Genomic DNA, 144,179 nt, shown 5'->3' with positions numbered 1-144,179 from the left:
GAGGTGAGCAGAGTCACTGCAGCCCAACTAACATATAGCCTACCAAAAACTTTAACATGGCCCATGGTTCATAAACTATTGCCACGACTGTAGTCATTGGAGTATTGCAATGTATTTATTTCAAGACTTAAATAATATGATTGACTTACATCCAATTTTTCCTTTCTAAAGGCATGGAGCACAGTTAATTCATTATGAAACAAGATACTGCTATATCAATCATCAAATGGTCATACCTATTCTATTACTGTTTAGTTTTCAAGTCATCCATAATTTTAAAAGTTCTAAAGAGTAATTAAGAGACAGAAAATAGGTGATAGGACCTTTCAGTTTTGATCCAATGAGAACTGTAAGGTATACTCTAAAGGCTATGAATTATTCTGACTGCCTCCAAATAGACTTCAGAATGATTCATATTGCATATGATATTTCTTAATTAAAAGTCAAAGGGGGGGAATATGCTTAGAAAAATTTACAATCCTGCATCCATTATTTTTGTTAACATGATTAGTTTATCAAGTATCAACAGTGCAAGTCCAAACTGAAATGAAACATACATTTTAATTAACTAAAATCTCATTACTCTAATTGCAATGGGCACAAGCTTGGAAGCTAGCAAAGGCCTCCAATTTCCACTAACTTCACTAAATACTGCACCTTAACTCAACTTTATACAGGATGAGACCTTTAAGGAATTCTACAGTGCTTAGCAGTTCTAAGATTGCAGCTTCTCTTTCGAAAATATCTGAAGAAAACCGTGCTCTAACTTTTGTCTTCCATATCACCTCATGCTACACAAATCACAAGGTAAATTTTCATGTATCCAGTGGGAATGAAAAGGTTATTTAATGAAATTAATTCTTGGATACTATCACACTTGTTAAAAAGGTTAAAACATACTATCTTTGTTGCCTTTAACTGCAGTATTTTAAAGTCCAAAAAATAAACAGGAATCAAAGAGCACGAGAGTAAACAAAGCTCTTTGTTTACTCTTATTAAATGAAAAATAGCTTGATTTACTGTCATAAGAATGAGTTGTGTTTCATTTGCACTTACAAAACAGATGTGTTAAGAGCTTAGCCAAATAATGCCTTAGATCAAAGCTTGCAACATCATACCCTTTAAATAGTTATGCTTATTTCTTTTTTATTCCTATGATCAATTATCCTTCTCCACAGACAACCTTCCATCACTGACCATCATTCATTGCACATGGCCTTATACTCCATATAAAGTCCCATAAGAGAAAACAGTGCATTCATCAGTGAATGATCACATTCCAAGTCCTCAATGAAACCAAAGTCTATAATAGAAAAGCTATTTAAGTAATGTTTTGTCTGCTGTCATTACCCCTATGTCATGGAATCAACTTTATTTCAGCTTCTAGTTAATCAATTTCTTTGTCTTCCATTGTACTCCTAAGATTTGTTTTAAAGCTAGTTATCCCAGAGTTATCCCAGCTATTTTAGCAAGGGAAGACAACAAGACTGAGGTTTAACTAAGTCATTATCTAAAACCCAGCTAAAAAAGAGCAAGGTGTCCTTTCTTCTGTAACCAGCAGCAGAGAAAGTGCATGGGCCTGCCTCACTCCTAATCTTTACAATACAGGTCTTGTTATCAAAATCAAGTTGTTCCTTTTCTTCTTCCCTTGCCACTTTCCCCAAAAAGAACAAAAAATGAACATCATCCAAGTCAACTTGCAATGAGAACAGCAGCAACAGAAGATTGGTACCTCAGCCTTAAAATGCATAGCTCAATCTTAATCCTATGCTAATCCTTCATGAGGACAAGTACATTATTTCAGATTTAAAATGGCAACCTGAACAGCATTAAAAATCTTTCATCTCTCTCCTTGAGTGCACAGCACCCAATATTTTGCTCTGCACCTATTTGTTCAAGCAGCCAAACATCAACACTTTCTCTTCTAGAGAGTAAATGCAAAATAGGACATAAGGGGGAACAATTGCCCATTTAAGATATTCTCTTTCTCCAATCATGCCTCAACAAATTTTTATTTCTCTTTCCTTAAAAAAAGCATGGGGGTTTTACTAGCATGTGTCATTAACATAGTAGTTTGGGGTTTTTTCCTCCAAAAAAAAATGCTGTATTTTACCATTAACTAGTTTTAAAGGCATATTCTCTTCCAGCTTCCCCTTTAAATCTATTTTGCACCTTCAGTTTGATTTTGACAAACAAGGTAAGTCCAAAGGAAAAAAATCAACTCAAAACTTCCAACACTGAGTGTGACCTTTATAGATCACATCCTGTTTTACCAGCTGCTTCATCAACATCTGTGCACCTAAAAGCATGGGAGTTTAAGACACTCTGAAGGACACATCTACTGCTACTTTTTAGTCCACTACAGTAAAAATTCCTTAAGAGGTTAGAGGGAAAAAAGACCACGGGAGAAGCAGTCTATAAAAGTTTGAGTGGTAGTGTGATACAGCACCTTAATATCTTTAATGGCAAGAAAAAATTAATTTGGGCTTAATAAAAGCCTTCTTTTATTCCCTCTGTAACATCTCCCCATGACTTGACCATCTGTACACTGATGTACAAGTAAAACCACGTGAATGTGTGGTGCCAAGGGACTTATAGATTTGTAGTAGCTGACTACATCAGCACCATGTTGAGCATACCCCTTGGACATCCTTTAGCTGTGCACAAACAACCAAAGCTTAGTATTTCTCCTTTCAGCTGTTTGAGTCATGCTGACTTAACCAGAAGTAAGTGTATTTTCATAAAACACTTGTTTGACCTAAAACAAAACATGAAAAGAAATCAGGATGGCTTGAGGGAAAGAGAATTTAGAATAATCTTTTCTTGCTAGAGATGCTACTACTTGTCCCGAGCTCAAAATATGCACACTTGTTAAGCATTTCTTTCACCTTACCAGTTTGTTCCTTGAATAAGCTATATGCACTCTTAGGAAAATAATTTGACCATTATTGTTGTGTAAGATGGACTAGAAAACAACACACTTTGTACCTAAAATGTAAAACTCTAGATTTCATGTATATTCAAATTCCATTTTTAAGATTACATTTCACATCCAAGCTCTCCAACCTTGGAAACATTGAATCATGTATCAAATACCCTTTGCATCAGCATGTGTAAAGGAAAATTTGGATAATAGCATTCCACCTAAGACTTGTATTTATCTACCTTTGTCACAAGGTAGACCCTCTAAGTAATTGCCATGGTCAATGGCAGAGCTGGAAAATGAAATTTATTCCCTAAAACTGAATTGCAGGCTGAAGTCCATGCTGCACTCAATTTCACCTCTTGATGAGTGGAAATTTTTTTTTTTTGAAAACTGGATGACATTCTCTTAGAACTCAAAAAAGCTTCAATAGAAAATAAACAGAGACCAAAAACAAACAAAAAATTATAAAGATTTTAAATTGCTTTAATCCAGAAACTATAATTCCTTTTATTCTAGACTCACAACAAAATATTTTTACTAGGAAAACAATTCCTGTACAGACTTGAACTGAGGCTTTCACCAATGCAAGTGGTGAGAGAGTTACTGTAAGTGAATGTTAAACCTTGAGCTGTATTAGGCACTCCAGCTAACCCTAAGGTACCAGGAGCATCTCTAATGTTAGTAGTTTTCCCCTATAGTCCTCCTAGACTTTCAGACTCATTCAGAAAATAGTAAGTACTAGAGCCAAGCAGGGAAGATTCTTAATATTCATCTTTTTTCCAAGGAGGAAGAAAGGGTCCCTTTTATATCTTTACACAGTAACGTTGTTTTTACTGGGCCTGAGTTAGCCTTGGTTGCATAAAATTTCTGACTTTGGGGCTGAAATTAGAACTGCAAAATCCTGAAAGCCAGGGACACAGCATGTCCTTAAGAGTAGAGAGAAACATCAAAAGCTAGTACACTTCGTGCCAAATTAAAGGTTTCAAGTACAAAGGTCTAACCACAGAAAAGTCTATCTATGCTAAATCAAAAAATAAAGTGTATCTACAATCCAGGGGTTGGAAATTATTCATTAACATAAGAAGTCCTCAGCCCTTGATACTATTTTGGCTTTCTTCCCTTTTGATCTTAATGTGAAACAATTTATAACATCAAAATCATGTTCTATTTCAGAACTTTTTTTTATAATTGTAATGCTAGCATTCATAATAATTATAATTTGCTTTTCAAACAATCTTTGCGAAGAAAAGCATATTAAAATTATCCTAATAAATCCACTGGAGGATTATTGTTGCGCTGGAATATCAAAGAATTGAGGATGCATTGAGGATTTATTGTCATATGAAACATTGAAGTGTTAATGATATTAATCTGAAATTGGGTGTTCTTCTTTTGATTAGATGCCATACATCAGTGTTAACAGTCTTAATACTTTGTGGTTAAACTGATAAATGAAATCAATTTTAAGTTACATTACTCAGTACGCCTGCTAGTTAATTTAGAAACAAAAATATTTCCTTATAAGCTATAGCCATGTAAGCACAGTACAACTGTTATTTTGCAGTGTGCATTGTATTATGAAATGGATTAAGAAATGTGTGCAACACCCCCCCCAAACATGAGAAAATTATGGGAGTTATTCTTCTCAGCTGGTATTCCCCCTGCTAAGAAATCTTAACATTTGAATGAGCTTACCAATTTAAGTAGCAGAAGTGTTCATATGTTTACAGCCAGGCATATGTGGACCATATATGCCTTGCTGATTGAGCGTGCAAGACTTGCAAGTCCATGAGTATTCTGAAGAACTTTAACACATACTGAAGTATGCTTTTCAGCACAGAGGTAAAAGAGATATGTACATTCTTGTTCCATGCTGTCTCTATTACCAGATGATGCAAGACAAAATAGAAGAAAGCTTTTGCTCACATGGCCAACTTAAGTCAGCAGCATGCAACATCATTTCGACCTTGATGACCCTCCAAACTGAATTGTTTACCAGCAGCTTTGTCTCACAGTTTTTAGCACTCAAGACTCAAACACAGCAAGAACAATCACATCTGTTTTCAAAAAATGAAGAGTCCTTTCTAATTCTTAATTTATCCTTACTAAAAGCCCTAGCAAACTAAGCTTTATATTGTAAATGGTTAAGCAAAAGGAGACTGCACATTTTCCTAAGAGCTATATGCAAATAAAAACCACTTAATCCATTCCAAATGACTTCATGCATACCAAACCTTGCAAAGCAGGCATGATAACATTCACACCTAGGCACAAAGTATTTATACTGAGAAACACAATCTTTCACTTGCACAATGTAAGTTAATAAAAATCTTTCAACAGCTTTCTCAGTATTTTTCAGTTTTCAAATATACATTTAAGTAACTCTCCATCAAGAACCCACATCTACATAGATCAGACACAGCAATAATAAATGAAAAACTGACTCTGAAGGAGACATTTTAATTCATAGTACACAAGATAATGCACACAAAACTAAAAGCAATAACTTAAATAGGCATTATTTTCTCTTTTTGTCAAAAGCTGATTACAATCGCTCTAGAAACCAGCATGATCTACACAGGTTCCATTGTCATATGCAAGACAGTGGAATTCATGACTTGGATTCATATAGTGGGTTCATGATCTGCTTGGACATGGTATGGGGGCAGAACCAAGCAAGCATGGGAGGTACCTGCAGGCTCTGTTAAGTCATACAGAGAACACATGCTCAAAGCATAAGTTTTTGTAGGCAAATACACATTGTCACTGCAAGACCACATGCATTATTTCTATTCTCAACATGTTTCTACATACGATGTCATGCCATGCAATTTCTAACAAGGAAAAGCTACAATCAGGTGTCTTCAGAGAAGGCTTGCTGATTTACAAGGTTAATAAATTTACCATATCAGCATCTAGGCAGGTTAGTGAACTCTGATGTGTTTTCCTTTCACTAATGGAATACAATAACATGTTGATAGAATTGATTGAGAACACTTATTTTTTCCTCTTTGATAAGAATATTTGATGTGACTTTTACAGGACCCAAGTGAAAAACACAGTATTAAGTGTTAGCTTTCTGTAAATAAGCTATAGATGACAGGGAGAAGAAAGAAAAGTTGTTTCAAAAGCAACACTCCCATAAACTATTAGTTTTTTCACCATCAGCCTTTGAAATTCCTATTCAACAGAGGACTGGTATCATGGAAAGAGAGAAGGCAGGCAATTCCACATTCAAAAATCAAATCTGTAAGTAAACAAAACAGGAACCAAAATTTTAGAATCATAGATTTTATGAAGTTCAATTCTCTTAACTCAAAAAGAGGAGCATTTTCTGAGTCACTGTTATTGAGGTAAGAATGTTCTAGGAGTTTTCCACCCCAGAGAAAAAGTTTCAACTACTGCACATCCTGTCTACAAAGACCCTGCTGTAGTGGTATAGAACATGACAACAGCTAATGTTTGCATACATCCAAGAGTCTACAGGAGATACCTTTGATTTCTACCAAGACTGCGAACACCACACACTTCTTTGAACAGAATGACCAGCACAGTATTCTTATCTGTAAAAGCAGGCAGCAGCCAGACAACCAGGAATAAAATTCAGAACACCACCTCAGAGACAATAACTGCCAGCTGTGCATTACTTTCGTTAAGAGATGCCACAGATCAAGGCATTTTTTATGAGATGCTGTTCACAAAAGTATTCTGTATGTAAAATACCATTGAAATGATTGAATGAAGAATTTGAATATACTGTAAATACAGTAGAAAATCAGACATTTGACAGTACTGAGCAAATGAAAAAGTGTTTATCTTTTATATAAAATATTTACAAATATTTTTGTAATACACCAGCATCACTCTGCCCAGCTTCATAGGGCAAAAAATAAACACTTTGGTGTAGCAATGTCTCATAGTATGACTGCTCAACTCTGCAGCATAATACTAGTTTTCTTTCAAAGTTCATTTAATTTTTGTTATCTCTCTGATATCAGTTATTAAATGCAACTTGTAGAAAACAAAATAACCTGCCTAAATTACCATTAATATTGTTTTAATGTTGGTTTAAAGACAACAGCTCTGAAGAACTTCACATACTCAATTCATGCTTAAGTGATATCTGCAAATCCTTTTTGCCAATATGCAGATATACAACTTGCCTGACCTAGTTTAGCAGTAATATACCTCTGTAAGTGACATAATTCTGGGCATAGATAGGAACTTTTGTATCTAACTGTACTGCCAAGAACTTGGGGGAATTGCACTGACTGAAGACCTTCTGCCACAGGACATAAAGTCAAACAGTTTGAGTCCACCAGAAAGGCAGCAACAGAGGCTACATTGTTATAAGAAGGTCCAAACACCAAAACTAATACACATTTCTGGGGCTCTGCATAGTCTGGATGCTGTCTGCAGCTTTATGCTTGAAGACAAGCATACCAGGAACAGCCTTTACATGAAAAAAATTCTGGCTTATATTTTCTAGAAAGTACAATTTTCCCTGGCATTCCTCAGAAGTTCTTCATACTCCCTAAATGCCACCAGAAGCAAGAGACATTTGATCTATAGCTTGCTTATTCAGGAAGGAACAATAGATTTTCCAGGTAACACATTCAAATTGCTGAATACAGTAGGATTTCTGATTACAATTAATCATCAATTAAATGAAAAAAAGATAAAATGTTGCAGGTTTAGCTACAACTGCCAATTCTGTCTTTTAGGATCTGTTAGGATCAGAGTTTTCCCAAGAATGCCCAGTCATTCTCCGGCAGCAAGTCTTTTGAACTCCCTCTCAGAGAGTTTCAGTTGGCCATGGTTCATCTTGGACCTAAACAAAACCCCTGGTAGCCAACATGAAGACTAAACCAAAAGCCATGCTTTTTCTCTTCCTGCTACTTTCTTTGTTACTCTTTGGACACTTCCCTACCAACCTCATGTTCTTTTTCTGCATTAAGGGGAAAAGGGATTGATCCCCATTCATTTGGACCATCTTCAGAGCTAATTTCAGTGAAACACATGCTTTCTTGTTATTTGTTTTATTTAATTCCATGTAAACTCAGGAAAAAAGGAAATATGTATATGCCCACAATCTCATTTTATATAACACTACGTAAAATAGCCTCTCTATTGAAATTAAATTTACTGTCAGACACCGATCTGTCCATTGCACTTTACAACTATTTGAATAGCACCAATTTTAGATCTATTTATTTTATTGTTCTACTATTGAGATGAAAAAAGAGTCAGTTAAAAAGCTTACAATTTGAAAATTAATGTTCTTATGATGCTAGGTGAATATAAGATACAGAATGCAGCGCTCTCTAGAAGGTGATTACTGGGTAACTGGTTACTCTAATTCACACTCTCAGATGAGATGGTCCTCACAAATGCTTCAAAATAAAACACACATTTTAAAGGAGTTGTGGCTTATTCCAGTGTTTAAACACATGCATGCTTGTGAAAAGCATCTGTTAGCATTAAGATAAAGAAGTACAAATACATTTGAGAAGTGTGCATATTTCCCTTATTTTCAGAAGAATGTTTTTCCTTACAGTTCAGAATATGTATATATACACACACAATATCTGTATACAGAATGCACAGATGTTTATCACATTATAGCACACAACACTTAACTGGATGAACCTGTAGAAAGTGTACAAAAAGCAGAATGACTAATCTTAGATCTCTTAGGTCTTGTTCTTAAAATACCCAGTCAACAACAGCATTTGATAGCATGGTTCAAAAGTGTATCAAAGTAAAAAATACTCTTACTTCCTTTTTATATCAGCCACAAAAACATGTAGCCTTATTCCAGCTAGATATAATGCTAAACAGACTGCAAGTACTCAATAAGGTATGTCTATGTTGTGTTACTGGAAACATTGCTCATTTTCTTAAAAGAGACTGTGGCATTATTGGAATAGTTCTAGGACAAGGCAAACAGTTCCCCTTCTATTTCTATATGTAAGAATTCAGGCTAATATTGAGCTTCCCTCATACATATACTTCAGTTTAATGATTTTTTCTTCATTTAAAGTTAAAAGAACCATCTTCATGACATCTTTATGACACCCAAATTCTCATGACTAAGTCACTCCCAAGTTTTCTTCAGCAAATATGGAGCTCTTCCCTCTAAAAACAGATACTCAAGAGGACCCAATAGAGCTGTAATTTAGCACATGCCCAAATGTACACAAAACTGGGTTCTTTCAAAGGCATAGCAGGACAGTATAGTCAATACCATATTAGATTATGACACTAAACATCTTTTATTGGTGTTGGGTGGGGTTTCTTTTTTGATTGCATGCCCATCCACCAACCTGCTGGATGACAACACACAAGTTATTTCACCTCTCTGTACTGTAAGTATTTATTTGTAGAATAGGGATAAGTACCCTGCCTTCTGTTGTAAAGCACAGGCAGATCAATTCATACTATCTCAAAAATGGGTCTCACCTAAGAAATAGAGTGTTTCCATGCTAAGATTTTCTCAGATGTATACATTTTATTTTTATTACAATTCTTAGCTTTCTACTCCTGTAGCTACTTAATTGGAACTTAACCAAGATAAATGTAGAACACTTGAGGACACCTGTATATAGTCATAGTGTCATATATGCCACTATATATAGTGACAGAGAAAGATTCCATAGAGCATTTCAACAAATATTTAAAATGCAGCCATCTGCAAATTCAGTTTTCATTCTTCTATTACTGGATTTCTTATACTGGCAGAATAAAGTAGTCAGTAACTGCAGTATCATCTTGTACTAGCTCTGAACATTTCTTTCACTTACAGAATAGGTGTTGACTGCCATCTTCAGGAGTGCCTGTTTGTCTTCACCTACAACACATCGTTCTTTACAATACTGATAGAGTCATTACTGAAGATGGAGGGCATCAACTGTCCTCCACTAAAGGTACAATAAAAACAAAGCTAACTATGCCTTTTTCCTCCTTGGTAATTATACCTGGGTGAAACATTTCTGATATAAAAACAAGCTCAAACTTAATGGAATTACACCAAAGACTTGAACTCAAACATTTGTTTCATTTTTCATTTTAAAGTCAATTATATAGATGCTATTATTTCTAATACAGTCAAAATACAGGAATGTCAGAAACCTCATAAGATCATGAACTCCAGTACAGTACTTATTTCTTAAGCCAGCCCATGCACTAAAACAGTTGAGACTCACCTTTTTTTTTAAAGACAATAAAACTTTGAACTTATACACAGAATTTTCTAACAAATTTAGTCCAGAAACTTGCCAAAAAAGAAATTTTGAATACTTTCATTTTACATATGCAGTATGAAATATTTCTGCTGCACTAAAAAGAAAAAATCTTTCAAGAGAGCAACTTATATCATACAAAGTAGAAGTAAAATATTGCACCACATCTTTTCCTAGTTAGCATTTATAGCATAAGGGTTACAAAGTGCAGAAGGTGCAGAAAAGTAGAGAATGAAAAATCCTTACTTCACCACGAGCAGTTTATCTTGCAAGCAAAATCAACAAAATACTATTTGTTTTGTCATATCCTTTTAAAAGAAATTTAGAAGAGCTGCAAGTGACTAAGGAAATAAAGTAGAGCAAGGATGTCCTATTATATTTTTAATAACTGCTAATAAGCTCAAACATAGAAGCTCCCCTAGGTCTCAATGTGAGAACAACAGAAATCTAATTGCTATGGGCAATTATTAGTTTATACTGGCAGATAAGTGTGTATACACTAATTATACATTACATTTTATGCATTCCAATTAACAAATTAGTATCCAGAATTTGCAACTTCTATGGTTTCTTCCTACTTTTTCTGAATGCTTTTAGAAATTTGGTGTCTAATATCGATGTCACCAATATAGGCATCAAAAGTACAAGAGTGGGTTAATGCAGGATAAAAAATTCAAGTAAACTCAGTTGAACAATAGCAACAAAAGAATTGCCTAAGCAATTTCATACCAATGCACTCCAGATTTGAGACAGCTCACTTAGGCAGAGCTAAAAGGCACAACTCTTATTGATTTCTCACTATGGCAAGAACTACTGCAAAAAGAGGGCCAGGAACAGATTCCTGTAATAAAGAAACTGAGTAACTCTATTGATTATGGATCAGTGTTACTGGCTGTGCTTCTCATAGGACCTCATTTCAGGAGTCTGACAATCTATAGGACAGAGTCTGGCTTTCAGGCCAACGAAAGATTCTGAGCTTTTGGCCAGAAAAAAATTAATTAGCATGACCTTCTTTACATCACCTGCTATCATAATTTATTCCTATCTTGAATCCAAATAACTTGCATATAACTAATAATTTCCCAAATGATATCCAGATGGAATGGAAAACCATTTACTGTATCTCTATTATAAACCTTTCTTTCCTAGCTGCAAATTAGTTTCAAATACAGATTCTAATTTAGCTCCAATTTCCAGCCTTTCAAAAGTAGATTTCCATTTGTACTCAGGATTTCCATCTTAAGTTTATATATAGGATGTAAAAATAAGTATATAGTGCATTCAGTTCCCTTTGTTTTTAATACACTAAAATAAAAAATAGACTCCAACTTTGTCACCATTGGCAATGGGCTTTCCAGAGGGGCACATTTCCTCTGTTTCTTGAATAACTGACTGTTCACTCTCTCTCCCCTTGATACTCTCCCCATTTTTTCCAAAATCTTTTTACAGTGATTTGACTGTTTAATAGGGATATCACCAATACTGTTATCAAATGTCCTCCCTGCTACAAGTAAGCTCTCCCCTGCTTATACTTTCAGCATCACTTGAGTCGTCTTTGTCAAAGTGTTACACCAAATAATCCTGTTGAATTTTTAAGTATTGTTCAGAAAGTAACTTCCAACCAGAGAAAGCCCCTCTCCATAACCAGTTTTCTTGTTTCTAGAAAAAATGAATTACACTGGGCAGTAAGAAATTTTTTTTATTAGCACAGTTCACTAAACAGTCCAATTATTCTGCATAACTGCTTCATCTTTCTGATGTACCAAGTCATTTATATGTCACCCATAAAGTTTATTGTAAAAATGTTACAGTTATTTCCAGTTCAATAATGAAAATATTCAGAGAGGCCCTCTGCTTGTCTTGGCAGATGATGTTTCCCCACAGACACCTACTTCTGCGATCTCCTTTTTGTCAGTTCTCAACACATTTAATATGGGATGAAGTACCAGACTAGTTCAGCTTCGTAAATTAGGAAATCACACAGTATTCAGACTTTATGAAAAAGTTTAACCTTTACAAGTCAGAATTTTTCCCCCCAAGTCCATGGTGTTCATTAAAACGCCTTCTTTGCAACATCAAATGCTATTACTCTCTAATACTCATTAGCTTATAAAGGGTAGTCCTACAAAGAGCTTACAAACTCAATACCACTGACACTGGATCACCATATTTTTGAAAGCATTGATTGTGCTGTCTCAACGCTTAAACCAGAGGTCTCAAAATAGCTATGGTATCAGCAGCTGACAAACAGTCTGTAATAGTAGACCTTGGACAAAAGCATCCCTTTAATTCTTAAAACTGATTCATATTTTATACTCCTATTAAAAATACCTCCTTAATTATTTATTCTTTCATGTTTAGGGAATGTTATCCTCTAATAGAATTTTGAATTTATAATATACAATTCTGTAAAGAGATCATAATTCCCTAGGATTCTTCTATAGGAACAGTCTAAGTTGAGAATCCTAACCCAAATTAATATACATAGAGAACACTTAGAATACCACAGCCTTGGTTAGGAAGATGTACAAAAATGAGACAAAGGTTACAGCATACCTCCCAGAGCACAAACCTTAAAGGCAACATCATCCAGCATATGATCTCTGTGATATGGCTGAGGCTACAACAGTGTTATTCTAGACATGAAGTTGGTGCTACCCAAGTGCAAACCCAGAGAAAACAGCACTGCTGCCACCAGAGACACCTCCCCTCTCCTTCACATCCCTGTATTGGCACTGGTCATCTTCCAGGTACAACATATGTGGTTCCAAGAGTATGGGATATGAAGAAAACATGGAATAATATGCAGGTTTACACCCCTTTAGATCTTTCCCACTAAACCTGTTGAATCCTGCAGTGTATGAAATTCCTTTGTTAAATTCTCACTTCTTTTGTTACATAAGCAGCTATTCATTCTCATTTTATGTCCCTCATTCCTGGTGTGACAAGACCTTTTTTAAAGCTAAAATGTACTTAAAGGATTCATATATATATGGCAACCATATCACTTTTCAGGAACTTGACTTGCAAATTGTGAACCTTTATAATTACTCTGTAAATGAAAGTATGATTTGACTGTGCAAGATGAACACTTCTCAGCAACGTACTTTGCATGGGGGAATTCTGACACCTTATGGCTGTTCCTATATATGACGTGCAATAAGTCCCAAATAAGTATGGCCCCAGCATCAGCAGAAGCAAAATGACCAGCTTAATGTTATTTGGATTCCTGTAAGTTAACTTACATGCTCACACACTTGGCAGAGTCCCCTGATGCTCAAAAATCATCTGAGTGTCCTTCTGCTGAAGATGTAAGTTTTATGATCCTTTCTGTATCACTTCTTGATTCACCTATAGCTGTTTTCATTCACCATTTCTAACACACTAGATTCACTGGCAGCAATGACCAACAGTACCTTGTGTTAATTAGCATCTGTCATCACAGCCATTCCAAATCAAGTCAGCAGGTATGGTGAGTGCATCTATAGTACATGGGAAGTAACCACATCTCTGCACAAAGCATAAGAAGCATCTCTCACTAGTACTTTAAATAATCATAGAGCACGATTTGCTTATTCTAAAGTTCATTGCTAGCACATGACCAGTGGCTACAGGATAGTTAAGACTTACCAGATTTTCACCACAGAATTAAAACAGTGTTTCAGCCTATACTCACAATTCCAGTGTCCTTTTCCATATCAACTTTTGCCTGATCTCACATTGCTAACTGGAGGACTCTGCTCTGGAGCAGAACTGCCAAAACTCCTCTGAAAACTTCAGAGACTTTTCCCCCCTCATCAGCTGCACAATTACCTGAGGAAAGGGAAAGTAACAAAAAAGGGTTAGTGGGACACATGCTCCATCGCCAAAACAGAGTCATGCAGCTGTGCTGCTCTTCTCCAGAAAGCTGGCATATACTCAGGCTTGCTTTCAAAAGGTTTAGACTTGTATATAAATAATGCATTTCATCTAACAAAAAATGAATAAAGTCTTTTTTTATGGTAAAGGCCAATATATTAACTCTCAGCTTTCCAGAATGCCACATCATCCTCATTCCTCCCATCTCATGGGGACAAAGGACTAACAGCAGATTGTAAAAGCAATTACCTGCTCTGTGGATCATAAAAAAGTAAGGACTGAGAAAGTAAAAGACATTCTTAGGAAAAGCTAAGATCTTTTTTAATGTCACAAGGCACAGTTCATTTAAGCAGGTGTTTTGGGTTCTAAGACTTAGTTAAAAGGCACAAGGTGATGGGACAGATAAGGGGTCAAGCCAACAGACAGAAGATAGAAAAACAAATACCATCACCTAGATTTAAAGGCAGGGGGCATACTGGGACAATATTTAATTGGAAGGCCTTGTGGATTTAAAAGAGCCTATACTGAAAAGTGGACAGTACAATGTAAACGCCAAGAGATGCAAATGTCTGTTCACAAAACCCTGCATATGAAACAAGTAATTCTAGGTGCTAAGGAAGCAACTTAGCTGTGAGTTCATAATCAGTAACCATAGGGTACTAACAGAGGAGTTATTTCTCCCACATGCTCTCCCTTGAATTAGCTCCAGCAATTGTGTGGTTGAAAAACAGCTGTTTGTAGACATAAACCTAATTCTGTTACTTGTATTGCAAGACACCTTCTTTCCAAGAGCATTTTGCTTAATAATGCAATTAATATTGACACTCTGAGGTTATAGCTTCCTAAAATGAATCCTGATGAACCAGGGAATAACTTCTTCCTGCAGTGATCTAGGTTCAGGCTGTTACATGTGACAAGTTATCACAAAAATTCCCAATTAGGAAATTCAGTGAAGAAAACCAGAGCTCATTTGATGTGAAGAAGATATATCAAGTATAATATTTCTGGAAAAAGTAACAATACTTATTTAAGCATACTTAAAGCCAGTGCATTTATAGACTTCTCATTTCTACTGAGAGTGAACAGAACCAGATGATTTCAAACAATTACAGATACCATACTAAGTATCTATATTTATACAAACGCTCCATCTTTATTTGTTGCTTGAAATTCTTTAAGCAAGCCTATTACATGTTTCAGAAATGAAGCAAAAATAGCAGAAGCTATTAATTATAGTGCACCTTAGACTGGAACACATTCTTGACAAAATTCCAGCTTATCCATATCTAGCACCATCTTTCTACAAGATTTAATTCTAACTGAAAGAATATTTCTACTTTATTTCCACCTACAAGAAAGCTAAAAAATCATTTGAGAAAAAAGTCATTGAAGAACTTGAAATGGCATTTATAAAATGCAATATACCATGAAAGCAATTTATTTCTACAACACTATTTTTGATAGAGGCACTCTTTGGTTATCTGCTATTGGAGTAAAAATAATATTGATCTAACAATGAAGAAGGGTATTCTAACATGTACAGCTCATTGTAATGGCCCAACACCTTGGCATAATGCAGAAAGAAACAAAGTGTTCTTTTAAGTCTTGACTCCAATTTCTAAGAATTTTGCTGTGGGGAAAATGAAAAAGACCATGTTCTTTATGAGTAATGGAATTTAAGAACAGGATTGCACTAAGACACCTGTTGATCTCCACTACCTCTCAGGCCTCTAATTCTGTCCTTTCCCTCTTGTATAAATGAATGTCTTTAGCTATGTAATTCTACATAAAAGCTGTTCACCTAATATATTAAACAAATGATGCAAGCACAGATTAAAATTATTTGTCTTGAAAAATCAGATGATCAGTATCTTTGTCCTGCATTGTTATTAAACACCTAACTGTGCAGTACTGTAAGGCAGTTTCCCTCACAGCAACCAGCAGAGGAGCCTTCCCTGAGGAGTGTTGTCTACATGCTGCTAGTACAGCAGTTCTCTCTAAGCTCTGCAATACCTCACTCTCATCAGGATATCAATCTCAATATCCAGCCACCCTGCAGCAGTAGTCTGGCCCCAGGGAAAACAAAATTTCCCTCTTGCAGGCTGTGTAAGAAATCAAATGCTAGTGAACAAAGCCACAACAAAATGGCGCCCATGCACTTACAGGTTTGCATTAATAGCTTCACTGCCCTGCTGTCTCCTCAGGCCCTGCACTCTCTCACATACAGGGTTGACAGCAGCTCAAGGTCTTTATTTTAAATTCAGCCAACTCCAACATCCCAAAGGTGTATCAGGATGGGTTTTAACTACCTCTGTAATTTGTTCCACTAACCTTACTAGTGTGTGACTTGCCAATTTGTCATACCATCCCCTCATTTTGAGATAATATTAACAAATTATTGTCAGTAGTTTGCCTTCTTCCCTTTCCCTCTTTCTTGATTTTCTTTCAGGAGAAATATCTGACCTTGCTGGTGAAAGCAGTCAACATTTTAAAGGTAAAAAGAGACAAAGAGTGGAGAGTTAGGAGTCCTACATTCTTGCTTGGTGAGGGGATGTAAGTAACTCACCCAGCGCTGAAGCCTCATTTGCAGAAAGGGCTCCTCTGGGACAGGCATTCCCGCCAAGATCGCTGGGCTGAAGATCTCCTCAGGCCTTTGCATCACTAGAGTGTCTCTCAGCCATAAGGCTCTTCTAGTCAGCCCCCAGCACAAATAAATGCTAACAGCCTATCACCCCTAACTATAACTGGAAGAGCTGTTTTCTAATTAGTAACATCACAGAAAAATATCAGTTAGTCCACTATTACCACATTAAAACAAGTAAGCAATACCATTCGCATAGCACCTCCATAAGCGCCTCAGCCTGAACTTATGTAAGCCCATCCCAGCCTCTCCTCAGCCTCCCCTATAAACAAAAACTCATTATACATAAATTAACATACAAATGATCATAATAACACTCACTTTTTACTGAAGTCCTAACAGAGACCACAAACCATTTACCAGTTCCCCAAGAACACTATATATACCCTGCCTTTCCCTCAGGATATGAGCTGATGGATAATGTTATCCAGGTGGCTCTCACCATTAGCCAGAATGTCTCCAGCTGACCTCATCAATTAATTTATCTTATAAAACCCTCCACGGGAGGCTGGTGTGGTTTCTGGATAGATGTGGTGTGGTGGCTTGGGTGGGTTTCTAGTCCTATTTGTGTTACATTGGCGGGGAGAGAGAGATGTATCCTGAAAGAAGAAGAAGAAACATTTTTTGTGGTGTTTTTGTTAGGCTTTTTCTGTCAGCTTTGAACCTTTTACTCAGTTTTAAGAAAGTCTGTCAGAGGGATAGAGGCTTAAAATGTTGTTTTAGCACAAATGTTATGAAAACAGATAGCTGGGGAGATGAAGAGAACTAAACAAGTGCCCTTGCTGTGGGGGTGGATTATTCAAATGCAAAAGATAATAGGTGAGTAGGAGTGACAACTGTACAGCTGGCTTCTGATGGAGAAGAAAGGATCTGAAAACTGCTCCTCACTTTTCAATTCTGATGCATGCTACAGCTCTTTGGCTATGCTGTTGTAAGTTAATAGTAAATTTTTTCACTTTGTAGAAATACATACATTTTTATTTCAGTGGAAAGAACAATACAATATATCAAACTTGGCTTATGTTTTTTATTGTGGAAGATACATACATAACATAGTGAAACAGAATAGCTAATAAAGTACAATGGGCTCTTGGACTACCCATAAACACCTTAAAGTTAATTATTCCTTTGTCATTCATTCAATTATTCATAGAGCAAGTGATGTTAATAAGAACTAAAGTAATGGTCTTAGTTTTTAAGGTACAGCAGATAAAGTGGAAAAAAATTAGAAAGAATTATGTTAAGCCTGATATTTTTATTGTTGTTTAGGATTTTTAAAATGAAATGGTGTGGACAATACTGACTTGTATCTGTTTGTAATTCTAGCTTCAGCTAGTTCTAAATCTAATGTTGGATGTGAACTAGAACCAAGTTGCATAAATTCCTAGAAGCTAGAAATAAGATACTGTTTTTCAAACTTAGATGGATAAATTTTTTAATTATGCATTTTATAAAGAAGTACAATCCCAAGAAAGATTGATTAGCCAACTCAATACTGAAAGTTCTGGATATTATTGGTTCCTACAATATGTTTTTTTCTCCCTAATATTTAGTACATAACATTTTATTTTTAATAGCATTTTTCAGGCACTTAGGTCTCAATCTATTGGATATCATTGGCAATAAATTATTTCTGCTCTTCATCTTCATTTGAAGAATGAGTCAGGCATGTTGGGATCCACAGCCTCTGCTAAAAATGAACTTGCACCAAAATTTATGGCAGTTCTGTGTATGTTAGTACAGAATTAACTCACTTAACAGTGAGTGTTAAGTTTTGGGTTTTTTCTCAGATTCTGAGTCTCAGAACTGGCTTAATTATTTCTTAGCTGAAAAAGTGTTCAAAATGCAAAGTTCATCATGTGAACTTGCCACACAAGGATACAAACTACTTAAATGAATAGCTGAATGTACTCAGACCACAAAGCAGGCTTTTATAATCTATATCAAATACAATGTTTATGACAATCTTTATTTCCACTAATTCTTTCAGATCTTTTCAGGAGGCAACAAAACAGGAATAATTTTTTTCCTTTAAGTTGTAAGATACTGATAAATTTTGCAGCAAATGCCACACACTTCACAGGAGAGGAAAACATTATGGCCTGGCTCCTGGCACAGTGGAATCACAATGACATTAGTAGGAGCTTGACTGACTTAATGCAGCAAGTTGTCCCAAAAGCTCAAACCAGATATCCTCATTTCTAGACTGAATTTCTCCTGTGATAGGTTCCAACTATTGTGTGCTGCTTGTATTTTCTGACAAGCAGTCATTGGTTATTACAAGTCTTACCCAATGTAATAAAGTATGCATATTAATCAATTAGTCTCTTAGACTTTCCATTGTCTCATGCTTTTTTGTGATCCTGATCTTAAAAACAAAATCTTGAAATTCTATCTCCTGTATTAAGCAGACACTGTAGAACCAAAATATTCCATCCTTTTTGAGCATACAAGTACTGACATGTGTAACAAATGGCTTGCACAGTTATTTAGCTAAGCACTCAGAAAATGAAGACATTTTATTGAACTACCTGGATCTTTTGTGTTGCAGATCTGTGGGTGCTTAAAGTCTTATAAGAACCACTTTCTGTTTGCTTACAGAACAGCCTGTTTTCTTACAGAATCTTTCTTGTTGTTAAAATACTTCTGGGTGCTGATTGTACCAGAAACTACTGAACTTGGTGAAGAACAGAAGAATCTTTACCTACTGTACACAGTATGAAACTACATCATAGCAAGACTTAAGCACCTTACTCAAAATGAGAAAGGAAATTTGTGCTATAGTGGCTGAAATGGATGGATCTTAAAATCTGTTATCAGCAACTAATATTTTGGTATTGGAACATTTTTCAGAAATTGAAAATTGGCAAATCTGGATAACGTATGCCTCCCTATATGTTCCACTTTTTTTCCCCAAAGCATTTTTCTAGTCATTTTGGCTGGAACAGGTACCACTCACAAACAGCTAACCTAGTACCAAAGTTTTGTATTTCTTCCTGTTGCAGAAACTCCTGCATGTGCAGGAAGGAAAGAGCCATTAAAGCCTATCTCATGAAACCAAAGGAAAAATGACACTCGTGGCATCATGAAAGAGAATGTGCACACAAGCCATAGCGTGAGAAAGCAGCAGTGTATGACAAGGCTAAGAAACTGAGATTTATGTACCAGAGCATGATCCTACTGAGGCATTTGGAGGCAATTTGGGATTGTTTCACCCTTTCTACAGGAAGATTTGTGCCATTCTTGGTGGAACCCAAACCCAACCTTGGCCCTTTGAAAGAAAATGAAGAGGGTAACTGGAAAGCTTATCTTCCCTCAGGCAGACTACTATTGTTTCACACACTCAAACCTGGCTCATAAAGTGGAGCATACTTTCTGCACCCAGAAAGCCTGCTTATTTACAAGGGATGGTTTATTCAGCAAGTTCTCCTGGGTAGAAGGTAACTAATGTGCAAACACTAGAGCTCTTTGCAGTACCAAATTCTCTCCTACTAATCCCTAGTGAGCGTGGGTCAGTGCACCCAACATAGAATCGGAGTTCAGCACTGCAGTTGCTTTTAGGACGTAGTCTTTAGAGAAAGATTGTCAGGTGGAAGTCAGAGGGAAAAAAGATGGCTGTGCAAGTGGCTGACATCAGATATATTTATTATTGACTGTTGAAGTAGCCTGGGAGAGAGTGTTTTTCTCCCTGAGATTTGATTACCTCACTTGTAGGTTCTCTAGCATGCTGTTTTGCAGCTGATCCTAAGGAAATCATTGCTGATAATAAGCAGCCATTGTTCTGTATCCTCATACAGCAGTTGCTTTCCCTCCTCTGGCAGAGATTGCAGCAAAAAATACAACTCCATACATGCACAAATGCACCATCACCTCACTCGTCCCCACTCCCTCCATAAAATACACCTTCTGTATAAGCCAACAGCAATTCAGCATGCAGGTGCTCTGTGAAAACAAGCAGCTGTACGGTGCGTGCTCGCTGCTGTCCTAGATCCCGCTGTTCACAAATCTGCGTTCACCACCTGCTGCTTTTCCAGCTAGGCTTCCCCTTCAGCCTTATGAGGGCTGTGCGGTGGCACTGATAAGGGTGTCTGACTCAGTAAGGCTGACCCTTGTCCTGAGTTTTCCCTTCCACCCCTGCAGGTAACACAAACGTGTACTTAATTGCCATTCTGCATCTGTAATTGAACTAGGCAGGAACTAAACTTCTTGCTGCTTTCTGGATTGCTTCCTTGAAGCCTTGGAGCTGGCAGGGGTAAGGGTAGGCTGCCTGGAAGGACGGCAGGTGTTTAGGTCGGTCCAGGCTCTTGGCGGCAGCAAGTTCAGCACCCCGCTCGCTGCAGGTCACCGTCTCTGAAGGTGGCGGTGGTGGTAAGCGCATCTCCAGCCATGGCGGATGAGGGGAACCGGCCACCGTTTCCACCGGGGAACCGCTGCCTGACCACCAAGAGGCGGCTCTCCCGGTGCTGGACAGCGATTCGCCCGGGGAAGGGCCTTGGGGGTGCCATGTTCCCTCGCTCGAACACTTCTCCGGTCGGTGAGGAGCGACCCCCGCAGAAGGCGCGGGGGGACCCCCCCAACGCTGGTGTACGCCTCAGCAGGGAGACACAGAGACTCCGCAGAGCCGTCCCGCCTCCGCGTGAGCACCCCGGGTGACGTGGTCCCGCCCCTCCGTGACGTCAGGAGGAGCGCCCGGCAGTCGCCCTGCCACGCGCTGCCTGCCGGGATATAGCTAGGTCCTCGCGCGCTGCCCAGGCTCCAGCGCGCGGCGCGCCCCGCGCTGCCTTCCCAGCGTGCCCCGCGGCCGCCGGCGTTGCGAGCGGGATCCGTTGCGCCTCCCCGGCGGCGGCGGCGCTGCTGTCCCGGCCCTCCCCGCGGCCCTAAGAGCCCCCGAGCGAGAGCCGAGGCCGCTCCGCCCTCCCCGCCATGCCCCCCAAGAAGCAGCAGCAGCCGGCGGGGGGCAGCAAGAAGGCGGATCAGAAGAAGAAGGAAAAGATTATCGAGGTGAGGCGAGCAGGGCCGCACCGGGCCCAGGGGGCCGTGGCCGACGCCGAGCGGGCGGGCCGCTGTCCCGCCGCGGCCCTGTCCTTGCCGCTGCTGGGGCCTGCCGCTTCCTGCCGTTTCCTTTCGGAGGCGGGCAGCTCTCTCCCTGCGCCCCCCTCTGCCGCCTCCACGGCTGCGAGGACACGGAGCCTGCTGCCGGCAGCAGCCGGCCTCCCCGAAAGCTCGCCGTCATGGCCCGCGGGCAGCCGGGCCCGCAGGCCGCCTCTTCGGCTGAGGCGGCCAAGGAAATGGTCTGAAAGCCAAGAACTTGGGTGTGCGCGGAGCCTTATGCGCACGCACACCTGGTCGGGCCCGCAGCCCAGCCCAGAAGCGCCGTTCCGGGGGATGCCGGTTCCCTTCGCTGCCCAGATCTGTCAAATCACTGACCGTCGCCCTTTACTTGTGCTGGTGGCCGCTTCTTGCGCCGCTGGGGTTTGGGTTTTCAGCCTGGGCGTTTTCTGGCCAGAGCTGTCTTTGGACTGGAGGTGATCTAACAGGCGTGCTTTTTTTTTTTTTTCTTTTCCCCTGTTTAACCGTTTCCCTTCTCCATCTGTGTGTTCCAATATTTTCTGAGTCCGACTCTCAGAGGGATGTAGGTTTGCATTTCTCACTCGTGTGGTGGGTTGTTTTGGGGTTTTTTGGTACTATTTGGCCTGTGTGGCCAAGGGGGCATTTCCTGGAATAACAGTTTAGTAAATCTTTCTTAGAAGTTGAATGCAAAATAATTGAAGACCTATCAATAATACGTCATACTCTGTTTAAACTTCTTATATTCAATTCCATGGTAAAACCAGATTTTAAAAAATAGTGATAGAGGAGGGTGTGTGTGTGTGTGTTAGTTATTAGGATAGTCATGCAAATCCTGCTGTACAACAAAAGCTATGTTGAGGGTACAAAGAGAGAGCAGTTATAGAAAATTAAATGTTTGCCTGCATCTATTGGCAAGAAAGTTAGTAGCTGCTCAGCTGTTTCCAGCAGAATATCCACGTAACGCAAATGTTCTTTTAAGTCTAGCACTGCAGAATATTGTTTCTGGTTTTTGGAAGTATTAGGTTAGACTGGTTGTTCTCGCTCTATCTGTTGGCAACAGTTTCTGATGCTTTTGCTGAGTCTAGCTACATAGCAAAATTCTGCTTTTTATTACAAAAAAAAAGTGTCTGAAAGGGGAAAAACTTGCATTGATTATTACCAATAATTTATTACATAATTGAAACACACAAAGATTATGTATTCCATGTGGCATTTGCCACAGAAATCAAGTGTGTGAATAAGCTATTTTCTTTCCCAGCTAGTTATTTTTACAAATTGCAGACTTTTCAAATTAGCATAACCTAACAGAGGACTAGCTGTTGTTGATAGGGGATACATTATAAATGAAAGCAGGGTGACTGGAAATTTGGAACAGTGTATTCTAAAATTCATTTATAATATACTTTTGGATTGTTAGGGTTTCCAAAAGTCTGTTTGAACTGAGGTATTATCACTGGATGAACATATGTTACTTGTTCCTGGAAGGAAAAAAATGGTATCAAATCAAAGGTATGGATAGGTTTTTAATGTAGGTATTTCAGTTACAAAAAATAATTTCTGCTTCAGGTATTTATGTGAAAATGAACTATCTTCTTTTATTTAATGAATTTTTTAATAGGTTTGGTATAGAAAGCTGCTTCTAACAATAAAACTGGAGAAGTAGAGTAAGAATTGGTTCAGGCAGTGAACAGAAACTACTTGCAGTGGAATTTTTGAAGTACAAACACCTGTCTGGACTTGACATGGGGAAAGACTTCAAATTAGTACAGTTAGAAAATGAAAAGCTTAAAGTACTTGAAAATAAAAAATAATATACTTGAAAATAAAAAGCAATATGTTACATGTGGCAATAGTCATCTGCATGACATAAATGTATAACACTTGTATATGAATACTTAAAGATAAAAGTAATAAGTGATTTCAGGTAGATAGGAAAAAAAGCAGTGTGTAAGGCTATTAAGTCTTCATATTTTCCTCAGACATTATTTGGGTAGTCACCAGAAACATCTTATCCTTTTGTTGTGAGAGGCCTGAAAACATGGTGTGTATATGCTCACACTAATACTTTGACGCAAGTAGGTCTGGTAATAAAAGCAATAGCTCGCACAAAAGTAGCATTTAGTAGGTTCTTTTGAAAATCATATTTTAAAGGTGATGTGAGGGGTCTAAATGTTGTTCATCCTGTTTCTTGGATTGCTTGCGTTGCTGGAGGAAATAGTCTGTGTTTAACTGAAAACCTGAGAGGAATGGCAAATCTGGGTTTTATTGGCTTTTTTTTTTTATTTTTCCCCCAGTAACAAACTTGTTCCAACTGTTGGGCAGTTTTCAGTTTTTTGCTGTATTTATCTCTTGATTTAGGACAAAACATTTGGCTTGAAGAATAAAAAAGGTGCAAAACAACAGAAATTTATCAAGGCTGTGACTCACCAGGTTAAATTTGGTCAGCAAAATCCACGTCAGGTAAGCATTTAATCTGTCATGTTTTCCCACTGTATAGTGAAATCATCTTTCACTATATATAGAGATTGCCATGTAATACTGAAGTAGAAAAAAGTTGAGATGTTACTTGCCTTATGTATTGTGACTAGCACAGATTTATCTAGATAGTCTTCTTGGAAACCTTGTCTAGCTCAGAATTATGTACCCAAAAAACCCCTCAAACTCAACTAATGAGGGTGTGTGTTTCTTTACACAGTATTCTAATAGTAACATAATTGAATTTAAGGTATACCTAAAAGTAAATTGTAGAACCTGGCTATCAGCAAAGTGTGGTTACATTCTCCTTTTCTCTTTAATTCCCACCTCTTCTAAGAAACAGTGAACCATTAAAAATAAGAGTAGTTTTTGCTAATATTGGAATTGGGGGAAGATGGAAAAAAATGTATAAGCCCATATGTGCTGCTTGTTCTACTTAAGGAAATATTTATTATAATATTTCTGTATTGTATGCACGGAAGTTTGCATCTATTTGGTGAACTGGTCAAAGAAACTGACATTTTGAGCCACTGTCTACTACTCTGCTCTTTTGTATGATAAAGTAAAACGTAAGGTGGCTGAGATACAATGTTTCGATTACACTTAGGCAGAAAGCACAAATTTCATGAAAATATTCTTATAATTGAAGTGAGTCAGGCCTCTTATTCATATGGTGCTAGGGAAGCTAGTTGCTAAGTATTTATGCAGCTTCCTGTTCTATGAATAAGCCTGTAGAATATTACATTTACATCAGCTAAATTCATGATGTCATAATTTATGTTAAATTCTATGCATAACATAAGGATGAACTAACCAATGCCAAGTACAACTTTAAAGGTAAAGTTGGTATTCAGGTCATTAGATATAACAATTTCTTGTAGTGGAAAGGACTGCTTGATGTCACTTCATACATGTTGGTATTACTCAAACAGTTCTTCTGAAATTTCTGTATGAAATCCCTGAATCTGTAGCATTTAATGGCATATCAGTACGTAAATTGGCCAACCTAAAATAATTTGTTTCTCAAATGCTCCTGGCTATTGACTGATGTATGTCAGAAGCTAATTTTTGGACCTGATTATACCTTTCTTAACCTGTAAAATGGTTTTCAGTTAGAGTTCTTCCTGAGAAAGAAAGAACACTTTAAAGCAATTAGTGTTGTGTCCTGAGATACAAATGGAAATGCTGTCAAGGGTTTTTTTGTTAAAAAGGAGGAAAAAAAAAAAAAGGCAAGATTGATCTTCATGCTTTTAGAACCCTAGGGTGAAACAAAAGTGTTCATAAAGTACTACTGTTGTAGTTGACATATGTGGGCCTGCATGCTATATAAAATAGGATTTATGGACTTACAATATGAAAACTGAGTGTTCTGTATGTGTACCAAATTAATCTATTCCATTTTAAAAGGATTTGGCATTTGCTTGACAAATAAGAACAAAGCTTTTTTTTTTTTTTTAAAATATTACACTGTCTTTTACCAATGAAGTACCCCACATATTTGTAAAGTGTTGTTAGTCTCACTAACTTCCTTAAGGATAAGAATCAAATAATCTAATAATGTTTCTCCTATGTCCTCTTTCATCTATCTTCATCCCTCTCTACCACTTTGATATAGATGCAGGCCTTTTTGGGCTTATCCGAAAAGGGTAAGGTAGAGTCTCAGGTTGGGATTTTTTTGTATACAAACTTTTATTTTCCTTGGTGAGCTTGTTTTTCAGACCTTGGTCCCTAGTATCTATAAAATGAATGTTCTTGTCTTATAAACCACTGGTTATCAATGAATTGATATAAATGCAAACAGAAAAGTGTTCTAAAAGCAGTTCCTAACTTCTACAGGCAGATTTCCTGGAAGCACTACTGGTACACATGAAGAGACAGAACAAAGCAGCGTGTAGGGAACTGAAGATAGAGAAGCTTTTTGCGCAGATCTGGAAGAAATTGCATTGAATAGTTGCACTGCTAATGTATCACAAAAGAGCAACTAACTTTTCCTCTCCTTAGTCTCAATATCTTTCACTTGATTTCCTAGCCTGTAGAGGTGGAATAGAGGTGACTGTGTCATTTAGTGGTACCTGCCAGCATCTTGCATCTCTGACCAACTGATTTTGAAATCTCTTTTGTTTGAAAGGTCAGTACCACTAGATGGCACTGGCCACTCACACAAGGGCAGGAATTTGGAGAAATTCAGAAGTCACAGATTCTTTACCTCTTCCCCATATAAACTAATTTAAAATGATTTACTATTTTAATTTACAGTTCATGTCAAGTGAGTAATGTCATTCTGATTATATATGAATAACTTCAAATTTGGGGTCATTATAGGCTGCTCAAACAGAAAGTGAGAAGAAATTAAAAAAAGAAGATAAGAAAAAAGAATTACAAGAATTAAATGAGCTCTTCAAGCCTGTGGTTGCTGCACAGAAAATTAGCAAAGGTATGAGTAATTGAATTCTCTTCACTTATGTTCTTTTATTCATATATCTACTTCGGGTAAAATAACCCTTTAAAAATACCAGTTCATTTCTTAATAAAGTAGATATGTCTGTTTCCTTCTCCATCTAGTGTACCAAGTATTTTGTCAGTAATGATTTGACCTTTTTTTAGGAAGTCATCTGAGTTGACTAGGTCATTAAAATATCAGAAGCTGCATTGATATTGACAGGGCTACTAGAGATACTTTGCTGCATTCAGGTTCATTAATTAGATGCTTCTGGATCAGTGGCATAATTATTTTTTTGTATGTGATGGTATTTATTTAAAGCAGCATGTCTCCCTAGGGAAACATGAACATCCAGGTATTATAAGGAATATAATATGATAGCTGTCACCTTTACAGAAAACTTGTATTCAAATCAGAATGGTAAAAATTTTTCAGTTACTTCTGTCCCACCTCACCGTTAACAGTGGGACTTGGTTTCAGAAGTGGGGTCTTATTTGAACTCGGTTATTGAACAAACTAGTTTTGTGATGAAATGTAAGTTTAAAGAGTGTTTGATGCTTCTAGGAAACTTGGCAGTTGGCTGCCATGTGGGAGGGGAAAAAAATAATGGTATTTTTAGGAATTAACTAAGTGTTATCAACTCTTTTGCTTTATTACTCTTCTGGAACTAATGAAATTATGTGCAATAACTTTTGAGTAAACAAGTGTGATTTCCCTGTATGTTTTTGAACAAATATCAGTTTTGCTTTATTGTGTCACTTAGCAGCAGCAAAGGCCAATTTTCTGTTTATGATCTGCAGTAGTCAGCTTTCTGCAAATAAAGTAGCTCTTTAAGTAATTTCAGAAGACTGATGTTAAAGGAGACATTGTTCTCAAAACTTTTAATATACAAGTTTTGCTCCAGTTTTGTGGTTTTATATTTTAATACTCTTCTTAAACAAAACTTTGTTCACTCAGGTGCTGACCCCAAATCTGTAGTTTGTGCTTTCTTCAAGCAAGGACAATGCACTAAAGGAGACAAGTGCAAGTTTTCTCATGATTTGTCTTTGGAAAGGAAGTGCGAAAAACGAAGTGTCTACATTGATGCAAGAGATGAAGACCTTGAAAAAGGTATTACACACTAGAAAATGACTACTACGCTATTCTGATTCTGAAACTGGATTTTTAAGATTAAGAGTAGTCTTATGTTGTGGTTAGGATCCTGAAGAGCTTGGTCAGTCATCAAGGCAATCCATACTCCTGTGTTCATAATTATGAACAACAGTGAAATTTCCTTTAAAAAGTGTACTCACAAGTATTATTTGAACTTTTTAGAAAAAGGATGTCCCAATGATACTGGATGGTGGGTTTTTTAATTCTGCTGTGTCCCAATGATACTGGATGGTGGGTTTTTTAATTCTGCTGTATGACATTATGTCATACAAGCAGCAATTTGTACAGTATATGGTCTTTCTTATAGTGGCGAGTTTCTTCTACATTCTATAAAACAGAAGTGCAAAAGGAGGAAGTGTCATGAGCAACCGTAGTTGCCTTGCAGAACTAGTACTAGTGGTTGCCCAAATGTGCGCAGTTCTAGAATTCAGTGTACTTGGCAGTTTCTTCTGTGAATTTATCTCCTTTCTCCAAATCATTTGTTGGCAAAGTACTCTGGATTTTACTTTTACTTAGGGGGTGGAGATTTTATAGTCAAAATAACTTCTTTCTTTTGTTTTTCCACAATTCATCATGCCTTGGTCTTTATTTGAATTTCAGCCTGTGTTGTGCTAAATGAATAGGAGAGGATCCTATAGATGCACTACTCCTATTACCACTGGTGATCTTGCCTCTTTTGATGACACCTTTTAACTTTAACACAGAAAATTTGGTATTATCTCTTCTGATCCTCAAGTTGTATCATCTGTATTTCTGGACGTGAGCCTCCAACCTTGTCTTTTATTCAGTCATCTTCACTTTCTCTTTTCACTGTGTCCATGTTCAGTAGTTTACAGATAGAATGACAGGTTTTTTTAGTCTTTAACTGAAACACACTTTATGCATGTCAAAATATAAATTTCTAAGGCTTTTGAGAAAATTGTCTTGTGAGCGGCATAGGATAGTTTGAAAATACTGATATAAAAGCCTGAATTTGTTTTCCATTCTATAACTAAAACATAAGAATTGCTTATTAAAACTGTTATTAGAGAGAAAAGCAACTTGACAGCATTGTCTAGTATTTGGAATTTTTGTGAAACCATCTTTTGTCTTCTTCTAGATACAATGGATAACTGGGATGAGAAGAAGCTGGAAGAAGTGGTGAACAAGAAGCATGGTGAGGCGGAAAAGAAAAAACCCAAAACTCAAATAGTATGTCTCTTTTTTTTTTTTTTTTAATTGAGCTGTAGTAGAGAAAATTAACTGCAAACTGGTATTAAATATGGTTGTTGATAACTAAAGATTTTGAATGAAAATTATAAAAACATTCTGAGTACATAGTTGGGCTGATAGTATTTCTAATAATGTATTTAAAAAATCAAAACCACTTCAAAGCTCTTTGAGTCAGCATAAGGTTTTTTCTCAAGTAAAATATAGATGGATAGTAGATAAAGTGCTTTCAAAATGGAAATGCTAAAGGAACTGGTAATATATCTAATGCATCCTACTTGCTTAGAAGATTCAAGTGTTGTGATTGGTTAGGTCTGTCATCTCATTCCAGTGACTGCCATATATATTGGCTTATTTATGTCTTGCGCGATACATAAGCTAAAATTTACTAATTGAATGTCATTTGTAGTTCCTGACTTTGAATGTCAAGAATACTCTTCAGTTTGTGCACTAAATGGTATATCATCTCAATCTCTCTTTCATTCTTGAGAACTATTTCACCTTGATGTCAATATCAAATAATTAAATATTCTCTTGATATTGCTTAAATTTGCCAAAGTTAAACTTTTATATGGGTGAGTGTGAACCATGAATTGCTTGTTAAAAGTTCCAGAATGGCATCTTTACCTCAGGGTCATGAGCTGGAAGGTTTAACATCTGAGGCATGTTCTATTTATTTTGATTCAACCTACTCTTGATGTTGGTGAGCAGGAAGAGCAAGACTGTCAGCATGCTTTTACATGTGCAACTGGGTTTACAGTAGTACGCAGTTGCCAGTCTTCTGAGTCATCCTGCCTTTTTAAATTGGGATTATGGTAAGGGGGGAAAGTTGTTGACTATATGAGTTTTAGATAACTAGTTGCACTTGTTATTTCTGTGTTTTTAGTAGCAGTGCATTTCATGTGTTTCTTCAGTTTTGAGCACAGCTGGCTTTGAATTATTGTACTTCTGACATATAGTAGCTATACAAGTAGTGTAAATTGCTGGGGATGAAAAGAGAATGCAGTGCTAACAACCATTGTTTTATACAGGTCTGCAAATATTTCCTTGATGCTATTGAAAACAACAAATATGGATGGTTTTGGGTCTGTCCAGGTGGAGGAGACAACTGCATGTATCGCCATGCTCTCCCTCCAGGTTTTGTATTAAAAAAAGACAAAAAGAAGGAGGAAAAGCAAGATGAAATTTCTTTAGAAGATCTAATAGAAAAAGAGGTAAAGTCAGACAGGTACCTTTTGGTGGTGGTATTTGTTTTTCTTTCTCTGAAGAGACAGTTGTAAATAACTTCCTAATTAATTATTAAAAAGTTTAAAATGTTTTTAGAGCTGTATGAGCTAGGGTGAAGGGTGCATAGATTTGATTCATGATTTTGTTTACAAGCTATTATAGTGCAATCTTTTTTTAGGAGGCTTCTGTTTCTTAGTGCTACTTCTCCTTTATCTATTACAACTGCTTCTGTGGGCCTTTCTCATCCCCAGCTTGCTGCCTCCTTAGTTCTTGCATAACCGTGTAATGAGGAAGCAGCTCCGAGAGCAGGACCTTCTGAAGGCATTGTCTTGCTGCTCTGCTTATGTCTGTCTCCATTGCCTGGTGGTGTCAATTTGAGGAGAACCTGAGCTATTCTCCTTGGTTTCTTTGCTCCTATGCTTCTTGTGTCAACTGTCGTGTTGGCTTACTTTATTAACGGGAAAATCAAGTCAAAGTTTAAGTTGATGGCACACATTTAACAGTGGTGAGAATGAAGAAGGAATTAGAAAGAAGTGTTTTCAATTAGTTTCTAGAAAAGAGTATTTAAATCTCTGATTTGTTATAGCCTTTAGAAACAATTTATAGCATTAATAAGTCTCTTTACTTGACAGCGCGCTGCGTTAGGACCAAATGTTACCAAAATTACTCTAGAGTGTTTTATTGCATGGAAGAGAAGAAAAAGACAAGAAAAAATTGATAAAGCTGAGCAAGATATGGAGAGGAGAAAAGCAGATTTTAAAGCTGGCAAAGCATTGGTGGTATGTTCTAAACTCCAATTGTTAATGTAAGAAAGTAAATAAGTTTTTGTAACAAGGTAGCTGGCATGGAATTGCTTTGGGTTTGGGTTTTTTATTTTTGTTTTTTTACAGCAGTGTAAATTCTATTGAGTGATAAATTAAGATTTCTTTTTATGTCACTAGATTAGTGGACGTGAAGTATTTGAGTTCCGGCCAGAGTTGGTTGATGCAGATGATGAAGAAGCAGATGACACTCGTTATATTCAAGGAACAGGAGAAGATGATGAGGTAAAGAGCAGGGTTGACTCGAATAGTATTTCAAGTTGCATTCAAGTTTGGAAACGTATAGTTTGAGAGCTCTTTATAGTGCAATTAATAAGCTTGGTTCTTAATTTAACACTGCTACAGAGTATATCTTGTCAGAGTTTTGGTGTGAAAAGGAAGCTTAAAAAAATCTGTAGGAATCCTGCAGAAATGAGAACTTCTGTCAAAAAAAAGAAACCACAAAAAAAGTAACTTATGCAGAGCATCTTGGTTTGTTTTTCAGATGGAAGACCCTGTGTGCATAAATGATGTTGATTTGAACCTGTATGTCCCAAAGGCTGTAGATGAGACTGGCATTACTGTGGCTAGTCCTGAGCGATTCAGCACATACAGCTCAATAGAAAAGGATGGTAAGTTTGCTATTTAGGCGTCACTAATATGGCATTGAATTGTTAACAGCTCCCAAAAGGTAGATGGAAATTAATTATTGATCTGCTGAAAAGAAGTTTTTGTTTAAAAAGGGTGGGGGAGTAAAATTACTATCAATGATACATGTAGTTACTAAAGAAAAAGCTTCTAGCAAATGCTATGCGCTTCTTATTTTCTCAAATTTAAATAAAAGGTAGTGCTTATGGCCACATCAGGTAAATCCTTAGGATATTTTTTAGCAGTTTATCTTTTTGTTTTCCCCAGATCTAGTAAGTGACTGAATAAATAATCAACAAAAATCCAAGATTTTCTTTGTATTTTCTAGCTAGCTTAAGTTAGCTCGTAACTTCTTAGAGCAAAGTCTTGATCTTGGTGCGTTTGTGGAATGTGTACCCTGATGTTTAAGACCCTGTGTCTTTTAAGTGCAGACACTGAATAGGAGCAGCTCATTAACTTTGACCCAGTTATGTAAACAGGAGTTTGAGGAGTTGTAGTTATTTTTTTCAACGTGTTTAGATCATCAGTTATTAAAACCTGCGTATTAATCAGGTACATGCAATTTAACCGATTTAAGTCTACATAAATTTCAAGTAAAACAACTTCTTTATAGTTTAAAAACTTTAAAGCCTGTTTAGTAGTATTGTGAATTAGTGATTAAGAAACTTGTGACACTGAAATGTGTAAGCATTATTTTTATTTTCAGATAATAAATTAAGTGAAGCTTCTGGTGGTGATATAAACAGCAGTGAGCAAAATGATTTAGAGGAAGATAATGATGGAGATGGGGAGTTGGAAAATGGAGTAATTGATGCAGTTCCAGTTGATGAAAATCTTTTTACTGGAGAGGACTTGGATGAACTAGAAGAAGAACTAAACACTCTTGATTTAGAAGAATGAATTAAAAAGCTCAAGTGAGGAATTTAATCAATGTGACAAAGTGAAAACTGACTACATTTTTTCTCATTTTTGAATAGAATTCTTAAACAGGATGTTTATGGTTATCCAGCTGATTCTGATGGGCATGACATATGCCAGGACTATTTCCTTCAATCTCATCTACTCAAGTCTTGACTATGCTCACAGTAAAATATTCAGAGTAGTTCAGAATTACCTGGCAGCTGACTGCAGAAAATGAGATTATAACTTTCAACTAAAAGTAGGAAGTGTAACTGCTTTGCCAGTGTGCAAGTATAAGTGGGCAATTTGATACCAGGTACAGTATAAAAATCAAAGTATACATTCTTCACCAGAACTGCATTTTTATTAGTGATTGTGTTGATTTAGAAACTGCCTAGAAGTGTTTTTAGGCAGTATTCTCTAATGGAGCTGATGCAGATTATGCTTCAAGTGGTAATTAGCTTTGTTTGATCAGCTGGATACTGAAGATTGTGAACTGATACATCATACAATACGGTGCCCTCTGTTTAAAATGTTTTAAACTTTCCCACCGCCCTTTGCCAACAAAACTGTAAATAAAAACTATCAACTTTAAAACAACTGTGTTGATTTTTCTCTAAGTTAGGATATCATACCAAACTGTTAGTAATGTCTTTTTCTATACAGCGATAAACATTTTTCTCTCCAGTCCTGATAGAGAAGCGATGATGTTTGGCTTCAGTTAAATTAGGGCTAACTGCAATTACAATTTTTTTCCACACTTCCTGCAGTGTAAAATTCGGCAGCTGACTTTTCCCCAACTGTTCTTATCTCCTACCCATCCACTAACTGATATAATACATGCTGAAGATGGCTCATTGCTATTTGAGTTTCATTCTTTCCCCACTGTGTTTTGCTTATTAGCAAAGACTTCAAGCTCTGCAGAGCAGGGATGTTATGGTCTAAAAAAAATGCCTGTTGTATCTTTGGTGTTCTAGAAATAACACCAAGTTACGCAGTAGTAAGTTGCCTCAAAGCGGAGCAGTGCCGTACCCTGGAGGTGCACTTACTGTCAGGTTTAAATGAAGTCAATATGCCCTTTTAAAACTTATCAAAACCATGCTGTAAAGACTTCTCAGTAGCGGTGCTTTTTCAAGGGGGCTGTAGGTTATGCCTCCTTGCCATACTCCTAATAATATCTGCAACAGTATTGCTGTACTAATGATAGCATTTGTATTGATTTTTTTTTAAAAAGCTTTTAAATTACTTCTTAAAGTAGTAAGATTAAGATTCATGGCATTGTTGGGGAGCTTTCTCAAACTGCTTTTGGATGGTAATATGAGCTTTAATGGTTATTTCTGACACTGCTAAATTGACTCTTGTATTTTGAATGCTATTTCTGAAATAGCTGACTGAGACATATTTTTTGCCCTTTTTGGGATCTTTGGAATTTGTTTTCTCCTATAGGAACAAGAAGCAGTGTTTGGGAGAAAGAGGCCTACTGAAATTGACTTCTAAATGTAAGTGTTTAAGGAAAAGCTGCAATATCTGATATAAGTATTTCTTTATGGAGTTTTTTCTCCTGTGGCAGTAAATAAACAGTGTTGACAGATTATTGTATTATACTGGCCAGCAGTAGGATACCTGGATACCAGGACACTTAAGAATGCAATTCATATTTGAATGTATGATGCATAATTTTTCAAAGTTGTATATTTTAAGTGGGAATAAAAGTAATTTAATTGTTATCAAGGACGAAAATGGCTTTCTATATTTTGTGTCTTAGAAGCTGGTATGTTGGATATAATACTGATTTCTGTAATACTAATCTGTTTCCCTGAGCTAAAAGGGTTAAATCCTTGTCACAATTCTCAGTGTTGTTAGTTATTTGCATTTTACAGTGGAGAAATGACAGGGTAACTCGTGCTAATTTCAGCTAATAAAACACTGAGATGGGCAGAGAGGGAGCGTGTGCTCTTCTGAGTCTAAAACACTTGGCTGTGGCACACAACTCCTTTGGGCATGTGTCATTTAAACATTAGGACAGTTGCTTTATGTAGTATTTAAATATGTTGAATATCTGTAAGTTAGTTGAAGAAAAACTTATTTTTATAGGCAGTAGCTACTGACAGATTACTTCTTGTGGTCAGGAAACAATCGTTTGCTGGTTTTTTCACCCTTTCCTCCCATCTTACTCAGGCACCTCTGACTGGACTTGTTCTAGCCTCTTGGCTTGGTTGGTCTGTCTGGATTTCTCTGTGTGAGAGCAGGTGACTGCTTTTAAAGAAGTCTTTGTCCGTGTACCATTCAGGCATACTTTAAAGGATCAGTAGCAACATGTTGCTGCTTGTTCCTTCTCCTTGAAGATAGGCTTGAATTTAACCTGTTAAGAGTTCTCAATCTTGTGAGTTCAGGAAGCCTAAACTTGCAGCTGACAGGGAGGTTCAGTCAAATGCTCAAATAAAAATGAATGCTAAGGCCTTACTTAAGGTAGATTAATTATTAATACTTTGGAAATGAGCATTGTGATAGAATGGATTCCACCTGAGTGTGTCTTACCACTGAGTTCCTATTGATGCAAGTTTCCTGAAATTAATGCAATGTTAAGTGAATGAGTCATGGAAAAATGAGATATCTGAATCCTAAAATAGCAGTATCTTCCCTTTGACTGTCCGGTTCGTATGGGTCAAAAATACAATATTTCACTGTTAGAGGAGCAGGAAGGCTCGGTCTGAGACACTTACTTTAAAGGATCACAAACCAGGGAAGAAACACCTCTGCAATAAACTTTATTCCAATCCCTTGCAGCCTGCACCGCTGTTGACATCTTGATTTTTCTCATAACTTAAATGAGTACTACATGAGAAGCATAGTGTTGCTATGGCTTTAGTATTCCTTGAGGAAACTCGCTAGTGTAGCACTCTGCCTTCACAGCACTCGTTACTGGACACCTGCGTGGACAAAACATTTAAAAAATGCTGCAGAAACCCCCTGCCTTTCCTTCCTGGTGTTTGCTATTGTGGAAGTAGGGTATTTCTTGGCTTTAAATCTTGATGTATGTTAAAATCCCATTTCCGTCATGCACAAAAACTGCTCAAACTGGCTGTCTCTAAGTTCTTATTGGATTTTTTTCGAGACCTGTGTAATTGAATTTTATGCTTGCCACTGCTTTGTTACTCAGAGCTTCCTTCTTGTTTTATAATAAACACAGCTGATAAAGGCCTGGAAAAAAAGTGCAGAGAAAAAAATGTAAAGACTGACCCTAAATATTACACTTATCCGTTAGTTGTTTGTAACAGAAATATTGCCATTTCTTAATGGACAATGCTCCCCAAATACTTTTTATTAGCAGGAGGTTTTACTATTGATAAACTTTGGACGAAGCAGTGGTACTTGGCAATTCAGTATTGTCATAATAGACTGTGTTTATTTAGCAAATAGATTGTACAGGAAGAACTTACATGTACAAATTAGTATATCTTTATAAATATTTCTTTCACAGTTTAGTCAGATCTGTGGAATAACAAGTGTCGAAGTATGCTGCAGACGTTCTGAATGCTGATTTCAAAATTATTTTGCAGTGTTTGTGCCCCTCTTTAAAAATTACCTGAATACAATAAGCAACACAGGCTTAAGTATTTTGTAAGCTTATATATCTTGCAAATAATGTATTTGGAAGCTTCATAAACAGTGTTTTGTTATTCTTCTGAATAACTTATTGAAACTGTAGAGTGATTAAGTGACTAAACAGAAAAATCTTACAAAGTTAGATCTTTGTTTCCCTCACAGTGAATTACTACAGCCCTACGTTGAGTGAGATTGCTGTCATGTGCAAATATCTCTCATATATATATATTCACCTGAAGTATCTCAGCAGAAATACTCCCTGAATAACATCAGTAAGAATAGGATTGGAAAAATGAGATCTGGGAAGGCCAGAGGAACCACCAAAAAGAACGGTAGCAGCAGCAGCACTGCATCAGACAAAGAGACCATGTATCACACTCCCAAAACCAGACACGGGGAAGAAAGAGGTAAGAAAAGGACAAGCCCATCTACTTCTGAGGAGTGCTTGTCATATGTAGCTTCCAACAGCTCTTAATCTAGATTCCCTCTACTGGAGGTAGCCCATGATGGCTTTCTCTTCCAAGTATGTTCTCTGTTTCTCCCTTTTAATACCTATATTTTCTTAGCTTTTTTTTTTTTAAACCCAGCAGTTCGACAGCTCTGCTACGTCTTGTTTTGAACATGACTCCTACTAGCTTATATTATTAGATCTCTAGGGAAAAATATTTGGAGGAAGTGATATTCTATGCTAACTTTTGACTTGATGCCAAGTAGAGAGAGTGGATATAAAAAAAGGAGTTGATGTATTTCAGTTGTGAAGAACACAATCTCTTGATCTATTTTAGTGCTAGAAACAATTTTTTACAGAATTAGAAACTTTATCTCTTTTCAAGGTGCCTGATTCTTTGCTACAGATGTGTCTTAATCAGCAAAATCTTTAATGAAGCAAATAGTCTTTGTTCCCACTTGGGTACCGGTTGTATTTTATGTAGCTATGATCGCATTAAGTGCTTTTACACTGATATCTGCAAATCACCATTCTGTTTTTGCCTCACACTAGTATTAGAGGCTCAGAAGTGACCTTGGCTTAGTCTGTCACTTTCAGTTCTTTTGTTTCAATAGATGCTCTGTCTTTCTACAGACAGTGACTGTTGCTGGTATTAGCAATAAGGCCAAGATGTTTTATTCATTTATGATGTTATAGCCCTAATATGTGACCACACCGGGCTCCTTCATAGCACATTATTAACGTGAATGGCAAAAATAATCCCTTCTTTCGATCATAAAATGGCAGTGTTTTATGCTTAGTGAAAGAGACCTCAGAGGTAATCTCTTTATTTTACATTTGTGATAGGAAATTGTTACAGAGTGTAATACATTTGGACATAAATTTGAGCAAGGCTGCCTTAAAATTAGATATGTTCCCAAAGTAAACCAAATGAAAAATGGGATGGACTCCTAAATTAAAGCAAGATACAATGGCAAAGAAAACATCACAGCTTTCCTTTAAAAAAACCCACCTAAACTGCTATGTAAAATGCATGGGAAGAAGTAACAGCATTCCTGAAGGGAAGAGAGGAGCAAATGAAGAGGTTCACAAGGCAAAATTATATTCTTGGTACAGTCAGCCATTAGGGAAATGTCTTCTATGGATGCTGGACCTGTGTTGGAATGAAACTGTCTTGTCAGCATATAATTTGGGTGTGGTGCCTCTTTGTAGTTGTAGAAAATAAGCTAAAACCTTAATTTCTCAGGTCTCTAATAAATTTTAACAGGCTTGCTATTCTAGGAGACCTTCTGTCCTGTTCACGTTTCATCTCCATTCCTGTTTTACTCCTTGGTTTACTGTCTGATGCTGAGGCTGCCAGTCTTGTGCTCTGAACGCTGCATGTAAAGATTGGATCGAAGGCATTATCGTAGTTTGGTCTCTATGCAATAATACAAATGCACTGCAAACTCTCAGTCAATGTTTTCTGCTAATCCTAGCGACTGATGCCTGACATCTCGAGTAGTTTAGTTGTGATTTGGGAAGAGACAGCTACTTAAGAAAAAGAGGAATTGACATCCACTTTAAAAATTCTGTAGCTGCAATGTAATGCCTCCTTAAAATCAGATAATAGCCAAGTTTCTAGTCAGGAAACCTTTAATCTTCATTCTTCATCGCTTTCTTTTGTTGTCTTCTCTCTATTCCAAGTATAAACACTAGATAAGGCAGGCTTTTCTGACTGACCTCTCTAATCCATATCAACTAGTTTAGTAATCGCTGTGTAAGCCAGCTGGCTGTGTTCTCCCTTTGGGCTTGCTCCACAAGCACAGAGCAAAGCCCAGTATTGCCTGGTAGTGTGCTCTCCTAACGCGGCTCTAAACACTCCAGGGTTTTGTTTATAAAAGGGAGAGAAGGAGGATTAGGAAAGTTGGTCAGAAAGGACGTAGCAAAGATTCTACCTCTTTCAATGTCTGTCAGAGTAGAGTCAAAATGGTAAGAAGGGATAAGCTATAAGGGATCAAAAGGAGTGTAACTGCTGTTGTCTCACCTTTGTGAACTTTTTCCTTGAGACAGAAGCTAGCAGGCATCAGAACTGCACGCTGTGTCAGTAGTATCAACCTTATACCACAGGCTTTTCAGTCTTTCTCTTGTCAATACAAAAAGTCTGTATTCTATAAATAGTGGTTCTAGGGTTTGTTACACACAGAAATAGAAAGTTACAGTCTACAGAATACTTGCTATACACACATAATTGCTTGTTCTTTGTGTGTGTGGGGAGGCAGGAAGAAGTGGAATGAGGACTCTACTCCCAAGACAGCAAAAAGGACAAAGCCTTTAAATGTGCTCCTCACTCAAAGCACAGAAGTGTCTGCAGTTTCTATCACTGATAACTGTTGTAAGCGTTAACTGGTGGCTTCTTTTCGATAGATGCAAAGAAAGTTCTTTCACGAGCAGCACCCACCTGGCAGTCTCTTGAACAACCTCCTGGCAATTGCAGGCTAATGTCTTCAAAGCAAACAACAACTTCAAACCCAAAACAAACCTACATGAACATGGCCCGTGGCCAAACCCCTGGTTAGAATGGTTAGAGACCTGATTCTGTATTGATCTGTTTTCTTTAGCTTTATTCCCTGACTTAAATATTCTTTAACCTAGCAAAGACGTAGTCACCAGTGTAATGTTTTGTAGATAACGTCATGCTTTGGTTTAATATTAGTGCCAGACAGGAGAGTATTCTTTGGATGTAGAGGATTAAAATATAATGGCTTTCAAAGTGAGGGTGAGTTTGGGTTCTTGGTTTGTTTTGGGAGAAAGGGGATTTTTTGATGGGGAAGAAGGCATAAGTTTGAAGTGAGGCTTCTGCCAGATGGTGACATCTCTTCTGAAGTCAGGAGGCTAGAGCTGATGGCTGAGCTGGCTTATCAAGGCCCGGGATGCCTGGGCTCAGACACTTGAACTACTGTTTGAGAGAGAGGGGGAGGAAGATGCCTCTTTTCCATGTTGGTTTGTCTTACTGCGATCTCTTTAGTGCTTCTGTATTTGAGTGTAAAGGAATATTCAGAGTAACAGGTCTAGTTCGTTAGAAGATTTCTGAAATATTACCATGTCATGATATCCCTTTCGCTATCAGATAGAAAGGAGCTTGGCTCTATTTCATTGCCTTTCAATCCTACTTGCTCTGCATGCAGTTATTGTTTTGCTGTATAATTCTTGAACACATTTAAAGTCTGAATTCATTAGTAATTGCAGAGCAGTCTGAAGAATCTTTTCTCATAGTGTGAACCAGGGAATTCTTTGTTTTAAACTTGGTTTTGTTCCAAATCCTTTATTAAGAAGGTAGAAGTGTTACTGTAATACAGGAGCACTAGAGAACAGCTGCTTCAAGGCAAGATGTGGCATTATGTTTCTGGAATAGTAAATCAAAAAGCAAAGATGACTCTTCTCTGAGACTGAGTTTTATTAGGTTACTTTGAAAATGCATGATAAAAAACCCATGCAAAACAGTGAAAAACTCTTAAACGGAATAAAGTTGTACACAAACTGTCATGATTTTACCAAATACTCTATTTGCTCTAATGACAGAAATGGCAATATTTCTGTAAGAGGAAGCAGCTGTCTCCAGCGTTTCTGTCTAACCAGAAGCAGACAAGAATGTAAGAAAACTAGAAAGCGCCTCGTCTTCTGGAAAGTCTCCATAAATGGAAATCCACTGGAAAGTGCCCCTTGTCTTCTGTGCCCATAGATCCTGGAGGCAGGGAAGTGTGCTGTTTCTCTTTGCTCCTAGTAGAATACTGTTTCACAAGTACTTCTGTCAGGCACAATCACTTCCACTTTCTAAATAAAAGCTGTGTGTGTGTTCTAGTCATGTGTTCTGCATGCGTTTGCTGTGGCGCTGGCCTCATCAGAAAGGATGGTACTCCAAAAATGTATGAAAAGAATGACAGGCAAAAGAAAGGAAAGGTTGTTAGGAAAGAAATTTAGATGCAGCTAAGAATAAGATGACAGAAAACAATGATTTCTTCCTCACCTTTGGGGAACTGTACAAAAGCAGTGTGTTCTAGGGGATCTTCTGTGAATGTAAAAAGGTAGAGTTAAATTCATGGCATACAGTGAGCAATTCATCTTCTCTGGAAAGGAAGAAAAGGTGGAGGAGAAAGCGATGAGGAGATAGTTGGGATGGTTATTTATTAGTATTAGTACTAATATTAGTATTATTTAGTACTCTTGTACTAATGGTGCCTGCTGTGTATTTACTAGCTCTGCAGGATAAAACCGGAGGGGTGGATTAGGAAGAAGCACGGGTCTAATCAGGACAGAATCAGTCTATAAAGGAGCTGGCACTGGGGTAGTAACTTGTGTAGGGAGCAGGAGCTTTTTCGTCTAGTGGGCTGATGTTGTGTAGCATCTGTGCAGCTGTTTCAGTAGGGCAGGAGAAGCAGAAATACAAAAACACCTTCTGTACATAAACACATATCCCATGTAAGATGAAAGAGCAAAGCAAGCCTGTGACTTTGGTGTTTAATCTGTTTTCTTTTCCTACTCTAGAAGCAGAAAGCCAACTCCATTACGCTGTCTAGATCAGGACCTTCTCCCTCATCCCCTTCTTGAAAGCTCTGCTGAGACCTTCCCCACCAGAAGACATGAGACCCCCGTGTCTCCCCGACTGTCTCCTGAAAGCCCCTTTGCCATGGTTAGCTGAGGGCGCTGTGCTGATTCTGAAGGTGGGTCTGGTGCCTTCTCGGCTTCCCCTCTGGGCTGCCGTGTTCCCACACCCCATCCATTCACGAAATAGGGGCATCTTTGACTTTTTGTCTCTTGTACTTCTCGCTTATGGATATTATAAAAACACTATTATTGAGATTCTGTAGAAAATATTAGTGATTGGGTGTTTTCCCCATCTGTTTCTCCTTACGACATTATTTCTTGTTGATCCTTTTCTCTACAGTAAAAAATACCGTTTAAAAATATCTTTGAAAAATATTTAAGTCTTTGGAGGTGTTATTGAGTGACACCAGGATAGTTCTGCAGATCTGTGAAGCACAAACTGACACACACACCTGATTTTATAATGACTAATTTTGTCAAACTGAAGAAATATGAATCCTTTTGTAAATCAAGCAGAGCTGTCCCTGGATTTGATGCTATGAAATCCTAATGTAAAAAAAAAAAAAAAAAAAAAAAAAAAAAAGGCCTGGTGAGTAACTGTAAAACACAAAAGAGGATGGTGGAAAGACATTGACTAATACTGCAGTAATACAGCTGTCAGTACTGAACAAATAAGAAAAAAATCCTGGTAAGACTCACTTCCTTTAGAACTGGAAGACTTCAAACTCCATGGTGAACAACTCTCAGACAACTAGAAGCTAATCTTAACATAGTCATACCCTCATTGTCCTGAAACAACTATTGCCCTATAGCCTGTGGCTAAGGGCAGCTCTTGTGTAACAGCTGGATGAGATGTTGCTGATACAGTGAATTGCTGGTAGGACCAATAAGGCAAATCAAGCTTACACATCGCTGTAGTGGTGTCCTTGTGTTGCTCACCCAGTAGTGCTTCCTTAGTTTTCAGATTTGATTTTTTTTTTCTTCAAGAAAAGAAATATTAAAAAAAAAAAAACCAGAAACAAAAGGCATCTACTAACTAAAACAACATAATATATGAAGTCCATCTTTTTGGTTAAGTTAGTCTTGCTTTCTACTGCCTGTTAGAAACTGAGTTATTTCTTAAAAGATCTGTCCCAGGCAGCTAAGCTGTGTAACAGATCCAAGTGTCTGGATAGCACAAGAGGAAAATATGTAGTAAAAATCTCATGTTGATAAAGGCTTTTCTGGGAGACTAATAGTAGTATCAATGAACAAATCAGTAGTAATCCTTCCTTTCCTCCAGATATTAATACTACTGATACTGTGAAGCACTGGATCTGCTAAGAGGCTGAAGCTTATCACTTACATACAGGGCACCTTGCTGAGCCTTTCAGTAGGACCACAGTGGCTTGCACATTTACAACTTCTACCAAATTACAGGACTCTGTCCCTTCCTTGCTGATAAGTGTAATGTCATGAGCAAGAGACATAATTGCAAATGAAAAATATTCTGAAATACTCTATTCATGTCACAGGCTGGAAACTCAGGACTAACAAAAAAATGAGTATCTGTCCACCAAAAGCAGTTTGCATCTTGCAAAGTTTTATTCAGCTGTGCTAATAACTAGTTGTAGGAGTAAAAACTAACAAGACTAACAACTTGTAACAGGAAATTAGTTTTATCTATTGAGTAATGGAAAGCAGTTCTTTACACTCCAAAGAATTACAAAATTAATTTTATTCAACTATAAATACAGATAAGAATTGTGGTGTCTTGTTAAAAGGAATCCCAGTCCTTTTGCCCACTTCTTAGTGGTTAATTTTCACCACTGAAGATTTTAGTCAGTAGCCTGTAAATCGAAAATGAGAGATAACAGGAGAGTAAATACAGAAATATAATTCATTTGTTTACATTCTGTAATATGATCTCAGTAGCTGTTATCTATTTGTTAGTCATGCTGAGAACTAAACAAGCTAGTAAAAAAAAGTACACCTTCACTGAAAGGGTGTTTCCTGCTTTAAATTACCAGCAAAGTCTTTTTTAGGCTTTCATTCCTCTGTCCATGATTGTCAGACATAGTAGCTCAATGCTAGTAATGGAATTGATCACTCAGTCTCTTCTGCAGCAGAAAATACTTCCCTTCATTTACAGTAAGCTTGGCTTTGTGCAGTATAATCCCAGGCCTGTACACTTGAGTTTTCCCATGTGGAGGCTGGGGGGGTGTAATTCCATATAGGGAGATGTGGCTGTGCTCTCAGGCTGTCTAGACTGATTGACTCTGATTGTGTTCTGAATTAAGGCCAGACAGCAGCGACGCCACTGCTTCCGCCTGCAACTGGTGACTAAACTTGGTGGGAACGGAGCAGGGTGCTCAGTGCTGAGTCAGGAAAGGAACAGGCGGCTTTACCTTTCCTGGCCCGAGTGATGGGAGAAAGCAGATATGCATGAAACAGCTGCTGAAAAAGCAATTATCTTCTTGAGGAGAGGAAATGGTTTGAAAAAGATTTCTCTAAGGATGAGTAACCCCCAAGTCTATGTAAAGTCTGAGTTACTCCTCTGGCCTGTCTTTCAGCAATTTGCTGACAACAAACAGTAGTGCTGCACAGCCAGTCCTTAGGAAGCTAGACTTTGGTAAAATGATTCTAGTATCTTAAAAATAACTTATCCCTTGCTGCTAGTGTAATGTTGTGATGCTCTACAATCAAGTAGAGAAAATAAGTCCTCCTTTTCCCTAAGCTACTGACTTTCTGATCAAGGTACCCATAAACCACTTTTTTCTTTCTTTAGTTTATTGCCCTGTTTGCTGGAATTTGGGAACTTACTAACTCATCTGCAGTTTTGCTTTGATCAGGTCTATAGTGTAACAGCTGTGATAATAAAGTTAATCTTGTTAATGACTTTTTTTTTTTTACCTATGAAGAGGCAGCAAAGTTAGCAACAAGTATTGAGTCCAGCTCTAGGAACTCTCCTCCTATTCTTGATAGAATAAGAATTGAGGTGGCTTCCTTAAGGAATTATTACCAATTGGTAGCAAGAAGTAGTGCTGGAACACAGGATTATCTGGTGGTTCTTTCTGGCTCTGCCATGGATTTACTTGAACAAAACAGTTATCTTCTGTGTTCTGCTGTTTGTCAAGCTGTGATATACTTTACTGCAGCCAGGGAAGTTGTGAAAATCAATAAATGGAAATGCTTGGGGAGTTCTTCCTTTCTAGACCATGAGATTGCTGAAAAACCTACATTTAAAATATACTGCTTTAAAGTATAAATATGAAAAATATGTATTATGTACTGCGTACAGTGGAGCAACAGTGCCACAGGGTTGTGCAAGTATCAAGGCCACGGGTGTATTTCTAGATTGGAGGAAACAGTTCAGACCTAAAGCATTTTTTAAAATGGAAAACTCTTAACTTGCAACCCCTTTTTAATGAAAACAATTTACTGTGAAATCGTCTCTCACTTACTGTCCTTGTGTTCTTTCTCCCCTTGTATTGGTAATCTTTCCAAATGAGCTTGTAAAAAAAAAAACCTTTAACAGTAGGTAAGTAGCAGTAGGTTTGGCAAGAGTCCATGGTGTACAATACAGTTACGTATTTCACATCCAGCTTTTAAAAGGTTGCCATTACTCAGCCCCTTTCTCTTTGTCTATTGTGTTTTCTGTTGGCTTCAAGACTACTTAATTGAGCTTGCAAGTTAACAGAAAATCTGACTGTATTAAAATATAACAATATTGGAGGTTTAATTTAAAGCAACTTTATATATTAATTTAGTGAAAAATTGAATTGATCACTCAATATCAATGTTCAGTTCTTCCCCTTGGAATCCCTTCTACGTTACACGTTTTTTCTTGTAAGCATAAATATCATGCTCTCAGTAAATGCAGGCTGATTGGACAGTACTAAAAAAAAAAAAACCAACCAAAAAAACCAACAACAGTGACTGTAAATTTGCACTCTAAGGGAAAACAGGAAACTGATACTAATTCGAAGATGTGATTCATTACTTTGTGATGAAGAAAGCTCTTTTTTTTTTTTTTCTGTGAAAGGTCCTTGGGTTCTTTGAAGGAATAATTCATTAAAAAGAAAAGATCACAGACAATGTTAAATGCACCTGGTTCCAAGTTTTAATATGCTACACTGAATTAAGCCATTGCATCAAAACTTCAGGAATACTTAACAATTATTAAATCATGTCTATCTTCAGTAAGTTAACTAGCAGTTTATTTACAAACATTATGCTTCTGATGTATGAAGTTGCCTACCAGTATTCTTGATTATTTTAATTATTTTCTGCCATGCTGATTGTTCTCCACTGAAAACATTCTCAGTAAGTGGCTTCTAATTTTGCTGACTCTGAATCTTGTTAGCTCTACCTGATGCATCTGACTTGTTACAACTGAGCCTGCAGAAGTCCAATTACAGTCAATTTAAGAGATTTCAAAGTAAAATGATGTCTTGTAGAATCTAAGTCCAAAATTTCACCAGTGGTTCCTGTATCTAGTTCAAAAGTTTGGGGGGAGTTATACTACTATTTTAGAAAGACATTCTAACTGATGTAATTTCCATTCTTTAAATTAAACAAGCCCTTCAGTAGGATTTTCAACTTCTTGCTGTTGTGCTCAAATTCATCGCTTCTATTAAAGAGAACTCAGCATAATCTTTCCACAACATGATGTCTTTTCTGAGGCTTTTTCTTCTATAGCTTTGGGGGTTTTCATATGCTTATTTTAGAAATGGTTTTCTTTCAGGATTCCCTTAACTCTGAGTCTGTCCCATGGTAAATATGTATGGGATACTTTAAATTTGTATTTAGGGCTTGAAACATCATTATTTGTTCCTTTACTCTTTATCATGCTCACGTGGGAAAAGCCAAGCTGAAAGTTTAGACTTTTGGTGGTGATAGTGTGAAACTGATTACATGGTAACACGATTGGGTTTTATGAATTAGTGTTCTGAATTCATGTGAGTTAATTCCACTTTATAGGTATTTCCTGCACATTTTCTTTTTCCTGCAACACTGCTATACTGAGCAGATGTTGAACTCCACTGCGGGCTGATGAGGGCAAGGCTGTGAGGGATTTGATAGCAGCCTACAACTGCCTGAGCTACCTGTTTAGCAGGATGACCGTGCTAAACTCTTCTTCTTAATGACAGACAATAGAAGGGCCCCAAACTGCAACTGAAGGTGGAGGCTGCACACTTCTTCCCCAGGTGGGTACTGTAGGGGTGGGATCTCAATCTGGGAGGATTTACAGGCGCAGCTCTTCAGTCCTGCACCCGCTGGTGGAGGTGCAGCAGGGCTCTGCTGTGACCCTGGGATTTTAAACTGCTTCATTTAATATCCTATTAGTTTGAAAACAGTGGTGGTTGTTCTCCATGGACGGGTCCATGCTGGCGCTTACTCCACTCTTTGCTTGTGTTAACATGTTTCCTGAAACAGATTATCTCCAAAACTTCAATGAAAGGCTGTACTGTGAAAGTCTTACCAAGACAGACTCGGTAAGACGAAGTATGGATATGTCCCCTTCTTCTTTCTAGCACCTCTCAATAGCACTTGACCTTTTCAAGGGTTCAGGTCCAGCTGTGGTAAGACTCAGGTGCCTTAACCAAAGGGCGATCGCAGGGCAAGTACTTTCCCCTCCCAGCTGAAATTTAATCGCCCAGAAGCCGGGGAAGGGCCTCTCCCTGACGGCGCAGCTGCGCTCCCCGGGCAGCTCTTGCGTGGGCCGTGCCGTGCCTGCCCGCTCCCGGCGGAAGGGAGAGGCGGGCGGGAGCGGCACGGCGGCCCCGGCCCGGTGCGGGAGCAGGGCCCGCCTCCGGCAGGCACCACATGATGCCGCTTCTCCTTCCTGCCGCCCCTGTCCCGGGGAGAAAGGGGAACTGGGCGCCGGGCGGGAGGAAGTGATTCCGCTCCCCGCCCTGCCGCCGGCCGCGGGAAACGCACGGCCCCTCCGCCCCTCCTTCCCGCCGCCGCCGGGCCGGGCAGCGCGGGGCCGGGCGCCTCCCCGGGCAGAGCTGCGCGGCTGTGCGCGCCCCGCGGAGGCAGCGCGGGGCCGGGCCATGGCGCGGCTGTGGCTGCTGGTGCTGCTGGGCGGCGCGCTGGCCCCGGGCAGCGCCTTCAACTTGGACGTGGAGCACCCGGCCGTCTACTCGGGCCCCGAGGGCAGCTACTTCGGCTTCGCCGTGGACTTCTTCGCTCCCGACCCATCCTCGTAAGTGCCCTGCCCTGCCCCGCGGAGCCGGTCCCGTTCCGGGCGGCCGGCGTCTGCCGGGGCTGCCGCTCCGCGAGGTGGGGAGCCCGTTCCTGCGGCCCCTGCTTTGCCTTGCTCCGCTCCGCTTGTGGCGCATTGGCGGCGGGGCTGGGAGCGGGGGTGGCGGTGTCCCGGCGAGATGCGAGAGCGCGGCCAGCCCGGAGGAGGATGAGGACGATGCGGGGGCCGGGAGAGGCCCCCAGTGCCGGCAGCCGAGCTGCTACCGCCAGTTCACGGTGCGGGCTGGGGGCAGAGCTGACGGCAGGGCGGCTCGCAGAAGAGCCGCAATTAATGGGTGGGAGCCCTTTGCTCCGGCCCGGGTGCGTGGATGGGGAGTGCTGTGACGGAGCCGTGCCGAGCCGAGCCTGCCCCCGGCCGGGCTGGCGGCTCCGGCGGCCGCGCTGCCCTGCCCTGCCCTGCCCTGCCCGCCGCTGGGCCCGCACGAAGGGCGACTCTCCGCAGCGGGACCCCCCGGGCTCTCCGGCGCGCACGGCGCCGCACCGGGCACACGGACTGGGCTGCATCTCCGCTTGCTGGCACGGCTGCGGCTGCTGACACTCTTACCGGGAAACAAAACTTGGTTTCGTGCGGTCGGTAGGCTCTCTAAGGCGGCACAAACTTTGCACTGCTGAATTTTCTGAATAGCTTTATCAGTCTGCAGTTTATGCAAATAATGGCGATAACAAATACAGTGTAGGAAGATGAAGGTATGGTATTTTGCTTCATTACATCTCGCACCTGAGGTTTTGTCCTGTGAAATTTCAGAAGTTCTGCTGTTCTTTTTTTGACCGCTCTTGCAGAAGTGCTGTGTTTGAGTTGTGCTGTATCTGTGCGGGTCACAAAGCTGCTGAGGAGTCTAGAGAAGAAAAAGTTCCATGTGAATGTCTTCCATATCTGCTTTCTCAATATGTTCTCGTTTCATGTTAAACGAAAATTAGGCAATGTGTAGTAGCTAGTTAGCTGGTGTATTTAAGCCTTTTGAATAGTTGTGTGGCTAACTTCAAAGTCCTGGTGTTGCCGTAATGAATTAGTCTGTATTTCACGAGCGTGGGTTATGTTAAGAACCAGCTTTTGCCAATTTTTCCCCCTCCTTTGCTATCTTAAGAAAGGGCTGTAAAGCTGGAAAAGCTGCTGGCTTTTGTCATGCTGAGGGGATTTTCTTTCTCTCTCTTGATCTTTAGCTCATAAAACTTCATAAACAAATTCTATAGCTATTAAGCAAGCCTTCTTGCAATACATCAGCTAGCCTTGTTTGCGTTTCTTTAGTGCCTACAAATATTAGAAGTCATCCTGTCTTAACTTGCATGTGTTGCAACATCTTTCTGTGCTATCATAATCCTGTACATTTTAGTACTAAAAGAGCAAAAGATTCTATTTGTGTTCCTCCCTTTATTTTTAAGTCAGTGCGTGTGGCTGCAGAGTTATCTGGAGACTGGTAAATGCATGTAGTAAACTTTCTTTCTTGTTTTCTGATAAGGAATTATGTGACCCAGCTCTCATTGAAATCGCTATTTGGAACCTTTCCATTATTTTTATAATAACTACTGACCTCAAAGTGCATAGCTGTAAAATGAAACAGTGTTGGCTTGCTTTTTAAGAAAAAAAAAAAAAAAAACAAACAACAAAACCCAAAACCTTTGAACAGTAGTGGTTTGCAGACAGCATGGGAGCCTCCTTCATATTTTAAGGGAATTTTCTCCTTAATTTTTAGCCGTGGCTAGAAGTTAGTATGTGTCTGCTAAGTTAAAGTCTAGTCCTGTACTTTATCTTTAATTTAAGCTCATAATTGAAACAAAGTAGCTATGCAACTTCTACAGGAGCAGGCTCTAATAGTGTGAAGTTTTGAGCTTATGCCTATGGAGACTGATCTTTTTGTCTCCTAAAATAGCCAGAAATACGTGTATGCATGCCGTGTCTTCCAGAGATAAGCACGTGCCTTCCCCATCATTCAAGAAGGATCAACAGGCACACAAGGCAGACTGGAATGCCTGCACATTCCCTTCAGCTGTTGGAGGGCAAAGAAAGGTAGTGATGAACAGCGAGCTCAGCCATGTCTGCAGTTAAATGTTAGGTAGAAAACAGAGTGAACCATTTTGCAGCATGATTAGCAAAAGGTGTTTAGTAAAATGAGTCTTGTTATATGGTTTCTGTTGAGTGTCATGTGTGTCACTCGGTTCCTACGCCTTTGTTGTTGCTTTGGTGAACCTTTATTTATCACCTGTTCTTTGCATGAGTCCTAGAGATTAAGGAAATTTAGTTGAGCTAAAGCACTTTGGATTGACTAGCCTTACAACAAAGGAGTATTACTAGCTCTTGAATGCTTAGGCTGCTGTTTCATAGTCTATTTTGACCTGCTGGACTCCCAAATAAAGCATATTTAGAAGTCCAGTATGAAAGATCTATTCCAGGAGTCGAAGTGCTATCAAGGTGCAATGTGGTGCCTGACAGAGAACATAACTATAACGCTAAGTGACTGAACGTAACTTTACAAAAACTGGAAAAGTTTCTCGTACATGCTACGTTTTAAAAGAATTGCATTTGATAGTCTGTCTTTCCAGTATACAAGTAGATGGAAATACCAGTTTCTCTTTATTGGCCCGTGGCAAAGCACTGGCAGGTGATTATTCCTGTAAGTACACCTACGAAAGTGGAACTGCTGAGGATGTCAGTACGCTCCCAGGCTTGTCCACCGCATTGTGCTGGGGCAGATGATTGCATCGCGTAGGAGACAGGCAGTGTCAAAGCATAGCTGGTGTATTCCCATGGAAATAACACATTTCCCTCTATTCCCCGTTTTCTAAATTATGTGGACTACAGACTTCTTTGTGTTTAGATAATTTGTATATTATTTGAAGACCTATGACAAAATCTGCTCATTTGGTCTAAGATGATAAAAATATTTATTTTTTTTTTTTTGCTTTGGGAAAAGAGGTGACTAAACCTTTGTGGAGTCCCATAATGATTCCTTTATTAGTAATTTTGTTAATAAACTTCATCACAAAGATTGTCTTAAGGAAGTCTTAAAACATATTATTAGAACAGGAATGACTTATGTTTTTAAACAAATATTTAACTTGGAGGGGCTTCTCAAACGTTAGTGATACAAGAGTAAAATAGGAGGCAAGTCACCACTTGTTTAATAGATTCTAATTATAGTAATGAATGTATTTCTTTACTTGGCATTATGATGTTTGTTTTTAAGCATTTCTGTTATGCCCGGAGAGAAGACTTTAAGTTCATTAAAGCATTCCAAATTCTTGTTCTTGGAATCTTGAGAGTCTATGAATGGCACCTAAGAGAAACAGATGGGTTGCCACCTAGCCTAGAGTTTCTGTCAGGGTCCACGCCAGGAAATTGTCAAGGTTCTGCAAATTCCAACAAGTTGAAAGTTAGTAGCCTATGTTGGTCTTCATATGAGAGGAGCTTTGATGAAGTGCTACAAGTTTATACCTTGTATTTCTATGTTAAGAAATATAAACTTAACTGTGTGCTAAGGTGAAGTCTGGAAGATGACTATGAAAACCAGAACGAGTTTGCTAAGTCTGGATCTGCCTACCTGTAGACATTCTTTCCAACCAGTCTTGCAGCTTGTTCAGCTAACCCAATTTCAAAGCTAAATAACCGTAGTGCCTGATATGGGATGATAAGACTTGCTCTTGCAAGCTATATTCTCGCTTAAACAGTCTAAATGGAAACAACAGAGAATATTCTGATGAAAGGAAGCTTTTAGTTTTATGTCTTTGTCTATACTTCAAATTGACGTCTTTGGGAAAATGCTGATGAGTCCAGTGTGTCTCAGAGGTGTCGGAGCTCCTGGAAGACGTTAACAACCTTGTTGGAAGATGCCAGCAACCACGTTTGGTCTGGCTTTTTATTTGATCTGTTTGTCACTTTGCACCTTATGAATTTTGCCACCCGCACAGGTGTACTCTTGTAGCAGTTCCTGCTCAGAGTGTGTTTAACGTGTTCATATAAGTAGAGAGTTATAAAAGCACAAGAGATCATAATAAGAAAATGATTACTGTGTAATGAATTTCACTACGGATTCATTCACGTGCAAACCTGTGGTTGACAGTCGCTTGGGTACTTGGAGATTCTTTTAAAAAAAGCATTTGCTAGTACTAGGCTGACTCACCACTTAATACCTTCTGAGCTCAGAAGCACTACTGTTTTATGTATTGTTTCCGTTTTTGACTGACTTCCTTGAATTACTCTTACGTACAAAATTAACCAGAAATTATGTCAGCTGATGACTTCATTAAATTACAGAAGTACATGAGTTCCTGTTCCACTGCATACGTGTATTTTTTTGAAAGCAAAAAAAGAGTATCAAAGGTGTTGATCTTATTTTAAATATAATTTTAAGTAGGGCATAATAATTTTATCTTCTTCTGTCTCTTCTCTTTGGTAAATTTTTTTGGCTTGTTTTTGCTTGCAGAAAGGAGAGACCCAGGACCAAAAAACCTAATATGAATTTCTCAGAAACTCAAAGTAGTTCTAGTCAGATTGAGATTTGAATGGGCAAGGCTTTCACTTTATTAACTCTTAGATATCATAAAGTAACAACATCTGTGCTGTTAGATTTTGAAACGTTTGTTTTATTTCTTCTTTTCACTGCAGGATCTCCCTTCTGGTGGGAGCTCCAAAAGCAAACACTACCCAACACAACATTGTAGAAGGAGGCCAGGTGCTCAAATGTAACTGGAGTTCCAACAGAAATTGCCAGCCGATTACATTTGACTCCACAGGTAACGTGTAGTTTGCTGTGGGGGGAGATGGGGTGTCTCTGCTCTGATCCTACTGGGAGAGTGCAAAAGGGGTTCAGATTCACGTGGGGTGGTTTTTGACAGTCGGTGTGAATGCAGCCATTTTTAGACTGGCAACTAGTCAAGGCTTGGTGGTGTGTTTTGTTCTGTGTTTTTGTTTGGTGGGGTTTTATTGGTTGTTTTTCCTCTCCTCTCTTTGAGAATTCTTTTGTCCTTGGTATGTGCTGAAAACCTGAGTCAATATATATTGTTGCTATTTTGTTTTAACCTATTTACATTTATTTGTTTTAACCTATTTATATTTCTCCTCAGTACTTTCCACTTTGCTAAAACATTTAGCAACCTAATTCCCAATAAACCCCTTGGGGTTTATTGCCTATTAGGAACATGATATGTGAGGAAAGATACTTTTTTAATATCGGCAAAGATGGTGTAGGCAGAAATATTCAGACGTTTAATCTGAAACTGGTTATAAACGTCAACCTTTTTTTTTTTTTTTTTTTTTTTTGTATTTTTCCCCTTGGATGTAGCTTCATAGTATTTGTGATGTTTGTGATAGCAGCACTCAGGGTGCCTCAGGTCAGAGGCATTACTTACCCATTTCTGAAGTATACTAAAGCTGAGCAGCAACAATGCTGACATTAAACATTTCACTCAGACTTTATGCTCTGGTACACATAGTGATTTCCACAAGCTGTGGCAGGTCATATGAGAACACGCTGCATGTGCTTTTCTGCTCGAGCCGTTCAGTGTTGAATCCTGTTTTCCACAGCGCGTTTCAGGCCAGCGGAAAAATCTTTCTGTGTCACGGGAGTGGATTAGCAAGACCCATATGGTAGGGCAGAGGAAACACCTGTGCTTTTAAGGTCTAGATGGTTATAATTCGTTCTTGCCTCTGCTGGTATTGTGACTTGGCAGTCTAGAGACTATGAGATTTATGCAACCGTTGTAAATTGAGTTCCGATACAGTCGAGAAGCTCTTCTTCCAATTCCATTGTCAAGGTATATCACAAAATGTCGTTGGTGTTCAGATTTCTGAGATCTCTATATATTTTTCTGAAAACTATTATGTTACCAGTTCCCTTGGAGAGAAAAAAAAATAGTACATAACGGTACACGCAAAACCCAAGCTGTTATCACTCTCTTCACTCTACAGGTACCTTTGTGGCAGATTACTTAAGATCTTTAGTAAGCTGCAAAGTGTGGCATTTTGTCTGCATCGGTGTACAACAGCAAAAATTGTTTTCAATTTTTTTTCATACTTTGGGCTTATTGTTTGCTAAAATACAAACGTGTGTGCTGTTTGTTTGTTTTAAAGAATCTAGATGTCCCTGATTAATAATCACCACTAATATAAAAGCAAAAAAACCTTCTGGTAGGGAAAGATGAGTTACCTGGGTGGGTTCTAGATGCATCTTCCAGCAGGAACTGCAGTTACCTGTTTATATATACTGTATACTGTGAGCATTTGCAATAGGCTTTTCCATGTGCCAGGCAGAGTAAATAGATACAGAGGCCAAGCTGCCTTGCTATGTGTCTGTGCTGAAGATATATGCTCCTAGGCAAACAGCGTTTTGCTTATAACTTGCCTTTAAGTGATGGGCATGTTAATCGCTTCATATTTAGCAGTAAAAATAGCAGGTCATAATGGCTTAAGAGGATTTCTTTCAGGCACATTTTAACACATCTCAGCTTTGTGGCAATGAGTTGGGAAATAACGCATTTGTCAATTATTCTCTGGGTGAAAAGGGGCATTGTATTTCAGCATGATAAAATAATAAACGCACTGAGACAAAATAAAACGTTCTTTTCTTTGCACATAATACAATAGATGATTCCCTACGTGCCTTACTGCCAACACAGTGTAAACCCCTGCTCCCGCCTGCCCCTACCTCATAAGGTAACGGCAGTTGGGGAAGACTTGCGATTCACTTGGCAGGAAAGAGGAGGCAGAAGATGTGACTACTGGTTTGTGGTGCTAACCCAAAGATGCTTTTTGTAGGTGGCTAAATGCAACCTCGGCAAGAATTCAAGTTCGTCCATCACTACTTCAACATTTGTGTAATATGATTTGTAACTCCAGAGGTATTGCTTAGCCCTGCAATACAAGCCCCACCCCACCCCCTGATTATTTAGCTGTTTTGCTAATGGCAAAAGCAGCATAGGTTCTGCATAATTAATTAGACAGGTTTCTTCAGGGTTCTAGTCTAATTGCTTACAGCTAGTGAGAAATCCGACCTGTGAAAATAATGGCAACATTCGTACTTGTGGCTTTTCTCTGTTTACCTGACGATGCCAAACTCCATATGTGGAGTTGCAAAATTCTGATTGCTAGAAGGCATGGCCCTATTCCTCCTCCTGCTTCCCTGTCTTGCACGCAGCGTCTGGGAGCAAGGAAGAGGCCGAGTTTCTGAGCGGTGAACGGAGGAAAGAGTGAGTCTTGTTCTGATTGTGAGATTGCGTTTGTCTGCTTGTCTCGTGGTTGTATCACAAATAAATATGACAGTAAGGATTTACAGAGGTCCAGCAGAAAGGTTTTTTTCCTCTCTATTACTGTTATTGTCTTATTAAACATTCCTTGGTTTTAGTTAAGTTTGCCTCCAGCTTTATGGGTGTTTTCCCCATTCATACAGAGGCCACATTGAGTTCAACTGCACGACATCGACTGCACAGAATTGGGTTTTATTTTCTAACGCTTGCTTTTTGGCTTAAATATCGTATTGGCACAGAAGTGTGGTCATTTACGGGAGACAAATGCGACAGCTATTCTGTAGTCCAAGAGAGAAGGTACTAGCTGCTTTTTGTCAGTCTTTGGAGGAGGAGTTGTTCAAGCCCTTATGTTATACTAGCATTGCTTGTTACTTGTGTTTGCCCTCACCCCAGCTCCTCTGGAGGAAAGCGATAAGCCATTAAACTGATGGTTCCTGGTAGTACCAAATTTACTACTTGGGTTCTTCCTTCCTGTCCATGACAACTCAGCTCTTTCAGGAGGGGAGCTGGGCACCTCACAATAGGACTCCATTCATGGAACTCGCATAGCTCTCATGCTAAAAATATATGTATTTCCCTCCTCCTCGTGCCCTCCCCACCAGCCTGTAGCATAAAAAAACCTTGTTAAAGTGTATGTTACAATTTTTAAACTGCCAGCTAGAAAAAAAATGTTCTTCCAGTGTTCCTCTGTAGTGTATTTTCTCATTTAAAATGGCAATATATTTGCAAAGGGGAAGGGGAATCTCTCCTTGTCCTAGATCTCCCAACGCAATGGCTACGCTCGTAAGAATACACTAGAGAATATTCTGTGTATGTGTCTGTGTGCGTGTGTTTCTGTGCTTATTACACTAATTGCTTTTGACGTTCTGGTATACATGGTGGCTTTGGAAGGCAAAATGTTTATATCACACATTAACACTTCCCAAATGTAAAGATGCTTCGCTGTGGGGTTTCTGAACATTTTAGCACTGACATCAGTTGGCTTTGATTTAATGTAGTTATGACTATGTGAAAATTGCATAACTAACATGTGTGGTAGAAAATGCCCTCAAATTCAGGGGTGCGTGTAGTTGTGCTGCATGTTCTTGTGTGTACATGGCCAGAAAGTTAGAATAAATTTTTTTGAAGGCTTTCAAGTATCATTAGGCATGCGTTTCAGGCTGGTTTTTGCTTTTAGAAGCACGTAAAAGTTAAAGAAACCAAGCCCCAGAGCAAACTTCCTCACATGCATGCTTTCACTGATCCTGTTGCAAAACTGAAATATGAAGCAGTGCTTGTACCTGTTACTCTAACGGGTTATTCTGGAAATCTAGACAGAAACAGAGCTGATTAAAAAGTGCTACGTAAGCGCTGAACTTGTTTCGCCTTATTCCTGTTTACCTTGTTAATTTGGAAGCTAAATTTGCCAGTGTCACAAAACTGAAGTTTCTGGTATTTGTATTCTTGCATATCTTGACTTCTTAGAACAATTGCCACAGCATTACCACAGTTTCAATTGACTTGTTATGTAAAATAGTGGGGATTTTTTTTCCTCTCGGTCTCAGGGGAGAAAACTCCTTGGAGTTTCAGAATGTGTAGGAGACTGTTTTTCTTCAGGCCAAGCACTAGGGGGAAACTTACATTCTCAAGGCAGTATATTTTTCAAAATTGTCATAAGCATAAACAATATGAGAAAATCCTTTCCTTTGCAAGGTGTTTTACATTTCACAGTCAAATTACCAAAACCCACACGTTATAGGTCAAGGTGGTAAATATTTGTCTTCGTTCTTAACCCTTCTCCACATCAGATAATTTTGTGACTGAAAATTTAGTTTATTTTTTGTTTTAATCCATATCGATAGGGGAATGTTCTGAATCTTATAAAGAAGAAAGAATCTGGGAAAGCAAATAATGGGAAAACTGCTCTTACAGCTTGCCGAGCCCTAGCACTACGCTTTCCAGAAGACTGCCTGGAAAGGTGGTTCCTCTCTGAGAAAGCTCAACAGTGTCTAGCGAGCAGTTGGCTTCATCTGCCAGCTGCTTAGCAGCTTTTTCCAGGAAAAATGTTTTTCTTGTGGGTAAACTGTAAAAGGAATGCACTTAATATAGCAGTCCATTTTCTGTTTCTGATCAGTTTTGAGACAGAGGTCCAGAAACATTTGTTTCAAAGACAGATCTGTTCTCCCTCCCCTTTTCTCCTTCCACAGCCTTCACAGACTAGCACAGCAAAGCCTGCATAGATAGTGCCAAATATTACTGAAAGTATTTCCATAATCTTGCTCAGGGAAAAGATTCTTGAAAAGTTAAAGGTTTGTCTGTGAGTTATATTTATCTTGTGTAGTTGTCCATTCTTGTGTATAAAATTAAACATGTTATTTTTGTGCAAAAGGAGGATCAAAAGCTCATCGAGCCCGACAACAAAACTGGTGAGCAGAGGGGTGGGCAAATGTGCTTTTTGGGAAAATCAACAAGTCATCTTTATGTTTTTATTTATGTATTTTACAGTTTGGCATACATGGAGTAGCAGGGTGGATACACTTAGCTAATTGCCTGACATCTAGATAAATACATCTAGTATTTGGCCGTGGAATTTGAGAGCAGGATCACTCTGAATTGTCATTCTAACAAACAAAAAATTCTTCCGAGGCCCATGTAACCAGTTGGAGTTCATCAGACTGTACACATGTGAGCAATATGTAGCAAATTAATGTAAACCAAATGGGTTTCCTATGTGCTTGTTTTGCAAAAGGAAACAATCTTCATAATTATTCCTATTATTTTACTTTTCAGCTTTGGCGTCCTAGTTCTTCATCAGTCAAGAATAGTGGGAAGTGGGTTGGTAGAAATAGCATTTCTTCATGCTTCCATGGCTTTTCATAAAAATGTAACACAACAGTTTCGTGATGATAAAGTTTCTCTCGCAAAAACCTGCCAGTTTTTTCATGAAACCTTTAATTGAGAAATGTACCTGCTCCAGTACAGGATGCTTGGAAGTGCAGCTCTTTACATGAGCATCAAAAAGTGCAGTACTGAGACTGTTTCAAGAGCTGCTGCATTTAGAATGATGAAATGCAGACAGTTCTACGAACTGTTACAAAGGAAAATATGCTCATAAACCAACTTTGAACTTCTGTGCTAATGAATTGCAGATTTCTTGAGCAGATTTCGATTTTAGCTTGCTCAGACAATGTATTGTTTCGCTCTTCTGAGACACATAGTATAACAGATCGACGTGCTGCTGAAGTGTCTTTTTTTTCTTTTGGTAAAAGCTTTTCCTACTGCTTTCATTTTCTATATTGGATCTCAAAATTCAAGGTTGTGGGAACTTACAGAAGCTGTTGAATACTAAAAACTAAGAGCATCCCAAATGTTTTCAGCTGTGTGTGGTGTGCTTCTGTTGCTTTGGACAAAGAATTCAGTGTAGCCTCTGGCTGCATAAAGTTTTATCATTTTGACAGTAGTACTGTCCCTCCTCTTCCCCCCCATTCCCATGTGTTTTTACACACCAAAGTAATATAGAGAAATGGTTTGGTTTGAAATATTTTTGGATTAAATTCTTTTAAGACTGGTTATTTTGATCTTTGCTGAAAGAGGAGAAAGCAGCTTTTGAAAAGGAAAATACTTAGAAAAAAACGTCTCCTGATTCCTCCTTATGTTTCCACGTTGTGGACCTTTTTTTTTTTTTTCTATCCCCAAGTGGGTGATTCTAGACAATAGGAGTCTTTGTTTGGAAGCTTAAACCACCAGTTTGGCATGGCTGTTTCTATCTGTGACCTATTTAGTTTGAAGTGGGTATTTTAACTGCCTTGCGCAGCTTTGTGCTGTAGCACTGCACAGCACAAGATCTGCTGACGATGGAAAGTTATGACTGGAGTGGGTGTCATGAGCTCGTATTTGCCTTTTGGAGATTTTGATCATTTGTGCAAACCAATCAGTTGTTTCTAACTCCATCCTTTCCACTTACGGAATAACGAGACAGATCACAGAATGGCAGGGGTTGGAAGGGACCTGTGGAGATCATTTAGTTCAAACCCCCGCCAAAGCGGCATCACCTAGAGCAGGTTGCACAGGATGGCGTCCAGGTGGGTTTTGAATATCTCCAGAGAAGGAGACTCCACCACCTCTCTGGACAGCCTGTGTCAGTGCTCTGTCACCCTCAGGGTAAAGTAGGATAAGGAAGTGTGGGATAGGTCTGTATTTTGTGAAAATAGCATGCTTTAGCAAAGTACTGGTTTATTTTTAGCTGATTGGTTTACCGGTATTAGGGCACAATCTATATGGGGATTTCAGTCTCAAAGGCTATTGACTTAGTCAACAATAAAGCAATAAATCGTGTAAGAACCATTAATTCATTTGTAGTAAAACGGATTGATTTTTATCTCGCTAAAGCTATCATTACGTCAGTCCCATTGAAGTTAGGTTGTTGTCCTTATCATGTGTGTTGGTATAACTGAAGGATGCGTTGGGTACTGCTCTGAATGCAGAAGAAGAGGGCAGAATGTATAAAACCTCCTCCATGTGTTGTTACAGCTGACAGTGGAAAAAAGCTCATGCTTTTGTGGTTAGGTAGACTCCTGCATGAATACTGTTGGCTCTGTGTGTGTGTAGCTGGATCTCAACTGCATGACTAGTTGGAAAAAAAAGTGTCTTATATTAGGCAAAGGGAAAAGATGCTTTTGTTCCAGCACCGCCTGGGGAAAGGAGGAGGATTCATACCTCCGAAGAGGGAAGGGGAATAGTGGGAAGCTCTGTATTCCCATCTCCCTGAGTCATTAACAAAACACTGTGGCTAAACCAAGGTTGCTAAACCATCTGCTGCCTCACAGCACGGGCAGTTTCAAGTAAAGATAAGCTTGTACTCGCTTGCTCTTGCCTCGTTAACTAAGGTTGAAATCACTGACATTTTGGATGGAAGACACTGGCTTTACACCACGTAAAATTCTCTTATTATGAAAACAGTGCTCGCCTATTTAAGTTTGTCTTTCTTTTGCCTAGCTGCATAAAGCTTCCCTTTACCTAGAAGGAGCAACATCATTTACCTTGAACTGGCATAGTTACAAAGAGATTTATATTAATGTAAATTCTGTGAACTGGGTGACTATTTAAATTTTACAACTTCTTAAGTATTCATAGTATGATGACCCTGAACCAGGCTTCATCAGTTCATGCCTCTTGACTCACTATCTCGGTGAAGTCTGGCGCTCAAGATCAGGGGCAAGTGTTTTAGTTCAGTTTTCTCACTGCCATGCAAACAGGCGGGCTGCAAGTTACAACTTGATCTACTTACTCAACTGCAGTCATTTTGTAGTAACACCATTGTTTCTGTAACTGATAAGATTTACATTGGAAAAAGAAGGCGCCAACAATCCAAAGCTGATAGCCAAATGAAATCCAGCACTGAAAGAACTTTTGATCTTTTTATTATACTTGGAAGATGGCTTAGACAATCTTTATTTCCTTTTTCTGCAATTTCTACTCAGCATCTCTCCACATCAGTTTCCATTTATAAATTTAAATCCTATGTAACGCGGTAAAGTGAGTGTTCCACTGGTCCAGCAGCAACAATGCCCCTATGTAATGGATTTTTAAAGCAATTCTTTCCTGTCTTGACAACTCCATCACCCCACCTGGAAAGTACTTAGTGAGACAAAACACTGTTGACTTGGCATGTCAGCCCTTTTTCCCTAATGAAAGAGTTATTTAAAATCATCATGTGAGGTCTACTACAATGAGAAGGAGCAAAGGAAAAACCACAGCATAAGCTGCCTTTACAGATACGAAATAATACCCTATGGTCAAATGATGTAATCCTGGAATTAATGACCCATCAAGTAGAAGTCCCTATAGTGCCGGCATTTTAGTCTGACAAATAGCATCCTGTAAAAACTCTGAACGTTTTCTTGAATAAATCTAGTCAGAACATAGTTTGTATTGCCTAGATACAGTTGTTTGCCTGTAAAACGTACATCAGTGGTTTGAAGATGTTTCTAAGGTATTCTTGGAACACTGTAAAAGAATTTAGAAATACAAGAAAACCAGCAGTGGCAGTAAGAATCATTACAGTAGTAGGGCTGACTATATTACATCAAAATGTTGATCTGGATTTATAAATCGCTGTATGTTTAAATCCTACCTGTATTAGGGGTTGCTTCATTTAGTGTAGGTACTGCTTTTAAATGATATGATGGGGGAAGGCTTTTTTTAGAAATGCCACTGAAAAGTTACACCACGATAAAATAATAATGAAGTCAGGCTCGTTATACTAAAACACAGAAATGCTGGTCAGTTCTCTGTCTTCCCGTGACAAATCTACTTTACAGTATAGCTAAAACACCTTATTTGACTCTGATTTGCTTTAGTGAGGGCTCACATTTAACTGTTCTTTATGTTTGTTTTCCCCAGTCAGGAACAGAAACCCAAATAGTTTCTCATTTAAAGCAAGGGGATTTTTGATGACAGGGTGCTTTCCAGATCTCCTCATAAAATCAGTTTGTCTTCTGGACCTGAGGGAAAGGCTCATAATCTATTTACACAGTGTTTTCTTGGGGAGAATTGTGAATGAGTGTGGGTAAAGAAAGGTTACTTCTTTAATGCGGAGTTAACATCAGATTTGGCCTGTATTTAATGTTTGTAACTTTTTATCTCAAAAGCCCATGCTTCCAATGTACGTACTTTCTACTGGTATTTTTTGTCTTAACGCCCTTTCCTGTGTTACAGCCGGTCTCAAGCTGAACAGCAAACCCCTCTCCCCAAGACCCCTCATTTAGTTTTAGAGAACCTAAAGAAGCTTTGAATACAGGATAAACTCACTGTGAGACATCTTAACCTTGTAGCAGATGTTGGTTTGTTTTGTGCATCTGCACTGACATTAGACAAATTGACTAAGATGTTTGTAAAATATTTTTGCAATGGCAGTGTACTATAAATAAATAAAATTTATTTAGTCAAATTGCCTAATGGAGCATATTTTACTGTGTGGTGGAGGTTTTTTAAGTACAAGAATTTCTAATTTGTTATTTAGGCCTTCGGAAATTTTATGATGCTGTCTTCTGAGGTTATGACATAATAAACTTGGGGTCATGTTCATTTGCTTTCTGATTTTGGAGATTTTTAGGGTTTTTTATATACCAGCTTCTGACTATATCTCAAAGCCTAGATGTTTACCTATTAAAATAAAATCGAAGAGAGGTTTCTAATATCCTCAATTTAAAGCTGAATCAGGGCTTTTTCAGGACTGTAGAAAAAATAGTTTTGTCCCCTAAAGACTGAGGGAGAGAAGGTTTTTGTAGCTGTTGTCCTGGACATTGACTCTTCCTTGAGGAGGGGCAGTGCCTGGGTTAAGAATGCACGGGGGGGAAAGGCAGAGAGGGGCTATTTTGGCAGCGTGTGCTGGTTAAACTACTGGGTCCCCTCTTCTTCAGTGCAATCAATATAGGCTATGGGTAGATGGCACCAGGAACCAGTACTTTGCCTTTTTTTTTTTCCTTTTATTGCTTTATGCTCGAAGCTGATGCATTCAGCTGAAACTTGAAGGAACTAATTTCCTTAAGACCTGTGATAAAATGAGATTGCTGATAATGCTGAATGGCCGCTTACCTGCTATTGCGACAAGACCATTCCTTCTCCTTGCTGCCTATTGTTTTAAACTTAAATGGGAAACTTTCATCCTAGACGCTCTTACAGTACCTAGCACAATAGGATTCTGCTTTACACTACAAAAGTGCTGTACTATCTTTCCTTTTAGTCTGAGATATCTAGCGTTGTATAAGTATCCAGCAGTAGAGAAAGGTGTAAAATGCCACGCTGTAACTATTCCCAAATTTTACCTTGTTTAAAGCTTTGTTTGGCAAGTAAAGCTGAGAGATTTCTTTGCATTTGAGAGAAGCAGGACAAATAGATGGTAGAAGCCAGATCTGTCTTTCTAGGCTGTGTAACCTTGGGTGTGGTTACAAGGCAGAATAACCCAATTTTAAGTCCCTGATGGTGCCAAAAAGGATATAGTTCCCAGCCATATGTTTGTGTCTTCTCTCCGGCAGGTTAGCACTACTTCCCTGCCCATGCAGTCAGCTGGGTTGGTCCCTGATCCAGCTGAATTTTTTTTTTTTTTAGCAGGGTTCATTTTGATAAAACGGGTATTTTAGAAGTGTGCAAAAGACCATTCCCTATTTGGAAAACATCTTGGTCTGGTTTTGGTTTTCTGTACCGTAAGAAAGTGACGTGCAGGTTGCCAAGCTACATTTCTGTCTGTGCAAGGGTGACAGTATAAATGTTCAAGTGTACATAAATCTGTGCAGATGTGCTTAATCATCAGGCCCTCCATATCTTCAGCACCTGTTCAGTAAGGGAGTGAGGGGCTGTGACAGAAGGAAGTGGGGGTTTTTTAATCACCTTTGAAATTAGAAAAAACACAATAGTTCTCTGTGACGCTATGCGCTCAGCATTGATTTCTACTTATTTCTAATCTAAGAGCAAAAGTAGTCCAGATAGTAGTTTGTTTTGGCTGACTCTGCAGAATCACTTTTGTTGTCCTTTGTATGGGGTTTTCCTAACGGAAGTAACACAGTCCCTGGAGACCAAACGGTCTTTACAAGGTGTAAGACAAGCAAGGAAGTTTTGATTCAAGTGGTCACAGGTCTCTGATTCATAGCGGGGTTGGGTTTGGGGATTCCCCCCAGCAGTCTGTGGAAGTGATGTATGGTCGTTGACCTCATTGACTCCTTTAGCTTTAGGCACTGTAAACCAGCCATTTAGGTGACTTTGTAAAAAGATATGTTTTTCAGAGGGTTATGTTCATTTTCTCATTAGGCTAAAGTTCCTATTGTTGTTCCAATGAAAGTAGGTAAGACACATGAAACGATTTAAAGATTGTAACATTCACACTTGCAGAAATACCACTTATTAAGTTGCTTCTACCAACCTTCATGAGCAAACAGTTAACTTACAGACACCAGTGCAAATTATCCCTTATTTAACTTTCTCTTCTGGATGGCAAGCTCTCTTCTAACATTTTTGTTACGGCATAGCTTTTCACTTTCCTCGTAGCTTGTAAGCATGCTTGTTGCTGTGCTTTGTACACTGCAGTGACAGGATAGAGATGTTAACACTTGGTAGAATAGTAGAAGAATTTCTGTCTTGATTCTAGCCAAAGGCAAAACTCGCATAATTTAATCAGGCAATATTTCTTCTAGAAGCATTAGTCCTAACTTGGCTTTCACGCTGATTCTTGAGCAGTGCTGTAATCTGACTTGAAAGTCAAATATCTCAAGTATGAGGTATTTACTGTGTTGCTGTCAAAGATGCTATAAACTTTGTGCTTTTACAAGAAATCGGTATTATACAAATGCTTCCTATGTAGAAATAGCTGTATTTGGCCCTAGATGTAAAAGTGAATAATAATAATAAATCCTTTTCAAATCCTATTGCTGTGAAAGGGTGATTTCCTCTAATGTTACTGTTTTCTGCTATTCTCTGTATGCATCAAAACCAATGACTTAGCTTTTTTATTCTTACTGTATAGTTTCCTGTGAAATTATGCTTCTTTTTCATTTTCTTTGTAGGCAACAGAGATTTTGCTCCTGATGATCCACTGGAATTTAAGTCTCATCAGTGGTTTGGAGCCTCTGTGAGATCCAAAAACGATAAAATTCTGGTAGGTTTTTGATGCCCTTCAAATGCCTCAGTATGGGATACTGTAGTGGAAAAAAATGTGAAAAGATCTGGATAACTTGGAATCTAAACAAAATCCCACTAATCAGTGTGACTTGTCTTTTTCAGAATTTATTGGCCAGCCTTTTTTATCCCTTTATAAACAAAGGTTGTAGCATTTTTGTCTGGTTTTGAGGAAAGTAGTAGTATTAGTTTTCCTGAAGTTGGAATGTGTTATAAATTCTTGATGAACTCTTTACAACTGCTTCTTTAAGAAAATATTATTTCTAAAATTCTTGTGATAAACCAGCTGTTTCTAAAATTACAAACTGGTGATACTTCTGCCCCAGTGCTGATAGTATAGATTTTCTCTAATAACACATGGTTCATCTGCTAAATTGTTTTTTAGTTACTGTTCTGTAGAAAACTGGAATTCCATTGTGTATTATTCTAGAACCTCAGCCTTTTGAAGAGGAGTTTGTTTTCTCACTGCCATGTTTTTTTCCTTAGGCCTGTGCCCCACTGTACCACTGGAGGACTGAAACAAAACAAGAGAGAGAGCCTGTAGGAACTTGCTACCTGCTTGTGGGATCTAAATCTGTGGAGTATGCGCCCTGCAGGTCAAGTAAGTGTAGAACACTTTGTTGCTTTCCTGTTTGGAATTTCTCTTGTGTTATATTTTGAAGCGGGATGTTTTACAGGTATTTTCCCCCTTCTATGTATAGCCTCACAGCAATTAGGAAAAAAAACCTAAGCTGGATCCCGACATCTGAATTCTCCTCCAGTTGATGTTCAGGATGCAGACCTTGCTTTCTCTACTGTTAGGCCAGAGGATAATCATAGACCGAAGTATCACTGGAGTTGAGGACTTCCGTCTTTGAAAGGACCACTTCTGTGGTCATCACTTGAGCAAAATTATGTAGCAAGTGCTTTTTCAAAGACCAACACTAGAATTTTCTGAAGCTTAATTATTGTTATTCCAGTAATTTAATGAGAAAGCTCTTTTTAGAAGACAGGGTTTTGCAACAGTAGGTTCTGATTTCCACGTATGCATATATAAGTAGCAATGCATTGTTTTAGTTATATTCATTGTTGAACATTTTGAGACTTATTTTCCAAATGCTTTGCATCCATATAATCTGTTTGAGTTTGCAGATTATTCAGATGCTTATAACCTTTTTTTTAAAATACAGAATTCTAAAAGTTGAAAGTTCAAGCTAGGATTTTTTTTTTTGTTCGCTGAAAATCATTAGTGAACAGCAGGAATGAAATCCAGTGCGGTCCAACATAAAGAGAAGTTAAATAAGCATATATTAAACTAAATCATGCTAGTTAAGTAGTCACACTTCCAGATAAGGAGTTCTCAACATTACTACTCTGGAGCTGTGTAATCGTAAGATTAACTCAGCCATAACAGTTCTTGCTGGGATGACTCTCAGTATGTAGAGATTTTTTTCAGCCAGGTATGCTTTTTTGTGTGTGTGGTTTTTTTTTAAGCCAATACTTGAAACAACTTACAGTGATGTATATTTCAAATTTTTATTCCATACCAAAAGAAAAACTTATCCCCTATTTTCCAGATTATTTCCTGAATAAAAACTGCAAATATTTTTCCCAAAAACTTTTGAATATTAAATACAAAGGAATGTGGAGTTGCTGTTTACTTTGACTGTGTTAGGCTAGAACATATGTTAATGTTATATGTATGTTCGGCCAGCTGTCAAGTTGTTACAGCATTTGGTTGTGAGTTGTTGATAAAGTGAAAATATTGATTTAGGAGACAAGGTTCCCAAGGTTCTAGTTCAGGAGTGCAAGGTTACTTAGGAAGATGCATTGGAATGGATCCACAGAATCATCTGATCTACACTGGTAATATTTATTTTTCTCTCTCTTTCTGTCCATACTTTTTTTTGCAGCCACTATTGATGCAGATGGACAGGGATTTTGTCAAGGTGGATTTAGTATTGACTTTACAAAGGTATGTGATTCTTTTTCAGTTCCTGCCAGTCCGCAGCCAGTTGCAAGTTAACAACCACCCTGATACAGACCACATACAAGCACAGCTATTATGAAACTAAATGTATACTACCATTCCTGGGGAGAAGAAAAGTGGCAATCAAATGCATACTTGTAAATAAACAAAAATAATTTCAAACCACTCTGGTACTATAAACCTGTTTCTCTCTACATCTTCACAGTAGCATGCTTTTACCTCTTGTAGGAATCATGTCCTGAACAAATAATCTGCTTTTCCAGCCTCGTGCCATAAACCTCTGCTGCAGCTAGTCCTCAAGCAAAATAAACTGCAGTAGTCAGGTTTTTTGAGACCCTTATTTTGAAGGGATTGGTGTATAGCTAGAGTTACTTCTTGAGGAAGAATAACTTACTGCTAAAGGGAACTGGTAAACAATGTTCTTGTGAATTATGTTTTGTTTTTCTCCTCAGCCAGCAGAAGTAGACCTTATGCTTTTTTGCTGTCTTATGTTTCTTCTACTTTTATGTTCTCCCTGCCTTTTATAGTTCTTTTTTTTTTTTTTAAATTCACAATTACTTTTTAAATCCAAGCACAATATTGTACAGGTAAATTGTTTAGCATAGTCTGGACATGTTAAGACCACACATGTCCTGTTTGTGATGTGGCAGGTTCTTCACATGTTATGATTGGGTCATACCCGTTTGCTCTTTGCCTGAGGACACTCTTGGTTTTCCTCCAGAGGAAACTGTGCAAAGTGCAGTATAGGACTGTAAGTGGTTTGAGTAATTTTGCATGCACCCCTCAGGCTTACTGCGCAGACTCTAGCCTCAGTTAAAACCAACCTTGGGCTCTAATCCAAAACCCTAGCTGAGTGGGCAAGCCTGGGTATAAGGTATGCCCAAATTTCTGACCTAGATTTTTGAGTGGGGAATATGGGAGTTTTTAAGATTAAAACCTGAATAAGTGGCTTAATTAGGCAGCAAAGCCTATGGCCCAATTCAGTACTTATGGAGCAAATTCCCAGCACTGGGATAGCTTATGTGGTTAAAGTTTCACATAACATGGTTTGTGGGTTGCAGTTCTACCAGGAATACGGAGTGGGGGAATTTCATCACAGCTTTTTTGAATTACACTTTTCCAAAGATAAGTTACAGAAAGTGGCAGGGGCAGAAGATGAAACTAGTTTTGTGTACTGACCTAAAAACATGTTATGATTGCCTTGTAGCAGTCTTAAAGTTTTCTCCTGATTGTATTTCTGTTGTCTTAGATTTATGCGGATAGAAGAGTCTGTTACAATAAAAGCAGAATTCCACCAGGAATTTTAAATGGGTGAAATAGAGAAACAAGTCATGGAAGTCATATTGTTTGTTGCATTTTGAGATGCATTTTTAATTAATAATTTCTTTAAACAATAAAACGTATTGGGGTCAGTGAAGCACAGTGATATACATGCAAGGAATTACTTCCCATAAACATAGCACATGTTTTCTTTAGATATGCTTAATGGTTTTTTTCTTACTCTTTTTTTTTTTTTTTTTTTTCTCCTTCTTCCTCCCAGGGAGACAGAGTGCTACTTGGAGGACCTGGAAGTTTTTATTGGCAAGGTGAGATATATCATTTAAGTCACAGAGAAGTTGACCTCTCTGATTTTTCTCTTTATCCTCTTAGTCATTTGTATACATACTCCTCCAACTGCTGTCAAGGTCTTCATCAGTAAGAAAACAAATAGAAATAATTTTTGTTCAGGAAATATTTCGAAGGATGAAGAATCAAGGCAACCACAAATTAAAGCTGAAGTAATAATTGTATAGATGTGTCTTTTGTCTTTTAAATAACTCTATGATTGTTTTAAAGGCATTTTCCCAGGAATGTGGAATTTATTTCCACCAGCAGATAAGTTTCCTTTAGGATGCTTTGTTTGTTGTTTCAAAATTTACGTTTTCTAATTTCTGACACACGTACGAAGCATGTATTTTTCAATGAGAAATGTACCCTGCAAAGAGAGCTATCACTATTTTCTTTTGATGGCAAAGATGTTTTGTATTTGTTTATATTGATTTGTTTGTGCCATGGTGCACATTCTTCCTCTAACCACACTGTTTACACAGAACATTTCCTACATATTTACTAATGTGGGCTTCAGTCAGTATTTGTTTGCAGGATCATTCGGTGTTTAGCTATAGCTCTCTGTTCAAAAGATGGTGCTGTTACAATCGAGACATAGCTGCTAAACTCTGCCTGTTTTTTAATGTAAATACCAATGTTTATGAAAGATTTTCTACATCACTGCAGCCTATACGTAGCTGCAGCAGCACAGGAGGCTTGTTTCCAGTCCTATGTTTTAAACTCTTAACAAAATGGAATGATAGAAATGAAACTGCAGATACAGAACAATATAGATTATGTTTGAATATTCATTTTATTGCTTTTTGGCAAAAGTGATAGCTCGTCTGCTGAAACCACCTTATTCTTTTCTGCTACTACCAAAAACCCCCTCAACTTTGAATAGAAGGCAATAGTATACTTCTAAAAACAAGAGGTTTTCACCCCAGATTTTTATTCCACATTCTGAGATGCTGGAGGAGCAGTTTTCCCTATACTTCATACACGTATGAATATGTATGTGAAGTAAGTGATCTTCTGAAAAAAACTTCTTTGTGATTCCAGATTTAATTAAAAGCTCAATGTAATGAAGTCACCACCTGGTGGCTAGCGAAGTGAAAACAGGGAACGCGGTAACACACTGTGCTCATCTTACTAGCTTCTTCCCTGCCATGTTAAGCTCTCATGTGCAGGTATATAGACAAAGAATGATGACTCAGTTCTGCAATTCCATACGCTTATGCTTACTGTTACCTAACTGAGCAGTCCCATTTAAATCCTGGCTTATATGTAGGAGTGGCTTCTATTTGGAGTGAGAACTCTGTGTGCTTTTGATGAAATATGTGCATAAATCTTTGCTGCAGTAGGATCCGAAGTTTCACTTATCTCCTATCTGTGGCGGCTGCTGTTGGCTATGCTCTGGTCAGCATTGTGGAACAGTTGTTGCTTTAGAAGCAAGCATTCTGTAAATCAGTTGCTTATTGAATGAGTGCACACACATTTTTCTGTGGTTTTAAGTTGTTTTTCTCTTTAGGCCAACTTATTTCTGATCGCGTGACAGAGATTGTGGCTAAATATGACTCCAGAGTCTACAGTACAAAGTATGATGACCAGTTAGCAACCAGACCTGCCAGTGCTGCTTTCGATGACAGCTACTTGGGTGCGTAGTTTGAAAAGGAAGAAAACGTAGCTGTACTTGAAAAACTCCCCTGTGCTACTCTAAGTCTAAATCACGCTACTATTAATTCAACATAAACTCATAGAATGGTTTGGGTTGGAAGGGACCTTGCAGATCACCTAGTTCCAACCCCCCTGCCATGGGCAGGGACACCCTCCACTAGACCACGTTGCCCAAAGCCTCATCCAACCTGGTCTGAAACACTTCCAGGGAGGGGGCACCCACAACCTCTCTGGGCAACCTGTTCCAGTGCCCCACCACTCTAACAGTAAAGAATTTCTTTCTAACATCTAATCTAAACCGACCCTCCTTCAGCTTGAACCCATTACCCCTTGTCCTGTCACTACACTCCCTACACTTTTGACAGATAACTGAAGAGCTACGTACTGAAAATGCAGTAATTTATGTATAATGGAAGCTTAGTTATCTTGCCATAGACTTGATTGAAAAAGCACCTGATGACAAAATAAATGGAAATATTTCCATGAATTTTTTGTGCTTTATGATGCAGGCCGAATATTAGAATGGCAGAGGTATGATTTTTACATGAGAAGTTAGTCACATACCTTTTTTCTTTTTAACCACCTGTTTCTAAATACTAAAGCAAAATAAAAATGTGAAAGAATCACATTTGGGAAGAAAACTAATGAAGACAGTCCCTCAGAGGAATGGGAAATCATAATTTAGCTTCGTATATGTTTAACTGGGTTTAGAAAAAAGCAAGGATAGACCAGGACAATGATAATTTTAAAACTTTCATCTTCTGATCTCAAATTTATGGATGCTGATGAATTACAGTTTACTCATGTAGCTGTTCATAGTCCAAGCTACTTAGAGGCAATATTTATTCAATTCTATTTTAAGATGAAGTGAGAGGACTGTGCACAGAGACCTATGAAGAGTATAAGGATAGATGAAAGGTTTAATAAGGTTTTTAAAGTAATTTATTTATTTTGTTAATCAGGTTATTCAGTGGCTGTTGGAGACTTCAATGGTGATGGCATAGAAGGTAAGACTGTTGCTTCAGTAAAAAAATCATGTTAATATGCTGGGCAGGTCTTTTAATCAAATGGTGTAGAACAAATGATACAGTGCACAGGTAAATGTATAAAGTACTAGGAATAAGCAACTCTGTTCAGGCAAAGTCATTGTATTTTGGGACCTGAATGTTACCTGGGTGTCTTCCTTTATGTTTCAGACTTTGTATCAGGAGTCCCAAGAGCAGCAAGAACTCTGGGCATGGTAGGAAATTTGAAACATTAAACTTGACAATAAATTAAAAAAAGATTAATATTGTTGGTGTGCTGAAATGTGTGTTTCTTCATGTGCAGGTGTCTATTTACAATGGGAAGAACATGTCTTCCATGTACAACTTCACTGGAGAGCAGGTATGTAGCTTTATTCAGTGTCGTGGGTGGCTGGGAGGCTCTTCTTATAGAAAGATGACGTGTTGGGACAGTATTTGGGGTACTAGAACATATAAATTCTGTAGGTTATTAGCTTACGTGCCAAAGAAAAATTTTATAAAGTCTGTAGGAATCCTAAAAATATATGTTCTGTAAGTTTCCCGTCCTGTAGTACTACTTAGAAAACCAATCTTATTTAAATGAAGGAGATGGTGCCTCTTTTGAGAATTGGGAAAGAGGACCGGATCCTGAAAGGGAGAGTGGGGAAGGTAACTGATCAGTTCACTTTCTAACACAGCAAGAAAGAGAACGGAAAATATAAAGGAAAGGAGACAAAAAATTTTGTAGTATATATTATCATCTCCCTAACATCTTTTCTCTACAGCTTTGTATGCGCTTGTTTGTGTGTTTATATCACTACAACTCACAAGTTTGGTTTGAATTTTGTTTTCCAGATGGCTGCCTATTTTGGCTATTCAGTGGCTGCCACAGATATCAATGGGGACAAGTGAGTGCCCTCTTTTCCCCATTGCTACCCAACTTGTTTCTGGAAAAAGAAGCTTTTATTAAAAAGTCTTTCCTACAATATAGATTTCTGTCTTCGATGCTGGTTTAACATGTATCTGCACAACACAATTTCTCGCTAGCACTCAACATTTGTTTTAACAACTGTAGATTTGTTTTTGTATTTATTTACATAAATACACGGGTGTACTCACATGCTTTAAATGCACTAAATTCTGGTATATTTGTGCTTACTTCGTCAGATATTTGTCTTCGGTTGCAACTTAAAGATAGGTAACTTTCATCTTAATATTGACTTCAGTGCTGAGTTGTACTAATGGATATTTAAGAGAATGAAACTTAATTTTCATGTTACTGAAGAACCTTGTCCTTCTTTGGTCCAGTTATACAGATTTGTTTATTGGAGCCCCTCTTTTTATGGATCGAGGTTCTGATGGGAAACTTCAAGAGGTTGGCCAAGTTTCCATTTGCCTTCAACGAGCCTCTGGAGGGTTTCAGATCACAAAGCTGAATGGTTTTGAGATATTTGCAAGATTCAGCAGTTCTATTGCACCTCTGGGGGATCTAGATCAGGATGGCTTCAATGGTAGGACATAATTTATTGATCAGTATTTTTGGTTCCTAGATGAAATCTAGACAGCACACTGAATGTGGATTCTGCACACAAACATTAGGCATTCTAACCATGACTGAATGTTGGACACTAAGGTCTAGACTCCTTTCGATGCTTGTATGCTACTCCCAAGAATGCTAACAGGAGTTACATGTATGCATCGAGCAGAGACTATACCGTTTAAACTACAGCATGGATTATTTTAGCTGTTACACTGATAGTTTATTACTTTCTAAGTGATAAGTACAGGAGAAATTTCAATTAAATATCTGCCTCTCCACTGTGACTTGTTAGGATGTCTTCAATATAATTTTCCTGTTTCCATTGCTTAAAGCCAATTTTCCTCTCCAGAAACACAGTGATGACTGAAAAGACGGTTTTGTTTCAGAGAGCTGGTTAAAAATGTTCTGATAGAAAAAATTTGCCTGAGAAAAGTCTAGAGATTTTTTTTTTTTTATTTCAAAATGGAAGTGTCTGGTGAAAATATTCCATAACAACTACAGCCATCTGTACCAAGAGCTGAGTGTCTTGAAGCAAGTATTTGGATGAGGAGTCTGGGTCTGATACAACTGAAGCTGTGGACTCTCAAAGCCTTTGCGAGTGCTTCTTGTTACTTTCATTTAAGAATGGAGAGCAATGAAACAGAAAAGAATCATACTTTTGGGACGGAGACTTCCACGAATCCTAGGGAGAACACTGTTTTGCAAGTTGTACTCCAATGTTTTGTAAAGTGTTAGGAATTTGAGTTCAGCACAAAAATGCTTGTTTTTTTTCTCCATTCTGCTTGCAAGCTAAGTATTTTCTGAAAGATCAGAAACTATAATAGGCTAATATTTAAAATTTTCAGGTAGCTCTAATTTAATTTTTTAATGAAATCATAAAATCATAGAATAGTTTGGGTTGGAAGAGAACTTTTCAGTTGCTAGTAGTATACAGAATTAGTGTGAAGATGCAATATCCCTGCAGCTATTTACAGAAGACATTGGAAAGGTTATAGCTGATAGCCAAAAGTCCATTCACTTGATGAGATTATCCAAAAAATGTTTTGATTCCATCACATTTTAATCTGAAATACACTGTAGGTGAGAAAATCATAGCAAAAGCTGCCTGTTTTTAATTACTTTGCCATTATTTAGTCTGGTTTTTTAGACTTTTTTTTTCCTGCTGTGTTTCATTATGGAAGTGTTAATTAAAATGCTTTCCATCACAGTATGATGCAATATTGGAACTTCTAGTGTTTTCATAAAGTTTGTAAAGATGAGTCAAAAATACAAAATGGTGAACTTTTGAATCCTTGTTCTTTTCATGAAACTTTCTCAAATTTAAGGAAAGAGGAGGGAATAATGTAGTCACTCTGTATGGTGTTTAAAAGTTTTCATGTTTGGTCTTTGAATTGACTGTGGAAATGTTGCATTTAGGTCATATGTACATTTCTAAAGTTGTCCTTACAGATAGTCCAATTAGCATTTTGTTTATTACTGTTTATTAGTCACTGATAATGAGTATTCCCACATTGATTAAGCTTTAAGAGATAGCATAATTGCACTAATTGGAAGTTCTCCATAAAACATACTGCCAAGCCATGATAAGGATAGAATGGAACTTTATATTTGCCATTGCTTTAGGCTGATTTAAAATTTCCAGAATTATTAAAATGTCACACCCTTTGGAGGAACATGAGTGTGTTAAGGAAATGGGCAGATAGTCCCACTTAATTTTGTGATTAGGTGCCAACAGTGACTAATTCTGGGTGTTTAATACTCTCAGAAGCATCTCAAATCCATATGTTTTGGCTGTAAGGCAGTCGAAGTGCAGAAGTGTTTGCAGAACTATTCCTTTCCCTCCTCCCCCCATACAAGTCTGATACATGTTCTTGCTAAACATTTATACTTTCTAGAAAATCCAGCATCCAATTAAAAAAAAAAAAAAAACAGGTTTTGATGAGCATTTCAAATGCTGGTTGTGTTTCAACACACATTGAAGCTGAAATATCAGAAATTATTGATCAATGCAAGCACAAATATGTTCTCCTGGTCTGCGTCTGGGGATATTGACAATTGTTCTTTTGGTTTACAGATATTGCAGTTGCCGCACCATACGGCGGAGAGGACAAGAGAGGACTTGTCTATATCTACAATGGAAGAGCAAATGGTTTGAATGCAGCCCCATCTCAAATTCTCGAAGGACAGTGGGCTGCTCGTACTATGCCACCCAGTTTTGGGTACTCACTGAAAGGAGCCGCAGATGTGGACAAAAATGGATATCCAGGTCCTCTGCTCTAAATGTCACTTTAAATAACTTAATAGTACCCCCACCTCTGACTAACAGCATATTTAAAAAAGTAACTTGTAATGTGTAATATTTTTCCTTTCTTCCTAGACTTGATTGTTGGAGCGTTTGGTGTTGACACAGCTGTTTTGTATAGGTAAGTATCTCCCTCTACACTCTTACATAAGTGCAGCCAGAATGAAAGCTCGGAGGTATTCCTGAGTTACAAAAGAAAGCAGGATCAGGAAAGTCTGAAATTCTGCCATTCTGCCTTCCAAACTGCTGGAGGTAAAAAAAAAAAAAAAAAAAAAGTTATATTGCTGTTTTCACTGAGTAGATCTACAGTCTGCTATCTATTATTTATCTTTCTTAATAATCTATAGTTAAGAGAAACCATAAACCTCTTCAAGGCTTTCTGAGTGACAGTTTTCTAGATTCCGACACATACAGGGTGCTGCTAGCTATTACACTGCAATCCTGATATTCTCATCCAGCCTTGCTCATGTTGGGAAAATACCTTATTGATCTGTGCTAGCAATAGCTAGGACTTCCTCTTAATACAGTTGTCCATGTTCTGACTGATGGCAATAAAAGGGCACAGAAAAACTTCCTGCTTTTCCCTAATCTACTCCATGATTATTTGTTATTCTTGCAGTTTGACTAAATAGCGTCTCAGTGTGTATGTGTATATTTCACAATTAATGGGGAAGGTGTTGTCTAACATGGTGTTGAATGTTGTTTAAGAGGATGTTTTCTTTGCAGGGCTAGACCAGTTATTAGAGTAAATGCTGCCCTGGAAGTTAATCCAACCATTCTAAACCCAGAAAACAAAGCCTGTTCACTGTCAGATGTAAAGGTTTCTTGGTAAGCAGAGCATCTTTGTTTTCCTTTGCAGGGGAGGGACTTTATTGGTCTTCATTTTCATAAGTTCTCAATTTTGAAAGGATTCATGAGGTCTAGTCAGCTAATTAAAAAAGGCAAACACACACACAAAATTTTCTGGAAGAGCAGACAATACAAAATAAGAACTCTGACAACAGCGGGAGAAGCAACATTGTAGTCAATAGATGCTAGACTGACTCCTAAGTTATGTCCTACCTGCGGAGATTGCCAGTAGTCTGTGTTGAATAGAGTAATATCTTCCCAAGATGGTAACAGAAAACACAGCTTGTGCAATGCTTTTACCCATTAACTTACTTTTTAGGTGAAAAACAGAGTGAGCCTATGGAAGACACTTGGGAAGTGATCTGCTTTGCAAACTGGTTTTGGTTCTTGTTCCTGGACTATTATCCAAACCTGCTTCTCCTTTCTAGTCCTAACTTCCTTTTCAACTCAGTATGCCAGTTCCTTTTAGCTTTAAAAATAAATGAGCCACGTTTGATTTCAGGAGTAAACACTGCTTCACAGGTGACTATTTCTGCATGAATTAAAACTCCAATTATTTGCATTGCTGTCTACTTTTAGGTTATAGTTTCTCTCCCACCAGCAGAAAATAGCTTTTGGGAGTGAGGTAGAGTCTCAAAAAAGAATGCCTTTGAACTGAGAAAAACAGTAAAGAATTTTAGAAGAAAATGAGAGAAAAAGTGTGTGAAATTAATCTTTTCTTTTCCTCCAAAACAGCTTCAAAGTAAAGTTCTGCTTAAAAGCGGATGGCAAAGGAAAGCTCCCTAATTCACTCAGTAAGTTCTGCTAGTTTAAAAACTTTAGAAGTCTTTTCATATTGTTTGCAGACATGAGCACTAGTCATCGTTCTTTTTCATTATTGAAACAGTTGGCTACCCCATTACAGCACAATCCTACCAGTTGAGTAACCACATACATCTTATATGACTGTCTCCAGCATGTTTTTTGCTGAAGTTGTGTTGAAGTCAGTGGGATATGAGCATACTTGGGACTTTAGGCATATGTTTCACCATTTGGTGGAACTAGTCTTGGAAAGTCCTTTGCATTTTACAGAACTGAGATTGACTCTCGTTCAGGGGAGTTTTAGACAAGAATATTCAAGTATGTGCATTTTCAGGCCTGAAAAATATAGACAAGCCACAAGGGACTTCTCACATTTCTGTTGAAATCACAAACTTTTGATTGATATCACTGACTTTTGGAATCAGATTCTCTGCATCAGAATCAGGAAGAGATTGTTTCAAACAATCAAATTGTTTTCTAAGTTGTCCCTAAGATTTTGTGGTGTGGCAGACAGCCGGCTACCATCAGGTTTTGTCTACTCATGATAAAAGCTTTTCCTTGTTTTCTGTATGGCATGTATAGAGGTGGTATGATCTGGGAAGATTCATATACATAGCTGTTACATATTTTAAATTTCATCATCTATTTCAAATATGGGAAGTAATTAGATCAGCAATGCAGTTAAATGATTATGTGCAAGATTGCTTTAAAATTTTCTGGGGGGAAAAAATTAACTTTTGTTCTTGCAGTTCTAAAGCAATTAAATATTAAAAATGTATCAGTGCTCTTATGTTTCCAGTTTTTAAGGAAAAAGAGTCTAATTTAGGACAACAACAGTCCTTGTTAGTTACTGTATTGAGACCTAATGTAGTAACAGATTTTATATTGAAAGAACTGGAAGTTTTAAAAGTTCCAAGTACTAGATTTTCATTGTAGCTGAAATCAGCCCTTATCTCCATTTCTGATGGGAATCTGCACGTTGTGTAATTGAATGAAATATCCCTAACCTAAATGCTTTGGATTGGACAGATTTCCAAGTGGAGCTGCTGTTGGATAAACTTAAGCAGAAAGGAGCTATAAGGAGAGCTCTCTTTCTCCACAGCAAACAGCCTAGTCACTCTAAGAACATGACTATTACAAAGGGAGGCAAAATGAATTGTGAAGAACTTGATGCCTTTTTGAGGGTAAGTACCCATTTACGTTTTAGGCCAATCATTTTTGGTGCATGATCTGTTAAAAGTTCCCTGTGTTAAGTGTGTATGGTTTTTCTTTTAAAAAAAAAAAAAAAAGAAATGCTAGAGAAACTTCCTGTCCAATGGATAAACTTAAAATTACTAAAACCACGTGTCTGTCCTTGCGTTATCACTGCTGTCAGAGGATGAACGATGCATATGATTGTGACTGAGGTCCTGGTCATTAAACAGATTGGAAATTCAATTCTGAACTTTGTTATGGACTTCTTGGACAAGTCATCTAGGCACAAAATAAGTTCCAATTTCCAAAGAACATGAAAGTCAATAAGCAGAGGTTGCGCTTCTGCTTTGGATGTAAAAGAATAAAGAAAAATATCCATCCACAACTAAAAAGCAAAGATCAGCAAATAACAGGAGACAGAGGTTGAAATATTAAGTTCACTTTTTCTTAGCCTTTTTGTTTAAGTCCCCACAAATGTGGACAAATGCTAGCAATTAAACAGTGTAACCCAGGAGAAGAAACACTGGCTGAAATAAGGAAAGACATATGAAAGTTAGATGCAGCTCAGATTTATCTCTGACTACTTACAAATCAAACATAAACAATACTTACTCCTCTCTCAAAAAAAAGCCCCAAGAAAACCCACAAAAACAATAAAAATGATTAAGGATTCATGGAGGACAGGCAATGCCTTTCTTTGACTGGGATACCTATGGAAATAGACATCCCAGATCTCAGTGTTACTACAGCTTTAACACTTTTCCACCCGACATTCTCATAAAGTAATGATAGATGACCTATATGAAATTACCTTAAATTGGATGCAAAACCAGTTGAAAACTGTAAGTTGTCAATAGGTTTGTGCTCATAGAAGATAGCTGCTGAAGTAAGATCCTGCAACGAGCTGTTCTAGACTAAGTAATTTTCATTATTCTCAGAAATGAGAATAATGAAGCAGAGTCCACGCTGATAAAATCTGTGGCTAATGTAATGGTTTGTAAGTACTCTGGACGGCAGGATCAACATTTGATAAACAGAATGATTTGAAATGAACAATATGAAAGTCAGCAACTCCAAGTGCAAAGTAATAATTTCAAGAAGGAAAAATCACAAATCCAAAGATGATTATCTATGAGGGATCTTAGAAGCATACTGAGTATTGTCTGACAGGAAAGAGTGGAATTGTATAGCCCTTTAGGCTCCTTGCTATTATACTTCTATGACTTAATACTCCTGTATACTCCAGTTTTCCATTTATAAAACAGGCATGTTACTACTAAAATTGTCCATCTTCAAAGTTTACAATGTAGGTTGTCTGACAAGAGATTCTCTAGTCTGAAAAGAGTTCAGTGTGGCGTTCAGCTGCCTGCCGGATTAAACCACAACAGTTGTCTATAAAGCCTTTTGAAGGGTACTTTTTTGTTGATGCTTTCTTCACATGTTTTAATTGTAATTCAAATCTTTGGTTTCCTCAGGATGAATCTGAATTTAGAGACAAACTAACTCCCATTACTATTTTTATGGAATATCGTCTGGATTACAGAACAGCTGCAGATGCAACAGGATTGCACCCTATCCTCAACCAGTTCACTCCTGCTAATATGAGCAGACAGGTACGCTTCTTGGACAGTCTGTGATAAGAGAACCCAGAATGTATTTTTGGCTTTCGATACTTATGTTCATCTTAGCACTTCTGAAAAATTAAGATACCAAAATATATATCTAGACTTTAGTCTTTGATTTATGGAAATACTGATGGTTATTGTATGTTTGTCTTGTCTTTCTTTCCAAAATTTATTTTTGACACATATTCTTTAGCGGTGGACTGACTTTTCACGCATACTAATAGTTTCTAGAGAAAAGCAGTTAAAGTAGTATTGAAGGTGTTAATCTTGAGGGACTGGAGTGTTTCATCCATTGCTCATACTATCCTGTTCTATGTATATTATGTTTATCCCTGTAGTTCTCTTAAGGTAATAAACATAGTTTTATATTGCTGCCCTTTATACAAATTTTTACACTTGTTTTTAAAGAGGATAGTGGAGATGCAACTCAAGATGAACAGATTATTTAAAGTATGGAAAGAGGACTAAGATGTGTAAACATCAATCCTAGAATTGCAGTGTGGCAGGATGAGGCACAGTGCCCCCCACATTATAAAAACTCATTTGTTCTCTTCTGAGACTAATGAGATGAAGATACCTCATAACCAGCTATTTAGAAATATTCTTCTTTGGTGGTGAAATAGTGTTATTGGAAATGTATGTTGGAACACATGCAGGAATTATTACAACATTATGCATTTGATTTTTGTATAGGCACATATTCTGCTGGATTGTGGTGATGATAATATCTGCAAACCGAAGCTGGAGGTTTCAGTAGAAAGGTAAATACATGAGAAAAATACTACAGGGAAAAGTAACTGCCCTACTTAGAATTCTAAACTTCCAGAGCTTGTAATATGTTTGTTAGAAGGATGTATTGAAATAAGTAAGACTCCTCAATGTATACAACCTAAACTCATGCTTATTTATTTTAAGGAAAAGCCATTTTCTGCTTTGTAACCTAATGCCTTTAGCATGTCATACAGTCAGAACAGATACCACCACCTCCACCCCAGCTCCCACTATACGTACACAGTATTTATTTGTATATTTGCTAAGCTGGATATGCATACCAAGCATAAACCAGTGTTAGCTGTGAGTGTAGCACTGTTCTGTTATTTAATACTACATAGACATATGAAGATGTGAACAGGCATGTTTTTATTCAGCAAGGGGGGGAGAAGGGTTGTCATAGGTATGAAAAAAAATTGTTGGTAATATCTTTTATTAATCCTGCAAAAAGAAACAAGTTTTAACTAATAATTCTTTTGTGAGTCTGGGCTTTTTGTGCTTTGTATGCCTGAAAGCCATTCTTAGTTTATTATCTCTACTCGTAAATGTCATCTGTGGTTTTTCTAATGCCCTTAGTACAGAGCTGTAGCATATGCATACAGGTAGTACATATTCACAGACATACTAATTCATGGAAATGCTTCAGAAACATTTTACATCAGTGCAGGTACAGTTAGGTTTCTCTGTAGTTGGGGAGATGAAAATATATTGTTTGGAAAAATATTCTTTTTGTATCTGGAACAAATGTATTACAGAGGTCTTGGCTATATTCTGTAGTTGCGCCTTCCATCAAGTTTTGTTATAAATGTATGCTTGTACATCTGCTAAGTAGGCATGTGTGTTGGGTTTGCGTGGCAGGGTTTTGGTAGCGGGGGGGCTACAGGGGTGGCTTCTGTGAGAAGCTGCTAGAAGCTCCCCCTGTGTCTGATAGAGCCAATGCCAGCCGGCTCTAAGATGGGCCCGCCGCTGGCCAAGGCCAAGCCAATCAGCGCCTCTGTGATAACATATTTAAGAAGGAAGAAAAACACTTAGAGAGGGAGAGAGCTTTTGCAGCCGGAGAGAGGAGTGAGAAGATGTAAGAAACTCTGCAGACACCAAGGTCAGTGAGGAAGGAGGGGGAGGAGGAGCTCCAGGCGCCGGAGCAGAGATCCCCCTGCAGCCCATGGTGAAGACCATGGTGAAGCAGGCTGTCCCCCTGCAGCCCATGGAGGAAGGATGAGGGGGTGTAGCGATTCCACCTGCAGCCCGTGGAGGACCCCACGCCGGAGCAGGTGGAGGCACCTGAAGGAGGCTGTGGCCCGTGGGAAGCCCACGCTGGAGCAAGTTCCTGGCTGGACCGGTGGACCCGTGAAGAGGGGAGCCCACGCCAGGGCAGGTTTGCTGGCAGGACTTGTGACCCCGTGGGGGACCCACACTGGAGCAGTTTGCTCCTGAAGGTCTGCACCCCGTGAGAGGGACTCCATGCTGGAGCAGGGGAACGATGAGAGGAGTCCTCCCCCTGAGGATGAAGAAGCGGCAGAAACACCGTGAGATGAACTGACCGTAACCCCCACTCCCCGTCCCCCTGTGCCACTGAGGGGGGGAAGGTTGAAGCCGGGAGTGAAGTTGAGCCCGGGAAGATGGGAGGGGTGGGGGGAAGTGTTTTAAGAGTTGATTTTATTTTCTCATTCCTCTACTCTGTTTTGCCTAGTAATAAATTAGATGAATTCCCTCTCTAAGTTTGGTCTGTTTTGCTCGTGACGATAACTAGTGAGTGATCTCTCCCTGTCCTTATCTCGACCTACAAGCATTTCGTTATGCCTTTTCTCCCCTGTTTAGTGAATGAGGGGAGTGAGAGAGCGGCTCTGGTGGGCACCTGGCCTCTAGGCAGGGTCAACCCACTACAGCATGTAATTCAAAATGTACACAGTGATGTAGCTGTTCATAATTGTTCTTTGTTAAAAAAAGGTGTCAGTGGTTTTGTGGTTTATTGTAAATTTTATAGAAAAGATTCTTACAAAACAGTATGTAATATTTGCTCCATTTCTGTCATTGTGGACACGTTTTTGTTTTAAACAGCGTAGAGCTCCCCTGATATTCCTGAAGCATAGGTACTGCCTCTAGATTCCTCTGTGCAATTTCAGAATGTCTCTTGTTTCTGTAGGTTCAACCAGTTCAATACACTTTAAAAGCTGAATGCAGACCTCATTTTTACACTTGTTTTTTGTAGTGATCAGAAGCAGATCTACATTGGTGATGACAATCCCTTGACACTAATAGTCAGTGCTCAGAATCAAGGGGAAGGAGCCTATGAAGCAGAACTCTTCGTCATCGTTCCGCCCCAAGCAGATTTCATCGGTGTTGTTCGTAACAACGAGGTAAAATTCCAACTATCTTTCTTCTTTGACTAGTCATGGTTCAGGTGCTGCTATGGAAGTCTGTGCGAGAGGGTCCATTAGTGGTGGTTTTTACGCTTCAGTCTTAAAGCAAAGTGCCAAAAGAATGATCAAGTTCTCCTAAGCCCCAAGGCTATGTAACACCTGGCTGGATGGTTCCAATTTAAGAGTGTGCTATTAGGAACAAAGAAGAACCATCTGTGTGATGGAGCTTGACACACAGAGTTATCTGCTACAAGTCTTTATTTGAACAGTGCCCTTGTTTATTTAAATTTAGACTTAACATGTCATGTGCTAGGTAAAGAGCTGGGCACCTGTGAGGCAAAAAAGTGATGTTGGGTCTTACTATTCTTTTCCACCTAAGTATGTAGACAGTCTTCGGTGTCAGATATCCTGACTACACAGAATATTAAAATTTATTTCCTGACTTTCCCTTCTTGTATTATAAAATGTCTGTATAACTTCTATTTCTTTGAAGACATGTGGGTATAGTCCAGATTTTGTTTTAGCCTATCACAGCTATATATGAGTAATAGACTTTCAGAGTTTCTTCATCCTTGTTTTCATTCAGTATAATCTATGATCAATCGATATGTGTGTAAAGTTGCAGAATGTTAAGGGGGAAACTATTTCCCCCTGTGTCAAAGGATTCCAACTTTGATACCATATCCTTCATATATGTTGGACCGTACCTCGGTTTGGTTCTCCAGTTTGCCTCTGTCACTCTACAGCTTTGTGATGTGGCTTTATCCAAAATCTGATAGCTCCTCTAAGACCTTTTTTTTGAGTAAGCTAGTAAGTATTCATGTTACTTTGCCTTCTAATCTTTATTTTCCTATGGAGGGTTTTAACTTGCCTAATTGCCAACACCTTCACATAGGTGTTGAAGAATCAGGTGGAGAAATTAGGTCACAAAAACCACCAGTGCTACCCAATACAAAAGTATTGAATTTCTCTTTTTACAACCTTGGAAAGAGCATCTATCTTGTATCAAAAATACTTGTCTCTATGGAGACTTTCATACTCAGATTTTAATTTTAGTGCTTGACTGTGTTAGGACTGAGAAGTTACATTAAATTAATGCAGTGTACCTAGAACTTTTCTCCAGGCTTTCACACAGGTGTCCAGATGTCAAGAATGACATTCCTTAATATTTCTTTCTGGTTTATTGCAGGCTTTAGCAAGGCTGTCATGTGCATTTAAAACAGAGAATCAAACGCGCATGGTAGTTTGTGACCTGGGAAATCCCATGAAAGCAGGAACTAAGGTAAAGTTTGGTCCGGCAGGTGTCTGGTAGCTTTAACAGGAGTGCAGTGGCATTTGTCTTAATCACAGTAGTGTTTGGGTAGGATGTTTACTCATGGGAATTTAAGATTAGATCTAGCCGACGTTTAGCTGTCCACATATTTGGTTAGTTCCGTGGTAATTGTTTTCAACCTTTCAGCTAAATTAAAGGTTGAAAGGACTGTTCATGAGTCTTTTATGATGCAATTTGAAAGGAATATTTCATTAAACAGTGGAATTAACAAACTCTGGTCCCTTATAGGTTTGTCTTTAGATTTAGCTGATACGTATTTTTTTAGTCTATAATAGTTAGCTCATAACATGCCTTTCTCTTAGTGGAAACCTAAAAGTGCTTTTGTCTTCTGCCTAGTCTTGTGAAGTTAGTGGGACCTGGCAGATACTAAGATGATATGACATAATACGTGTTATTTTTCTGTGGAAATAAAGTGAAAATCAGTCACAACTATAAACACTCTGGTGCTTTTCTTCCAAGAGACTTTTTGTATAGATGAATAAATGCTATTTCCAAAGTCTTGTAAAGTATTTCCGAAGTTTTCAAAGCTCAAGTGTACAGATGTTGAAGTAACTATCATCCACTGACTTAGAACAAACCTTGGGAACTGAATTTCAAACCATTAAAGTGTGCCCTGTTTAATACTTTTTGCAACACACAGGGATGCTCAGTTATGAGTAAAAATGGCTGAAGCAAGGCGGGGTGAGCATGATGTAAGCCTTACGTTTCTGTTTTGTGGCAGTGATGCATTGGCTGAAATCTACGGAGAGATTTCTAGTCTTGGTGAACTGGACAAGTTTTATTTGCCAATTCTCTGTGTGTTCTCTTTATAACAACATCCCTCAAGCAATTTTGTTGTAGTATAATAGTATTAAGAAGCTTTTATCAGGTATTTTATTGTGCTTGCACTGAACCCTGGTGATTTTTTTTCTAAAGCTATTAGCTGGCCTGCGTTTCAGTGTGCACCAGCAGTCTGAAATGGATACTTCTGTGAAGTTTGACTTGCAAATCCGAAGGTACGGAAATCTGAGTATGCACCTCACCTGGTAGATAACACGCTAAGTAAATAGCCTGTGAACTGAGCAGTTAGTTTCACACTGGACTAATTCACTGGGCATTGCCTCATGATTGTTTAAAAAGTAAACACATGTTTTTAATGAATTATGTTTTCTAAAATAGAGGAAAAAATGTAAGAAAATACAGTTTTCTGTTTGAATGCAGTTTCTTTTGCTTACAGCTCTTAGGCCATGGCACAAGTGAAATACTAATAATGAGGAACAAAACCATTTAATGTATTTCAAGAAAAACTCTGGGGTTTTGTACCTGTGTACTGTTGTGATCTCCTGACACTTGTGTAGTGCCACAGAATTACTTGTGTCTTTGGGTTTCCAGCCCTGTTTTAAAACTGGTGTTTGAACCCTGAATTCCTTCTGATGTAAAGTCAGAATTTCCAATTTTATATATTTTGAGGATGAGAGGTGTCAGTTTTTCAGAAAAGGCAATGCACATGTTCATCTGAGCGGAAGCAACATGCAGTGAACCATTTTAAGTGTTGTACAGCAGCCAGCATGAGAGTCTAAAAATTAAATAGAACAAAACAGTAGTGTTCCTGTTAATTATAAGATGAGCACACTGCTTTCATATAAATATGATATACAAATATGAATTTATACCTACTGGAGATGATATTTAAGATTTGGAGGTGTGTTTGATGGGAATCTCTTTAGCCAATACAGTTTTATGTTGCTTAACAGACAGTACAAATACAGCTGCTTTTTTATTCCCCACGGTGGACAAAAAGCTTTTTTTTTAATTCTTCTTTCCATTGAAGAGCTTAAGTTTTTTAATGTAGTGAATAAATTTTTCTCATCCACATATGCATTTTTCATCTACAAGAGTTGAATAAGTTTAAACCTGCCATTCTATTTTAATGATACAACAGCTTGCTGTACTGATCAAAGGCCTTGGCAGCATTAAATATCTCTTTGATCTCACATTGCTGTCTGTTCAATTTTTCCCTTCTCCATTAGCTAGTAAGCTGTGCCAGTGGCACATGACTCCAGTTCTTGTTTGCAGAAAGTGATCTTCTCTGGGGTGTCTGTCATCTTCCTGAGGCTAACAGTGGTCACTAACTAACTTTTGCTGGGAGAAGAAAGTCAGTGAGGTTGCTTAAGTCGTGCTTCTTTTGTGATGGAAGAGAAAGGAAGTTCCTGTAACATGTTACAGCTTCTATGGAAGGAATTTCCTTACATGACTTGCGAATGCGAGAACAGTGATGCAATCAAACATGGTAATCACAGCTTATAGTGACAGGCATTATCAAGGTATTATCCTGAAGAGGTTTTAAAGATCATGGTAGTTGTCTTAAACTCACAAAGCTAGGTTTCCAAAGCTAGCACAATTCCTAGCAGAACTACTCTAGTCTCTGAAAGGATGAGGTATTTACAGGTTGGGCAGAAAACACTGTTGCATGTATTTTTTGATTACAGCAGCAGTGAAGAATAATTAGGGGATTTAAGATCTTTATAAACGAAATTGGTTAGGTACACAGAACAATCAGATGTACCTAAGGAGATCAGGATTCTATTCCCAGCTCTGCTTCGAGGGGAATAGGACTGTTCTTTGTATTTCTTTTTCTCTGTTTACAAAGAAAGTGCAAACAAAATTTTATGTATGAGTGACTCTACATGCCTTAATATCTGTCATCTCTTGGTATATCTGAAGTGTAGGAATTGGATGTTAACTGTATTCATTTACCAGTTTAAACACTGTGAAGAGAGGTAGGCAAGAGTAGCCTTAGCATACTTTTCTGCCCAGGGACTATTTGGAAGCCAACAAGTCCCTGAGCATAACAGATGTCCTAAAGTGGAACTTACGGCTCTGCTAGCTATATAGTCGATGTTATCCCACAGCGTTGGCATTTGAATTTTCATTACACGTGGCAGCTAAGGAACAAAGTTGGCATTAGCTTTGTGTCCTTTATGGACTTCTCCGTGCTGAGGGACCTCCAGACTGTGCTGAGGGTGGGACTGGTATGCATTTAAGTGAGAAGTTGCTGGAATGTGCTTCTTAGTTTTTAGTAAATGTGCTTTTCTACAGGGGCTCAGGAGTCATGTTATGATGTTACATACAATTATTTTAAGTGTTTTTTTTTTTTAAGTACTTAGCTTATTTCATTTAAGAAATGAACTTTTATTTTCTCTGCAGTTCCAACCTGTATGACAATCTAAGTCCAGTGGCATTCTATCAGGCTGACCTTGCCATTTTAGCAGCTGTTGAAATTAGAGGGTAAGCATTGATACTATTTTAATAAATGTCTTTCTCAAATGAGCTTTGCATGTTTGCTTCTTTATAGTTCAATGAACATTCTTTCAGGTCTGCATAAGTTTTCAGAAAGCCTTAGGGAATTTTTAATCATAAAGAAAATATGGTTCTCTCTAGCCACCCTTTGGAATTTCAGACCTTAAATAATTCTAAATAATTACAAAATGAATTCCGGAAAGGAATGTTGTGCCTCTGTTAGTAGTGAGGTTTTTAGAAGCAAGAAAAAAATCACCCCTCACTTTTGCAGTTGCACACACTTCTTCAGATCACTTTCCTCCTCCACAAACTGAGTTTGCATCCAAAACCCCCTGAAACCTTTTCTAAAACCAAAGTTGAAAATCCTGTTGAAGAGAAGTTTGCAGTGCCCTCACCTTCTTCACTCCTAAGCACAGTATATTAATATTGTAATAACTCCATTACCTCTGTTACTTCTGCTTACCAGAAATCTATACTTGACACCTAAATGCTATACGATCTTCTTCCTTTGCCAGTTAACTCAGAGCCATCATCTTTTAAAATTTCCACTACATTCATTATTGTGATCTAATTTTGTTACAATGTGAGAGGTGGGGAGATGGCACAACTGAAAAGCATTATTGCTAGTCTCACTGTTTTTTCAGTGCATGCTGAATTATTCTTATGACTGCACTGGTAAGTCTCTACATCATCAATATTTCTCATTATCAAAGTATTTCACACTTTGTGTTTTGTGGATGACAGGTATCTTAATTCTATTAATGGTTTACTGGATGTTGTAGGATGAATCCAAAGTTTAGGACAGGGAAATAAAATGTTTCTAAATACAAGGTTCATCTTTTCATGTGGAGAAGAAACTGAACATTTACTATACAAGCCGCTCAACCTCTGTTCTTTCTGTTTTCACATACAGAGGATGAAAAATTGGAGATTGTATTTTTTGAGACGTTCTACAGAATTACATTTATTGTTTCATACTTGACAATAATGATGTTTGTTCCACTGTTTAGTGTGTCGTCGCCTGATCACATATTCCTTCCTATTGCAAATTGGCAGCCGAAGGAGAATCCAGAAACAGAAGATGATATTGGGCCTCTAGTTCAGCATATCTATGAGGTATGCAATTACTACTAATGTCAATTACGCAGTTCTGTGATAAATGAAAAGAAAGAAAATTTTTGGTGTAGCTTTTCTCTGCAGTAAATTTTAACTTTTTTTTTCATTTTGCTCTTGCTTGGAAACAAAGGTTCTTTCATTTTACTTTTTTAATTTTTTATGGTAGGTCAATAACTGCTATCTGCAAGAAGGATTGGAATGCCTGCAATTAGTGTAACTGGAGTGGCCAAACAGAAGAGGCTTATTTTTTCCATCATTATACATTTTATTTTCTAGCCCTTTGAAATCTAGATAAAACATTTTAAGTAACTTGAACTGATAAAATGACTCATGGCTTTAAATTATTCAGTATCCTCATTTGTATTCCAACTGTTCTGAATCATTATTGTAAAGTCTTTCGCCTTGAAAAATTTTAAGTATTTAAAATCTCGTTAAAAGAATGATCACAGCTTTAATCTAGATTGTTTAATAAAACTTACTGAGAGCACTGTGTGAATAATAGTTAAAGTTTGTTCTAGAACTTAAGAGACCGTTTATCTAAAGAAACTTATGGTTGTATGTATCTGTACTCAGAGTATCTTGGCTGAGACACAGTGGCTGTGATTCATGCAATACGCTACAAAAAATACATTTTTTTTTTTTTCAAGGAAAAAAAAATTCAGTTTCTTCAAGACAAAAAACCTAATGCCATATAGCTTTGCTTTTGAAGTGATTGTTATCAAATTACAGAAGTAACCTTAAGTTTTGCCTGTTGAGAGACTGAAGTTTAGCTACCATTTTTAGGTAAAGTTGTTGATGCTACTGCCATAACTGGTTGGGGGGTAAGGACAATAGCAGTATCGTTTACGACTCAAATATAAAATAACAACTATATGCACATTAACAAAGATGGCAGCATTTCTTTTTCTGTTTGTGTGGGATTTTTTTACATCTATTAACTTTATTTTCATAATCAGCTGAGAAACAATGGTCCAAGTGCGTTCAGCAAGGTGATGATGACTCTGCAGTGGCCTTACAAATACAAAAACTACACACTGTTGTATATTGTTCAGTATGAAATTGACGGTCCCATGAACTGCACTTCTGATATGGAAATCAATCCTTTGAAAATTAAGGTAAGCAGGATGGTTTTGGTTTTGAGTGGAATGAAGTAAATTTGTTTAGTTTTGGAAACACACTCAAAATACCCAAATCTTTGAGAATATCTAATGCTGAGTTGTTTTCATCTGTTGCTGAGGAACAAGACTGCACTGTTTGATAGTACTTGTCAATGTATATAGCAGGTGAAATAAAAGGTAGACAATAGATTGTCAATCCAAAGATTAATTTTTCATTTCTTTTTGTTGATTGTGGTGTTTTCTTTTTCTTGAAGACTGTTCTTGTATGAGTTTTAAGTCCAAAGCAATGGGATTATATTAAATGTGGTAGTGAACAAAAACATTCCAGATGTTTCTGGGCTGTTATGTAATTTTTCTGGGTTTTATTTCTTGGTACAAAACGGTACTATTTTTTCTATTACTAGCTTATTTATCTAGGCCCTCATCCAAATGCCACAGAGGTGTTTCAGTGGGCTTAAAAGTATGCTATCACTGCCAGCAGAACATGCCGTTTCTAGAGCACAGAGCAGAAGAAACTCCTTTTTCCTAAGTGGGACTAGACAAAGAAACACCAGATAAAAAACAGCAAGTTTTATTGAGAGTAGAGAGCTGAATTCTAAGACAATTTAGAACAAGTAGTAAAAATCAGTATGTTAGTTCTAGAAGAATTAACGCAAATGTGTACCAAAAGACTAAGGGAAGATATTCAAGGTATAGGACAACAAAGAATACTCAGGTATCTTTGATAATCAGAAAGCAACTTTAGTGAATATATAAACACAAATTTCCTGTGCTTTTGCTATACCATTTGTAATATAATTTTTACAACTCTTGTAAGTTTTCTCATCTAAATTTGTTATTTAGAGGGCAAGTAGCATGGCTCTGCCTAGTTCCATGTGTAAATTTGCAATTTTACATTGGGAATTTCTAAGGGATTACTGAAATAATTTATTAAACCTACTGTATACTTTTCCAAGCTCCTCCTAAACAAGGTTTTTGTGTATGTCTGGGCATGTGCACACACATGCACTGGTATGTGGTACATCAGTACCATACTAGTGCTATTTTTTCAGAGTTAAAACTGAAATGTTGAGGAAAAAACTTTAGTAAAAGATTGCAAAATTGAATTATTTATTGCAGTCTAAGAATATTTTTTTCTACAAATGAAAAAGTTTTGAGTTGAAAAAGAATTAAGATGCTCAAGGCACTGTGATAGATCTTAGTAGAAATTCGCATCAGTGATCTAGAAAAGGCAGGAGTAACATTTTAATTACAGCTGTAGGTTAAGCCAGGTTCTGAGGAATAGCTAGGACAGACAGGGAGAAACTTGACCAGTTATACGTTTTCTTGACCGTAACTTTGAAGTCTGCAAATATCTAAATGTAAGAATTAGTTATTATTTTGGTTTCCTTGGTGTGTCCCAGATTTCTGCTTCTAAAGATGATGATAAGAATGAAACACTTAGCAGGGAAGATAATCGCGATCATCGTATCAGTCGAAGGGATCTATCTGCCATTGAAGGAGACGTGCATACTTTGGTAAGCTTTCAGCGTTGTTGATAAATTTGGTTTTTTAATGGAGAGATGTAAGCTCCATGAGATGAATAATTATTTCAGTTCTGTATTTAAACAGTTAACATAGAAAAAATTCATATAGTCTGGAGCTGGTTTTTTGGTTTGTTTGTTTTGTTTTCCAGTGTGCATCAGTTTTCCTCAGGGTAGTCAGCCAATGAGGCATACGCCTACAGTTTTGTGCTGATATGTTTTAAGTCCTTAAAAACAAAGGTCAAGTTGGGTGCTTCATTCAGTGTCAGTCTTCTATATTGTGCTATTTCCTGAATTTGAAAATCAATACTTCATAGGAGGAAGGCTGGTAAAACAGGGTAACTGAGAAGCAGCAGTGAGTGCTGCAGTCATCAGCTTTGCTACAAATGACAGTTGATTTCACAACATGTATTTCCTAGCTGATCAGTGAACATTATGCAGTCAGGCATGTGGAGGACCTGTCCTTTCTAAACAAGATTGGAAATAATCTGTAATATGAAGTAAATATACTACTGTGTCGCTGTGTTTGTAACTGCTCTTGCAGAAATGAACCTATGCCTGCTTTGAGCAAGGCAGGTGTCCTGTTTTTTCAGCTAGGATAGAGTTAATATTCCCAAGAAGCTGGGAGGGAACACAGCCAGGATAGCTGATCCAAACTAGCCAAAGGAATATTCAATGCCATGATGTCATGCTCATGACATCATGCTCAGTATATAAGGGGGGAGTGGCTGGGAGGAGGATGCTGGGGACAGGCTGGACCAGGTGGTGAGCAAATTGCATTGTGTATCAGTTGCTTTGCGTGTTCTTTTATTAATGTTGTTGTTATTTTCCTCTTCCTTTGCTGTCCTATTAAACTGTCCTTATCCCAGCCCATGAGTTTTTCCTTTTTCTTCCAATTCTCCTCCCCATCCCACAGGGTGGAGAGGGGCAAAGGAGTGAGAGAGCGGCCGCATCATACTTAGCTGCTGGCTGGGGCTAGGCCACGACAGCAGGACAAGCGGGCAGCTGAGATAAATGCTTAGGAGTTTGGGGTTAAAAGTTTAGGAGTTTAGGGCAAGCAAAGTGAAAATAGGAATTAATTTCTGATTTTATGGTGGGAAAAGTTACTTTATTGTTTTTATATATAAGCTAAAAATGTAAATGCAGTTCTGAATTTTATTTTTTCTTTTTTTTCGGGCTTGGGTTTTGCCAGATCTTGCCAATGACTTAGCAGGATTTCACACCAGAGACTAATACCCAGTATCTGTAATTTCCCTGAGTTGTACTTAGACTGTCAGATGTACCTATGCTGTGCAGTGCTTTTATCTATAGTACAGCTAAAATCACAATTATAAAACAAAGCTTTGTTTTGCTCTGCTTACTTGAAATACCAATAGTTTAGCGTCAATATTCTCTGATGGATTTTAATGGAAGTGTGGCTGAGAAAGGCCAGTTGAACTTCTGTAGTCCTAAGTATGGTTTATTACGTTGGTCAGTGAGTCAAGTTCAAAGACTTCTGTTCAATGCAACAAAGCCTATTTTGTTGGCACCAAGTGCAGTTAATTGCCATGAGTTTTACTATCAAAAAACATGTGCAGGATGGTAATGTGAATTGATCACAAGCCACCCCCCCAATCCTCCCCCCGAAGATATTTTCCTACATATGTAGGTAAAGTACATACCTTAAAGCTATTGCCAGCTTTGAGATTCAAGTGGCTCACATAATATTTTTCTGAATGCAAACTTATGGGACACTATAAGTAAATATTCAATACTTAGGTTTAATATGTTTGAATAGGTTATGGTGCTTTGCCAGGAAAATAGGACAATAAAGTATGTATATGAGTAAAGTAATGCCATTAACGAATTTGCAAATATTTTCATATTTGGAATATCCTTCCTTTTTCTATATGCAGGGCTGTGGAACTGCTGATTGTTTAAAGATAGTCTGTCAAGTTGGCCATCTGGAAAGGGGAAAGAGTGCAATATTGTATTTAAAATCACGCCTTTGGACCCAAACTTTCATGAATGTGAGTGACTGTGAACATTCTGTCCCTGCTTCTGAAACATAAAAAGTGATTTTTTTTTTTTTTGGTATCCATATGCAATACTAATTTTGTTATTTCTTATATAGAAAGAAAATCAGAATCACTCCTATTCTCTCAAGTCATCTGCTTCTTTCAATGTTATAGAGTTCCCTTATAAGAACCTTTCCTTTGAAGATATCCACAATTCTACAGTAGTAAGTCATTTACATCCAGCTTGAGTCACCATACATAATTACTTCAAAATTAATACAAAACCAATGATTGTTGAGTAGCTTTTTTGTGGCTTGGTATAATTGTAATTTTATCAAATATTTGATTCATGTATTACCTTCAGTTATACACGGACAATGAGGGTAAAACAAAATATTTTGTCCTAAAACTAGAGTTTAACAATACTTGTAGCTTTAAAGACATAACTGAAAATGAAAAAAAATGATGGTGAACAGTTCTAATATTCTAGTTAATGCCATTGTTAGAGAAATATTTTACTTGAAATTTGTGTTCTACTGTAGTAGTACTTAGAGCTTGAATAATGGACCTTTATTGTATCGTATGAAACACTATGTGAATGTGGAACAAAAAGACCATCTGTGCCCTAGAGGGTTTAAAAGAGAAAGGAGACAGGGTGCAAACAGAGAGGAAGATATAGACCATTTATTTGGACTGCTAAATTAATTATTTTTTGTGGGTGCTATAGCATAAAGATCTTAAGGGATTGAAACTGTTTTTCCTCTACTAAGCCCTGTGGAGTTGATTTTTGTTTCAAGGAATACTGCATTTTAAGAAAAAAAAAAAAAAAGGCCCTGAATTATTTTTCTCTAATTCCCAAATATTTCCAGACTCCTACAGCTTTACTGAAAATCATCAAGTGTTACAGAATACATGTTGCTGTGGTATCACTGATTGCAAAAAACCAAAACCAAACCAAGCAAACATAAAAACCCCTAACCCCTATTTTATTTAATTTTAAAATCCTATTAAATTAAATCTGTGAAGCCTTTATGTCACTATTAATCTATAGGTGTTTACTCACATTGGAGAGAAAAAGTAATTTATGCTGGATTAAGATTACTGTAAACACTATAGAATAAAGATATACAAGACTTAAACTGTATGAAGGAACTCAGCATGTCACTGCTGTGTAAAGTGTGATTTATTGTGGTTTTCTATTAGGTTACTACAAATATTACGTGGGGCATTCAACCACAGCCTATGCCTGTGCCAGTGTGGGTTATAATTTTGGCTGTCCTAGCTGGATTATTGCTCTTGGCTCTTCTAGTGTTTGTTATGTACAGGGTAAGTACTGTAATTGGGTGTTTTGTATTGTTTTCTTTTCCCTATTAGTGATGTATAATACTTCAAATAGTACCAGCAACTTGCAGAAATACCTTGGTCCCCTAATCATCTGAATCATTTAAGTTTTTGGATAACTGTTAAAACTTTACAGTTTTGTCAGAGAGAATAAAAGGATGTCTCTGTGCTGAATTACTTGCTTTAATTTTTCAGCTGATACTTACTGACTTTCAAGGTCAAAAATAAGGAAAAACAGAGTAGGAGAGAAAAAATCAAATCACTAATCAGTTAAGATCTGATCAAAAAGAAAAGAGAAAGAATGTGTGTATATTTTGAAAATCACAGTGCAATTTCTTTATTGTTCTCTGAATCACAGATGGGCTTTTTCAAACGTGTGAGACCACCTCAGGAAGAACAAGAAAGAGAACAACTGCAACCACATGAGAACGGGGAAGGAACATCAGAAGCTTAAGCAGAGTTTTATCTGTAAGACATTCTGAAATTTTAAAATGCCTACATCTTGGTTACAAATACTGGTTTCCCCCTTAAGAAAAAAAACACTCATGACTGCAAAGCTGCTGGTCTCAGAAGGTATCAGCATGTACAAGATAAGAGCAATATATTTAAATCCTCCTTTTTGTATTAATTATGTTTATTTGTGTGACTAACGCATCTGCACTGATTTGTGTTTGAAAAAAAAGTAATATGTAGTGCTATGATTTTGCTTATCGGGAGGTAGGAGACATTATCTTTTTTGATTCATGGACCAACTTTACATGAATTGCTACACATATTCTGCGTTTGATCTTGAAGCCAACAGCTTCCATAGATACTTGCTGGATTACATGTTTAGTTTTTCATTGACTTTTGTTGGAGTACACTACATTTCATTTCCTAGCTCTTGAAAGCTAGTTGCACAAAAAAAGTGAACATAGCTTGTTTTACAAAACTGAAGAATATTCTTTGACCCATTAACTCTGATAATGATTTTCCTCCTGCTCAAAAAATATTAAAGAGATTATTCAGTGGAATCATTCACATCTGATACCTGTTCTGCATGCCTGTTCCCCCTTCCTGCTCAGTCATCTGTCTTGTGGTTTCCCTCTAGACTTCACAAATACTGTTCTCCAGGTCCTAGGTTTCTTGCTGTAGGGACTGAGCCTACAGAGATGGAAGTGAGCAGTAGAAAGCTGGGGATGATGTGTTTACTGTGGGACCTAGTGAAAAGATTCAGGGCAACATCCAAAGACTCTGCTGTGTATTTCCATGCAGCAGGATCCAGGTGTTCCACAGAATTCCTGGCAGCATGGATCCATTCGGGTACTGCCAGGGACAAGATGCTGGACTGTGGCTGCCAACAGACATGTCTGATGAGAAAACCCATAGCCTTTATGTTCACAAGTCCAACCTCCACAGGGTTTGAAGATCAGTCTTTACATTACTCGGGTTGAATTTCAGTTTCTGGCAAAACAATGGAGGGAATAATTTGTGACAGGTTACCTGATGCACTGTGAGGAAGCTGTTTATAATTCTCACATTCTGTGGTTGACTATGTCCAAGTGCAGGATGGAATAATATAAGGACTGTTTAAACTACACTATCTACCAGCCAAATGCATATAGATGACATCAGTACTTTAGCCATGCTCACACCTGCCTTGCCACCTGCCCTAAGAGAACAGTGAGACGGTCAAATGAAGCAGAGTATAGCTGGCAGTGAGAAAGGGTTTGAAAAGAGAAGGTTGATTTGGCTTGTTTCATTTCATTTGTTCATTGTACGTTTCAAAAGACATTTCATTGCACAAGACATTTCATTATGTTTAATACATTTCATTACTGGAAAAGACACTAAATATTTTGTTTCATTGTTGATTTTTAAGCATACCAAAAGTTCAGTGGCTTAAAGCCACAGGTTTTACATCATTCTTAGCTTATTTCCCTCAGCATTGGTAAAATGAAGCTTCTTATACATAACGAGATCACATGAACATTGTCTGTATGCATTTCAGTAGATGTATGCATTTCAGTAGACACGTAACTGCAAAGTAGGAGGTTGTTTGGCTTCCAACCACATGTAGCTGTGTTGCAAAAATCTTAGAGTGGACATACTTAAGTTATTACAAAGGTGCCTTATATGAGATTTGTTTATTCTCTGTTCCAAAAAGGGAATAAATTACATTATAAACTCCATGTATGCAGCCACATACAGAAAGAAAGACTTCTACTGTAATTACACCAGTGAGATTTCTACGTAGACAAGCTCTTAAAAGGATAAAAGCTCTGCTTTGGTTTGGTTTTGTATCTTGGGGTTTTTGTTCAAAGCAGCATCTCACCCGTAAATACTGCAATGCCCACTAAGCCCAGAATTATCTGAAATGAACAGTTTGATTCAACTCTTATTTCTGCATCCTTATTGAGATTTGAAGTCCACAAATGCCTTTGGTTGTTAGGTATGTTCTTACTCACTGAACTGTGGTGGCATTTGAGTCAGAGACACAGCACAAAGTCTGTGGGGGCCAGTATGTGTATCAGATACAGGCCTGCATATTTATCCATTTACCTGTCTTTTGTTTTAGACAATTTGTTTAGATATAATTAGTTTATATGAGAGGGTAGGGGCATAATTCTGCTTTCTCTGAATTTTCAAGGTCTTCAGTGTGGCCAATGTTTTATTTTGTCTTTACTTCTAGTATTGTTAGTAGTAATATAATAAAGAATCAGGAGTCAGGCTTTGATCCTGGCCTCAAAATGTGACTTTTATAAAACACAGTTTCAGTTACTTACATAGGCTTCTAGTTCACACACTTTGTCAACTGATTATCTATATGCAAGGAGGTTGTTTTTATCCAGTCTTAATCTTAGTCGATTAAGAAGCTTAAGAGTCTGTCAGACAGATTATAGCTCTAATTCTTACATGTGTGCTTTCATTACATGTACACACTGTGTTGACTTGAAAATTATTAGACTACTTGCATGTCTAGGCATTATAAGGAGATGAAAATTTAAAAAAAAAACCAAAAAAACCCCACCAAAACAAACAATGATCAAGATCTCTTCAGCTCACGTGGAAGGGATACAGTAGCACTGTTAATGGCAGTGCTAACTGCATCTTAATTTTACTGTGGCAACTGGAAACTCTCATTTTGCTGATTTTCGAGATAAAAAGGTACATTTTATTGGTACAACTACCATAGCTATGGCAAGTTTCTTCCATTTATTCAAGTTACGTAAATAAGACTTAAGTGATTTTTATTTTCTTGCATTCCACTGGAGAATAAGAGCAAATACTTGCTTCTCCCATATCCACTGATTTGCAGTTTGGTTAAAAAAAAAAAAAAAATCCCAGTAGCATATGTAAATGGAGTATACAGGTTACTTAGTGACCATAGATATAAAACCCCAAATTCAGGTTAAAGTAACATTTGTTTCAAGAAGATTCTGAACCGGATGGTTTCCTGAACGGGAGCACAGGAAACATTTGATATCACATTCTAAATTAAGTAATAAGATTACATACTATATATGTATTTGTGTCAGTATAAATTTTATACTGACTTACAGGCATTTATGTATTCTTATAGCAATTATTGTAGAATGATGTTAAAATTTTTAAAGAAAATTTGAAAAATGTCTTTTGGAATGAAATTAAGGCCCTTGAGTCAAAATTGATGTGCATAAGATGCATACTGCAAGCATTTTAAAAATACCCAACAAGTACAGTAATAGATAATTAGTCCTCTTTTGAGAGTTATGTTTCAGAAACATTTTTTTAATGAATATAAAATCAACAGCTATGTAATTATTTAGACAATGAAAATATTTTGAGCTATATCTTTTATAATGAAATATAAAATTCTCTAAGTATTCCAGTTTGCAATTATTGTAGCATCTCATGATCAATATGAAAGTGATTTATATTACGAAATGCATATTACCACTATATTTGCAATATTTAGAAAAATGTAAAAGCAAGGAACCTAATTTATAGGTTTACATTTCTTTCTTTCAAGAAATTACCAAATTGTGGAGATAGCTTTTGTTTAAGTGCGACTGCAAAGTCAAATATGGGATATGTTTATCAACATAAGTAGAAATCTTTGAGGAAATGTACGCAGATATCAGTATCAAGTTTATAACTTTGTCCCATTTTTTCTGTTTTAAATTTTGATTTACACATTGATCTTTGATTCACGTAATGCTCATGGCAACTTCAAGGAAGTTTATTATATATGCTCTTTCTTTATGAAACATTTATTCCAAGCAAAGATTTTTAATATTTAGTTGTCTCTAAACTTGTGTCCATGCTTAAATAGTCTTGTAGGTAAACTTTCACGGGTATTTTGAAAGTATTTCAGCTATAATCAGCACATTCTTGGTGATTTGAAGGATTCACGTTGCATTTAAATTTTTGCAACATTCGGGTTTGCTGTTGGTTACCCTGGCATAGGCTCTGCAGTATTTTTTCCTACACCCTCAGAAATAGTCGCAGAGCTGCATTACGCTGGTGAAAATCCAGCCAGTTTTTGCCTTTGGTCTAGACTAAGACCTTTTGCAGTATGATGAAGTCACAGGAAACCTGACATTCGTTGCAACTGGCTTGGAATGTGACCCTTTGTGTTCAATGCTGCAGGCTGTTAATGAGGGGGAAAAAAAAATAGGCTTTTATAAAAGGAAAATGGAAATTGAAAAAATAAAGGTGGTGGCAGACCACAGATGAGCCTTACAGCAGAGAGATGATTTTTTTTTTTGTTTGTCTGTTTCTGAGGTGGGAAGAACTCATTAGTTCCCTGTTAGCAGTGACCTCCTATCACAAACAATTCCCACAGTTTGGATCATGATTATATGCTGAGCTCTAATAACTGTCACTGACTTGAGTGGGATCTGAACTCTTTGGTACGGAATCTCTAGCTTCTAATTCCCAAGTGCAATATAACATGATCAGAAGTGGTTCACTGCCAAGTTGTCTGTTTATTTTTGTTTGCCTAAGAAGGGATGTAGCATTTGTTGACTTGCAGTGGTTGGTATTTTTAAGGACATTAACAAAACCAGTGTGTTAAATTGAGGTGATAAATGAATGGTATGGAAAGTTTTTGATAACCCACATTGGGTGAAACGATGTATATTCTAAAGTGTATCCGTTACTAACTCTTGATTTATTGAAAATTGGTACAATATTCTTTAAATCCACTGTGGAAAATTTGACTAGAGACTTTACAATAATGGGTTTGAGTCTGTAGTGCTACTACTGTTTCATGTGATTGTGGTATTTAGTATTTCAGTCTATTTTTTTCCAGTGTGTAGAATTTTTATATAAAACAGGAACCCTAACCTTTCATGCAATGACCTTCTCCAAATATGCTGCATTAAGGTTGAATAACTTGACCCTTGGCTTTTGCAAATTAAATGAAGATTTAATGTAGCATTTGAATCTTCAAAAAACTTTTACAGGTTTAGGTGGCCCTTTCTAGCCCATGAAGGAAACCTCTATTTGCTATGATACAAATATGTTGAAAATGTAACATTTTATTTCTTTGTAATAGATTTTTTTGGCCTTTTTTTTGTTCTTGCTCGTGCATGAAATCAGTAGAGCGTTGTTTGCACAAGCAGAAAATTAATGTACTAACATGAGTGCTGCATTGTGGGTTTTTTAGTCATGTAGTAAATACTTGTAACAAATGGGAACATTTTTAGTTAACTATGAACTTGTTTCAAAGGTCTTCGGTACATTTAAGGAGAGCAATATACATTTGAAGTCACCTTATTTTTATTAAATTATAAATCTTGCAAAAAAGTAGGTATTGTGGCACAATAATTTTGTACTGATATCACATACATAGCTATTAAGCTATGGTTTTCTTTTCAACTCATTTTTTTATCTTAATTCAAATTTGATTTTACTAGATTGTATTTTTCTATGTATACAATTTCAAAATATCATGATTGGATAAACTGAAAAATATAAGTATTGAGTTGATTCTGATATTTAGAATTTTGGAATAAAATACCTCTTAATTAACAGGAATTCTGTTGGGTTTTTTTGTTCTAGGCGTATTTTTAACAATGCATTTAATTGCATATTGAAAATATTTCATAGTATATATTTGTAATCCACAGTTATCTACTAAATATGAAAAGGTCACATTTACACAATTTTTACATGCTTAGCTAAAGTGGCGCATATTAACCTTGAGTCAAAAAATTTTGTAATCACAAGCAAGAAAGACGATCTAGTCACAAATTATATGTTGTCACCAGAAAACTGATTTCCTACAAAAATTTTTGTATACCAGAAATAAATGTTTCAGATTTTATAGCTACCACTGTAGAAAATGGTGAATTCTTGTCCTTTGGTTAGGAAAATTCTCAGAGAGGTGGTGTTTCTTTTCTTGTTGTATTGTTAGGCTAATTTTATCTTAGTATTACATTCTGATTAACAACCATACTCATCTTTGAGTGGGGTGATGGTAAATATTTTGTGTCACAATAAAGGCATATATGTTTATTTTACACTGCTAGAACACTTATATACAAATAAATGTTGGTGCTTGTGAACCCTTTAGGAAAAACTTCTGAGTTTCCTGGATTGCTAGTAGAGAATATGTTAACATAAAGAAAATAATAATAAAGGACACTGGAAAGACGAAAAACTGATATTTGTGTTTCAATTAACAGCTTCCAGTGACCTCACAGTACTAATCACCTACTAGCTATTGCATGCACATCACCTAATGTGCATAAGAAACATTAACAGTAGTAGCCAAAACATGATGCTGATGATTTGTTCAATACACACTGCAGCCACCACAGGCCTGGTTTTTGTTAAATAATGTACCTTCAGTTAGTTATCAGCACAGTGATAACTACATCTGTTTAGCAGTTTCAAATTAATACATTATTGAGAAATTAGTGACAACAGCTGTCTCATACAGCAACAAAGCAACAGTGGTGGGTTTGGGGTTTTTTTTTTTTCAAATTCCCATCTTAAACCATAACCACCTTAAACAAAATGATGGGGTTTTACAGGTTATTTAGGTTATTTACAGCAACACTTGAGTTATGCTGCTTTACATTGTCTAGGTTTCTGATTCTTTGCATACATGTATGATATTTTATTGTATGCTTTTATCATTAGTGAGTTTGTAAATTTATTTACCAATACATTAATACTTTATTACATATTAGTACATTAATATATTTTTAAATTGCCAGTTCAAGTAATTTTAAGAACACAGTGAAGAACTGAAAATACTTTTTAAAAAAGTATTTATATGAACATCTCATCAATATATTGTCTCATATATAAAAAAAATTAGAGTTAGCGCTGTCAGTAGCCCGTTTCCTCACACAGTATTTCACAATCAATCTGTTTTACCATATATTTCTGATAAAGTTTGGTGCTGAATCATTACCTCTCTTGACAGATATACAGGATATGCTAAGACTAAGCTTGCAGGACACAAATGCACAATACCAACCTTCCAAATGTGAGAAGCCAAAAAAAAAAGACAGTGAAATACCACATTACTAGTCTTTACAATTTCACATGCAGACTATATGTGTGTGTTATTGCTTTTCAGAGTTTTGCAGAATCTATATCTATACTTACATTTCTGTATCATATGTGTACACGCTTTTCAGTCCCTGACAAAGTATCAGGTACCATGTTACATCCCTTCAGTAGTTGATGGTGATGGTTGGTTGAAGAGTGTGTGAGCAACCTTTAAAGATCGCAGAAGTTACTGCTGGACATATTTCCTCAAGTAAATACTCAGTTGAAATAAAATACTTACTATCAACTTCCATCTCTTAAAAAAAAAAATTGGTTACGGAAACATAATCCTGTTTTTTTTTTTTTTTTCTGAAATGGGTGTTATTGTGTACTCTAATCCCTTTTTAGTAATTTATCTAAATGCAGTACAAACAATTTCTACATGTGTTATTCCCCTTTTGGAGCCATTTTCAATAAAACTTTTATCACATTTAACAGATTTGTTGCAGACCTTTATAAGTGAATAATGGTGCATATTCACATCAACATTAATTTAAAATGTTGCAGCTGCCACGTTCAACTATTCCTTCCCAAATAAATGTAATTTGTATCTTTCTAAAAGCCCAAGTGTACAAACATTTGGAAATGAACATGCATGTGATCCATGCTTTCCCAATACCACATACTCATTCATCAAATTCATTAATAAAAGCAGCAAATTGCTCAAAGCATTAGCTAGCTTTCTATAGACCCCTTTCGTCCACCTGAGAAAGTGCAATGCTGCAGGGCTTCCAAAATGAATTCAACTCTAAGAGGCTGTGCAGAAGCAGCCTCTTTTTCTTTGCTGTGCCCAGAGAAAAGGTTGAAATAGGAAGCTGGGTGAGAGGGTGTTAACGAGGCAAGTAGGTACTGAACAAATGTTTTCTGAACAAAAGAATCTCTCCTCCTTGTGAGCTGCTGGAGGAGAGTGAATGAGATGTTTGCATCACTGAAATCATGGTCTAGGCATGCTCATCAACACGAGTGTGAAATTCTCTGTATGTGTTTAGGTCTCAACTGTGCAGATGGCTGCATCAAGTTGGGAGTTTGATTTGTCCAGATGTACTGCCTTTGCTCCAGCGCAGCAGTCCTACCTGCTGTGGACAACTTTAGTAACTTTTCCATGATCCCACCCTAGGTTGTGTCTAGACACGGATTCCAATTTTACCTATGTTAATGTGTATCCTTAATTTTTAAAAAAATGTGTAGTGTTTGCTATCAGGACCTTTAATGTGAGTAAACATGTAAATCTGGCAAAGCTACGCCTGTACGTAGAATCAAAGATTTAGGAGACGCTCCTAATAGGGTTACGATGATTGCCACAATGACTGCCACTTACCAGCGCCTGAGGGAAGGCAATTTCAAGTTGACACAAGTCAATCTTAAGCGTCTGTCCCGTAACATGACGTGCTGCACAGGGGTTGCCAAATGCGCTTTAATGCTCTCAGCAACAAGTGTTGAAATTGCTTTAATGCCGCCAGTTCGGAGGGCTGAAAGAAAACGAACACGGCGCGGTCAGTTTAGGGGCGCCGCGCTCTCCCCTCACCGGCCGGGCTCTCCCTCACCTCTGCTAGACGGCGGGGCGCGCGGCACGCCTCAACCGTCAGATGTCAGCGGCGAGGCTCCTCAGGAAAGCCGTTAGCCCTCGCCCCCCTCCGAAGAGCCTCGAGGGCGGACCGCAGCCGGCGGAGAGGCGGCGGGGAGCTCCCGTTGGCGTGTTTGCTCTCTGCTGCTGCGAAGGGTCCGCCTCACCGCCCTTCCCTTTACCGCCGGTCTGGCCCGCGCCTCAGCGAGACTATAGCCCCGCCCCGCCGAGCGCCTGCGAGCGTGCCCGGCGCTCAGGCCCCGCCCCCGTCACGTGCGGAGGGGCGGGCGCACGCCTACCAGGCCGGCAGCTGCCGCGCGTGGGGGGCGGCCGCTCGCCGCCGCAGTCGCGCCGTCGCCGGAGCCGCTGGTGCCGGCCTCCCGCCCGCGTCCTCGCCCGCAATATGCCTCCGCTGCCCTCGGGCTGCTCACCATGCCGGGGACCTGCGGGCGCCTCTCCTCCTTGCTCCTGGGGCTGGCGGCCGCGATGCTGCTGCTGCTGCTGCTGATGGGGCGGCCGCCCCCCGTCGATGCCGCAGCCGCCGCCACCCGCCCGCAGCAGCAGCGGGCGGCGCTGCCGGGGGGCGCCCCTTCCGCGGCAGCGGCCTCAGGTACCGATTCCTCCCCCGCCTCCCGCCGCCGGGCGCATACCTCCATTTCCCGCCCTCTCTGTGGAGATTTTTCCTCTCTCCTTCCCGGGGCCGCGCCGTCGGGGTCCCCTCAGCCCCGCCGCGTCCCTCTCCTCCCGCTTCGGGGTTCGGCGCTCTCCTCAGCTGCTCCCCGCCGGGCTGCCGAGGCGCGCGTCGGTTGAGCGCCGGTGCTGCGTTGTGGCTGCCGGTCTGTGAAACCGGGGTGTTGCGTTACCGTGCGAGGGACGGGCGGCATTGCCGAAGCAAACCCCCAGCCGCTGTGCTTCTAACGAAGCAGGTAGCGGAGCCGTGGCGGCTGCCACGGGACGAGCAGGATCCATCTTTAATATCCCAAGATCTGTATGCAGCGGCTGTAGCGTGTCACTGACGTGGGGAAAAAACATAACCCAGTAATCGCGTAGCCTGTTCCTGACCTAGCTGGAGATGCTCCCTCAGGTGCCAGCCACATAGTCTCAGGGGAAGTGTGGCTCCATGGATCCCTATTTGCAGGCAGGAGTCACCAGAGCAAGATACGTGTTTGTGTATATATATATTAAAAAAAACCATGAAATATACGTATATTTATTTATATATTTAAATCTCTGAAAAAATAAATAAAAAACGGCCGATACATGTGCGAGTATCTTAAGCCTATCAAATGAGTGATGGGGCTGGTGAGCTCATTAGTTTTTGCATTTCGTCTGCAGAATGAGGAAATATGTCGTGTATCCAGCAGCTGGGAGTATGAAAATAATGTGCTTATTTCAGCATTAGGCCTTGGTGTTACGGTCAGATGTGTGGTTACCTCTTTGCAGTACTGGGGCAAGTCATAAGGTGTTCTGTCATCTAGTTTAAAAAAATAAAATTTATGTATATTGAAGGCTTAGTGGCTAAAATTAGGAGAAACCCAGTATTTTTCTTGACATATTGCCTTTCACCGAAGAATTTCAAAATGGTTTCAAACATGAATTATTTAAGACCTTTCAGCACCAAGGCTCCGTTTGGGCATATCACTAGAGCATATGTTTCATTTTTAACATATATGCTATTTCCACTTGACTTCAAGGAGGTATAAAATGCTCTTCATTTTAGGCATATGGTTAATATTTTGCTGAAGTGAAGCCAATTTACTAAGCTGCCAAAGCATGTGTGTTAATTAGGAAACACAAGCAAAGACTTTGAATTACTTGTAACTTCTTAAAGATGTAGAACAAGAAACTAGATTTGGTAGAATATGAACACACTCTTAAATTTTCCTATTACGCTCTTAAAATGCCTTGGTTTACTTGTTGGTTTCTTTCTGCTGTGGGTTTGTGTGTGTTTTGTTTCTTCCAGAGGTTTAAACTATAGGACTTTAGAGAAGGGTATTTGATGAACAGCTTGGTTCTTGTTTTTCCTTTTGAACTGATGGTTTTTCATTATTTTGTTTCTTATTGTGCTTTTAGGGGAACATACCATTAATCACCAGCAAACCTCACTTAAAAGGCATTGGCAGCATTTCTAACTTGTGCAGTGAACATTTTGCTCATTAAAAATTGAGGGGCAAAAAAAAGGGACAGTTTTTGTAATTCAGTGATCCTCTTTGGTTTCAAATATTGATTTCTTTTCAAGAAGCTCTATTACTGTACCGTTTTCAGCCCTGGCCAAAATCTTTGTTGGCACCAAACAATTTGATGCTGATGCTACTGGTTTGCTGTTGTTGCTGTTGCATACCCATGTGCCTAGTTGCTGTTGCTTTCTTTCATTTGCTTATTTTGCCTCATAGGTTTTGAGGTGTGTGAGTCCTGAAAATGTCTTATAGTACGCAGCTTTCATGATCAATCCCACGTTATGAATGTTAGAAATTATAACTTGAACTGATCCTCAGCATTTCTTTGCTATGTTTAAATACAGTTAAAGCTTTATTTCACTTGTTGGCTGGCTTTCTAAATCATCTTGATGAATTTTTTGTTTCATAAAAAAAAAACTTTAAAAAGCCAATAGTGATTAATCTTTTAAAAAGACAAGCTATCACTGCTATGAAATTTACGTTATTCTGCTTTCATAAAGCTGCTAAGCACCTTTGTTTTTTATGTGGTATTTCCCTTCGGTAAAGCATCTAAGTAATTTTTGCTATATCAGTACTTTTGAAATGTTAAAAAGGAAGACTCCAGGCATATATCTATCAGATACTAATGTCTTTTTCCATGAAATTATCTTTTGATGGTTTACAGCTGAAAGGTAGGGCAGGATAAATGGCTGTTGCCTTTCCAGCTGAAGACTCAGCAGAGTAATCCCTAAGGGGAATGCTCTGAAGAGGCCACTCCTGCAGCAGCTGCAGGTCCAGTGCTGGGAACTGCCAGGCAGGCGGTGGCTGCTGGAAGTAAGGAGGAGTCTGGCTGAATTTGGATTTATGCTGTGTGTTTGTGACCCCAGTGTTGCTAGAGCAAAGGAGCCTTGTCCTCCTAAAATAGGGAAGGTGCAGAACTAAGGTTGGAATTCACAACCTTTTCTCATTCGACGTTCCTGTATCGATGTCCCTGTTCTGTCGAAGCTAATTATTCAGTTTTACAGATCAATTCCCTCCTGGATTAACAGACTTCTGCCAGTGTAATTATTATGCTGTCTGAGAAGAGATGCTAAAGTCAGCACAGCTGTGTACAAAGGTTTGGGGTCCTGACTCTTCTGCTGACATGTAAACGTAGCAATGAGAAGGTAGTTGCACATCATGACTGAATAGGGTTTTTTTGATCAGCTCCTATTTCTTTTCCCTGAAAAACAACAACAAAGAACTGCCAAAAGGAATAATTAAATTCTAAAGACAAGGCACAGAAGACATGCACAAGAGGGACTAAATTCATGGAGTTACTCTGACTCATGTTATCTAATGGATGTAGATGTTCTTCCAAATTGTAGAAATAAACCCAAAACATTTGGTGGTGACTGCTGAAGTGGAGAACCTGTCTTGATTCCTTGTTATTCATAGTGAGATTTTTCCATTTTTTGTGTGGCAGTTGAGAAATCTGGACACTGGTGTACAGAAGCAATTGAAGAGAAGTTGCTGGAAGCTTTTTTAGGTCAGGGGGCTTGAGCACAGAATTCAGTCAACTATAGTCCTGGCTTTGATTCAGACAAATCTGGTTTTGTTTTCCTTGTTTGTTTTGTTTATTGAGATGCATTCTTTACAGGAGGTACAGGTTGTGTTCTTCAGTGTTCATGATGCTTGAGATATTCTGTTTGCGGTGCATTGTTATTCTCTTTATAATGCAGATATTGTGCAATAAACAGAGCAGAGACCACTAATTGAATAAGCGATACTTAACTGCATGGGTTCCATGGCAGATCTGATGTGTACTGAATGAAAAAGATTCTTCTGGAAAAAAACAGCAGTTGTGTAAATAGAAGCTGTCACATTATGTATAGACACCACATAAGATTACGTACACCATCTTGGAGTTTTTTTCCATGTTGAGACCTTAAAATTAGACTTGAAGTATGTTGTAAAATAGGTGTTATTTCTTCAAGTTTCTGTCATAACTGCACGTTCTATGCTGTGTGTACTCTCTGTACCTTTTGTAATTCCAGCATAAACAAGAAAAGACTTGCCGTTGTCTTTGTTATAGACCATTCCCAATCTGCCTCATATTGCAGAGTTCAAGGGAAAAAGAAATGTATTTTGCTTTTTTTCTGTTAGGCAGGTGTCTTTGCGTATGATGGGAAGATGAGCATGATTTTTGTAGGGTGACATTAAGAAGTGATAGCTGCTGATAGTGGTCCCGAACGAAGGAGAGGATAGAATTGGAATCGTTTTACCTATTTATGCAGCTAGTTTTGTTTGTTGAGACTGGTGAGATAGATGTGATTGTTGGCAAAGCCAGAAGAAAATAAGAGATTACTTTTGTACCTGTTGGAGACGAACACGCTGTCTGGATGCTGCCTGTGAAATTTGATTCTGTGCCCACTTCTGAATACTATCTGCTTGCATGTGATGATGAGGCGCTATCTAATGTGAAGAAGTGTCTTAGGGAAGAGATTTCTAGTTACAATTTTTCTAAACTCTTTTGTACATGGTCTTAATCTTCCTGATCATTCAAGGAGGAGATAACTTTCTCGTGCTTCTTTTTTGTTTGAGATACTAGAACAGAAATATTTCTCTTATGCATCCTTGTGTCACTTGCTGCTTTTCTACTCTTTGTTTTCAATGTTTCTAGTTGTGAAATATTTTTCCTACTGATTTCTATATTGGTATGTAGGTGGTACTTAAGTATTTAGAGGAGCATTTGGTTTTGATAGCTTGTTCTGTTAATGTGAGTTTGAATTTGAGCTATAATACATAAGGATGCACTTTTTTTATTTGAAAATATATATGGAGCTGTGATTGGCTTGTTTGTTGCTGCATGAAATAACCTTTATGGTTCCCTGTCTCTGTAGTCACTAGCTAGGGGATTAATACAGCAGCAATAAATCCAGTTCTGTTTTGGAGCTTCTGTCGCAGTCAGATACAGACCCCAAGAAAATGAGTGAGGAGTTAAAAGCTGTGTAGAGGATGCTGTAGCATTCCTATAAAGAAGGAAATTCAGTAATTTTCATGACTGAGTGATTATGTAGGATACAGTTCCTGCTCAAGAAGTCAGGGCTGTCTAATTAGGGACTCATGATCAGCTCTGGGGTTAATTGTTTTATACAGCCAGCAACACACCCTTCTTATCCAGTAGGTATTGGAATATAATTGGTGTTAGGGAAAAGGTTTAAGTTGTCAAAGCTTATGGGTTAAATTGTAGTAATTGTTTTCTATTTGGACATGGAGAAGATAGTTTGCAGTCTTTAAAATAAGACTTTTGATTTGTTTTAGATATATCAGATGTATACACTTGTTGGAAATTTATGTGGTTTTTATATGAAGAACCTTAATAAAACTATGGAAAGCTGACTTTTGATCTGATGAAAAGTAATTGTTTCATTTTGAAATAGAACTCCAAAAGCATTACACACACAACCCAGCAAAATGGTTTAATGCAAGCAACGAACTCCACCTATGGAAATAAGCTCAGAAAACATCCTTTGATTTGCTGTTCAGTTTTCTCAGCATTCTCAGCCTCTGGTATTCACAGTGATGGTTTCTCAGCTAGGTGAGAAAGTAGAGAAAGAATGTAAGACTTAGAGTTGTCTTGATTTATTGGAGCTGATGTTCTTAAGTGACTTAGCTTTCTGTGCTGATCTAAAGCTTCATAGCGCAACAAAATACCAGGAAGGGCATTAGGACACTGGGAGGTGATAAAAGCCTCTGCAGTTTGAGACAGAGATGAATAACGAAAACAAAATTTTCACAGATAATTTCATTTATGTGTCCATGTGTTCCATGATTTAGGTCACTCAGTTGCTAATACAAGAGAAAAAGGAGTTAGGGCTTTTCCATGATAGAGCACAGATGAAAAAAAATACATACTTTTTTAATTTTCAGGAAGAGAATTGATTTAAACAAAAAGGTACTGAGGAGTTCTGAAGAGGTAGGCAGCTCTGAGTTGAAAGCTTGCTTTTCTTGAAGCTTGTAGTATATATTATGCAGCATCATGCACTATACTTCAGAAAACTTGATTTTGAGAAACTCGCGTTGATAGTAGTTTTCAGTCTAAGGAACTGAGAGACAAGGGCAGAAATGTGGTTTAGCATTCAGAGAAATGGGACCGGCAGTTACACAGGAGAAGTGGCAGGAAGCACGAGTAATCAATGACAGCAGGAAGCTACCTATTGCAAGGTGGTAGTTCTTGCAGTTCTGACTTTTGCTAAGTGTCATTACTTCTTGTCAATCTGTTGGCAGATGATATGTCATCAAAGGGCAATTGATATGTAAAAACATTCACAGAATTGCTGTCAGGCTGAGAAAAAGGCGGTTTCAGAATTTGGAATGCAACTGCTATCTGGGTCACTGGGGATCTATAGCATACTTTCGCTGAACTTCAGTAGGTGAAGTCTTTGAAGGCAGAAGCAAAGATCTGAAAGGAAATCTTACTCAGAATAAACTTAATTTTTGGCATGTCAGACTTAGAAAAATAGTGCAGGTTACTTTGTTGTCTTGAAAGTTGCATATTTTTATATTCCCGATGTCCTCCTGTAATGAATGGGGATTTGCGGCACAATGTGACAGAGCAGATGAGTCCTCTGTGTGACTGCTGATAATGTGTTTAATTCCTAATTCATAGCTCTAGCCATCTGTTGTGCTGTAGAAGCACCCACATTACTTGATCAAGAATTTCCCTTGCATTGTAGGGGTTAGTATACTCTTGAATAATGCTGCTGTGTTCAGTAGGATGAAACTACCAGATGTAGCTCCTCCTACCTAATCCTAGCTTGCCAGAAATGTCCAGCACACCTCATGTGTGCACCTAAACTGTCATCTTCCGCACAAGAAACTGTATTCAGCAGGCTGCAAAGCAGCTATTGCATTTCTTGCTTTGCTTTTCTGGCACTAGTTGTAGAGAAAACAAGAGGTTTGAAAGCAGTTTTCATGCTAGCACATGCTTGAGGGGAGGGTGTGAGTGTGCACAGCTTTACAGTTAACAGTATGGAAATGTATTTGCTGAAACAACATGTACTAGGGAACTTAAGGTTAGAAAGCTCAAGAGAATGAATTAATGTTTAGGAGTGCCCTCTGTCCCTAAGCCAGGTGTTTAGTAGGGAAGATTTCACTCAAGCTCTAACTTACCTTTTCAGTTGGAATAGGCACTCCCTAGCCATCCAGCAGAAGAGCTGGGTCCCTGGGAAAGGGCAGTCCTTCCAAACCACGCCTGAGGCGGCAGCACAGATAAAGCTTATGCTTGTACAGCCCCACCACATCTCCCTTTCACATCTACAGAAGAGGCGGTCTGTACAGAGGGTCACCTTTGGTGAATGTATTACCCTGTCATTTTGGGAGGGATGTATATTGGGAAGGGGTGAGGCTTAGACCTTCCATATGAGAGCACGCATATACCGTAGTGTCAGCAGGCTCTTGTGACTATGAGATAAACATCAACAGGCATAGTCTGCACTCCAAAAGCACCAGTTATCTTAAACGCAGCTTCTCAGCAGAACACAGAACTAACATGTGGCACCAGCAGTTCTGTTGAGTAACAAACTGTATTGTATGCTATGAATTTCACAAGCACTTGTCAGCTGTAGATAAAGTGAAGAAAATCTCCTCCCATCTCAGTTGGACCAGCTGCCATAATTTTCCAAATTATTCTGCTTGCCCTCTGACTGTAAGCATATTATACATTCTTGTAAACAAAATACTGACAGGTCTGCAATTTACGGTACATGCATGGCATGACCCTGGTGATGTGTATCCCTGTCTGATGTAGCTCCTGGGAGCCGTCCAGCGTGACCTGCTGGGGTTGACAGGGTTAGGGAGCGATGTTCTTTGCTGTCTGTGTGTGCATAAGCCCCCAAGGCTCACCAAGTGCAGGCATGAATCCCTGTCAGATTGTCATGCTATCCTTATTCCTTCCCCCTCAGTTTCTTGTCCTTCTTTCTCTTCCCTGAGGTTGTGATGATGTTTATCACGTGAGCTCAAAGAGAATCTCCACTGACTGAAAGACATAAGCCAGACTTCAGGGTACAATTGTTACCCTTTTCAATGTGGAAATGAGACAGTCGAAGGAGGTGGGTTAAAGGGTCAGATCCTCCTGCTGAGCTTTCCACATGACCCTCCTCATTAAGCATTCTGCATTTACTGTTGATGGTGCCAGGTACCGAGAGCAGTGCAGTCTTACCAGTGGAATGGACAAGAGGTTGTCTCTTATTGAGATTACATGGAAATAAATTGTGGCTCTTGATGGCTTAGAGAGCAAAAAAATTCTTGGCCTTCTGCCTTCTGATTTTCCTTGTACCATTTTGAAAAATTTGATGTTTTTGGTGTGGGTCTTATCTGAACTGCTGCCAGCTGTGGTGGGTTAACATGCAAATGGTGGCTGAACAGCTGTGGTGGGGAGTGGGATTTCTGTGTTGAATATGATGCAGTGGTTATAGGGTATGAGTGCGAGACACGTAGTGAGCAATGCGCATTAGGAGGTCATGAAGCAGAAAAATATAGAGTATCTCAGAAATGCTTCAATATGTCCCCGGCATACTCTCGTTGAAATGCATTATTGATGTGACCACTGCACCCCAAAAGCACTCTGTAGAGTGTTGTTCGATTAATGAGTGCGTTAGCCTGTACAACCGAGTGCTTGCTTTAGTGCTTTTGCTAAACACAGTGTAGTTACAGCCAAGTAAATTGGAGCACTGACCCATTACCATATGGTTTATTTTCGCGTAAAGAGTTGAATTTAGGTTGGTTGGGTTTTGTTTTTTTTTTTTTTTAGTTTCTAGATGGTCACTAATAGTTCTTCTGCTGCTTCTGAAATGTTTTCCTCTGTTTGACATAACTTTATTTCTTTATTCCTCATCAATCTTTTACCTGTATTCAATGACTGAGCTTTTGCACTGGAGTGTGCATGTAGCTTTCAGGTTTGGTGTTGTAGGTTATTTTAGTTGCAGATATCAGCAACCCTTTCATTAGTCAAACTGATTGTATTTTCAGAATCATTGGTGTTCCTGTTTTCATTGACTGCAAGTGTTATCAGGTAAGGCCACGCAAGATGAAGTGTATCTTTTCATCCCATTTCCTTAATAAAGTGTAGAAATTGCATCAGGTTGTGAGCCCCAAATTATCATAGGATGCTGTACTCCTATGAAAACATCCAGCCACATTTGCTAAGTGTATTAAAATTAGCAGCTGAAATAAACCACAATCAAGTGAAGATGATGTTTGTTCTTTGTAGGTTTTTGTTTCAGTGTTTTCTGTGATTTGAAAGTAACTATGAGGATCTGGAATCTTGGAGGTGTTCAGGCTGGAATGGCTATCTGGAGCACTCTAGTCCAACCTGCTTAAAGCAGGGTTGACAGTGAATTCAGACCTGGGAGCTCTTTCCTGTCACACCTTGAAAACCTCCAGGAATGGAGAACCTCTCTGGACAGCTTATTCCAATCATTCTTTATCCTCAGAGAAGAAAAAAATTTTCTTCATATCCAGTCAGATGCTTCCCTGTGATTTATGACTGCTGCCTTTTGTTACCCTGTCATGCATCTCGACAGAGAACTTGGCTCTGTGTGCTTGGTAAACTCATGGGTATTGGAATACTGTAGTTTAGGTCCCACAAAGCCTTTCCTCTGCAAGGTTAAACAAGATGCATTTCTTTCTATGGGTCCAAAACTGAATGCAGTTTCCAGATGCAGTCTAGCAAGTGCTAAATTTATCTGATTAATTACTTCTCTTGCTCTGTTTGCTACGCTTCTGCTGCTGCAGTGCAGTGTGCTGTTAGCCTTCATCGCTTCCAGGGTGCACTCCTGACGTGTTTAGCTTACTGCTCAGCAGGGCTCCCTGACGTCTCTTGCAGGTACTGCTGGAAGGGGTCAGATGCATTATCTTGTATTTGTCCTTGTGGAATTTCACGAGGTTCTTGTTGGTCCGTACCTTTGTCTGGGTCCCTTGGAGCATATGGATTGCCTCTTCACTCGTTACCATCTATAGACTTTGAGGGTGCATTTTGTCTGCTCCACAAATCACTGACTTGGACTTGTATGTGACTATGGGGTATGTCAGCTGCCAATGTTTCTCTTGAAACTGCTGCATTTCATTTTGGGTAGACTGTTTTCCTCTAATGCATGTGCATTGGAAGAAAGTGGAATTATATCCTCTGCTGCAGATTTGGTGCTGTCTTATAAATACTATGTATAGAGCTGGCTCAGTCTGTTGAGATAGATATTAGCATGTACCGTGGACTTTTGGTTACGAAATTTGGCAAGATAGCAAATTTATATATTATTAATGACTTGATATGGGCGAGGCTGCCAAATGAAACTGATGGGAACATTGTTGTATAAGTTATTTTCTATGAGGTAGCAAATCTGGTTGATAATTTGTCTCTGCTAATGTAAGCTAAAGTAGACAAAAGGTCAATGGTGTCAAGGTATTTGAAAATATAGGCCACTTTGCTGGAATGAATAAGGAGGTGCTTGCCCCCTCCAACTTTTATAGACACTAATAGAATTATAAAAAGCTTTTTCAAGTCATTGTGGAAAATATTTTTCCTCTGTTCTGAAGCCTTTCATTAAGTGACTGAACAGGAGAAATGAGTAGTTTTGTGTTGGGTAAATGCAGGACATCGGTAGAGCATGTGTTTGGAACAATAAAAGCTGTTAATAACATGGATTATGCCTTGTGATAAATATCATGGGAGCTTATTTCATTGTTTCTGAGAGCAAGGGAGAAAACTTACTCTCACTGGGCTGAACCAGAGATTTTCTGTGGATTATGGACCACTGATGTTGAGAAAATCCTCTAATTAAGTTGACTGGAATAGAGACCAGCAAAACATTTGTGAGGTACTGCATAGTTTTGGTGCAGTGTTGGGCAAAAGAATCTGTCATGACTATTTGCCTCTTAATTACTCGTCAATTTCCTTTTCCTTTTCCCTCATTTGTTTGGTTTTTTTTTTCCCTAAGCGTAGTATAGAAAACTTGTCCCTCTACCATTCTTTCTCCTCGTTTCTTCAATGTTTCATGGGACAGATTGTCTCAGAAATACTAAATGGATTTGTTTTCCCCCAGTCCATTTGGCACAATGTCAGAGGTGCTGAATGAATTTGAGTATTTTGAGGGAGAAAGCAGTGTTTACTGTCCCATTTTGAGTCTTGGTGTCAACAAAAATATTTCCATCATCCTAGGAACGTTTCCATGGTGCTGTTTTCCAATTATTCCCTACAGCAATTTGGCCACTTACTGTGAAGAGAGAACTTGTGTGTTTGTGTTGGAGACACAGTTGGTGGGCAGATAATTGCGTGTTCATCTCTAACAACTGTCCTTTAGCTGGATCCTGGAGCACTTTATCCTGTGCTGAGCTGTAGAGAGGCCATGTTGACTCAAAGCGGCAATGGCCGAATCATGAATATGTTTGGTATTGCCACTTACCTTGATGGCATCCATGTATGCAGAAGACATATATCTGTGGGGTCAGTCTTGATTCAGTGGTTTTGCTTTATCCTGTGATCTGATTTGACAGATCTTTCTCTCTTTTAAACTTTTCTTATGGCATTTGTGGAATTTTAATTAATTAAAATTAGTAGGAATCTGCAATAATTTTTCTAAAAAATAATGTAATTTATTGTTGTGTTGTGACTTTTGATCATTCAGTCTGTGAAACTCAAATTTAATAAAAATGAATATATGAAGGAGATGGTAGCTTGTTGGGTGCTCTTTTTTTGTTGCTGCAATACAGATTTCCTAACTAGTGCATTAAATATTCCCCTCCCACATATACAGGACTACAGTTAGGATATATTGACCTGCAAACTTTCAATTGTATTTTCTCCATATGCATCTTTACACATTGGCCTTCTTTCAAAGGGTTAGGGGATCTTTTCCTATAAGTGAAAAAAGATAAGCATTCCTGGAACATTGCAAATATCTTTATTTAAGCAGTAGTATGAGATTTTGCAGCTTTTAGGGAAGAAAAGTATTTTTGGCAAAGAATAGTGACCAGCGCGTTATTGAATAATGTCACTGAATGCATCAGTAGTTTTCCTTTGTAACTAGTGAGTAACATGCACTGATGTTTGAATTACTGATTTGTAGGTTATATGATGCCACTGAGAGTTCATACAGGCATATCTGTCTTAAGGTTAAAACCTTCAGGGCTTAAAATGTCATGTTTGAAGAGGGTACTGCTTTGTTTTGCTGTGACTTTTTTTTCTTTTCCCCATTCTGACAAACTAAGGGGATGTTTGAACTTGCAGAGATTTCCCCCCCCGCCCCAGCTAATTCCACTCACTAGCCACCACTAAGAATTACATGAGACAAATCCTATACCTAATCCATTAGGTTAAAATGAGATGATTCATGCTGCAGGCTTACTGGAATATTATTCTTCTGTCCAAGTATATTGACTGTTAAAGGGTAGGTTTGGCAAATACTTAGAAAGTCTCTATAAGAAATGGTCTCATTTTGTCAAGGACATGATGCCGAATGATTTTTTTTTTCCTCTCCTGTTTACATAATGAAGGTTTCATTGTAAAGTTCATGAGTGGGAAATGCATGTTGTTTTCTTATTGCCTAATAGGCACTTGCCCACTTTTCTTGAGAGTATATAATATAATGTGGGTATTTTAGATAGCATATTTAAAATAGAGTATAATGCAGATTTTGATGATTCTCTTCTATACTTTCTCCCAGCATTCTGTAACAAAGTATGGATTTTTAATACTCATTTTTTCATTCCCTCAACTCTGATGCAAGGTAGAATGATACAGGCAGTAATTTTAAAAAATGAAAGAAGAGTGTCACAGGTTTAGTATTAGCCAGTGAGTAAACTGAGATGAAAAAAGAAGTCTTATAATGGCCTCTGAAATGCCTGGGCAAAGGTGTTCTGTTTTGTAGACTTCAGGAGTTGTATTGCTGGTAGTTACTTGCTCGTTTAAATCTCTTCCACTTGCAAATTTATCTTTATTTGATATATAAGTTTTATTTAAGATTTTTTATCTTGTAATATTAATCATTTATCTAAGATTACAGAATAGGATATTTAAAATAAATGAATCCTAAATAAGTGAAGCTGTGCAGATGGCAACATTTCATCTTGTCTGCTGCATATCTCCTTTGCCCTAGGAAGGTGAATTTCTCAGCTTCCATAGTAACCAGAGATCTGAGAACCAGGCTGGCTGATGCAACAAAATAGCAGCAAATAAAAATGCAAAGTTGCTATGGTAATTCTAATTGTCATAGCTTCTCTAGCAGGTGTCAGTTTTGAATTTTATTGGAACTCTGATTATTTATGCCAATATGCTAGTACAGTAAGACATGTGAAATGTAGTTCTGCAATGAAAATTCTGATTTATTGTATCCTGTGAGTTCTCATGTTTTGTCTTAGGTGGTGAAACATGCTGATTTTAATATCTATGTTGAATGAAGAAGGCGTCTAATTGTGGAAAGAACATCATGCAACTACTTCCTGAATAGCTTACAGCTTACATGATATGCACGTAAAAGTATTCTAGTGGGTTTTTTTAATGATGTACGAATACCACACAGTGTTAAAGGAATACAGGAAAAAGAATCCCAGGAAAAAGAATTTCATAGCTGCTTTCATGTCTAAATTTCATAGCTCTCACTCAGTTAGACCATAAAAATATTTAAAGAGGAATGCTTATTTTCTTTCTATTCTGTTCTAAGTATCTTACTAGGTGTACTTGAAAGTCTTGGGGGATATATTCCCAGTGGCTAGGTGAGTGAGTTGTTAGCAGCTTTATGGATTAGCCTGATGACACTCTTGCATAGTTCTCACAAGCATGATCATTCCAGGAAGGTGTTTATTGATTATGCAGCAGTAATCATGAAAGATACAGCCTATAATGATCTATTTTATTTTATTGATTTTGCAGGGCCTTAATTTCATCAATATTTGATCCATGTCAGCATTTGTGGAATGAATATCATGCTTACTCAATTTCTTTATGCGTCTGGCCTGAGATCTCGGTTGGAAGTATAACCACTTACAAGGGTATTACTCAGCTGGTGGTTGTAGAAAAGAGTTGTTTTGTTTTTATTTAAATAACTTGTCAAATCAATCCACTCTTACATACAACAGATCTTAAAATTGAAAAAGCTGAAATGTGAATTTACCTATGCAATAGTACAGATGTTGAACTCCAAGGCTGTCCAGATAATAAAATAATCCAATAAAATAATTACAAGCACCAATAGTTTGCATGTTTGTCAAGTGTGGTAATTTTTTTTTCTCAATCATGAACTCAGGATAGTGCTGCAGTCTGTATCTGTACAAGTGTGTCATGGAAGTAGATAGCTGGAATGCTGTGTAATGTCTGTGTGAAAAATACTAGGAGTTTCTGAGCTTTTTCACTTCTCTGAAGAATTAGCTCATGCTAGACAGGTACATCCTCTATCAAAATGCGATGGCTAAAGTTTGCCAGTGTTGAATGTTGGTCATATTAAGTCCTGATTAAATTTAATCTTTAAGTTGCTTCTGAATTTGGAGGAACTGATTCCAAAAGTTGTGGGGAAATCAGTTTATTGATTTACAGTGACCTAGTGACTATTAATTACTTTGGAAATTGTTTGAATGCCTAAGTACTACTGAAGCATAAATTTAAACTGATATTTAAGGGCAAGATTTCTATTAAGAAAGCTATGTAATTTTCTTGACCTCCCTGTTTGAAAAAAAAAAAAAAAACACAAATCTCCCTTTCCTCTTCTTGTTTGCTTAAGATTTCTGTTTATATATGCACACACACAAAAATATAAAACCCTGAAAAATGTTGGTATAAAAGAAAAATAATTATGTTTAAGTGAAACAAAATTGTTGTCAATAAATACATTTAGGGAACTTTTTTTAAAAGCATCAGTAAAAATTCAGTGTTAATTCTATGTAAAGAAATGGCGCTAAGTCTATAAATACTTTTGCTGGCAAAAAACCCTGGAATGTATGACTGAGAAAATCAGTCTATTTCTAAAGTAGTGTGATTTTTTTTTTTAATTTACTTCTCTATGCTACTGAAATCCCTTTTAGAAGGGAAGGAGGCCTTGTTCTTACTTGAAATTATATAACACTTTTCCTAGTATTTCAGTGGATAGTCAGCTTCTCCATACTGTCTGATACGGTTTTATTATAACATGAAACTGGATTTTGGGTCTGTTTTGACCAAATGAATAATGAGTCTTTGACCCGCTAATTTACTTAGAACCTTGAAATTTGCTCTGGATCAGGTACTAACTTGCCACGGGTGATCCCATGTAGTTTTTTGATCTGCTAGATTTGTAGTTGCCATTTAAAGTGCACATCCTGATGGGTTTGATTCAATGCATTTAATTTTATGTAATGCATTTATCACTCTTTAGTTTATGAAACTTGCAAAAAAACTCATCTTTAGAAAAGTATTGATCTTTCTTCATGGTCAGTGATTTAACAGGCTAAAATATTATGGGGAGCTGTCATCACAGAAATTACCCCAGGATGGAATGAATGCTGGGAAGATGGAGACTAAGCAAAGCTCTGCCGAGAAAAAGAGGACAGTGTGAAAGGCATGGAGACACAGGAACTGGGAAAGATAGTTTTCAGAAAGTAATGAATGAGCAGAAAAAGATGGGAGCAAGAATGAGATGTTTTTATTTGAGATTACAGTAGATTGTTGGGTTTACATCTTTCCTACATTGCTGTATTGTTCAGCTCTTAAAGCAAACATAGCCAGTTGTTTCAAGAGATGCAGTCTGGTCTTGATTTGGAACTGAGGAATCAGGATAGCGTGTGAAATGTTTACTGAGGTACTACTTTGGTTTTGTCCCAGTAAGGTGGGTAGAAGGGTCACCTGAAAACTAATATGTGCTGGAATAATGCGTGTATCGATGTGAATGAGCTGCTAGTAAATAATTTCCGGGTTTTTTTTCTTACCAGTGTACAGATGCCTAAGGACTCTGGCACTGTGATCTGCTTGTGTTTATCACAGCATATGCTATTGAAGTAAGGAAGTATTTCTCTGTATCTGAAATAATGCTTTATTTGAAATAAATGTAAAAAAATGTTTGAAAAACTCTGAGTTAAAATACACTTTTTTTTTTTTTCCCCTTTTTGTTTCCTGCAAAAACTCACCAGAGTAGCCTGATGGGTGGCAAATCCCCTGTTTCTCTTGCATATGAAGCAAGTGCTTGCTGGACACATGCAGATTTGACTAGATTGGGTTAAACTGTCTACTGTAAAATGAGTGTACCAGCCTTTCTCTGTGTAGAAGGCAGTACTTGTCCCCCTTGGGATCTGGCCTTAGCTCCTTCATAATTGGGATTTTGTTGATGGCTTCTGTGGAAATTGGTTGACCAGAAATAGGGCAATGTGGTGTCCTACTTTCCCAGACCTTGTTTTGCTGCTTTGTCCCTGGAAGTCAGTAATGTATTCTGTGCCACTGCAGAAATTTTTGCCAATGTTGTTCTTTGAAATAAACATCTTAATGTTCAATTTTGCATTAAAATATTTTAAGGGAGTGCTAAGCTACAGGACTGTACTGCATAGATTATCTGGTGATATCACCTCCTCCACTGGATTGGCTGTTCATATACAAAAGGTGCAAATGTTGATTAGCTCAGGACTCCAGTTTAAATATTAAATTTTTTACAGTGTCTTTGCATTGCCTAAAAGCATTTCTCTGTAAGTCTCTATAGTTGAACGCTATTGACCAGCACCCCTGACATACGGCAGTGAAGATCAGTATCTTTTTTCCAACGTGCATATGAGCACTCCATACTTCCTGTAAAATTAGAGTAATTGTGCTGCCATTTTGCTTAAAGATCAATCTAAACAAGGGTGACTTTTTAGCTATTGCTGTAACCCATGTCTGTCCTTATGCACCCATGTTCTTTACCAGTCACTTTGTGGTTATAGTTAGTTACATGACTGTTTGCTAACTAGATGAAAGTTTTAATTCCCAGAGTGTATCTGGAGAGGGGTGGTACAAGTTTTAACCTTGTACTAAGTACAAGAATGAAACTGTCAGCTAGTTGTCAACTTTCAAATGTTTTCTCTTTTCAGCCAGGTAGAATGATTGTATTTGTTATCCTAACATGTGTTTTGTTCTTATCTAAATTTAATGTTCCCTTTTCCAGAGAAATTTATTTTTACAGCTTGTTAGGTATTTGCTGAATTTCCTCAGGCCTTTTGTGAACTGTGTGAGGTTCTTTGCCTCTCAGTTCAGTTTATGACGCATTGAAAATAAAATGTGTAGATTGTACTTGTAACTAATTAATAAAGACAAAATTAAAATTGCACAGGGTGAAACACTTGCAGTGTGTTTTGTATTTTAGTAGTATTCCTTTGTCATTTTAGGGAGGAAAAATAATTTTCTGCATTTATTTTATTTTAAATCAGAGGAGCAGCATATAAATAGTATATAAACATCTTTATAAAGAATCACATAACTAGTTTTTAAATGAGATAGTCTGATACCGATTTGGAATATATAGAATTATCTGTGTAGAGTTAGAAATGTCTTTATACATGTACATGCCCATCTGTATGTAGGGTCTATAAATGACTGCATGGAGTATGACAGCATAAAAGAACACTGATAGCTAGCAAATGAAGACAACGTGAGGATGTAGGAGTTAGTAATGAAGTTTGCAGGTTATTCGATAGCTATGAGAAGCATAATTGAAAACTGGTCAGAGAGCTTATCCTAGTATCTGACAATAATTGTCAGAATATAGCCATGAAATAGTTACAAGAGTTTAGGGGTCACCTATTATGTCATTTTAATGCACTGTGCAAGGCAGAAAAATCTGTACTGTGTCAATGCATTGTACCTTAATAAAGAGCAAAAGGTAACCTCAGACTGATGGTGTGCTGTAGTGAGGAGGGCTTACTTCAGCATGAAATCATTCCTGTGTCAGTTGCTGCCACAACTCACCTTCATGTACATAGATTTTTAATGAGCTTTAAAGGTATAATAGGCTTTTACTTTTTATAGATACGCTTTTGTAGTTTGTCACTGGCATTACTGTAGTTTTCAGGAAATTTTAGGAAGTAATGACTGGTTTTTGTGGGCAGGAGGATTGCTTTCATATGACCACCTCTTACTAAAGCCAGATGTGCATTGACTCTGTAGATTATATTTCATTGATTCCCCCCCCCCATGGTGATATCTATTGCAATACTGCATGTGGAGTAAAGCCTGATATTCTTAGAGCATGTGATTTCTTCTTTACAGATCAGTGCACCTTTCATATCCCTAATTATATTAAGCCAAAAAATATGGTACTCTATGAATGTAGAAGATGGAAGAATGGTTGTTCAGTCAGCTAAGACCAAGCACATTGCACAGCATGCGTTTTATCGGTCTGGTTAGCTGGGTAATGGTAATACAGTGTAGGCAGTTTCCATAAAACACAAGTAAGCATGTGCCTTTTCTGGCATGGGTTTAAACATCTCCAGACAAGGATGAGAAAAATCTCCTCTGAAGGAAGAAACTAATGAATAATTTATTTGTAGTTACTGTTCCCTCCACTCCATAAGCTAATTGCTTAATTGGGTAGTTGTCTGTGTTTGGGAAGAGTAACTGCCTCCTTCGAGGTGTAGAACCTCTCTTGCTATAGGACCTTGGTGACAAATAGGAAAATGTACCAAGGACTGGATTGCAGAATGTGTAGGAATACTTCCCGGCAGTGCCCTCTGTGTGCGTTCACTGCTGTATCTCACAGTTAATGGTACGGGTAGTTTGGAATATATTAGTGCCTGTAAGGTCTCTGACCTTGACCGTGTTAATTAAATCTCACATAAATATGGTAACTAGATGATACGCTTATCTGCAGGTAAAGAATGAAGAACAAATTACTTAGCAGTATTATAAAGAGATATTTTTTGTACTGTTATGTTTTGTACCAGGCTTGCACTTCTACACATTTTTTTGACCTAATTCTGTGAAGTGATTTTTGAGTTGGGACAGTGATGTGAAGCCTTGTTCCCAGCGTTAGATGTTGTTGCTCGAAGAAATGAGGCGTCATTTTACTGGCTGTGACATTTCTGAAGTAGCTAAATGTGGTAGAAGGCCTCATCTCCCTTTGTCTAAATAACTGCTACGTTTGTATGAATATTTATCAGCAAACATTTAAATGTCGTAGAAGCTGGCATTTTCAGTGGACTTGCCAAGAGACAAATCTCTCTTCCTCTGAGGCAGCACAAATTAAATTAGCTAAGACTGAGTTCTTTCTTCTAATTGTAGGAGTTCTGTCAAATCTGTTTAATATTGAGATACAGCTGACCCATTTGTGTTTAGCAAGTGTTAGTGACCAGAAGAAAGCACAGGTTTCATCTATTGTTTAATTTATCAACTTAAGTTTTGTTAAACAGTTAACCAGTGGTTCATTTTTTTGTTTGAAACGGTTTTTGGTACATTTTATTGTGATTAAAAAAAATCCTACTGCAGTCTCCATCATATTTGATGCTTAATAGTGTTTTTGAGGACTCATCCATTAAGATCTTGATATAAAGGGGAAAAAAAGCAGGATTTTCTTTGCAAATTAGATGTCATGAGTGTTAATATAACATTAATAACTCAATACTATTAAATATAATAACAAATGTGCATGTTAAATGCATGCGAGGCACATGAGGGAGTTGGTCAAGGGCCATCAAGTTTGGCGAGATACGGGTCAGTCATACATGTTGGCCCAGCGCTGCACACGTGGTCCGAGCTCTTAGGACCTTGTGATTGTTTTGCTTTTATCGAGGCTGTAACATCTGGCCTGCTCTAGGATGCTCTGATACACTCAGTTTTATACAAAACAATTGTGAAGTGTGGCTGTGGGGGAGGAAAACTGTTGTTACTGTTGGATTCTGGCTTTTTAACTGGGATTTTTTAGATATTATCATTTCACAAGCATTTGGATTCAGAGGCATAATTTGTGTGCTCATGTCTTCTGCACTGTTGCTATCGAGGAATGGGAAGATTTTTATTTTTTTTAGAAAAGTCCTTCCAAAATTGTTGCACATAATCTTCAAGTGACTTGTTGACAGAGTATGTTCTGGTTGAGACTAGAAAATCTGGAGAATCTGCTCGTGTGTATTACTTGCAGGGAGGGGACATCTCCCAGCTGATTGGCATACTTTCTCTTGTCAGGAAGACTCTCATGTTAGCGCAAAAGGTATGGCCAAAAGCAATGAGAGCTGGGGATCGAGTCTCCTTTAATCTTTGTCTTAATATTAGCGGGTGTGAACTGAGCATTTTTCACTTGAGTAACTGCTACTTATGCATGACAGTAATACACAGGTAATTACTCTTTCAGAGCTTGCATGGCATAAGACTGTGTCTATTTTCACATGGGAGACCTTTGTCTCAGTAACTCTCCCAGGATTTCAGTCTGCATTTACAGTGGCGCTTCTCCATCTTCTCAACACCGTCTCAGACAGAGGATCAGTTTTGAAAAATGCTGGGGCAATTTCTGAGCCCGTAGGAGAAGTAATGAAAGTTGAGTGTGGCTAAAAGCAGCCAGTGGTACTTGCCAGTTCACTGTGAGAAAGAGTGAAAATAGCATAGCTTTCTACATAGTCTGGTTTTTTCCTCCAACCAAAAGCTTCTAAAAAAAGTGGATTTTAATATGACTGTAAATGAAGAAGATAGGAGGAAGGAATAATTTTGCACAAAATAGCCTTTGAATTTATTAAAAGCTGGAGGAAGAATATAGTGATTGCCCCACCCGTGTGTTTTCATTAGGCTTTTTGTTGGCAGGAAATGGAAAAATACAGATTAAAAGCATGAAATGATTGAAAGAAAGTGTCTTTCTGAATACATTCTAGGGTTTCATTTTTTTTATGATTTATGTCAGCTTTTAATATTAGGCTTTTTTTCTCCTGACTTGATTCCAGCTGTTAAAATACTAGTTTATACCAGGCATTTCTGGTATTAGTTCCTACTGGCATGAGTTCGAATTTTGTACTACTGAGTTTCTTATTTTTTAAATACTGTTTCATGAGATACTTCTGGCTTCCAAGTGATTACAGGATCAGAATATTGTACACAGTCTATTTTTCCTATTTAGTAACCTTTTAAATAGTCATTAGCCAAGGGCAAATGACATGTCTTCCAAGTTTCAGAAACCACTGGAATCCTGCTAATATGTGTGTAATTGGATCAATGCCTGGAAGATCTGTTTAGTAGCCATCATTGCTTATATGACTTTTTTTTAAAAAAAAAAAAAGTCATTACATGATTTAAAAACCCTCTAGCAACAGCAATTTCAATGCAATTTTATTCTTGAAATATCATGCATGAGGAAAAAAAGGCAGATGACACTGGTCTAAGATTATTGTGCGTTTTCTGTTTCAGATATTCAGTCAGATATGTTTGAGTACCACTGGGATACTTTTTCTTTTTTTTTTTGAAAGTATACATTAATTGGCACAAGGAGATGTAGATTTTTCTGTAACACTGTAGGGAATCAAACTGGCATGGCTGGTAAGTTTTTGCTGTGTATGTGATAAATAGTAATAAATTGAGGCCAGGGTAGCTTTTGGTGTGTGCAGGTCATTTATTTTGGTTGAATATATGGTATGGTCCATGTGTACAACAGATCTAAATAAATACTTACTGCAGAGAGGCCTCACTTGGATGTCTTCACTACATGCTGGTTGTTGGTTTGGTTGGTTTTTTTTTTTTGATGGATTGCGCTCAGCTTCTCAAGGCCTTTTCATTTAAATCAAGGTCAATGGTAGTAATCTCCTGGTGCAATGTCAATCTCAATTATAGAGGAGATAACATAATGAAATAGAACTAGGATTTTATGTAGAGAAATTTCAAACAAACTTAGCCTGACATTTGACCTAAATAGAAATGCATATTCATTATTAATGAATTTGAAAATATTTGGGTATAAAGTAGGGCAATGGTGTTGAATACTAGTATGTCTGTAACCAAAATACTTGAGAAACGATGTTATTTAACAGTGGTCCATAGATAATTTACTATAATAACTTAATTTCACACTGTATGTAACATGGATTTCTGTCCATTTTCATGTACCTTCTGTCTATGAAAAGGATACCCTAGTAGTTTATTTACAATCAGTATGGGAGAGGAATTGAATGTTTTTCAGAGCATCTTGAGACTCTCGTTCAAGCAGACTTAATATTTTCAGCATACTGCTCGGTCACTGTAATTATGATCTCTGCAAGACATTAGATATTGTAAAGGAATGTCAGATCCTCTAATTAGCGGTAGACCAATACTATTTAGAAGTTGCAATACAGAAAAGTGAAAACTAGACCAGAAGTGTAAATCTGGTGGGAGATGATAGATTAAAACTGTCAGGGTGTCTGGATGCATTTGGTTATTTCATAATAATTTTGCACATGTAAAAATAAATGTGTTATCCTGCAGTCTGTAAACATTAGGCTCTCTGTTTTTAGAAACTCAAGATGCATCTTTAAATGTGTGACCCAAGCCAAGGGTTACACTGGGATAACAAGGCCAGCTGTAGTATTGGTGTGATATCGCTGAGCATTTGCAAGGCACATTGAATCTCTCATTGTCACAGATGAATTGTTCAAGCTTAAACAAAAATGGGAAGAATTACTTTGTAATTTTAGTTTTGTTTGTGTGTTTGTGGGGTTTTTTTTTAACTGGTTAGATATTATTATATTTTCTGAGATTGATAAACTTTTTTTGGCATCTTTGTGCTCCATCTCAAGGTTTTTTTCCTTCCTTTTTCTCTCTGGTGGTACTTGTCTGATTACCCTTCCCTTTGGCTAGAGCTTACCCTCTGGTAGAGATCCACCGTACAGTGGATGAATAGCTAAGGCATAAACTCTAGGGTTTCTTTACAAATTAAGTTACGCTCCTTAGTTATGATGCATCATGACCTCCTGGTTTGGTTTTTTTTCTGTTAATAGGATCCGTTTTTACACTAAAAGTTCAAGTAAATGACATCATCAGTCATCAGTACCTGCAACAAGCGGTTGTAGAAGTGTTTGTTAACTACACGAAGACAAATTCTACTCTTACTGGAAACAATGGAGCAGTATTAATAAAAGTTCCCTACAAATTAGGATTAAGCTTAACTATCGTATCATACAAGGATGGCTACATGTTAACACCTTTGCCTTGGAAGACTGGGAGAATGCCAAGTACGTAAACCTCTTACAGTCCTATTATTAAACTGTATCTGTCGGTAATTAAATTTCTCTCTTCTTCAGCAGTCTGGGTAGTTACTGTCAACTGAAAATGACTGAAGTCAGTCAAGGGAGGTGGTGCTTGTCAATGCAGATGTAAGGGGGACTGATCTGTTAAACTTGTCAAAATGCTTATTATTGTAAAATAGAAAATAGCCCTTTTTAACTCTAGGTTATATTGCAATACTCTGAGTGTATTCTAAGAAATTGTTTTCCTAGACTTGGTTGTTAAGTGTTTTGCCAAAAATCACGTTGTCTTTCACAATTCCTAGAGTGCCAATGCTTTGAGTCCTGCATAACAGGTATAACCTGGTGTTACAATGTCCTCTCAAGGTTTCTTGTTTAACTATTGCATGTTCCTAATGTTACATGATTTTTTTTTTTTAAAAAAAGAGGTGGACTCTTAAGAATTCTAGACACTTGTTTATTGATAGAAGGCATACAACAGTAGCAAACATACAACAGAGGTCTTCGTTCTTAACCACTAAAATTCATGCCCTGGACAATAGGAGTAATTTATTTAACCAGTCTACATATACTCTTTTTTAACTGCTCTATTCCCTATTCCTTCAGAATTGGAAATCTTGCAGGATTTTTTCAGTTGCACAGTGTAACAGATATTATTACTTTCCGCAGTATACTCATCTGTGACACTTTCGTTATTCCCACAAAGTCAAGCTAATATATGGCTGTTTGAAGATACTGTCTTAATTACTGGAAAACTGTCTGGTAAGTTCAGTGTATGCAGACCATAATCTAAACACTTTGTGATAACCATCTGTACGCATACCAAAAAACCCCAAACATGTCCATGTTCTCATATAATACCTATCTACTCAAAGCCAGATTTTCAGTTAATTGTGTAACTGTGCGTGTCTGTGACAAGTGCTAGACTAGAAATACACAAACTGTGGAGAAAATGGGTGAAAACAGGTTGTTGTGCTAAATGAATTTCTAAGCAGTAATAAAAACACTGGTTTTTACCATTGCTAAGACAAAATGTCACTCTTTTACAGATGCCAAATCTCAACCAAGTGTTCAGTTTCCAAAATTTTTAATAAAGCTTCCAACAAATCACCATATTACAAATGTTACAGCCTATCTGACAGTGCCAGAGCAATTTTTGAAAGTGGACAGCTTTCTCTATACAACAGGAGTTCTTCTAAATAAATCAGGTAAATATGTTGTTTAAGGATTTTTAAAAGAAGAAATCTTCACATCGTAGTGCAGTGTGTATGTTATTTCAGAAAAACATATGCTTAAATTAAAAGGGTCTGAACCTGCTTCCATTGCATTAAATCACAAAGCTTTGTTCTGTGGGAGTAAGCTGTGAACACATCAGGTGAGTAATTGATGTCACTCATTATCTTGTTCCATGTAGTATGAGAACATAATAAATCTTAATGCACCAAAATAATCCTTCAGTCTGCTTTTTTAGTGTGTGTGTGTGTGTATCTACATAGATTTATATACGTATAGGGGGTTTTGTGCATATAAATATATATACATATTTATCTAGTTCTACATAGTGCTGAAGTACAGTTGCGGGATTCTAATACACAATAAGTGAGCATTTGAATTCCTTTCATTTGAATATGTTCAGGATTTCATGAGACTGTAGAATTGGTTTAGTAAATACCTTAAAAAATATGGTAATGTAAATGTAAACTAGGTGACCCTAAAGAAATCAGTGAAACTGCAGCAGTTGACTTCAGCTGTAGAGTTGTCTGCATTTTTCACTAGAATGGGTTGGCTCTAGGAGCTTTACACATAGCATAAAGGTTGTACGGAAGCTCTAGTGTGGCTCACAGACAGTTAATCTGCGTAAGCCTTGTTTGAAACCAAGCAGTAGCTATGTATACAGAACACAACTGAAATAACATTTTCTGTGCATCTGTTTCACTGAAGAAGCATTAAGGGCTTTCATGAGTCACTATAACTCTGCTCATATACAGTTGGATCTTTTAGTATTTGTCATTTTATCAGATGTGTTTTATTTACGTAAATACAGTAATCTCTAGTAGATTGTACAGTGTGCAGCCATCTCTCCTTTTGTTCTTTTCTTTTTATTCCCAGTGGGTCTAAAGCCATGAGGCTTTTAAATTCACTGTAGTACATGAGGAGGCTACTATGGGGCTTATTTGAACTTGTCATGCTCTCTTCTTTAATTTTCATTTAATTAAAATCATCACATATATTGGTGTCTTGACTTAAATTTTTTAAAATGTTTCTTACCTATATTGCATCTCTGTAAATTTAAAGCATAAAAGAATAAGCAGTGTTGCTCCCCTTTGAATTTTCCTTTCAATCTGTCTCGCATATGTATTAAATTATTCATATACTCCTAAAGGAATAGGCTTCCTTTTGGGCAGGTGGAAGCTAATTGATATCTGATGCACCAGGAGTTTTCTCACAACCAGCTTCTAACAGCTTGCATAGATTTGACACTGTTCTGGTACTTAATAATTCTGTTTCGGCTTTCTTGTCATTTTGTGGATTCTGAAGTATTTGCAAATTAGTGTAAGGAAAACAAAGGAAACAAACTTTCAGGCTGCATTGTAAAGCTTTGTATATGCAAAGTTTCCTTCCAGTGCTTTGAAAAGCATCGTGATTAACTACTCAGTTAACTGTAACTGCCAAATTAGAAAGTTCATCCTTACAGGAAAGTTTATTAAGAGGACTGCTTGACTAAGGAGAAATGCAGCAGTTGTATATATGCATATATTTTCAGTTTGATTCAATGTTACGTATATTGCAATTATACAAAAATTCTTTCATTACCTGTGTTTCACATAGGTTAGCTATTTCAGAATCAAATTATCTGAGGGGAAAAACCTTTATTCCTCCACCCCCAAGCCAAGTTTTGCCTAATTATTGGTTCTACAGTCAGCATTGAACCTACATGTCAAAAGTGTGTTTCTCTTTTACAGATTTGATATAGCAATGACTGGTTTCTATTTTAATCACAAGATTTTTAAAAGCCCAGAAGAGATTATTTTTATTCGACCAAGTTGGTGACAACTGTCTGTGGTGCTGGATGTGAATGAGGGCTTGCCTTTAGTTACAATGATGATAGATTCTTAATTCTAAATATTTCTTTTAAAAGTGCACAATGAGTGAAGAATGATAGATGATATTTCTCACATTCAGGTTTCAAGAGCATGGAATTGACTCCTCTTGCTGCAATATGCGTAAATGTTCTTTTGACTGGGAAAGAACTGAAGGTAAATGGTCCCATTCAGATTACACTTCCTCTTCCCACGAGTACTGTAAAATCAGGAGATGCTATACCTGCATGGACATTCGATATGAAAACTGGTAAGTGGGCTAAGTTAGGTGTTGTTCTACCTTTTAGCGCATGTATATAGTTTTTGGCACATGACACTGTGTCGTGGAACGGTGATGGCACTAATATGTGGGGGGTGGTAAATAGTCACAAATGTTATTAGGAATTCTGTGTTGGTTCTTGATAGACTAGCTTGAATTGTTCAAAGGAATTTCCCTGCTTTCATTAGTTCAAAAAGCTTTGGTCAAATTCCTATTGAACAAATTTTTAATGTAATGGGTTTTTATTTTCATGAGAGGCTGAGGATTCAGGGAACATACGTTTTAGATGATGTTAAGTTTTAAGGCTGGTAATTTTGTGAATGCCTTATTAAAAGAAAACAAATCAGAGTTGAAGATTTAGATGCTTTGTTTCCTAGAGTTTAGCTCTAAAGATCCTTTGACAGTAAAAATGGAGCAGATATTACTTCAGTTAACAAAAGCAATTCAGACAGCGAAACAAAGGGGAAATAAGAGTTATCAAAGGGAACAACATAGTTCTTACAGTACGCATAGGAAGAGGAGAGGCTGGGGATTAGACATTCTAAACCTTTTGTCATCCCTTCATGTCTAATTTTAGTCAAGAGTGAGTAATGAGCTACATACAGGACATTTAAATGGGATAAGTGTATTAACTGTGTGTGCATTAGTGTACTGATTGTCTTACATTGTACCTTACACTTTTCATCACGCTCTGTGTTGAAATACGCAAGTGAGTGAAGAGGTAAGTGTTTTATTCCTTATTGAGGCAAAAAGCTGTTATTCAACATGTGGAAGTACAGGAGTGGATGCCAACTCTAACAAAGTGTTGTTTACGTGTTCCAGAAAGAAACTGATTGTCTTAATGAAGAACATCATTAATATGAGTTAAGAACATGTTAATAAAAAAAATGGGCTAGGTTGTCTCTTGGGGAAAAGAGTGAATAGAGTAAGTTTGGCATAGAAGTTGAAGTTTGTCTATATACCTAGAAGACTTCAGAGGGGTAACTGATGATAACAGATAGCCGCCTTCATCAGAGAAGGGGTTTTACCCTGACATAGTAAAATAGCACTAGGGGTTTTAATTTCTTGCTGCCAGAGCCACTTTTGCCGGCTCCTGTGCTACGTTGTACCTATACTGAGCTGTTTTAACTTGCTAAACAGAAAACTGGGCCAACAATGTTACTAAAACAAAAAGTTGACAAAGCTAGAGCAGCTTGGCACAGGGTCAGGTTAGAATATAAACCAGTGTGAGGTGTGTATATGGGTGTTGAGGGGCCTGCTCAATAAGCCTACTTAGGCATGTTGGCCTTGGGGGTAGAGCAAGAGCAGGAGCGTGGCATGCTGAGCCAGTAAAACCAATTAAAACAGTTGTTTATTTCCCTCTCAGAAACAGTGTACTCCGTTAGAGGTTCCGTAAAGGTAAATTGTTTGTGAAGGGTGCTCACTGAGGTGTAGTGTTCACATGGAGCCTTAAATGCTGCTTGCTGAGGAGAGGACAAGGAGGACTGTGGGCTGACACCTGCACTTTCTGGGCATAACTCCCACTTTTTCTTCCACTTCCTCATCTCTTCTCTATAGTGAAAATTTGCAACTGTTCTGGATGTTTATTCTTAAATATGTTTCTTCTATTTTTATCTTTGATCTGACATGAGCAATAAGACTATTGATAGTGGTGAGGGAAAAGGTCTGATTTTGATGTTGTGTAGGCTGATCCACACGCACCAGAAAACAAGATGGAAACTGCTTTCACGTGTCTGCTCGTGCAGTGTTCCCTGGGGTTACTCAAAGTGTAATAGTACAGAGACTGTTCCTGGAAAATGAGCTTTTGTAGTTATGTTCTAGCTGCTGTAAATGCAGAATTTGTTGATGTGTATTGAATGTGGCTTCCTTCTTACTAAATATTTTGCCTTATTAGTACCAAAAGCACTTTGTGGATTTTAATAGAATTTTAAAAAAAAAAAAGGCTTGCATTGTAACACTTAATTGAGAATGATAGCCTTCTGTTGTTTTTTATCTGCCTTTAAGTAGCCCACTCGCTATACTTGTCAAACAATAGTTTTGCAGTATAGTGACATCTTGCCTTAGAGTTCCCAGGACAGAGAATTTGAGGATCTGTTGTTGTTCTCTCCATATGAGAGTTAGGGATGGAAGACTTCTGGCTGGTGTTGCTCCCAAGTCTGGACAAAAGGTTTTCCAGGTAATTGAGAAGCCACCTCTTTCAGGGCTCTAGGTGGCTGCTGCTGCTATTCCCCTCTGCCAGGGAAAAGGAAATTATGGGGCTTATGAATTACACTTTTTGCCTGCTTTGGTTATTGTTGTTTTAAAAAAAAAACCTGGTGGTTCTCTTTTCTCAGTATTTGCAGTTTGAAAATGTAAGTTTGTTTATATGAGGTTGTTTTCTGTCCTTATAATCTCACAGATGGCACACAATAAATGTGTTCAAGTGGGTCAAGTATAATTCTGTCTCTTCTACTGCATGCTTTATTAATTGTAGAAGCTGGCATACCATAATACCTGTCCTTTGCATTGCCAAACAGATGGTGTGGAATCTGTGTCCTAACAATAGACCTGCCTTGGACAAACTCAACTGCTACTGCTTTGGGGCAGGGAGGAGGAGAGAAACATTCAAGACAAACATTGGTTATCCTATTGTAGCTTATTAGATTACCATGCTTTCCCACTAAGTGCTGCTAGCTAATGTTAAACTTGTATTCATATGGTTAAATTACCTGCTCCTTGATTTTTACTATTTTTAGGCTTGGCCTTCATACATGCTTAAGCTCATGTAATAGGATTTTTCAAATTATTTGTGTGCATATCTGTGAAGGGCATTTGTTAATAGAAAATGAATTATATTAAATTAATTGAGGTAAGTATTGTTGATGCTTTGTTTCAAAGTAGATGTCCACACAGGGGTATTTGCAGTGACATTGACAAGAGAGAAAGTTTGTATGTTTAGCTAGAGCTGTGTAATAAATAGCGTATAGGTCAGAAGTTTCGTTTTTTCTTGTGACCTTGTGTATTTTTGATAATAGCTTAATTGCTAAAGATTTGAGGTATAGAAGAATGCTGCATGGCATGTACAATGTTTTGTCCTTTTGTTTTCAGGTGCTTGGGTAAGCCGTGGGCTAGGAATGGTAAAGGAAGCAGATGGCCAATTAGTATGGACATACACTGCTCAACACTTGGGCTACTGGATAGCAGCTCCGCTGCCTGGAACAAGAGGTATTGCAAACAACTGGAAAAGAAATTGCTGAATAACCCAAGTAACAATGTATCATAAGGCTGTCAGTTTGATTGATCTATTTAACAACAGAAAGGGAAAAAAACCATGCAGTTTCAACAGTTGGATAACTTTTGTTTGAGTCTTGAGAGTGTGTCTTTGTGCATATAACCATTTCCTAAAACTTCAAATGGGGGAAAGTCCAAACTGTATTTGAACTTACATGTTTATACTCTCGCTATCTTTTGGAAGAAGTCTGCAAGGGAACTGTGATTACGGAGTTCTAAAAATCAGCAGGACTGTATCCCTTACTCTTGAGGATCATGTATGACAGGAGGAAATACAACAAGAAAATTAGTCATGGGTAAAATGGTCCTAGTGGATTCTGGTTTATGTAGACTTGTTCCATGTTTTTCAAATTCATATGAAGGGATTCTTATTGGAGAAATACACTGTCAAAATTTAAAAACAGATAGCACTTTCTGACAGAAGCACTAAATAGAAAATGTTTCTAAGTTAGTTTGGACAACTAATACAAATGTATTTTGACTGGACTTGAGGAAATGCCGTGGTGAGGCTTTCATACTTGAGATGAACCTTTGAAGATCCATTATATTATAACCACTGCTTGTATATTTTCTGGTTTGCTGAAATACCAAGGTGAAAAGGGTAGTGCCATAGGAACACAAAATCTCTGGAAAAGTACAGTTTAATTTATTAGTTACATACAGCTCTGCATATCAAGCGGAATTATTAGTTTTTTGAGAACTAATTATTGTCTGGTTTTGTTTGATAATCTAGAATCCATTATTAGTGCGGTTTCCAAGGACATAACAGCCTATCACACAGTGTTCCTTACGGCCATACTGGGAGGTACTGTTGTCATTATCATTGGATTTTTTGCTGTTCTTCTTTGTTACTGCAGGTAAGCAAAAAGAGAGGTTCTAATAACCTTAGCATGAATGGAATTTAAGGTTGATAAAATAGTTTTTTGAAGCCGAGACTTTCCTTAACTAAACTATAATATGTAGCCTAATATTTCTTCAAAAATGACAGTTATTACAGAACTTAATTTTAAGTTTGTGATGACATATTACACTATAACTTAACCAAAGTCCAATCTTCAGCTCTGGTAATCAGCAGTCCGGTATTTCCTAGGATGCTTTACAGTCACCTTGCATCTCTTTTGCATAGGGATAAATGCGGTCGGACACAAAAGAAGGAAAAAAGTACAACTAAGCTGGAGGTCATAAAAAAAGACCAGACAACATCAACAACTCACATAAATCACATCAGTGCTGTCAAAGGGTCTTTAAAGTTGGAGGATAAGTCGCAGTTGTATACACCGAAGACTTCTTCATACAGCCCTCAAAGAAGGATGTCCGTAGACACGGAAGATGGAAAATCTCGAGACAATTTTAAAATCTACACAGAGGATGCTTCTTATCAGTCATCCTATCAGACTGGTCAGCCAAGAAATTCAGCCCACTCACTGGAGCCTAATGCTGGAGTTAGGCACTTACAGCAGCCAAAACATAGTAACAGTACTATTTCCCAGGCTCCTAGGGACATTCAGGACCAAAACAGATACCTTTCACTGAAGGAGGAGATGTATGGGCTTTCCCATATCCCAGAACATCTAATGCATATTTACAATCAACCTATTGCTATTCTTCAAACCTCCGACCTTTTCCACTCCCCGGAACAATTGCATCCTGCTAAATCAGCAACTTTGCCAAGGAAAGGGCAGTTAGTATATAGCCCCATGATGGAACCCATGAATCGTGACACTTACATGCAAACGTTACCGAAAATGCCAGTGCACGCTCATCCACAGCCTTCTGCCTGCAGAGATGAAAACAGTACATTAGATAGTGAAGAGGGCTTACCTTCTCAAACATCAAACTGGGGCCGCTACACTAACAGCTTACTGGAATCTGTCTCTGTTCCTGGGACATTGAATGAAGCAGTTGTAATGACTCCGTTTTCATCTGAACTTCAAGGTATTTCGGAACAAACGTTATTGGAACTCTCTAAAGGAAAACCATCTCCACACCCTCGAGCATGGTTTGTGTCCCTGGATGGTAAGCCAATTGCTCAAGTGAGGCATTCTTTCATAGATCTGAAAAAGGGCAGAAAAACGGAGAGTAATGATACCAGTCTGGACTCTGGTGTGGATATGAATGAGCATCATCCTAGTAGGAAACTGGAGAGAGAGAAAACTTTCATTAAAAATATGCCACATTCCAAGATCCTTTACTTGGAAGATCTGGATCTGAGTAGCAGTGAAAGTGGGACCACTGTTTGCACTCCAGAGGACCAGGCTGTGAGGCACATTCTGGATGGAGGGAATGGGCCAGTCATAGAACAGCAAGATGAAGAAGGTCTAAGAGGAAAACCTGTATCAGGAAGTCATGAATCTGGTATCCCTTCTGCTAAAAAAAGGGATAGACCATCTATCACAAAAAGAGATAGCAAAACCAATATCTGGAAGAAGAGAGAGGAGAGACCGCTTATTCCTATAAATTAAAACACAATGTGCTTTGTGTTGTTGCTCTCCCTGCTAGTTATTGACCTCTTGGCTGCTTGTGTAATTCTGCAGTATTGGGTTTACAGGGGAAATGTTGTTTTCTAGTATCATGAAGTTACTTTTTTTAATATGCAGATTGAGTTACTAAACTTCAGCTGGGCAATTGATATTCAATGTGAATTGCTAACAGGGAAATGCTACTATTAAAGTTTTCCAGTTCCTAATTTTGCTGGCAATATAGGGAAGGCCCACATTTTAATTAGCCTGTCATTCTTGGACACACCTCTGGGAATGCACAGTGAGAAATGTAGGCACATCTTTTAATTTTTTTTTTTTACTTGTTGCTAATGTGTTGGTAGAGTGGTTGAAGCCATTCCTTAGCCTTGTTCCTAATCGATGTGACCATCTGTACAGTATTTTATATGTGAACTTTTCTAGGGATCTGTTATGACTTCTTTGTATAATGTAAAACGTTTCATCAATTAGTCCCATGACACCAGCAGATGAGCTCTGTTGGATTTATCAGCAGAGCTCTAAAGCATTACTGCCCTCCCTGTCTGCCCACCCATGTGCAAAAGGTTGTCATTCCATATAGCAGTGGCAGAAGGAGAGAAGGTGTACAAGCTCTGTGGCCGCTGCAGTTCATGGTCCCCGCTGTCTTAAGATGTTGCCTGTCTGCTTTGTTACGAACTGTGGACACTGAAGATTGGCATCTGTTACGAAGTGTCCACATCCAGCAGAAGAGGACTGGTGCTGGTAGCCTTTGAAGCTGCTGCTACTACTGATCCCCGTGTCTTGTTTTGGCTTCGTTGTCAGCTAAAATCCTCTCTTCTGCATGCTGTTGGGCCAGTTGTGCTCCACAACATCATCTTGAATCTCTGCAGATTTAAAAGTTGGAGTTTGGCCCATAATGAAAGAGTTTGCAAGTTTAGACAAATTATGCCTTTCAAATAGCTTCCTTTAGCAGGAAAGTTCGGCACTGTTGCTTTTTATTTTACATTTAAAAAAAAAATTAAATATCATTGGAGGTTTATGTGCCTATATTTTGCCAGCCTGAGCTACTTTTTTCTAGGTTGTGCATCACAGAGGGGTTAAACAGGCTTTAAAAAGTTGGAGGGTTTTATGAGCATGAGAGCGCAGATAGCAAAATTTGGTCTATAATGCAATATAAATACCACTTATGACTCATCTTAGAGTTAAATTTACCAAAAGTCATGAATGCATGAAATGTAACCAAGATATGTATAGAGGAAGGAAAGGCCATCAGAATATCCTTTATTTTTAATGTTCATCTTGTCAAAGTGATCGTTTCAACTTTGGCTAACAGAAAAGTAGATGCATCCCTTAATGTGCTTCGTATAGTATATACAATGTCTTTCTGTGGCTTTGAAGCTGTTTCCCTGATGAAATAAGTTCCAGCATTTTGGCTTTGGCAGTTTGATTATAAATCATCCTAAAAAAGCTTTATAAATATTTCCCTTAGAGCTTGGTTAAGGTTCTGTACCAAGACCCGAACATACAATGCCTATATCTGAATTGTGGGGTGAGGTGCACTTGGTTGTCTGCCCTGTAGTACGCTCAAGAGTTGGGAAATATCCTATGCAGCTGGGCTTCTGGGAATATTTACTCAGGAAACATTACTGTGAAATATGTCTGTTCTGTTGGGATTGTCAGTTGTCTGGTCCTGTTTCTAGAAGAATATGCAAGGTAACCAGAATGGTACTAGTAGTACATCAGTCCGACTTCTTCTGATGTGCAGTTACTTCATGAACAAAATAGGATGTTCCTGTTGAGTTCACAAGTATGAGAGTACAAAATAAGTTTGAGATAGGTGTGCAAATATGTCTGTAATTAAATTGGCCAAAATAATCTGGTTTAATTACATGATTCATCTACTTCAGAGGTGAAGATGGCTTGTCATATTAGCATGCCTTTGGTACTCTTTTTAGGTAACTGTAATTCAGTTTTCCTGTACGGAATACATTTTCACAATACCTTTTTTTCTATATGCAGTTCCACTGGATTTTGTGTATGACTAACTCTCTAGCCCCAAATATGGATATTTTCATCATTTGCTTATATACATTGGTAGGAACCAATTTATATATCTTCTGTAGATGCATATTTCCTCGGAAAGCTGCTTTGACTTGAGGTTTAATGTTGCCCTGCTCTTAAAGTTGCATCGGTTCTGATGGCTGCCTTTTCAAAAAAGAAAATATTAGATATTCTGTTGAACATAACAGAAAATCCCTGACATGCTAATAGTTTTGAGATGTTAATATTAAATTGATGTCTCTACTTGAAACCTTGTTCACCTGAAGTAACTTAAATATATTGCAGAGTTTTTTTCAATGCATTTTTCCATTGTATACACCAAAAAGACCTAATTCCTCAAACTTACTTGTAGCGTTAAAATATTAAGACCATGGTAAATGGCTTGATTCCTGTGAGTTCAAAGGAACAGAGTTTTGCACTCTAGCATTCTTGTTCTGCATCAGAGTGAGTATCTGGTCACCAGAGAAAAAGGATTAGAAACATTGAAAACATCAGTTGTAACTCTGGGACTTCAAAGTACCGGTGCCAAAAGCTGTACTGATGTAGTGCAGATTCTTGTCTGCTCTGCCAGCTGATCAAGAGAAAAGAGCGGAGTTCAGTTCTGTACCATCATTCTAAAGGAGCTTTTGACTGTCTGGATTTAGCTAGTTTTACCTTGCACATATTGTAGTGCAAAGCACATCAGTGATGCACTTCAGCTTTAGCCAACAAAGCAAGTCAGAGTGGAGTGGATCTTCTTGCAAGACTTTCTTGCTGCTAGGCTTCTCAGTAGTAGGAAGATAGAATAAAGTTTTCTGAAAAATAGGCATCTCATTATATATGGGGTTGGTATCTCTACTAGATAGTAGCTCCTCCTTTGCTGAATGAGGGTGTGAGCATTTCTTTTAGTGGAATATTTAAACTCTTTTCTGCAGTTCTGGTAATACCATTTCCAAGGCTGTCTTTTAGCTGTTGCCTCTATCCATGCCAGTCAAGCAACAGCTATCTTTGCTCGCTTTGTAGATCCCATACACCAAGTTTTCAGTGTGTAACTTGCTAGCATTTATCACATGGTATCTTATGCTGCTGGTAACACTTCAAGAGGCTTTTCTAAAGTCTAGTTTTATATTAAAAATAAATACTTGTTTTCTGTGTCAGAATGAGAAAACTGTTATGTGGAGAGAAATTACTGCTGCAGTTGTATCTGCAAAGATAAATGCTACATGAAAATAGTTGATGCCCCTAAGCATACAATGACAAGGAATTCTTCCTTGGCCCTATCATGAGCATTAAATCTTGGATTTTAAAAACTCTACATAGCTCTAAAATTATTAGAATTATACATCCTATTTATATTCAGCATTTACAGAATATATTATCTGAGTCTTCATGTTCTAGCTATATGTTGGAATTTATGCACTGGAAATATAAATTACCTATGAGTGACTAGAAGTTGTCTTGGGTTTAAATCATTAAAAAAGGGAATTTGACTACACTGAGTTCTAAAAACTTTAACCATACATGATACGTAACCTATGTGGAAAAGATAAAATCTTATAATGAAATTTATCTTTGGTCAAACTAATGCTTTTCTATATTTCTATCTATGTTTTCAACATAGGAATTTATAGGAATCAGTGAATTTATTTTTTAAGATTTTTTTCTGTTGGCTCAGTCTTGCAGCACTAAGAGTGCTAAAATGCTAGTGCTAAAATTAGGTCTAGACAAAAAGTCGCAAGGATTCATGGTGCACTGCTCTTGAAAAGGCCAGGGAAACAGTCAGAGGTTTCGACTTCTTTGCATTTGGAGGTTAACTTCGGAAGAAGTAGTGGGCCATGCCTGAACACCTTTAAGTAAGCCCCCTTTAAGGAGAGGGGAATGAGAGGGAAAATGGGAAAGGATATAGCTTCCTTCTGATGCTTGTTTCCAAACTGATAAGCATTTGTGCTTCAGTGGAATCAGTTCTTTTTGGAGAACACAAATGTTTGCAAGAATTATGTCTCAGATGATTCTTCACAAGATGCTTGTTGAGTTGTCAGCTTTTGGGGGGAAAAAAGCTACATGCAGGTACACACAGTTTTAAGTGAAAGGTATTAGCTAGATACAGAACGCTCATCACCAAATTTTGTCATATATTTAAGGTGAAAAGCTGTTAATAAAATTCAGTACAACTTCCCTGCCATGGTTGCAATACATGAGGTTGAGATTCTTCTTGCAGAAGGGTGTACCGGTTCCAGGTCTTACCTGGTTTTGATAAGATGGTTAATTGAGTTAGCCAAAGCTTGCTTCTGCGGATTAATTCATGTGGCTTAGATCAGTACTTTGATGTGTCATAAATTAGGGGCAAGTGATCAGGCTAAATAACGTGCAGCACATTAATCTGGATATGTAAGCTAGAATAAGCTAATTGACAGTAATTTTCAGATTGTTATCAAATGCCATCTATTATAGAAATAAAAAAAAGGGGAGGGGGAATCACTTAAAAATTCCCCATGATGAACAGGAAAAATCTTTATAGTATTGTCAGAAAATAAAAGAACTCTGCTGTCTTACAAACCTGAAAGCACAACTGATTTGATGATTAGGGACATTAGTTACCCATGTAGAGCTGGAGATGACGCACAAAAAGTAATGTAGAATGTAGGAATAAAAATGTTTAGTTGTCTGCTTTGTTTTTATGCAGTAATTTGTACCAAAGAGGATGAAATGAATGGGCACCAGTCTAAACTCTTCTCATTAGTTAAAAAGTGAAACAGGTTAACAATATTACTGGTCTAACACTGTGCAAATTAAAAGGCAGTACACTACATCCATTGTCTAGTACTGCAAATGAAACATTGCGTATTTGGAAAATCTGAAGGTAAATGAGCCTGCTGAAGTGCCTTTCTCTTTCATCAGACTTATTTTATCAGTGGGACACCTGACTATCTGAAAAGCACATTATTTTTTTCTGTTAGCCAAAAAAACCCCACCTCGATTCATACTTACAACTATGTAGCTTTTGTAATATTTTAAAAGGCAGATAGTGTTTTTTATGTTGGAATACAGACTCCTGCATGTCGATGATGATGGTAATTGTTGTAAACCCTGTTTTTTTGTATTTTATGTTTGAAAAGAAATTAAAAATGTATCTTTAGAAATCTGAACAGTAGTATCTTTTAAAAATCCACATGGGGATCTGATTCAACTTCGTAAGTCAAGAGTAAGCGTCTTGAAGTCACTGGATTTACAGGTATGAAACTGACTGGGATTTTAACTTAAAAAATGAAATTAATATATGTTTATATATAAAAACTATTACAATAATCAAAATCTTTTTTTCCGCTGCTAACCTTCCTTGCCAGTAAGAGCAGAAAGTGTATAGAGATAGGTACTTAATTCTTATTTTCTAGAAACAATTTTATCTTAATTTGGAGCCTAACCTGCTTTGTTTATATAACCCAAGCTTCTGGTTTTTTTCATTTTTCTTTAATTCAGTGGAATTATGCAAAACAGCGCTACGTCTACAGAGTTAAAAATGAGCATTCTTTTATAGTAGTTTGCACTAATTTGTGCCACACATCTAACAGTAGGCAGCTACGTTTGTGTTAAAGAATTTACATGAAAGATGGTTTAAATGACTTGAATCTGTGCTTCATTTTCATTTAAAAGTAGTATTCGGTGTGTTCTGATTACCAAAATAAATGGCTGCAGATTTTTTTTTTTAAGACTGGCAGGGCAAAACTGTGTTGTCATTTTTAGTATTAGCACTCTCAGCTTGAAAATTATTTTACCAAATGAATTTTTTTCAGTCAGTTTAAGACTTACTGAACATTCCTATATTTCCCCCTCCCCAAAATGTACTGGTACGTTATTCCCCAGTTAACTGATTCAGTTCCTTTGAAGCACTTGTTGCACTTCAGTCCATGCTAGAACAGTAATATTTTTACAACACCTTGTTCTTGTGTAGAAAGGCACTTTTTAGTGCTTATTAGAGCATGGAGTTCATGAAAAGCCAGGCTCTGAGATGCTGAAACATGGGTGACCTGATGGCACTGACTGTGCTCACCACCTTGCATGTTGGAGCCGTATATTCAACAAACACTTCATTCCCTATTTCAGTCATTATCAAAAACACTCTAGTATGGATATTGTTCATGTAAAACATGCTTGATATTCAGCATCCTGATTTTAAGTATTTCTACTTTTTTATATTTTGTCAGAGGTGTGTTTTCATCTCTGTATTTACTACAGTATCAGTGTATCTGTTGCTGAACATGTAACTAAGATTTGTAAAATGTTATAGCTTATGCAATATAATAAAAGTTTTAAAAGTTAAGGCACTGAAGACTTTTTATTTCAATGTCTTTGAAGTCCTATCTTGTTTAGGAACATGCCTCTCTCACTTAATACTTTTTTCCTAAATATCACTAAAAATGTATATTTCTGTCATTACCATAATTCCAATGACAAAAGAATATTATTGTCCTTAAATTTACCAGTTGTAAATCAGTCATATTCTCTGTTCCATTTGTACCGAAGACTCCTGTATCCACGTTAAATCTGATTCCTGTTTCTTGGTTAATGCAGCTAAGATTATTCCTTGTGTGAATTAATTTTGTTGCAATTGGAAAGGGGTACCCAGAAAAGAATATTATTTCAGGGTTTGTTCTTATGTCTAATCTCTCTTCTCCATTCTTTAATTTAGAGACTTTCTGTGGCTCCAGGAACAAATAAAAAGATTATTTCTGTATGTCTGCACAGTACATAAGACAGAGTCATTAATTCCAGCTACGAATGAGCTCAAAGTACTTAAATCCAGGTAGAACAACAAGACAGTATTGTGATATCGAAGAGCTTAAGCTAAACTTCAGGGTGTAATGTCCTATTCGTAATTCTGTCTAACACTGGTATTTCTCAAGCCTTTTTCTTTTCTAAGCTTCACAAAGGTCACATTGCAGTATTTTCACCATTGGTCAGAAACCCTGCAAGGCTGCAGGCAGACACATTGCAAAGGTTTTCCTGCCATGGGGGGCACTTCCATGTGTTGTATGATCACTCCTTCAGTGCCCTGAGAAGCTATTATTCTAGTTAACTACTGGTTTTCTTCTTACTCTCACGGAATAAATGTTTTGTTTTCCACCTTCCTGAGACGTAATTTTTTTAACCATTGCAAATCCATTAGATACTTTAAAATAGATGGAGTGAAAGTTTTTTGAAGCTAATTTAAGAACTTTCTGGTGTATGTTCAGGTGATATTTGCTTGAGAAATAATCCATTTCCAGATACACAAATTTCTGGTTCCACTTGCTTTGCAAGTTTGCTCACATTTGCATGAGAACCTGTTGAGTAGTTTCCATGTTTGGCTGGCATATCCTTCCAAGTCAGAGGATTATATACAATGTATTGATCAATAGGACGTGCTGCAGTAGCCAACTGTCAATACAGTCCCTATGAAACTTAAAAAATAGAAAGGTCAGCTGTTGCATAATATTTCTTAGCTAAACATGGATTAATCCATTGTTCTTGCCTATAACTAATTCAAAGAAGCCTCTTTGATGTTAGGAGTGCAAACCCACAGGAACTTCACTGATCGCTAGGGGGCTACGTTGCTTATGTATAGGATGATTCTATGTTTTGGGAACTGACAAGCTAAACAAAGTTACTTAAAATTTTGCTGACTGCTGTAAACTGGTATTTAAGTCCCATTTTCAAAGGTGCTGCAAGTTTCAAATTACTTAACTGTAACAGATAATATAATTACACTTATTCACTATACTATAAGGAATTGATGACTCTGCCAGCCTTCCCTTTCAGCTTAATTCCCCTTTTGATTCTGTTCTGTATCAGTTCTGGACTTAAAGGACAGTAACTACTGAGATTGTAACCAAGATCCTACAAGTGAGCAAGGAGTTTGCATTTATATTATTACTGTCATGTCAGCAGTGAAGAAATACTGCTGGTCAGGTAAGCTAGCCTGAGTTAAATCTGAAAAGGGCTGTCTTCTGTGAACTTGCTTAAGGGTGCTGGTGCAAACTAGCAAAAATGAACTTCACAGGTTGGCTGAGTATTCTGTATTTCCAAATAATGAAGCTTGCTGCAGGCTTGCAAAAGGCTCCCCAACTTTCAAGTAAACTCAGTTCCCTTTTGCAAAGAGTGTACTGAGACAGATCAAAGCTCTGCTGCTAAGTGCTTGAAATGATAAACTCCTCAGAGGATGGAAAATACTGGGAAGGTGCTACCTCACACTGATTAAGAAGCACAGAAAGAATCTGGTTATTTTGGCTTCAGCTGATAAACTAGCAAACTTGAACAGGTAATAGTTCAGCATTTCAGTATCTCAGAGAGTCTAAATCTTTGCAAAATAATCTGGTTTAAATTTTTTAAACACTTAAGTTTGTTCAAGGTGATCTGCTTGAAGAGATGCTACTGAGTTCTTACAGAACGTACCACAATTGGAAGAATATGAATAGCCAACCAGGCTCCTAAAGAAAAGTACCACGTTATTCAGAATTTGTTCTGTAGAAAAGTAAACACCAGTAACAGTAGTTAACAGTGAAGAGTATTTGAATTCTCACTAATGGCCATAAAACATACATATCCCTGGTGCAGCTTTCATTTCTAATGTGATGTGCCTTGTCTAAGCTCCAAGAATAAGAATGCAGAATATAGGAACAATCTGATTAATTACTAGCAGAGAATTAGGTATCAGACCATTCCATTATGCTGCTCCTTGCCGTCAGGTTGTAAAAAGTATTTTAGCTGCTATTTCTAACCGTTATGCTCTGTTGTAGTCACAAGTTGTTTATAGAGTTTCTAAGTTGTTCTAGAGTGAGCCTTAGAGGTGCGAATTTTTCTCTGCAAAGTGGATGCTTCGCTACAGAGTCATTCTCCAGTTCATCTTGGCCGTCAGCCCAAATTTTTATG

At 37.9% G+C, this 144,179-nt stretch overlaps 3 protein-coding genes and 1 long non-coding RNA gene across 4 annotated transcripts; 3 read left to right on the top strand and 1 right to left on the bottom strand.

Moving 5' to 3' along the window:
- Nucleotides 1–21,396: 21,396 nt before the first annotated feature.
- On the top strand, nucleotides 21,397–33,184 carry ZC3H15 (zinc finger CCCH-type containing 15). The gene is made up of 10 exons (XM_054830933.1): nucleotides 21,397–21,667; nucleotides 24,095–24,196; nucleotides 26,534–26,645; nucleotides 27,609–27,761; nucleotides 28,903–28,994; nucleotides 30,044–30,226; nucleotides 30,872–31,018; nucleotides 31,181–31,285; nucleotides 31,545–31,671; nucleotides 32,394–33,184. The coding sequence occupies exons 1-10, from the start codon at nucleotides 21,590–21,592 to the stop codon at nucleotides 32,585–32,587; spliced, it is 1,293 nt and encodes a 430-aa protein (XP_054686908.1). The 5' UTR covers nucleotides 21,397–21,589; the 3' UTR covers nucleotides 32,588–33,184.
- Nucleotides 33,185–46,956: 13,772 nt separating this feature from the next.
- Nucleotides 46,957–99,741, top strand: ITGAV (integrin subunit alpha V). Its single transcript, XM_054830932.1, has 31 exons — nucleotides 46,957–47,415; nucleotides 52,075–52,202; nucleotides 64,247–64,338; nucleotides 64,845–64,959; nucleotides 66,251–66,312; nucleotides 67,868–67,913; nucleotides 69,446–69,571; nucleotides 70,554–70,598; nucleotides 70,788–70,831; nucleotides 70,921–70,977; nucleotides 71,451–71,503; nucleotides 71,904–72,106; nucleotides 74,210–74,401; nucleotides 74,513–74,558; nucleotides 75,164–75,265; nucleotides 76,022–76,080; nucleotides 77,117–77,271; nucleotides 78,757–78,894; nucleotides 79,600–79,667; nucleotides 81,887–82,034; nucleotides 83,227–83,319; nucleotides 84,286–84,365; nucleotides 86,557–86,637; nucleotides 87,660–87,765; nucleotides 88,722–88,880; nucleotides 90,287–90,400; nucleotides 92,302–92,415; nucleotides 92,520–92,627; nucleotides 93,607–93,729; nucleotides 94,103–94,212; nucleotides 98,491–99,741. Exons 1-30 carry the CDS (start codon nucleotides 47,264–47,266, stop codon nucleotides 94,196–94,198), a joined length of 3,105 nt encoding a protein of 1,034 aa, XP_054686907.1. The 5' UTR covers nucleotides 46,957–47,263; the 3' UTR covers nucleotides 94,199–94,212; nucleotides 98,491–99,741.
- Nucleotides 52,788–103,003, bottom strand: LOC129208354 (uncharacterized). Its single transcript, XR_008577789.1, has 3 exons — nucleotides 102,819–103,003; nucleotides 102,593–102,743; nucleotides 52,788–53,302 (listed from the first exon to the last, which is right to left on the bottom strand). It is a non-coding gene; the product is annotated as an uncharacterized LOC129208354 (long non-coding RNA).
- Nucleotides 103,004–103,136: 133 nt separating this feature from the next.
- On the top strand, nucleotides 103,137–141,585 carry FAM171B (family with sequence similarity 171 member B). The gene is made up of 8 exons (XM_054830565.1): nucleotides 103,137–103,448; nucleotides 125,902–126,135; nucleotides 126,817–126,909; nucleotides 127,197–127,355; nucleotides 129,331–129,498; nucleotides 132,595–132,711; nucleotides 133,511–133,634; nucleotides 133,904–141,585. Exons 1-8 carry the CDS (start codon nucleotides 103,271–103,273, stop codon nucleotides 135,237–135,239), a joined length of 2,409 nt encoding a protein of 802 aa, XP_054686540.1. The 5' UTR covers nucleotides 103,137–103,270; the 3' UTR covers nucleotides 135,240–141,585.
- Nucleotides 141,586–144,179: the final 2,594 nt, after the last annotated feature.

The sequence above is a fragment of the Grus americana genome, chromosome 6 (genome assembly GCF_028858705.1).
Source record: "Grus americana isolate bGruAme1 chromosome 6, bGruAme1.mat, whole genome shotgun sequence".
NCBI classification, from domain to species: Eukaryota; Metazoa; Chordata; class Aves; order Gruiformes; family Gruidae; genus Grus; species Grus americana.
The sequence above is the reverse complement of the archived record's forward strand: the minus strand, read 5'-3'. Positions and strand labels throughout refer to the sequence as shown.

Excerpts from the sequence above, each read along its gene's own strand:
- ZC3H15 (XM_054830933.1), top strand. The coding sequence starts at position 21,590 with ATGCCCCCCAAGAAGCAGCAGCAGCCGGCGGGGGGCAGCAAGAAGGCG. Across the intron at positions 28,995-30,043 it reads AAAAACCCAAAACTCAAATA|GTCTGCAAATATTTCCTTGA; the intron begins GTATGTCTCTTT and ends TGTTTTATACAG. Across the intron at positions 31,019-31,180 it reads AAGCTGGCAAAGCATTGGTG|ATTAGTGGACGTGAAGTATT; the intron begins GTATGTTCTAAA and ends TTATGTCACTAG.
- FAM171B (XM_054830565.1), top strand. The coding sequence starts at position 103,271 with ATGCCGGGGACCTGCGGGCGCCTCTCCTCCTTGCTCCTGGGGCTGGCG. Across the intron at positions 126,910-127,196 it reads AATTACTGGAAAACTGTCTG|ATGCCAAATCTCAACCAAGT; the intron begins GTAAGTTCAGTG and ends ACTCTTTTACAG. Across the intron at positions 127,356-129,330 it reads AGTTCTTCTAAATAAATCAG|GTTTCAAGAGCATGGAATTG; the intron begins GTAAATATGTTG and ends TCTCACATTCAG.
- ITGAV (XM_054830932.1), top strand. The coding sequence starts at position 47,264 with ATGGCGCGGCTGTGGCTGCTGGTGCTGCTGGGCGGCGCGCTGGCCCCG. Across the intron at positions 78,895-79,599 it reads CTGCTAATATGAGCAGACAG|GCACATATTCTGCTGGATTG; the intron begins GTACGCTTCTTG and ends ATTTTTGTATAG. Across the intron at positions 92,628-93,606 it reads ATATCCACAATTCTACAGTA|GTTACTACAAATATTACGTG; the intron begins GTAAGTCATTTA and ends GTTTTCTATTAG.